The sequence below is a fragment of the Excalfactoria chinensis genome, chromosome 8 (genome assembly GCF_039878825.1).
Source record: "Excalfactoria chinensis isolate bCotChi1 chromosome 8, bCotChi1.hap2, whole genome shotgun sequence".
NCBI classification, from domain to species: Eukaryota; Metazoa; Chordata; class Aves; order Galliformes; family Phasianidae; genus Excalfactoria; species Excalfactoria chinensis.
The window spans coordinates 3,718,348-3,840,243 of record NC_092832.1 but is presented as its reverse complement, the minus strand read 5'-3'; the positions used below and the strand labels follow the sequence as shown (position 1 = coordinate 3,840,243).

General features: G+C 53.0%; 2 protein-coding genes and 1 long non-coding RNA gene across 7 annotated transcripts in view; all 3 read left to right on the top strand.

The window, feature by feature from the left end:
* The first annotated feature begins 7,924 nt into the window (after positions 1–7,924).
* On the top strand, positions 7,925–91,177 carry CACNA1E (calcium voltage-gated channel subunit alpha1 E). Its single transcript, XM_072342685.1, has 50 exons — positions 7,925–8,020; positions 17,427–17,850; positions 24,041–24,307; positions 29,760–29,865; positions 30,177–30,316; positions 36,348–36,451; positions 37,015–37,167; positions 37,373–37,554; positions 45,393–45,496; positions 54,331–54,446; positions 54,962–55,015; positions 55,331–55,465; positions 55,655–55,858; positions 56,850–56,962; positions 57,185–57,297; positions 57,413–57,544; positions 57,886–57,958; positions 58,224–58,341; positions 58,642–58,709; positions 59,679–59,776; positions 62,415–62,471; positions 63,800–64,405; positions 64,493–64,755; positions 64,976–65,135; positions 65,415–65,544; positions 65,670–65,729; positions 66,001–66,107; positions 67,308–67,319; positions 67,831–67,927; positions 68,960–69,120; positions 69,499–69,636; positions 70,204–70,405; positions 70,558–70,722; positions 71,214–71,324; positions 71,730–71,813; positions 71,906–72,031; positions 72,169–72,234; positions 73,513–73,604; positions 73,693–73,858; positions 74,159–74,286; positions 80,351–80,447; positions 82,005–82,110; positions 83,174–83,281; positions 83,839–83,939; positions 84,271–84,377; positions 84,576–84,684; positions 85,561–85,689; positions 87,433–87,613; positions 87,717–87,910; positions 88,531–91,177. The coding sequence occupies exons 2-50, from the start codon at positions 17,453–17,455 to the stop codon at positions 89,065–89,067; spliced, it is 7,278 nt and encodes a 2,425-aa protein (XP_072198786.1). The 5' UTR covers positions 7,925–8,020; positions 17,427–17,452; the 3' UTR covers positions 89,068–91,177.
* Positions 91,178–107,656: 16,479 nt separating this feature from the next.
* Positions 107,657–116,982, top strand: LOC140255516 (uncharacterized). 5 transcript variants are annotated; one of them, XM_072343186.1, is made up of 6 exons: positions 107,657–107,696; positions 107,909–108,089; positions 110,967–111,040; positions 111,108–111,355; positions 113,272–113,491; positions 115,136–116,982. In XM_072343186.1, exon 6 carries the CDS (start codon positions 115,250–115,252, stop codon positions 116,402–116,404), a length of 1,155 nt encoding a protein of 384 aa, XP_072199287.1. In that variant the 5' UTR covers positions 107,657–107,696; positions 107,909–108,089; positions 110,967–111,040; positions 111,108–111,355; positions 113,272–113,491; positions 115,136–115,249; the 3' UTR covers positions 116,405–116,982. The 5 variants fall into 5 exon arrangements, with proteins under 5 accessions (XP_072199287.1, XP_072199288.1, XP_072199289.1 ...); XM_072343187.1 differs by lacking the exons at positions 107,657–107,696; positions 107,909–108,089 and adding an exon at positions 109,684–109,860 and having other exon boundaries at positions 115,136–115,292; positions 115,413–116,982; XM_072343188.1 differs by lacking the exons at positions 107,657–107,696; positions 107,909–108,089; positions 113,272–113,491 and adding an exon at positions 109,684–109,860 and having other exon boundaries at positions 115,136–115,292; positions 115,413–116,982.
* Positions 116,983–120,047: 3,065 nt separating this feature from the next.
* LOC140255518 (uncharacterized) overlaps positions 120,048–121,896 on the top strand; it is a 5,336-nt gene continuing 3,487 nt past the window's right edge. The window contains exon 1 of the long non-coding RNA XR_011904489.1: positions 120,048–121,397. This is a non-coding gene — a long non-coding RNA (uncharacterized lncRNA). The remainder of the gene's footprint in view (positions 121,398–121,896) is intronic.

The window sequence follows — 121,896 nt, the reverse complement described above, 5'->3', positions numbered from 1 at the left end:
ATGGCTCAGCCCTCTGAGAGGGGATGAGCACGGAGGTGGTTTCCAGGGTCCTATCCGGTGTCCCCCACGAGTGCTTCATCCCGGTGCACCCCGTCCTGGCCTCTGTCCGTGCCTCCCGGGCAGGGGAGGAGGGGGCAGGCTGTGGGCTGCAGCATCCTGCGGGGCTGTGTCAGCGCTCAGGAATCCGGGAGCTGCTGGGAAGGAGGGAGGGAGGAGGAGGGAGGCCGGGAGGGAGGCCAGCGCCTCGGGGCCGCGCTGCTGGGGCCTCTCCCAGCTGGGGAATGGGGGGCACCGCACCGATGGGGCTGCCGGGTGAATGGAGAAGGGCGAATTCAGGCTGGCTGGGGTCCCCGAGGCAGGGGTAGGGGATAAATGCAAACAGCTTTCTTCTGGTTGTGATTGCTGCTACTGATATGGAATCCCTGCGGGCCCCCTTGGCTGGGTGAGGGCTGCCTGGTGAGAGCGGTAATGAAACACAGAGCTGCTGGGGTGGGCTCCCTCTGGCTCCCAGCTGAGCAGTGTGCTGCTTTGGAGAGACAGGGCTGGCCATGCGTGGGGCGCAGGATGCTCCAGTGTATCACCCCATGTCCCGTTCCCTTGATCTGTGCCTCTTCCTAGGGAAAGGCCCTTCTCATCCTGTTCCTCATCTCTGACCTCAGCCCATAGCCCTGGGGCTCAGCAGCAGCTCAGGACAGGTCAAGGCACATCCAGCCCCAAGCTGAGCTCTGTGCATGCAGGCACAGGAAGGAGCCTGACTCCCAGGGAGGTGCTCCCCCACTGCTTTTCCTGGCACTGAGGGCACAGAGCTAGCTGGGAACCACCTGCAGGAGGCTCACGGCCATGGACAGGAGGGGAAAAGGGAATGAGGAGGGAAACAGAAGAGCGGATGGGGCAGGGGACAGGCAGGAAGGACACAGAGAGTGGCTGGGAGAGGCAGGAAGGGTGGGAGAGCAGGAAGGAGGGGAGTGATGAGGAGCCCCCGGTGCCGTGCCCCCATCCCCAGGCACACAGCAGGGCCCCCAGCCCTCGCTAGGCTGGGCCCCGGCTGGGGTTTTGTCAGCAGCACGCAGGAGGAAGTGGCTGTGAGAGCAACAGGGGACAGAAATCCCCAGCGGGCTCTGACAAGAGTGGGTGGCAGATCCACTCTGCCCTTTGAGCGAGCTGCTTTCGCCTGTTTATTTGAGCCAGGACAGCACTGAACCCCCACGTGCCCAACTCTGCTGGCTCCAGGGCTGTGCCTGACCCGAGGCCGTGGCACAGAGCCATGTTCTGGGGAAGGATGAGCAGACAGATGGACACGTGGCTCTCACATCCTTCTTTCTCCTTTTCCCTTTCCTCTGGGAGAAGAGCAGCAGATGCATCTCCAGGGCGCTCGGCCTCATGCTCTGGGAGCAGGGTGCATCCATCCAGCTGCCCCCAGCGAGCTCTGGGACCCTGGCAGCTGCCCCTCTGGGCCTCAGCATCTGCACCAGGAGCAGAAAAGGCCAAGTTCACCTCGGAAGGGTCATCTCCTCCCTTCCAAGCATCTCCTCCAGGTGCAGCATGGTGCCGACATCCTCCTGCTGCCTGCTGCTCGCTTTGATGAGATGTAGGGAAAGAGCTGCCGGTCTGGAAGCAGGCTGTGAGCAGCCAACCTCCTCCTTTCCTTGTGCAGCAAAGCCCTCTCGTGGAGGCCTGCAGAAGCTTGCCAGCCAGGAGCCGCCCCTGCACGGCCATGCTGCGCTGGGGGGGGTCTGCAGGCACAGCCCTCCCTCCTGATGGATGGACGAGGTACTGCAAGGCAGTGGGTGACTGCGTGCCACTCAGCATGCCCTGCCATCACCTGGTGACACCCAACCCCTGTGTCCCTCAGTGTACGCACACTGTGGCTAACAACGATGTGCATCACCTGGTATAACCATGCCACTTAACAACACTCCCCCAGCTTGGGCCACCTGCTCACACAAAAGTCGCTTGGCTATTTCCCTCTCTAAATCTAGCTGAGAAGAGCCATCAGCTCACCTGCACACCTGGGCAGTTGATTGAGGAGCTGAGTGGCCTCACCTGAAGCTTCCACCCCCCTGCTGCTCATGGGGATTTAAGCTCAACCCTGTCTCCCTTTGCTGTGTTGAGCTGCTAGTTGGATTTGCTATGTTTGTAGTTGTAGGAGGATTCCCACTGTAATGATGTTCCCTGTTACAGCCTCAGCAAGGAGTCCCCATGTGCCATCAGTGCTTCTGAGGAGCCTCAATCCGCGCATTGTCCAGGTACTGCCCTCTTTTGTTCCCCAATAGGTTTAATTCCTTACCTTGCATATGTGGTTAAGTAATTTCCCTGTGCTTGTAGCAATACAGCTTTGTGCTGCTTGCATGTAAATGGTATGGTTGTCACCTCCTCTCCCAGGGGCTGGTAGCAGCCTGTGTCAACATCTGGCACCCCTGCTGACACAGCACCAGCCCTCTGGTTGCCAGCCCTCAGCTTCTAGGCTGCTAGCAGCACTCAGGGCCTCTAGGAGCAGCTGTGGGGCAGCAGGGTCCAGGTACATGCTGCTGCTGTGGGGAGCTGCTGTGGGTGCTTAACAACAATTGGAAACAATCTGAGCTCAAAGCATAGCAGATAATTCAAGGAAAACTAGAGCCTAGAGGGCTCTAAACGACAGTGATACCAGGGTAGTGTTCTAGGGAGCATCTCTAGGGCCTTTCCTTGTTCCTAAGCTTGTGTTGGTAGGGAGAGAGCCCTGTGCTGGGCTTTGGCGTTTCCTGAGGGCTCCTTTGCTTCCCTGTTTGGATAGAGCATGGGGACACCTCTTCCTGGCTGTATGTGACCATTCTGTGCACAGCTCCCTGCAGCCCTCGCTCCCAATTAGCCTTGTGTGATGAGTCCCGCAGGTTAATTACATTTTGTACCTGAAACAAGGGCTCTATTGTTCTAACCTTGCAGCGAGTTCAGTGCTGCTGTCTGTTGGCTCTTGTAGTGCAGAGAGAGCAGCTGCACTGAGCTTTATGTGTCCTATGGGACATTGCCCCTGTCCCACAGGGTCCGTTTCTACTGCTCCCCATCCTGCAGAGCCATGTCTGAGCTCTTACAGCCTTACCCTGCTGCCATGGGGGGTGCCCAGGGCTGCCTGTGCCCCGTGTCCGTGCTCTGTTTCCATCAGGTTGGTGGAGCCCCACATGGCTCTTTCTGCAGAGAAATGGCATTGGCTCTCAGCCTTGGTGCATGTCGAGGTGTTTGGTGGCTTCCAGAGCAACAGCACCTCGTGGCTGCTGCTGATTGGCAATGAGGAGTGAGCGTGTCCCCTCGGTGCTCGTTGCAGAGCAGAGGAGGAGAAATGGATGTTCCCCCTCGGGCTTCTCTGGGGGGGTGACAGCAGGATGGAGGGAGCCAGGGGAGGAAGTGATTCATACCTTTAATTCTCCCTCCAGTTCTAATGATCACCTTTTGTTTGAGCTACATAGAGGCCCCAGCTGCAATGAGCACAGCCCAAGTGGGCGATGAGCATCCTCATTGTGGGGAAACTGAGGCATGTGCTGGGGATGTGTGCCTGCAGCCTTCCATGCCTTGGGGGCGCACGGGGGAGGGCTGTGCAGCACAGACCCTGGGGCTGTCCTTACAGGGGGTGGGCAGTGATTCAGCAAGAGAGCTCTCTGAGGGTGGATGGACTGATGGATGGCTGGACAGATTGATGGACAGCCGTGCTGCTTGGGTGCCATCAGCCACGTGCTTTTGGTGCCTTGTTGAGCCAGGTTTTGTGAGCAGTTTCCCAGCAACAGCTGCTCCCTGCCTTCCCCAAAGTGAAGCCATCCATTCTCCCCTTCTCTGACAGCTCTGCATCCTGTGGCTGTTTGCTGCTCCTTTGCCACACTGCTGCCCCAGAGCCCCATATCTGTGCTGTCAACCACACCACGGTGACGCTGCTGGTGGCTGCAAGTCACACATGGGGTGAGACCCACATACAGGGAGCCACCACCAGAGCTCTCCCAGCCTTTCTGGCAGTATGATGGGAGAGAAAAGAACATTTTGGTGCAGAGGACAGACTGCTCAGTGCCTGGAACAGACATGAGCTGCACCAGGAGGGGAGAGTTGCCAAAGAAGCGTTCAGCACTCCATTTCCCTGTTGCTCATACACATCTCCAGTGCTCCCCTGCAGCGAGCCGCCCTCCCTGCCTGCTGGCAGGAGGCTCTTGTTTGGATCTATTTGTGTGCTGTTGTGCTAATATTGCTGCTTATTGAGTGTTGGAGCTATGCCATTGAGCCTGGGGTTTGGGGGCTGCCAGCCCCGTTGCGGGCTGTGTGCCGAGGTACCCATATTCTCACCCACCTCAGCTCTGTTCAGGGCAGGTATGAGCTTTTCTGGGGTCAGGACGAGGGGAAATGGGGAAAACAGGGTGGGCTGTGAGCTACGCTGCATCTTATGCCTTGCTTTGGCTCTGGAAAATGCTCTTTGCTATGGGCTGGCTGCTACTATGGGTCACCAAAAGAACGGCTTAGGTTAGGGACCTCAAAGACCATCTAGGTACCAGCTCAGGCTACCCAGGGCATCATCTGACCTGGCCTTGGGCACCTCCAGGAGCAGGTTGGACTGCAGTGCTTGGGACAGGCCGTGCCATGGGACTGGGGCATGTCAGCCTCTCAGCATCAGCCCTTCATGGAGGCAGATCTGCACAGCTTTCTCCCTGCGAGCTGAAGGGAGGTGTTATTCACTCCAGTCAGCGGGAGCTTTATGGAAAATGGGTCATAATGAGCTCATTTGGTGTTGCTCATAACCTCATGAAAGGGAATACTTGCAAAAGCAATGATTTAGGCGTTGTTTGACTCGAGCAGGAGTGATATCAACAGAGTTTAGTGGGAAAGACGATGTCGGAGCCGCTCAGTGTCGCTGTCAGTGGGAAGGCATCACCGAGCGCTCAGCCTGAGCCGTGCTATCGTTAATGATGTATTCAGCAATGAGACACAGAAATGCTCCTAGAGGTCTGCACAGTGAAACAGGGAGGGCTGGATGGGGCTCTGAGCACCTGATGGAGCTGTAGGTGTCCCTGTTCATTGCAGGGGAGCTGGACCTTTAAGGGTCCCCTCTGACTTGTATGGTTCTATGGCCCTCCTGCCCAAGCTCTGGCTTTGCCATGCATGTGATGCCCCCAAGGGCAGCGTGCACAGACACTGGAGATACCCTACAAGCATCATGCCGTGAAATGGAGCTCGTTAACTTTCCACCCAGTCCTTGGGGTGACTGCGAGTGGAATTGCTACAACGCAGCCGCAGGCTTTGCAGTAAACAATGAGCAGTTGGTTTCACATGGCTCCGTGTCAAAAATCCCAAACTGGAAAGGGAGGAAAACAAACAATCAGATCCGAAAGAAATGGGTTTTTTTTCTTTGGCACCGGCGAGCTCCGTGTTGACTGGGCTGTGAGACAGAGCCTGGGAAGCAGCTCCGAGCTGAGTCAAAGCGCTCCGACGCAAACAGGGGGAGAGGAACAGAGTGGTGTGCTGGGGCTGCATGCAGGTGGAGGGCAGCAAGGCTGCTCAGTGCAGGGGAGCGTCTGATGTGCAGCTTACAGCCCGTTCCCTCTTGTCCTTTTCCCAGTGGGGACAGAGCACAGTTTAACCCCACAGCCTTTGCGTAACCGTGAGCTGCATCACGTCTCACTCTCAGCATTTGGAGCTGCAGATCAGACAAACCCCATTTTCAGGCTTGTTTTTTTCTTTGCTGCAGGTTGTGTTGTGCTGCCCTCTGTGTGCTCTTGGCTGCCCTCTGAACTCACTCCAATTAGTCCACAACTGAAGTGTCTGTGGCTGCAGGCAGGGAGGAGGAGGGAAGCCAGATAGAAGCGTGTGTTGTGCAGTGTTGGAGAGCTGCGTGCTGCTCTATGGGAGGACAGACAAAATCCAGGTGGTTCCTGCAGAGCCATATGGGGCTACATTTGGGCACAGGGTGTCTCGGTGTGTGCTGCCACAAAGCTTGGGGTCAGGCAAAGGCAAACACTGCTGGATGTTAATAAATAAGAAACAAGAGCTCTGCTTGAGTCTGCACCACGGGCTGCTCTTCCTGCACACAGCGCTCTGCTCTGTGCACCCAAGGAGATGCTCCTGTGGGTGAGCAGGCATGGGGTGCTCCCCAGCAGATGGATGCTCCAGGGGTGCCACCAGCATGGATGTCGCAGTGTAAATCCTGCCCGTGTCTGTGCCTGGCTCCTGCCTGGAGCCAGCGGGGCGGTGGGAGGAGGCGCTGGGATTCGTCTGCATGGCTCAGGCTTGGCTTGCCTTTCGGGATGCCGTGCTGCTTGTGCCCAGCCATCCGTGGAGCTGGCACACGGTGAGCTATCAGGGCAAGCACCGTGCTCTGCCCTGCCAGCATTGTGCCTTAGTGCCGGTGGCATCCAGGGCGGGCAGAGGGAGATGTGCTGAGCGGTGAACCCCGAGAGCTCCGTCACCCCCCGCTCCAGCAGGTAACCATGGAGACATCCGAATCCGAGGCATTGCCAGGCCCTGAGGAACAGCGAGGATGTGGTGGAAGGAGGACCCCAAGCAGAGGGAGATGGCTGCGGGGGGCTGTGCAGCACTAGGGGCCTTGCGGGTGCCCGGAGCACACCTGTGGGGTGCAGTGCTGTGAGGTGCAGCTGTGTCCCTACTGGCACCATCTCACAGCAACAAGGTGGGATAAATGGTGAGGGATGGGGCTGTTGGCATGCAGGAGTCCTATGGGGGTGACAGCATCATGTCCCTCTGTGCTCACCCATGTGGCCTTGCTTAGGTTGCTTTTGGGATGTCGGTGCTCTTGGTGTGGGTTGGGGGATTTCTGCACATCTCAAAAAGGGATGGGTTTGTGTGCACCCTCCCCATGGAGCTGGGGCAGGAACGTGCTCAGCAGCTCAGTGTGAATAAACCCCAGCTCTGCTGTAAACGAAGCACTCCTCTCTGGGAATTTCTTCCCTTGGCTTCATTCAGATTTAGTGATGAAGGCTTTAAAGAGACAGCAGCACCAGGGCTGGGAATGCACCTCACTGAGGGGCTTCGGGGTGCTTGGTCCTGCTGCTCCCCATCCCTGCAGAGCTGTGCTGTGAAACCAGAGTGACGTGACCGTCCCCAAATGTCCTGTGCCCCAGGTGGCATTGGCCCCAAGAAGGTGCTGCCTGCATGGTGAGATGCTGGGATTGCATAGTGTGTTTGCTCAGTGTGGGGATGGGGACAGCATTATGGTGATGCGAGCTGTTGGCTCTGCTGCAGCACCGTGGGGCATGGCACGGTGTTGTTGGGTGTCCTGCAGAGTGCCGGGGGTGTCTGGGGGTACGGGGTGCCCAAATGCAGTGCGTCACTTCTGGTGTCACAGGGTGGCAGCGATAGGACTGTGTCACCTGCAGCTTGCACTGGTGGGTGCTGGTGCCCGTGGGTGCCGCCCTACCACGGGAGGGCAGAATGAACCCTAGGAGGGAGTGCTGAGGATGATGCACGCTGGCGTTTTGTACGCTGAGACATGGCCTGGGGTCCCTGGCAGCTGGAGGTGAAGGGCAGGTGGGGCACAGAAGGATGAGATGGGGGGCACCGGGGCGAGCCTTGCGGGTTCCACAGCCCAGTATGGGGAGAAACGGCTCCCATTGAACATGGGCAGCCGGGCTGCGGGCTTCTGGTGCTGGGTGTGTGTGCAGGAGGTGGGCTCAAGGGGGAGGGGAGGTGTGCGCGCAGGGGATGTGCCGGGGCAGCGCCGGCTGTGTTTTGGCGGAGCTGGGCTCCCTCCCTCCTTTGTTATCCCCCGTCTGCCCCCTCCGCTCTGTGTGTGTGTGTGTGTGTGTGCTCGAGTTCTTTCTCCGATTGTCAGAATTTTCTTTTCCACTGTGTGGGCAGCAGACAGATTTTAACTGTCTCTATTTTCTCCTCTTTTTTTTTTTTTTTCCTTCTTCAAATTTCGCTTTCTCCCCCCCCTCCCCCTTTCCCTCTCGCCTTCCTCCCTTCCCCTCTCCGCCGTCTCTCCTCCCTCTCTCCCCCCCGCACAGCCGATGCCTCGGGCATAGCACGCAGCCGGAGCCAGCCATGCCTCCTGCCCCAGGTGAGCCCCCGCCGGCTCCCCGCTCCCATCCCAGCGCTGTCCCCGCTCCGTCCCCGCTCCCACTGCCACCTGTTGCGGACAGCCACCAGCTGCCCGCGGGGAGCCGCCTTCCTCCTCCTCCTCCGGGTGGACATTTCCTCCCTCCCTTCTCCCGAGGCTTTTGTCTCAGCCCGGCGGCCGGGGATGCTCGCGGCTCGGGGGGATTTTTCCACGCTTCGAAGGGACGGAGCCTGGGACAGGTGCGGGGTCACGCGTGGGAGCGCCCGGCACGGCCCTACTCGTGGGGGATCGCGGGGGGAGGGGGGGGAGGTCGGGGTTAAGTGTATTTTGAGGGGTGGTTCGTTGGGTTTGGAGGGTATTTCTGCAGGGGAAGCCCGGCTCTCAGAAAGTTTTTGTTGAAGTAGCCCGCGTGTGTGTGGGGGAGGAGGGGGGGGCTGCTCCGTGTGCTTAAGGTGGCTCGTGTGGGGCTCGCTGTTGTTTCCCCCCCCACACCTCAACCCCCGCCTCGGGGTTGCCATGCTGAGGGGGGGGGGGGTGTTTATCCCTGTGCCTGCTGTATGCTGAGTGGCTGGTATGGATTTGGGGGTCCCAGCCCCTTCATTTGACCCCATGTAGCTGAGACCACCCTGTGGGGGGACACACCAGCATGGGGTGGAAATCCAACCCCAATACCTCCCTGTAAGTGGGCTCTGCAGCCCGCACTGCTGCCTCTGGGCTCATCTCCCCAGCAGGCCCTGCTGTCTCTCACTTCCCCCCCCTTCCCAGGAGGTGCTGGTGGCAATGCTGAGCACTGGTCCCCAGAAGTGAGGTGCTGCACTGCCATGTTCCTGTAGAGCTCCGGATGCTCTGAGTTGCACAGCATGAGTCTGGGTGCTGGTGGCTCTCTGCCTGCCTGGGGGGGGACACCCCAGACAGCTGTATCTCACCTCCTTGTTGAGATAGCTCCTCATCTCGCTTGGTGGGAGATCTCATCCTGATTGCTGTGCCACGGATGGGGAGCTTTGGGCTCAGGATGCTGTAGGATGTAGTGATGCTCCTGGCTGGTGCTGCTTGGTGGATGAGGCATGGTGGTATGGAAGGTGCTGTCAGTGCTGCTGGCACCTTTGGCACGGCACCCCATTGAGCCACTGGAATCCAAGTGCTGTCCGAATGAGAATGGCTTTTGGAGGGGGTCTTTGAAGAGCATGTGTGGCACACAGTGGGCTGCTGGTGGACCAAGGGCTGGGATCCCTCAGGTGGTGCTGTTGGAATCTTGCTGTGTTGTGGCTTTCTGGGTGCATTGTGGATCTTTGTGTGTCTCAGGATCTGGGAGGTGCAGGAGCTGGTCGCAGGGTATCCCACACAGCACTGAGCCCTGTGTCTGCCTAGCTGAGCTTCCTCCCTCCTTGCAAGACCTGGAGCTTCCACGGAGTTTGTTCCCAGCACTTTGGGATGCATGTTGAGCACCCAGAGGGTTCCCTTGGCCATCGCACAAGGTGGCATAAACTCCCCTCCAGCTGAGATGCTGAGTGTTGCCCATCCAGCTCCACTTATTATGTGCGTGCTGGAGCTGAGGTGCAGACAGAACCTCCACCCAGTGCTGCTGGGGATGCCGAGGTCTGAGCACGTGGGGGAGCTCCCGGCCGGTGCTGCCCGCCCCCCCCCCCCCCCCCATCCTCAGGACCCCTCTGCGACGCGTTGAGTCAATGCACCCACCCACTGCATCCAGCACTGAGTCACCGGCTGTTCATACATGGCTGTGAATCACTCACACACAGCCAGGCTGATGGCTTTAGTGACAGCTGGAGGGAGAAAACAATCCCCTCTCTGCCCCAGCACCGCTACCAATGCCACTGAATGCGGTGACCCCACAAAACTTCAGTGAGTGGCACCATGGTGACAGTGGCTGGCTGTTGTGTGTATGTACTGCAGTTAGGCTGGGGTGCAGATGGCAGCGAGGATGCTCGTAGCCTGAGGTGAGAGGCTGGAGCCATTCCTGAAGCACACAGGAGTGCCATCCTCTGAGGGGTATGGATGGGATTGGGGTAATGCATGCAGGGTCAGCTGTACCCTGCCTATAACCCGTGTAGCTGAGGAACGGAAACCCACCCCAGTGCTCTTCCTCTCCCCATCCCACTACCACAGCTGTCAGAAAAGAGAAATCTGGCCCTGCTGGGCTGCTCCTCTGCTTGTGCTACTGGTAGCAGATGGTGACCCTGGGTGGAGGCTGCAATGCTCTTTGCTGCCCTGCTGGATGCTGCCCCTTGGCACCGGAGGTGGCTGTTTGAACCTTGGGGATGATGCTTATTAATTAACCTCCTCAACAGGCTTCCTGGTGCTGCATCCCTTGCGTGCTGCTTTTCTTGGTGCTCCTACAACCCCCTTTCCTGCTCCTCCCTCTCCACCAGGCTGGCTCCCCACAGCCATCCCCTCCTTCCTTCCTGCTCCCCGCTGCCGGAGCATCTCAGAGATGGCAAAAGAGGGAATGGTTTCTGAGTGCTGCATTGGGCTGGGCAAGGAGCAACGCACTGTGGTCAAAGGAAACCCTTTGAGCTTTGTCCTGTGCTACACGTTGGCTCAGGAGGGACCACTTCTCCTTCGCTGTGTCCCGGAGCACACCCCTTCCAAGCAAATCTCAGGTGTTCCATGTGGATTCTCAGCTCTCTGAGTGCTGGTGCCTGCTGTGAGCACCAAACCAGCTCCGAGGTGTGAGCAGCACCTCCTTACCAGCAGCCCTGTTCTTGCATTGCCAGCCTGACCCCCAGCTCCGTGTTGCACTGAGGGCACAGATCCCAACCCGTGCTCTGCAAAGCCTCTGGGCAGGCCCAGGAGCTCAGCTTTGAGCTGTGTCTTACAAGCAGTGAGCACCCCGGGGGTCCTCAGCCCTGTCCAGCTTCACACAGTGAGTTCTGATTGCAATCTCGTGCGCTGGGGAACAGCATGCTGGAATGAATGGGAGTCGTTCAAGACTGCAGCTAATTACTGTCATTAACTGAGCAACAGTTTGGGTGACTCTTCTGCTCTGCATGTTGGATCAGCCCAGCAGCATGGGGGGGGGGGGGGGGGGGGCGGTGTTCCCCTATGGGGCTCCTCTTTCCATCCATGTGATTTTTGGAGATGGAACGTAGGGAAGCAGCAGCACTGAGGTGTCTCTGTTCAACGCAGGGATTTTTCCTCTTGTTGGGTCCCCCCCAGCTTCATTTCTGCCACATCAGACAGCCGTACTTGTGGGTTGATCAGCTCCTTACGAAGCAACGTTAAAAAGAAATAGATCTGTTTGCAAAACACATCCCTGCTGATGCTGAGCCTGGTGATGTGGGCTGTGCGCACAGTGTGCTGCCGGCACCGGGGGTATTTATAGAGCCCAGGTCTGCAGGTTCCCCAAGGCCTGGTGCTGGGTTGTGTTTACATGGATCCTCATCTCTGCATGGATTTGTAAATCCTTCTGTGCCTTTCTCCCTTCCCTTTCTCCTTGCAGGGTGTTCAGCATCCTATAGCTGAGGGAGGAAGGAGAAAATCCCCCTGGGGGTGCAGCTCTGTGGCACAGAGCCTGTGGGCACCGTATCCACGAGGGAAGGGTCTGTTGGTGCACAGCAGGGCAGCTTTGCATGAGGTGAGGAGAGGGCAGAAACACCGTGTGCTGCATGTTGGAGGAGCGAGCTGAACGTGTGAAGGATTTGAGGCTGCAAGGCATGTTTTTCCTCTGGTGGATGTGACATAAAAAGCAAAACTGAGTCGGAGCGTGTCTGCTGGCTGGGATCAGGCGCTCCCACCTGCTCCGTGTGCTGTCTCCCCCCCTTTCCCTGCCTTTCCCAGTGCCGTCTGCCACCACCCTGCATGCCCAGCATGTGCTGCTGGGTGGGAGGGAGTGCAGCCCGTGGTGCTTTCACCCAGACCCTGCAGCTATTGCGGTGTGCTGAGAGCTGGCTGTCACCGTGGTGCTCCTAGCGACAGTGTGGACCTACAGCCGTTCACCCATCCTTAGGACTTCTGGGTGGCTCGAGGAGAAACAGAGCTCTGAATTAATGCTTTCATTATCCAGGCTTCTTCCCCGAAGGCCGCTCGATCCATTTTTAATATCGGAGCTCTCCTGCATGCTATATCTCTTTTCTCCTGCTCTTGTCAGCCGTAGCATTCGGCTGGTGTCGGAGCTGGGGATGTAGGTGACATCCCTACCCCTCCGTGTGCTCTGTTGTGGTGCTTGTAATGGCACTGAGCTCTGTTTGGGGCCTTTGTGAGCTTAGGGGAGAGCAGAATAAGGGAAATGGAGCTCCTGGAGCTCCAGGTGGTGCTGAGGTGTTGGAAAACATGGGTTCCCTTCTGCAGGGATGGTCACTGCCCCCTCATGTGCTTTTGCTAACGTTACTTTGCGAATATCTTTGCCTGGGCTTTGGCCCCTTTCCTCCCTTCTTTCTTTCTTTTTGGGTTTCAGCCCCAGATCAATCCTTTAAAAGGAAGCAGGAGACTCTTTGCCAAGCATGCCACCTCTCCTCCAGCGAAGGAGCTGGAAGCATCGCACTAGGCTATGGAAATATGTAAGGAGGAGCTGGGAAGTGTCAGCCCTCCTGGCGTTCAGGTTTTCAGATCTGCCTCTGCTTTCTGAAACTCTTTGGAACCAATGAACCAGAAGGAGGTGGGAAGGAAGGGACTTGTATTGCCTTGTGGAGGCTGAGGTTCCCCCAGCTTCCCCTTGCAGACCCCAGGCTCTGTATTGGTTGTTGCATTGCTCCAGAGGGGATGGGCACTGGACCTGATTGGAGCCCCTGCGATCCTGTACCTCAAAGTGCTGGTGTTCCTTCAGACCTTAAATAACCCAAAGGAGTGTTAATTGTGAAGCACCGGCACAAAGCGTTGCTCCTTGGAAAGGTGGATAGTGCTCTACTTTGGGAGCATGGGTAATGTTCTTTGGGAACATCCAGGCTGGATGTGGCTCTGGGCAGCCTGGCTTGGTGGTTGGCAACCCTGCAGGTGGCACGGGGTGGGGTTGAAACGAGATGATCATTGTGGTCCTTTTCAACCCAGGCCTTTCTATGGTATTCTATGGTATTTTGTGGTATTCTACGAACACATACAGTGCTCTTCTTTGGGAAAATGGATAGTGTTGTTCTTTGGGAGCACAGATTCTGTTGTGCCTTTGAAAGGAAACACAACAGCAATCTGCTATGGGAAGGGTGGGTTTTCTTCCCTCCTCCTTCCTTTTGATTTAATAATTTGGCATTCACAGAGCGAGGAGTTTCTGAGAGATGGCAAGAAGATTTTTCTACTACGGGGGTTTCTTTTTCTTCTTGCTACAGCAGCAGCTTCAGAAAATCTCTCACTGCTGCTCTGCTGTTGGACGTTATTTCTTCTGGCAGATGGAAGTAGCAGGCTGGAGATGGATGCGCTCCGTTAGCCGCTTCAAGCAGCCGGTGCAGACACCGTGGTCCTCATCGCAGGCATTTTCAGAGCCATCCTGGTTTATTGAGGGCTTGGATTCCCAGCTGGAGATTGTGCACTGTTGACTTGGAGGCCCCCTGGCATCTTGCAGGCAGGAGACAGATGGGTACAGCACCCCAGTACTGCCCTGCTGGGAGCTCTATGGCTTGGGAACATGGAGCAGTCTCTTGTCCCGTTGGCTTGCTTTGGAGAGGAGAGTGTGGCAATGTGCCCAGAGACAGCACTGGTGTGTCCGGGACATGGAACACTGGCCTTCTGCAGGGTTATTGGAGCAGGGTTAAGCAAGGCACTGGGGAAAGAGTTGCCTAATTACTCACCTGGCTGTAAACAAGCAGCGTGCTGAAGCCTGCAGGCAGCCAGCACAAGTGGCATGGGGAAAATCAATGCTTATAAACTATTTAGGAAGGAGTGAATGGGCAAAGGGAGGCTGCCAGTGTCAGCACTGCTTGTTTCCCATGGAAGCAAACTACCAGTGCTGGCATTGGGCTGGGCCCACCTTCTCCATCCCCTTTGCTTCCTCACCATGCAATGAGTTCAGCAGTCCTGTGCGTGAACAACGAGATCTTTTCAGCGATGATAAGAAGACTAAATGCCGAAGAATAAAGCCTCCCGTTGCTCACCTCTAACACATCCCATTGTTTTAACCTCTCAGGGGTGCTGTGACTCCGTGCGCCGTGAATGTGATGTTTGCATGATGGTTTAATTGCCTTTGTGGCTCTGCTAAGCAGTGACACACGTTGTGGCGCGTGAGTCACCTCGGTGAAGGCGCCGCGGGAAGCGAGAACTTCTCCTCCTCACTTTTGCCAGGTTAAACGCTTGGTTGCTACTTCTGTTGTTGGGTTTGTTGGCAGTGGGGGGTGGGTCTTCCTCACGGGATGCTCTCCTCCCCCTGTTTGTGTGCCCGTCCTGCCCAGCTCCATCGCATAGCTTTATGTAAGCCAGAGCTTACTGGGGAAGCCATAGAGTGCAGGCTTCACGCCTCCTTGCTCTCCCCTCCATTTACTTTAAGCACTCTCCGTGCTCGTGTTCCCATCTGCTCCAGGTGCTGCAGGGAGCTGTGCCCTGCCAGCAGCGCTCCTGGGAGACCGCTCTATTTATTTTCCAAATCCTTCCCTTCCTGTTGCGCAGCAACTCCAAACGCACCCCGGCTCGTGCTGGCAGCTCCTGCTCCCCTCTCCTTTGCCTGTATTAGCAGGAGGGTGGTGGGAACCCACCCTGGTGTCACACAGAGCTCTTTGCCTTGAAACGAGCAGTCTCGAGTTGCCAGGTCAACCTCACTGCAAAGGGAATGAGGTGGTGGTGTGGCTGCAGCCCGCTCTCTGCTTCTTGTGTTCCTGGATGCCAGCCCACTGTGTGCAGCTGGGAGTTATCCTGAGGAATCCCATCTGTGCCCTTCTTTGGGAAGCAAACTCCTCAGGGCACGATCCCTGGCTGTGTGCTGCTCCCAGCACTGCTGCCCACAAATCACTCTCCACAAATCACTGCTCGCCTCTGTGTGTCCCTTAGCTTATCCCTGCGCAATTCTTTCCTGTGCACCAGGACACCTTGCTATCCCCTCCATCCAGAGGAGCTGCTTGCCTTGGTGCATGCTTGCATCCATACTAGCAGGGTTGTGGAACAGCTGCACGCTCCTGCTGTCACCCTCTCTTCCCTCTGCTTGCCCAGGAGGTGGGATGGGAAGTGCCTCAAAAGGGAGATACGGTGGCATTGCTGCTTAAACACAAGTTGGTGTGGGGCAGGGTTGCAAAGGATTCATGGAGCTCCTTGTGCACTGAGTGCAGTTATTAAGGTAAGAGGCAGTTACTTGGCTGAAGGTTTGATTGCTGGCACTGCAATGCAAACATTTGCACTGAGATACCCCAAAAAGGAATGTCCTCAGTAGAGGTCATCAGTGCTGCTAGGAACTCGTTGCTGTTGTGTAATTAATTGGTCGTGAAGGGAAAAGTGAAGTGTGTGGTGTGAGAGCCTGCAGAGCCTGTGTGCCCTGCTGCTGCTTTAATGTGACTGAAGAGTTTGGGGTGACACCTTGAATGAGGAGTGGTGATGCAGTGGTACGGTTGCCCAGGAGGTGGTGGGGGTCACAGTCCCTGGGGGCATTCAGGAATGATGGAGAGGTGGCACCGAGTGATGTGGTCAGTTGGGAATAGTGGGGTGAGTTGGGGTTGGACTTGGGGGTCTGAGTGGTCTTTCCAGCCTTAATGATTCTATGATTGGGTCAAGCCATCTGGCAGCAAGTTGCCTGAGGGTTTGGCATCCCCATTGGCTTTCCAGGTGCAGTGCAGGCCTGCTGTCCCCACCTCTTGGTCCGTGTCTCCATGTGGTGCCAGCAGGTGACTCAGGGAGTTGTCCAGGGCCACGGTTCTACCTCAATGGCTCCTCTGTTTTAGTGGCAAGCAGTAAACCCTTCAACACTCATTGCTTTCCCCCAAACTTTGCTCTAATCTCGATTTTCTGGTAATTGCTACGTGCCATGAACATAAGGACTCGTGCTAGGCAGCAGGAGTGCCTGGCATTGAGGGAGCACAAAGGATCTGGGCCATTCATCTTTGGGAATGCCAGCTAATTTCTCTTCTAATTTCTTTTAATTTCTCTTCTTTCCTCTCCCCAAATCTCCCAGGGAACTGATTGCGGTAGTTTGACACATGGCTCCCCCAAGCAGTGCTGATAATCTCTCTGCCCACGCCGTTTCCTTTGGCTTTTTTAATTACTAACCATCATTAACTGATTTTCTCCTGGGGCTGTTTGGACCACGGCTGGTTCACCCCTGCTGAGGGACCCCTCATACGTGCTTTGGTCAGGGATGTGCAGCAAGCATATCTCCATATCTCTCTTTGGCTTCCAGGTGTTTGCATCCCATTTTAACCCACTCGTGGCAAGTTGCAAGAAGGATTTCCCCCTTTTCAGAGCCAGCCACAGGCTGGTGGGAAGCAGGGCTGCAACGACGCAGCAGAAGCCACGTGAACGAGCGCGTTGCTTTTCCCATGAGCCGATTCAGTGTCCAAATAAAGTGGGTTTGTTTCAGGGGAGCTGCAGACTGGAGCAGGGACCACCTTCCCGCGGGTGCTGGCTGTCAGATGCTGGGCGCCGCGTCCTCGTTAGCGCGCAGCCTCGTCAGCTCTCCTTAACAAAATGTTCTGGCATCCTCCCGTCTCTGCTTGTCACTTCTCCGAAGGGAACGGGGCTCGTTCCCCTGGCAGCGTGAGCCCTGTTTGCCAGGCGAAGGCACAGCTAATTATTTCTATTTATTTCTTCTGACTTCCTCGGTGTTTCATTTGATGGCTCTGCTTGATCTTTTTCACTCTCCTCCAAACCTCAGGAGCGGCCAGGGCACAGAACGCATCCCTTGAGCTCATTGTGTGCATGGATTAAGCAAGCATGGGGCCTCTGCTCACATCCCTCTCATTTGGGGCTGGCTCTGCTGCAACCCTGGCTTGTTTTGTTATGTGCAAGAAAGCTGCCTGCCTTCGTTCCTTCCCAGTACCCAAAGAGATGCTCTGGAGAGAAGAGGGGATGTGGAGCAGCAGTGATAAACCAGACTAGGAGCATAAGTGAGGAAAGCAGTGTGAGAATCATACAATCATTAAGGCTGGAGAAGACCTCTAGGGTTAACAAGGCCAACTTTGGCCTATCACCACCATGCCCGCTCATAGAATCATTAAGGCTGACAAAGGCCTCTAAGATCCCCAAACACAACCCTAGCCCAGCCTTACCACTGACCACGTCCCCTCAGTTCCACATCTCCATGGTTATGGACACCTCCAGGGATGCTGATCCCACCACCTCCCTGTGCTGCTGCGTCACCACTCTCTGAGAAGAAATGTTTCCTAATATCCAACCTGAAATTGGTTAGGAGTTGGGTCCCAACCCAACTTAGGTGACCCTGATGTGTTTTTGCCCAGGAGAAACGAGACTTGCATGGATGCTCTGGAAGGAAGGGAGGGAATCGTGGGGTTGAATGCCTCTGAGCCTCCGCTGTCTTTGTGCCTTGCAGAGTGATGAGCTGTGCCCACTCTCAGGATGCTCGGTCTCAGCACGTGCTCCGTCAGCGCCCCGGGCAGGGCGGCTGAGCCGGCTGCATCCCCCCACTACGCGCTGGCTCTGCCCGAGGAGGAGATGTGGCGTGAACACCGACTGGCCCTGATGCACAGCACACAGTCCTGCAACCTGCTGGAGCCCCAGAGCCTGGCTGAGGTGCTGGTCTCACGTGCAGCCAGCTTCGATGCCCTCTACCAACCCCGAGATGCCGACGGTGACAGTGGCAGCACCTTGGACCTGGGGCTTGGCACCTACGTCCCCATCAGCCCCGATGTCATCAAGCGCCGTCGGGGAGGGCTGATCGAGCAGAGGGACATCATCAAGGCACACGAGGCTCACAAGATGCAGAGCACGCCGCAGGCAAGGAGGAAGGAGTGGGAGTAAGTAGGGGGATGGGGCTGCCAGGGTGGGAGAAGTGGTCACAGCTGTGTCACCCCAAAGAGCAGTTGGTGTCACCGGGCTGAGCTTCTAGGGTGCTTTCTTGGAGATGGAGAGGTAATGTGGTGCTGCACTGAAATCATAGGGCGTCCTCACTTGTGTCTGCCTAGCAGAACCACGAGGGTGGCACCTTGCCCCACTGCCACCCAGCTGTGCCCTCTCTTGGGGCTGGCACTGTTTGGCCAGACACTGTCAGAGGTGACCCACAGACATATGGGCTCCATGAGAGCGCTGCCTCATTATCCCCCGTGCCCTGCTGGAGCTGCCAGATGAATAAATCATGGGCAGGCAGGAAGCAGAGGGATGGCCTCGTTAATTGTCGACTGGCGGCATGAGTTGCTGCAACGGCTGCTCGCTAATTAACCGCCTGGATGGGGATGGCTGCAGATCCATCAGTGTGCAGGGAGGGGAACCCGGAGCCCTTTGGCACAGGGGCTGCCCTTGCACCGACTCCTGGGGGTGGGTTCTCTCCTTGTTTTGTGCTCTGGGGATGCACAGGAGGCCCTGCAGATCATGGATCCGTGGGCCCACCGTGGGGATGTACCCAGGTGCTGCGGCTCCTCTCTGAAACTAGATGGATGGCATGTAGGAGAGGAGGAAAATCAGATCAACTTCCTTATCTATAATTCTCTCTGTAGTGATGAGATTTAATTTTCTGGGGGGTGTGCAGCGGGTTGCTCTGGGGTCATCTGCAAGACCTGGCTCGGCGTCTCAGGTGGTGTATTAGGATAAAAACCCCATGGCGGGGGTGTTGCTGGGGGGTCTTTAGGGTCCCTTCTGACCCAACCGTTGTATGATTCTGTGAGGCTACGAGTCTGTCATTTATGGTGCTTCCATCCCTTTTGCTCTGTCACAAGGGACGTGAGCCCAAGGCATTTACCAGATCCCATTGTCCAGAGCCCCAGCCTGGTGCTCTGCCCTTCTTCCCTCTGTTATGTCTCAAGTAAGCAAATGTGGAACCTCTGAGGGTTTCTCCGTGGCTGTAGCTCTGGGTTTGTGCATTTTCCCCGGGACAAATAGAACAGAATAAACCGTGAAAAGGCGCAGGCTGTTGCTAGCAGCTCTCAGTGGCTCTTTACATCTCGACAATGTGAGATGCACGCTCTGCATCCCAGATTACCAACGAAACCCACTTCTTTTCCCATTCTTTTTTCTCCCTTGGTGCTGAAGGAGACAAAGGGCCCTTCGCTGCCGCTTGGCACCACCTGGGGTTCATTGGCTGTGGTGATGGAGGGGTGTGGGCACACCTGGGCCACCGGCGGCATTCCTGCCATAGGATGACTTGAGGTGCATTGGGATGGCTATAGGGTCACTCTCCCTGCCTGTTTTACCCCACAAGAGCAGCAGTGCAGGCAGCAGAATGAGCTGTGGATGCGCTGTCTCATTGCCTGGGGCAATGCCATATGGCTCTCGTTATGGTAATTCAGCCTCCAGCAGCAGATGAGCCCCGCATCCCTCCCAGGAGTGTCCCCCAGCCTTTATGGACACACAGTGGAACCGGGGGGGGGGGCTGTTCTCTGACCCGGGATGAACCTGGTGTCCTGGCAACGCCGCTGCATCCTCCCTGCAGCGCTGTGAGCCTGGCTTTGGGCACACCCTGCAGGAATTCCCTGTCGGAGTGTGTGCAGGCAGCGCTGCGAAGCCTCGCCTGTTCCTGCATGGAATTGCACTTCCACGTTGCTGTGAATGCCATCCTGCTTTCTGTCCGCGTTCAGCTCTCTCGTGTGGGTTGCAGTCCTTCAGCTCATCCTTCCCAATGCCTGAGGTGTTTGCTTCTGGAGGATACCAGCAGCTCCACCTTCTCCTGGCTCCTATGCAGGCAATGGGATTTTACCAAAGCTACCCTGCCTTGTTGTTTTAGGGATGGAGCTGGGCTTTCTGTCCCAGTTTCATGCATATAGCTGGGCTGCTGATGGTTTGATTTTTATGGGTGGGGTTGTGCTCAGCTAGGAGTTGGGCTGGGTGATGCCTAAGGGTCGCTTCCAATTTGGGATACTCTGTGATTCCATGATCTCTTCTCAGCCATCCCACTAGTGGTGTTTGCCTGATGGGATCCAAGGATATTCCCCTTGCATGGGGAGCCCAGCACAGACCTGCCTTTCTGGGGTCAGGGGGAGGTTCTTTCCCTCCCTCCTTCTCCTAGCTCCCCTTCCCCATCCCACACCCATCCCTCAGCATGGCCATTCTCAAATATTCAATCTCCTTAATATTATTTTCCCTCTGATTTTCCCCCCATTCCCCACCCAGTCTCTCTGAAAATGTGATGCGCCAAACTGGACCCGACTGAGAAGGACTCAGCTGCAGAGCTCACTGGTTGGGTGCTGGCTGGTGCAGGCTGCCCTTGCTGGCTAAGGGGAGGGGTCATGTAGAGGGGTTTTGGGGCTGGAAATGGGGCCGGAATTCCTTTAGACCTGATGGAAGGGTAGAAGCAGGTGGGCAGTGGTTCTCTAGGTGTGGGGATTGCAGTGTGTCTGCCTGGAGCAGCCAGAGCTGTGAATGCCAATTAGAGCCTGACTTGCCAGGCTAAATAAAGCAGCAGGACACTCCAGGCAATTTATTAATGAGGAATTATTTCAGGGCTCTTCAGCCAAGCTGCGAAGCCTCGTGACCCAAGGCAGCGTGTTGCTGGTGGCTGGGTGAGACCGAGCCCCTAAAACACCTCACAGCTTCTGCATCCCCATCAGTGCTCAGGTCCAGAGGTTTTGTTTGGTTGGCTTTAAACCTCTTCTCTTTCAGCATGCTGTTGGACACACAGCATCCTCTGTTGGTGGATCTGATGGATGGGATGCTCCCACTGCAGTGCAGCGTGGGGTGCAGTTGACCTGAAGGCTCCATGTTGTATTTGTACCCTTTGGTGACTTCAGGAGGTAAATCAGAGGTTGTTTGGGGGCATTTGTGCACCCCAGGCACCTCAAGCTCTCAAGCAGGATTGATGCCTTGCTGTACCAGTGTGTCCGTGCTGCATTTTGCTCATCAGCTGTCAGATGTTCCTACAGACAGGGCTGTGGATGCTCTGGGCTGGGTGGTCATAGGGGAATGCTTGTGGTAAGGTTGGGACGTGGTGATGGAGTGCTGGGATGGGGGTGTGGGGTGAGCGGTGTCCTCCAGGAGATGCCAGCCTGGACCCCAGGGCTGTGTCCAGCTGTGGGGCTGCAGGGCTGGGCAGGCTCTGGCAAAGGGAGAGATGTCTCTTCCTAATCCTGCAGGTAATTAATCTGTTCCTGGAAAAAAACCCTTCCATTCCTGCATGGTTAAAAACACGCTTCTGAGTCAGAGCTGCCCAGTCCCAGTTTGAAATTTGGCCAGAGCAACAGAGATGGTTCTCATTTGATCCTATTCCCCTCCCCCCCGTGCCTAGTAAAAGCCTTATCTAAAAGGATATATAATGAAATCACGATGCCAGGAGCCTCTTTCCAACAGGAGAAGTGCCAAAGCAGAGGGTGTGCAATAGGGATGTGACCCCCATATGTGGCTTAGCACAGCACGACGGGCACTGTCAGCGGTGGGATGGGCTGAGGTTGGACTTGGGGTATCTTAGAGGTCTTTTCCATCCCTAACAATCCTACAGTTCCACGCAACTTTCCTCCCGCAGCCCGACGCCGGGCGGAGCACCGCATGCTCGTATCGCATCGCATGCTCGTATCGCATCGCTCTGCGGGCGGAGATCGGCCAGCAGCCACTAGATGGCAATGCCGGAGCGGAGCTCCGAGATCACCGCGCCGCACGCTGCAGCCTGGGGGGCTCCGGCCTCCGCCAGGGGAATGGGCTGCGTGCACCTCCCGATGCTGATGTGATGGGGAAAGCAGGGAGAAGGTTTGCGTTTCGCTGTTGTCCTACGGCTGCAAGCCCCGCTCCTTCCCACCCCATCACCCCGTTGCACTGTGTTGGTTTCCCTTCTTTTGCGACTCAAGGCAGCCCAGCACAGAGCTGGCTCCCAGTCCCCGTGCCGTGTTGAATCATGTAGGCATCAGCCTCGCTTCTCCCTGACTCACAGATCCCGGCGTGCTGGGGTGAGGGTCAAGCCGAGAGCGGCAATAAACATCCTGGGAAGCGGAGCCTGCAGCTCTTGGCACTGCCAGGACTTCTTTTGCTTTCAATCTTCTCTTAAGGAGCTGCTTTCTCATAAATATCCCATCCTTTAGCACCATCTGAACAGGAGAGAAGCTCCCAACGGGGTCGTCCTGTGCTCTGCTCTGCTACAGTGAATACAGAGCAGAGTGGAGACCAAGGCCTGGGTACAGGGTGTCCAGGTAAGGGATGCAGCTGCTCGTGGGGCCAGGAGGAAGGCAGTGAGGTGCATATGTGCTGGGCAGTGCTGCTGGTGTCTGGCCTTTCCCACTCCTACCCCTAGGTACCAGCTGGAGATGGGCGTTGGGGAATGCCTCACGGGGATGGGAGGATGCTCGGGGACCCAGGGTCACTCAGACTGGAGTGATTAACCCTGAACTTAATGAGCAGTGGCTGAGAGGTGGGATGAGCAGCACTGCTCCAGTGGCAGTGAGGTGGTGGTAATGGGAACGGCTTGCAGATCCTCACCGGTTTGGTTAAGGGGACTGTAATTAGGGTGGCTGGTGAATTAAAGCCCTGCACGTTGGTAGGGGGACGCCCGGTGTGTGCTGTGCTTGTGGCATAGCTGGGGGCTGGCTGACCCCAACAGGCACCCCCCCACCTGTTACATGGCCTATAGAGAAGAGCTGTGGATGGGTGCAGCAGATGGGTGTCCTGGAGAGCAGCGGGCTCCAGGTGTCTATGCTAAATGCTCCTTTTGTCCTGCTAGGGTGGGTCTGATCCTTCTCCTTCCAGTAATACCTTGTGACAACCTGGATCAAAAAGCCAGCCCCGTAGCTGGAGGAGGGGATGCGCAGGGGGAGCAGACCTTGTCCAGATGAGTTAATGACCTCCCTGATGAAGGGTTTTATTTTATTCTGTTTTATTAAGGTTTTACCCTAAGTTGCTGCACAGCAAACGCGTGGGACGGGGATCAGGTGCCTGCTGCTGTGTTTTGCAAAGCAGGTCAGCAGTGCTGGGGGAAGAGCATGGATGGGGTGTGGGGCACCGCAGGGCTGTACTGTGGGTGCTGATCCTGTGGGCACAGAGGGGCCAAGGGCACGGAGAACCCACAGTCCCACTAGGGATGCTGATTGCATCCCTTGGAGGATGCACAGTTGTGAGCCGTTAGGCTGGAGGCTAATGGATATGGGGATATCAAATTCAGGTGGATATGGGGACACCCTCCGACCCCATGGGATGGGATATCTGGGGGCTGCCCCAGTGCCTGTGCACCATTCCCACAGATAAAGGGGGAGGGAGCAGAGCCCCAGTGCCCCACTAGCTCCGTCCCCACTCACCCGGGAGACCCCGCGTGCCGAAAACCCCTTTGCGGGCAGGGAGTGCTCTTTGCAGGGAAGGGGGGGCTCCGCGTCGCCTTTGTTCCCTGCAGACCCTCCCCTCGCCGCTGCCTTCCCTTTGCAGCAAGCAGCTCGTCGCTTGCCAAAAGAATGCACTGGATGGAGCGAGCGAGCGAGCCGGGCGTGCGTGCGCGTGTGTGCGCGCCCGCCCGTGTGTGTTGCAGCCGACTTCATTAAAGGCAGCCAGCCCCGAGCTGCAGAGGCGCGGCAGCCTCGGGTTCCGCGGCCCCGTTCCTGCAGAAAGCCGACGTCCATCCCTCGGCTGCAGCGGGGCCTGCAGCGGGGCCGGGGGGCTCCCGGGGGGGCTGCAGAAGATGGAGGCGGCGGGAGGAAGTTGGCCACTTGGCTTCAACTAGGCTGGATCGCGCTGCAACCTGTTCGCCGGCCTCCCCCTGCGCTGTGCTGGGTGCTGTATCGAACGGCGGTGGGGTTGCGGTGGGGTGGGTGGAAGGGCTCCGAGCCCCCTGGGTTGGGTTTGGGGGTCCCAAAGGTTTGGATTTGGGGGCAGTGGGGGAAAGGATGGGGCTGATACCCCCCCCTCCCCCTTCCCCCGTCGTGCCGCTCCCTCTCTGCGATGCTCTCCCGGAGGGATGCGGGAGCGACGGGGATGAGCATCACCGGAGAAGAGGAGGAGGAGGAAGGAGCCCCGCAGCCCCCCCCCCTGTTCTCCCCCCTCCCGCCGCCTCGGCGGTGCCGCTCGGCTCACCTGTGCGCTTTCTTGCAGGATGGCTCGCTTCGGGGAGGCGGTGGCTGGCAGGCTGGGCTCCGGGGATGGGGGCTCCGAGCAGAACCGCAGCCGGCAAGGAGCCGCTGCTCCGGCGGGAGGGTCCCCGGGAGCCTTCAAGCAAACCAAAGCGCAGCGAGCCCGGACTATGGCTCTGTACAACCCCATCCCCGTCCGGCAGAACTGCTTCACCATCAACAGATCGTTGTTCCTCTTTGGGGAAGATAACATAGTCAGGAAATACGCCAAGAAGCTCATCGACTGGCCATATCCTTTCTGCACCCCCCTGCGAGCCCCCCCCTTGCTCCCCATGCCCGGATTTGCCTTGGTGGCTGCACAGGACACGTGTGCAGAAGCAGCCGGCAGGTAAGCGCCTGCCTTCTGCTCTCCTTTGGCGTGTGGAGATGGGTACCCTGGCCCCATCCTCGGGGATGCTCTCCTCACCCTATTGCTGCTGCCCCCCCATCACTCCATCACACAGGGGGAACAGAGTCCCTTTTCCCCTCCCAGCTGACCCCAGCCCCTCCTGAGGCTTTGGATTACCCCTGTGCTGCCCAGGGGCTCGCTGATCCATTTTTGGCTTTAGGATGTGTGTGACTGGTGGGGGTTCTGCTTCCGTACCCAGAGCCCCCGTCCCACTGGGGACAGACTCCCCCCTGCAGCCTGGCACAATGGGCATGAGCATGGCCGCCCTTACTCCGCAGCCCCATCCCACCCTCTGGAAGTGGGGTGCCCCCTCCCTGTGCTGCACAGAGGTGCTGACTCCCTCTGACTCCTGCTGCGTCTGCTTCAGGGATTGCCCCAGGGATACACCAGGTGGAGGGCATGAATCTCCCACTCCTTGCCCTGCTCCCCCATCTTTTTGCACCCCTCGCGCATCTCTTTCCCCTCCCACCTTCCCTGCAGGCGCTCTGGGAACTGTGCTTGGTCCCCAGCCCTGCTGCATGCCCCTCTCCATCACACCTCTGCCCAGCACCCCACTCCCCTCCCAAACCCACAAACTTCCCCATGGCCGCGCTTTGGCTCCAGGACCCTCCCCGTAGTGCTCTCTGCAGTGGTGATTATGTGCAGCTCTCACCGTCGCTTCCTCTCCCTGCAACTTGTTGGGTAACTTGCTGGCTCCTTGGGTGTGGGATGGAGGTGCCCAGCAGATATGGGGTGACTCACTGCAACAGGTGCCCTGGGGACGCCCGTGGGTCTGCCGCCCCATGCCGAGCCTTGCTGGGGGCATAACCCTGTGTATTGATGCACTGCAGCCTCTGGGTTCACTCCCTGGGCCTGCTGGGGGTCCAGCTGTGCCATAGGAGTTCAGGGCACTGTGGGATGGGGGCAGCTTTGCCGAATCCCTGCCGTGCCATGCCCAGCCCTGTGCTGGGTGCAGAGCATCAGCAAGGCAGCAGCTGCGCTCGGAGCACTGCAGGGTGCTCGCTGGGCCGCTGGGTCTTGTTTTCCAGAATATGCCAAATAATTCATGTGCTTTCCCAGCATGATGTGGGAGGGCTCTTGCTGCTTGACTGTCCCTCTGAGCATGGCTATGGGCCGGGGTCCCACGCCAGTGCGGTGCTCACCCGCTGGTTGGTGCACGGCCAACTGTGCTGCAGCAACCCTGTGGTGTTATTCCTCCCTAGGACTTGCACTGCAGGAGGGAGGTGGGTTCGTTTGTTAATCTATACTCATTTTTTTCCTCCCCAAAGAAGGGGCACGTTCCTAGGCAAGTGTGTGGAGTGGGAGCTGCATCTTGGTTGCCGTGCCGTGCGTGGCTGCCATCTCTTTCCAGGAAATTCGCCCACCCCAGGGCTTGTTGTGCACTGAGCTTTTCAGGGCTTGGCTACAGGCAAAGCTTTTTGGTGACGGGTTTGTGCCCACTGTGCAATGGGCTGGAAAAAAGGGACCTTAGGATGCTTGTTGTATATGCTGGGTCAAGTGGAATGACCTCTCGTAAGGCTTGCATGAGGTTGAGCTTCGTTTGGTGGAGAGGACCTTGGTGCCACATCAACTTGTGCTACACCGGGATGCCCCAAATGCTGTGCCAGCATCAGTGTAGCTCTGGGCTGTGCTAACCTTGTAGTGAGGTCTCCTTGGGTGGAAGCAGTGTGGTCATGCCGTTATTGGTGACGTTGGCCAAGAAAGGTGCTCTCCTCTTGGAAGTGGTGCAGCAGGGCCATGAGATGTGAGCACTTGGCTGCAGCCTGCTGCCCAGCATTGCACCTGAGAGTGCCGGGCTCGTGGGTCAGAGGGGGCTGGGATGGGGCGAGGGGAGGATGGAGGCTCTTCTTCACCCAGCTCCAGTTGACTAGGTAATAGGGCTAAAAATAACGGGTGATTCAGGCCTGGATATCTGCTGGGTAACTGCATAATTATAACCAGCAGCCTCTGCAGTTTGGCTTCCCAGTGTAAATAGGGATGATGCATGGAGGGGAAGGAGGAGAAACACAAGGAACGGGGCTTGGGATTCGGCTTCACGGGGAGAGCCTTTGCTGAGAGCTCTGCTACCTCTTCTGGAGCTGCTCTTTTTGGGTGTTGGTGCTCCAAACACGAGGCAGCCTCTGGCTCGGCTGCAGGAACGTCTCCTCTTCCTTTTGCTTTTCCCCTCCTCCCGAAACACAGCCCCGCTTCTCCCACTGATGGCCAGGTCTTGAGCCCTGATTTCATTTGTTCTCCGCCTGGAAAGCTGCAATTCAGTTAGTGCACGAGATGGGCTGCAGCTCCGCTCTATCTGCTCAGTCCTTCATCCACTTAATCGCATTTGACACGATCCTCTCCCTCCCCAGAAGAACCAGATGACATGGGGTGCTGCCGGCTCATCCCCAGCACGCCATCCCCAAAGCCTCTCCCTGCATCATCCCAGGTGACCTCCTCGTGCCCACGGCTTTCCACTGCACTGATGGCCGTGTCGCCGCATCCCAGTGCCCATTGCTGCCTCATCCCACAGGGGATCCGTGCTTTGGTGCACCTCACGTTGCAGTGATTTGGGGTGAGTGGGTGTCCCCCACCCGGGCAGTGAGTGTCACCTGGGGACACCGCAGCTTCTTTGTCCCCTTTTGCTTACACCCTGCAGGAAGAGCATCGCCATGCTGTGCTACTCAGGAACATCTCCCCTCCACCAACCCAGGCTGCTTTCTGTGCCCTTCATTCATCTGATTTCTTAAAATGTTTTCTTTGGGGAGGGGCGAGTAGGTGTAATGGCAGGGCCATCTCTCTGACAGCCGGGGAGAGAGAGGCTGCCTGTCAGATGGTGAATTTAAACAGAGGCAGCTGTTGTCATGGTGATGCCAAGTTGCATCCCGTTGCCTTGGCAACCAAAGTTAAAAAACTGATGTTAAGGCAGGAGAATCACATGATGCCGTTCTTTTTTGTTTAAAAAAAAAAAAAGAAGAAAGGAGGGGGTGAATAGAGAAAAAAAAGAAGGAGAGAGATTTGGTTTGCAGTTTGCAGGAGAACACTTCTCCACGGCGCTGCTTGCACGTGGTAAGGCAGTGCCTTGCGCCCACATCGCTGCGGGCAGCTCTGCTCCGGATGGAGCTGGTGTCCTTGGGGATAAAGGCAGAAGGGCTGGGAGACCCAGTGCTGAACGAGGAGCACCTTGTGGTGCTTGCTCTGTTTGGGTGCCTCCTGCTTTATTGCTGGGTGTGGAGCTGAGGACCAAGAGATGGGCATATGGGGAAGGTCTGTGTTTGTGTGCGGATGGTGGCTTGGGAGCAGCAAGCTGAAGCCCAGGGGTGTAGGATGTGAAGATCCATCACATCCACACACAGGGAGCGTGGAAAAGCCTGCAGTGCAGCAGGTCCTGAGGGAGACGTGAGGATGGGTGGAGAATGGAGACTGCCATTTGTAGGAGATGTTGGCGCTGAGCAAGGTGGAACCACTCCTGCCCTTTGGAGATACCCAGATGGCTTCTGCCTTTTTCTTCTGCTCCTTCCACACCCTTCATGCCTGAAGGCTGGGGGAGGTGTGAGCACCAGGCTCCTGCTGGGCAAGGGGATGAGGAGGGCTCCCTGCAGCTCCCACACCTCACTCAGACCAAGAGATGGATTCATCCATCCACTTGGTGAGGTCCAACCGCTCGGTGAGGTTGCATCGCTGGGCCACCAGCATTGCAAATCCATCTTTGTTCTCTCCTCATAAGCAATATCTCCTGGGCGGGGAATACAGGCAATTTTGGCATCTCCATCACCATCACACGTCTGCCCGCACAGTGATGGTCATGGGGATGTCGCTTGGGGACATTGTGGCATCAGGGACCCTTTTCTCCACCCTGGATGGGAACCAGGCTTCAGGTGTGCCTGGGGATTAGCAGACTTGCTAAGGAAACCAGTCAGCTGCTCAGGGGCGAGGGCATGGGGAAAGGAGATAAATCAATAAGAAAACCTATTTTTGTCGGCTCCCTAATGATCTGCCCGGAGAAACCAGACGAAGGAGGAGGAGAAGACTGAAGAGAGATGGGTTTTCATTACCAGCCTCTCAGGGAGGCGAGCACGGTGCTGAGATCTGGGGGGCTGGGAGGTTGGCAATTAGACACCTAATGAGAGAGGAAAGGCTGTGAGAGCACCGCCCTGCCCTGAGCTGGGAGGACACTTGGTTGTGTGCGGATGAATGTCCCCATGGTTTGGGCAGATGTTTCTGCTGTCCCCGGGGAGAGGCTTTTCTCACCTCATAGCCCACAGTTAGAGCGGACCCCGCATTTAGAGAGGACCACTTGGTGTTGGAGGTGGGAAAATGTGAGGTGTTTCCCCAGTAGGTGAGGGCACTGCAGCAGAGAGGAGGCAGCGGTGGTAAATGCCTTTGCTGAGGAGCTAAGGGTGTTCTTAGGGTCTGACCGTGCTGTTCCCTTCCTTCTTGGCTTGACAGTGTGCCCAGTGCCAGGGGACCCACACTGCAGCTGCCCCTCCAAAGCTCTGGCTCCTTGGAAGCTGTGTTAATTGCTCACAGACTTTCAGGAAGATGAAACAACAGACACCAAATGGGCTGATGGCTTGTGGTCGAGTGCTGCGTCCTCTGTGTTAGCTGGCGTTTGTGGGTAGGGAGCAGGGAAAGAAGGCAATAGAATCCTTGCTGGTAGGAAGCCTTGAGGAGAAAGTTTTTCAGCGCTGGCTGAATGTGGGGAGATGCTCTGGATGCTCTGCATGGAACCTGCGTGCTGCAGAGAGCTCCCCTGGTGTGTTTTTAACTTATCAGCCATTAATTTCCCTGAGTGGCCTTTCAAATGTTTTGGCTGAAGCTGCTCTGGCTCCTATCCCTAAACACATCCCAGCTCCAGTGAGCCGGGCTGCCTGCCCCTGGCAGATCTCCTGGACAGGGCTGTGACAGTAGTGATGTGGCCACAGGGTTTTGGCAAGGTGCACGAGTTGCTTGATGGTTGGTGGGTGGCCACTGCTGGAAACCACAAGGATTTGGTCTGGGTGCTTCCCTGCTGTGATTCTGCCCTTCTTTTCTTCTGTGATGGGTCTCTAAGCTGGGAGCTTCCATGGCAAGTGCTCAGCTTGGTGTCATGCCTGGCTCTACAATGCGCAACCCCCAACAGTGCACAACCCCAAACTCTTTCTCAGATGAAGCCCAGCCTGGTCACAGCTCAACTACCCACTTCCATGCTCACATCTATGCCCCAGGCACCCACTGCAGGTGCCATCCCAGCAAAGCTATAGGGGAAAATGGGGTATGTGTGGGGAGGCTGGGGGGCTGGTGGCTCCATCCCATTTCTCTGCTCCTTGACTTCTCCCACTCCCTTCGAGTATATGATCCTGGCAACCATCATTGCCAACTGCATCGTGCTGGCCCTGGAGCAGCACCTCCCGGAGGACGACAAGACACCCATGTCACGGAGGCTGGTGAGCATCCTTGTCGGGGCCCCTTTTCTAACAGATGGTTTGAGCTCATTTTGGGGTGGCGGGTCAGGAGGTGGTAGGTGGGTCCAGGAAGTTTTTTAAAACCCTAAAAAGTGGCACTGAAGTAAGTCACAGCTCTGCGTTTCTGGTCTTCAAACTGGTGCTGTCTGAGGAAGGGCTGGGGAAGCTCCCAGATGAGGAAGCTGGGATGGGACATGGGATGGGGTTGAAGCAAGGTGAAGCTGCTCTCATGTGAAATGCTTGGTGATGCGTGCCCTGTGCCCTCTCACTGTGCCCCTAATTCCTCTCTGCAGGAGAAGACGGAGCCATACTTCATTGGGATTTTCTGCTTTGAGGCTGGGATTAAGATTGTGGCTCTGGGCTTCGTTTTCCACAAGGGCTCATACCTGCGCAATGGCTGGAACGTCATGGACTTCATCGTGGTCCTCAGTGGGTGAGTCAGGGGACGCCGATGTGTGGGCACGGGGCTTGTTCTGGTGGTGACACCAAACTCCAGGACATGGTGCAGTCAAACTTTGCTATGTTTTGGCGGTGTTCTTCTACCAAATTGAGGGAAGGGAGGATGGATTCTCACAATGGGATGTGGTTCCTTGTCAAGTGAGCTCTGAAGGTATCACGTCCAGCTTTTCTAGGCTATCGGCCTACTGCCTGTCACCCATCTGGGCGTGGAGTGAGGCAGGTGTGGTGTTGGATGGGTGTTAGTCAGACTCAGGGTCCTGGGGGGGCCGCAGCTCCAGGTGACACTGGCTCAGCATGTGGGATCCGTGCTGGGGGTGGTGATGCATGAGCTGCGCCAAGTGCTGGTTGTCACTGCTTGTGTCACCTGCTGGGGTCGTGGCCCAGATTCAAGTCTTGCTTGGGATACGATGAGCTGCACTGTGACACAAAAAAGAAATGAGCAGGTGTCGTTTGTTGGGCTTGCACTGACTGATGGTGGCTGTTGGCTTGAGCAGAAGCAGCTCAGGGAAACTGAGGCATGGGAACCTCAGGTATCTGGGATCCCTGCAGAGCTGTTGGCTACAGTCCCACCTCCTGGTATGCAAACTCCTGCACGGTGGCACCATGTGGGATGTGGCACCAGTTTGTTGGGAGGAAGGGGGACAGTGAGCCTGCTGCCTGGGACATGGCAATGGGCGTTGTGTGCCCACAGTGGCATGGCATGGGTCAGGAGTGTGCTTGTTGGAGACATCCTGGTTGGAAGGATTGGTCGTCCTGGTGGCATCTCTGGGGTGATGCAGGGACTGGTGAATGAGCCCAGGCCATGCAGCAAGGTGGCTGGAAATGCCCATGGGCTGCCGGCTGGCCTGAGCATCCTTTGGGGCTCATCCAAGGGGAAGTGCCACGTTTGAGCTGGGAGCTCCACCGTGAGCCTCTCCGGCGGATCGGGGTGAGCCGGCTGCAGCCCAGCCTGTGCTGAGTCAGCGCTCAGCAATTACTCACCCGCTGGCATCGCCGGCTCCTGCCTGCACTGGGCCCTGTGCCAGCGGAGCGAGCGGCCGTGCAGGGCTGCTGTTGTGCCCACAGGGTGCCAGCCCCCAGCACGCTTATGGGACATGGAGAGTCCACTTCACCACCGTGCCCTCTTACATCCTCCTTTTGGCTCAGACAGATGGAAACCCCTCCCAGAACTGCCCGTGCAGCTCTCGCTCAGGGAGGTGCGTGTGACAGCGACAGCTTGCCTCCCTGCCAGATAAACCAGCGCGTGTGTTGGGTGTTCTGAGTTATCAGTGGCTTTCTGCAGAGAGAGATGCCGGGCTGCAAAGCGGCTCGCAGGCAGCCGTGGGAGGGGCACGTGCTGTGATGGGAGGGTGGCAACGTCGGAGCGCCGCAGCGGGCCTCGTGAGCGCGGCTGTGGACTAAAACTTGACGGATAGGTCTGGCCAGATGTCTTTGGGTTGGGGAGAATGAATGTTCCGAGGGTTGCACGGAGATGCCCACAGTGCAGGGGGGTGTTGTGAGTGTCCTCAGGATGCAGCGAGTGGTTTGGGATGGTGATGCAGCATAGAGGGTATCCATGGCAGTGGTGCGCATCTCAATGGACCAATGTTGCTGTCCCTATGCAGGTGACATGGGGTGCTCTTTCTTTTAGCATTCATTTAGCCACGTAAATCAGAGAGGTGCTTTATGCGGGTGGCACTGTGGCCCAGGCGCTGTGTTGGGGTGCCTGTGGGCAGCAGGCACAAATTAGCCTAACGAGGGGCTGCTAAACATGAGCGGCCTCCTGGGACCCCATGCAGGAGCGGATGGCACCAACGCGGGTTCAACTGGTGTTTGCTTCTTATGTCAATAAACCCAGATTTTTTCATCTCGGTGGAAATCAACGCCCACCCCAAACTCCCTAATGCTAAAGCTTCCACTGGGGAACTAATAGGCACATTTGTAAACCCGCTCCATTTGTAACCTGTGGTTTCTAAATCATCATCGCTGCCTGAAAAACAGCCCGTTCTCCCCCAGCCAAATATACTTTTCTCAGAAAACGTGCATAAAGTACCTTCATGCATTGTGGAACAGAAGTGAGATGGGGATGGCGCATGTTGCCCTGGGGATGCTCACCTGGTGTGCTCTGAAGCTGGGCTTGGGACCTACTTGGTGCAGTGGTCAGGGCCATGGTCAGTTCTTTACTTGCAGCCCTAGGAGGGAGATGTTGGAGCTGGATGAACTGGTGATGGAGCATCACCTCCCTGCATGTGGGGCGATCCTGCTGTTAGGGTAAGGAATAAAGAAGCACGATCAAAAAGCAGCCTGGAACAGACTGGAAGGAGCCCTAACACCACAAGAATGGGCTAGCAGAATGGCTTAGATGTTCTATCTGCACAGGGGAATGGGATTTTAGGCTGCTCGCCTTGGTCATCTTTCCTTTTTTCCTTTAGCTTTTGGCCAGTCCCCCAGCACAGTGATTCCCCATCTCCTGTCCCCAGCTCTTCCTTTCCAGGACAATTAGTAAAGTGTTTGGTCTTTCGTTTGGATGAATAATTGATTCCCGAGCTCTGTGAATGATTCATGGGCCATATGCCATGGCAACAGGACGTGCCTGCCACCGGCACCTCGCACAAAGGGCAGACTGCAAGCGTCAGGGATACGTTAGAGCCAGGGGGCTCTGGGGGGAGGGCCTGTGTAGGAGCAGGGCTGTGTTGTGGGTTTGGGAACACAGGCATCCCCCATCTTACTGCAGGGAGCCTGAGCAGTCACCCTAATGCTCCCATCACTTTCAGCTCAGGGTTTCCTGGAGCGAAGTGCTGTTTTGGTGCCGTCTGAGATGGGACCTGAAGCTCTGCAGCCTCACAATCCACTTGTGTCGTGGCCCCAAAACCTAGAAAGAGTGTGGGAAAAAAAGGACAGCAGCTTTCAGGTTGCACAGCATCCCCAGGGCTGGGCTGCTGAGTGCATCTGTCTGGGTGCAACCGGCGCTAATCACAGTGATCTCTGCAGAGGAGGGGTCGGTTCGCCAGCCAGAAAGGGTTAGAATGGGCTAAATCCATCAGGTCCCTTCCTGTGAGCTGTTTGACCAGTCTATTAATTATGCACTCATCTCCCTCATAGAGTCAGGTGGCGGTTCAGGCCTTGAGGGGCCTTTCCACTTAATTATAAATATTAATTTATGTGCCAGCCAGCACCCTGCCTGGCCCACATTTGGAGCTGGGATTTGTCTGGCTGCACCGACGGCTCCCTCGTCCCCTTGCTGGGACAGCTCACTACCACCTCACCCTTGTGTGGAACCATCCAACTACTCTGGGAGGTCAGCATTTGCTTGGGCTCCTTGCTAGGAAGCACGGCCCAGTGGTCCCCAATGCTGAGGTTCACGCTAGGGTGATGATGCAGAGCTGGGTGAACCAGAATGTCTTTGTGAGCACGGGATGTGACTTGTGCCATACCCAGCGCACATCACATTGATCACCACTGAGTTTGGAGATGGTTTCCCCACTGCAGCGCGGTGCCTCGAGGTCTCATCTCTTGCTCTGGGGGCTGCAGATAAATAATACAAAATAACCCCCCAGGTTGCAAACACAAAGCATTGGATTTTCTTTTCTAATATATATATATCTATATTTTCTCCAAAGCGTGTTTTTGTCTGCTGGTGATTGCTCACTATTCAATTATACTTTGCGGATTAGCATATATTTCCCATCCTGCCTCCTCTCTCATTTGCATCCTTCCAATAGATCCTCTCTGCTCCTTTCTCCACCTGAAGTCTCTCTCTTCTGAAGCAGCAGAGCTCGCCCCTTTGCCTAGGTGACCTATAAAAACGCCTTCACTTTTTTTTTTCTCTTCCCCTTTTTTTTTCTCTCTGGTACATATGATGAAAAGCATGAGATCATTGGGATTTTTATAGCCCAATCTGGCAGCTTTTTTTCAGATAACTTGGATGGCGAGATGTAATTTTAGTTTGGGTCCTTGCCTAAAAATAAAGAATAATTATTAGTACATCAGACGTGGATATTGTAAGTGTTGGAGAAGGCTTGAATTGTTCTGCAGATAGCAGAGCTGCCGCCCTGCACAAGCACTGAACTCCATCCCATTCCCAAGGGGATGCTTGGTGTGCCAACGTGCTTGGTTTTGCTGCTGCCCAACCCTGGTGCGATGCTCCCTTAGCAGGCTTGGTGATGCCACGGTTGGCTTCGAACTCTTGCTTCCAATTCCACTTTGGTTTATCGTATCTGATGAAGCTTTTAATGTTCTGGTGGCAGTTTTAAAAGGGAGAGGGAAGGCTGCAAAACCAATGTGACACGGGTCTGCCTGTGTGCTTTCAGAGCCAGGTCTTCCCCTGAGCAATTTGGCCTGGGGAGGTGAGGAGCAAGTGGTGGAAAACAACGTGGAGCAGAAGCGGGTTGCACCGCGCTGTGTGGGTCATGGCACCAAAAAGGCACATGTAGAGGTTAACGAGCAATTAACTGATGCTGAGTGAGATATCCAGAGCAGGAGGTTTTTGGGTGTACAGGAGAAGCTATCAGGGAGAGGCAATGTCTTTTATTAGAGGCTTGGAGAAAGCAGACAGAAACCAGGCTCGCGTACCTGAACGCTTGCTTGCTTTTTCCAGCACCTCAAATGGTCTAAATTTAGTCCCATGCAACTGAGACCCTGCACTAGCTTGCATGGATGCCCTGGGATGCAGAGCAGGAAGGATGCATAGACACCTTCGGTCAGGAGAAACATCAGCAGTGGCACTGCTCCGCTTGGTGATTTTTCTGACCCACCCCCTCCATGACACAGCTTGTGATGTCCCTTGTCCCCCCACGAGGACAAGGAGCACGTCACCTTGCCACAGAGGAGTCCCATTCTTAGCAGCTAATTTGGAGCGCGGTGGAGGCTCGCCCTGAAATCGTGTGAACCTTGCCTGGAGGCTCCTCACCGAGGCTGAGCCCTTCAGACAAATCTGGGTTAGCAGAGGACTTTGCAGCCCGGGTGCTCGGCTCCTCGCTGTGTCTGCTTCCAGAGAGCTGGGGTGTCTGACCGCTGCTGGGAGCTGGGGAGATGCTTGGTGCTGCGTGCCACCAAGGGTGCAAGAGCTGGTCCCCGTGGGGATGCACCATGGGTGTGCAGCTTGGTGCACTGGGGCTGTGGGTGCTGTCGGGGTAATGCTGGGACAGGTTTGCTGCCCACCCCTTCTGCAAGCAGCCTGGTAAGCCAGTAAGGAGGAAGAGGAGAGCTGGGAAGCGGGTGGTACCAACCTGCTTGCGTTGTGGTGCCGGGTATCCTAGGAAACCAAACTGCCTTTTTGGGGGGGCTGGGACCTACGTACCTCGGGGAGCATGGCAGGGAACGTGTGCTAATTGCTCCGTGCACCAGAGAGCCGCTCTGGCCTGTAATTAGATGAATTAGTGGAACAATGACCCAATTTCCCTCAGTTTTTTGGATTGCTGCAAACATCCCTGAGGTTGCTGCCACCCTCTGTTCCACTCTTTCCCCCCCATCCCCGGTTCTACCACACAGCCTTCCTCCTCCTCTTCCTCACTCAGCCCACATGGGATTGGACACCAGCTCTGGTGACGTGCTCTATGCTCCCAGTGTCACCAGTCCCCCACTTCCCTCTCGCTATGGGCACCTTGGGCACTGCCAGTCCCACAGTGTACTGGTTCCCCTCTGTCCCAGTTTGTTTTCCAGAGATCAGCTTGAGAAAATTTTTTTTGGTGTGTTTTAAAAGCAAACTCTGGAGTCCTTCCTGTGCTTTCCAAGGGCATCAAATTTTCATTACTGTATATTTTTGAATGCGTGCGAGGCTCTCGGCTCGTTCCCTAAGGAAGCACCACATGTTGAAGAAGCTGATGCAGCTGATGGCTCCACGTGTGATTGGGGTCAAGGGTTGGCTGTGGGCTCCATCCTCAGGGGCTTGGTGGCATGTGGGCTTTGGGGAGGTGCCACATTGGGTCCTGCTGGTGGGGACTGCTTCATTGGATGGGAAGCAGGTTCTCAGCACCCAGCCCTGCACTGTGGGGCTGTAACCATGCTTTCTTTGTGTCTGCCTGCAGCATCCTTGCCACTGCTGGAACGCACTTCAACACGCACGTGGACCTGCGCACCCTGCGGGCCGTGCGTGTGCTCAGGCCTCTGAAGCTCGTCTCGGGCATTCCCAGTAAGTTGGGGGGGCTCCCAGTTCTCCTCTGCTTCCCATCGACCTCGAGTTGCAAGGAGACCTCATGCCACTTTGGTGACGTGGTGTGGAACTGGGAGGAGAGGCAAAGCTCCCTGGTGGCCCTGGTGCCATGTCCTCTCCTTTGACCCAATGGAGCTTTGGTGCATCCTCCTATAGGGCTCAGCTTCGTGGCCAGAAGGTGGATCCTTCTAAGGGATATTTCTTTCTTTTTTTTTTGGTCAAGATTTCCTCTGCAGGAATGGAGATAAATAAGGAAACCAGACTGCTATTGTGGCTGAGCCTCCCTCCCTCCCCTGGGTACTCAACATGCAGTGTATGGGATTTGTAGCTCAGGCAGCGTGAGAAGCACGATGCATGCTGGATGGTGGGGATTAGTCCAGAACATGCCTGGATGGCACCAGGGAGCTTCCCCTACCCCACTGGCTGTTGGTGTGGGAATTGGTGTGCCTGGTTTGGGATGTTGTGCTAGGAAATGATGGATGCACCAGGAGCTGTGTCCCAGGTTGGGGCTGCTGATCTGAACTCACTCTTTTCTCCTTCAGGCCTTCAGATTGTGCTGAAATCCATCATGAAGGCCATGGTGCCTCTCCTCCAGATCGGCTTGCTGCTCTTTTTTGCTATTCTCATGTTTGCCATCATCGGCCTGGAGTTTTACAGTGGGAAACTGCACCGAGCCTGCTACACAAACAATTCAGGTGAGGGAGGCATCCTGGGTTGGGCACAATGCTCTGCTATCCGCATGTTTATGCAGTGACCACCAGAGGCTGTGACCTGCCTTTTGCTTTGTACACTGCGAGCATCCCTCGGTTGCCCATTTGCCCCCAGGTTCTCCCCCATTTCTCCCCCCCATTCCAATGGATATTTATAATAATAAGAATATATATAATTGTGTGCTCGCAGGTGAGCTGGAGGAGCTGGACCCTCCCCACCCCTGCGGGGTGCAGAGTTGTCCACCAGGCTATGAGTGTCGGGAGTGGATCGGTCCCAATGATGGGATCACGCAGTTCGACAACATCCTTTTTGCTGTGCTGACCGTCTTCCAGTGCATCACCATGGAAGGGTGGACCACAGTTCTGTACAATGTGAGTCGGGGGCTTTTTGGGGCAGCTGGGTGTGGGGGTTTTAGAGGCGGTATTTACTTGGACTGGAAGTTTTTGAGATCCTGAGTGATGGAGACCAAGCAGGGGCCACGTAATCTTAAAGGGTCCCCTTCCAACTCAAAGGATTTTGTAATTCAATGAGATGGGATTAGCGCATCCCGTCTGGGGAGGAAATAGAGGGAATTGTGCTTCGTGTTCCACTGGGCCAAGGGGACATCCCATCCCCAGCTCTGGGCGGTAACACTGGGCAGGACATGGAGCGGTAAGAGTGTGTGGTTGCATCTTTGTGGGTGATGGGTTTCATTTCATGGAGTGGAAGCAGCCGTGCCAGTTCTGTTCCCAGCCTAATTTCAGCATCGCCTCCGGCGTCATTGCACCAGGAATGTTTTTATACCCTGGTTCCCATAACGCCTGGAGATTTACAGAGTGGTTTTGCTCTGCGGGAGGCAGATTGGATGGATCGCAATGGGGAAACATTCTTCAATATTTGCTTTGCTGCAAACAGGAAGGCTGTTTTGTAAGCTGGGTGAAGGCTGTGTGCTGCCAGCATCGGGGATCCTCTTTGTTTCGGTGATGCCAGGGGTTCCAGTTGGCATCCGTGAGGCAGAAAGGCCACCAAAACCCAGACTGGGGGAGCAGTCATTGCCAGGGCTTCACCTACAAGTGGTGATGACTTCATGTTGTGTCAGGAAAGGGTCAGGTTGGACATCAGGAAACATTTCTTCTCTGTAAAGTGGTGATGTACCGGCACAGGCTACTCAGGGAGGTGGTGGGGTCACCATCCCTGGAGTTGTTTGGGAACCATAGAGATATAGCACTGAGGGACATGGGCAGTGGACATGGTGGGGAGGGGTTGACGGTTGGACTTGGGGATCTCAGTGGTCTTTTCCAACCTTGTGGTTCTATCATTCTATGATGGTTCATGCCCCAAGGTTCTGTTCTTTCTTGTCCTAATGGAGCTGTTGGTGTCTGCATCTCGTCTCTTTGATGGGAAACTGGGCAGAACTGAACCACGTGGGAGATTGGAATATCAAGAGCATTTCTGGTGCATCAGTGGGCTTAGAGACTTAATCACAGTGCATATTGGCAGGATAAATGTGTACAGCATGAAAAGGGACTTTCCCTTGCAGAACTGCCTTTGGGATGGCTGGGAACCAGGGCTAGCCCGTTCCTTTCCTGAGTGTCCCCAAAACCCCAGTTTGAGTCCTTCTGTCCCCATGGCAGCTGGGTGGGACCCATAGCTGCTGTGGATGTTCAGGGATGCCTCAGGGCCTGGGATCCAAGTGATCTTCCCGGCATCGCTGGCCAGATGTGCTCTGTCATCACATCCCCGATGGCTGTGACTGCCCACTTTCCTCCCTTTCCTGCTCCTCGCACAGTTCCAGCTATTATTTAACTTTAATGGAAGTATCAGGGACCTTCTCAGCTGCTAATTGAATGAGGGTTTGGGGCTCGGTGGCAAATCACTGCTGATTCACTTCTCTCCTCCCTCAGCTGCCTCTTGTCCTTCCATCGTCTCACGGGGATTCATGGCTCCGGGCTGTAAAATGGGCTTTGGAACTTTTATTTATGGGGAAAAAAAAAAAGCAACAACAAATGAGGACATGTGAGCAAGTGTGTGTATGAGGCTGAGGTCCTCTGAGGAATGCTCGCTGCCTGCAGGTTTGGGGGGGGGTTCAGCCATTGGGTGCGGCAGTGAGAAATGGAGCCCTTTTGGGTTAGCAAGGAGCTGTGCAGAGGAGAGGAGATGGCAGGCGAAATGCTTCAGCAATCTCTCAAAGAAATTGCTTACTATAATATTCCCCCGTGTAGCTGGATCGTGATTTTAAGAGCCACTTTTCCCCAATTTCACCCGGTTTAGAAGCGCATCTCTCCGAATATGTAGAAAGCATCATGAAAAAGCTAATCAGCCCCGTGGTGCTCTCCACGTGTGTTATTCTGTGGATGCGCTCAGCTCTCTCACCTTGTTTTCCTCACCCTGCCTGTGTGAGATGCCGCCTTGCTATGCAGAAATCACAGTGTGACTGGGGGAGAAAAAAAACCAGCAAAAGATACCTCATATTGAGCTGTGCCCTTCCCTTTGTCCATCCCTGGGGGGCTTTGACAATGGGCCACCCCCTACTGTGGGCTGCGGATGTTGGCTGCATGGCATAGGGACCGGGCATCATGCAGAAAGCTGCTTGGTGTCATCTGTGGGGTCGATGCTGGGGTGGGAAGCAGGCAGACCCGATGGTCTCAAGGCAGTGGGAGCAGGCAGGAGGTTTGGCACAGCCCTGATTTGTGCACAGGGCCACGGCTGTTAGCAGTGATGGGTAAAAACATTTTGCCTCCCAGGCATTACAGCAGCATCCGTGCTGCTAATTAAAAATGCATGGCAAGGCATCAAGGGAGCTGACGGGCCACAGCTGCTTGCTGTAAACCCAAAACCCGCCTTGTTGACATGATGGATGAGTTGGGGGTGATAAATCCAAGGGGTCACAGTGCTGTGCCTTTGGCTCTGAGGTCCTGAGCATCACTCATGCCTTTATCCCTATGCATTCCCATGGAGGGAGGGATGCTGATGGGCAAAGGTGGAGGGAGATGTGTTGGAGGGAGCCAAGTGCTGGGTTTTGCAGGGAAGAGGAGCTGAGGAAGTGCCACCCCAAGGGCTTAACACCATCCAAACCTTTTCCTAAGTGTGCTGTTTTTCCCCTCAGTGGCTCCTGGTCATTGAGCCCTGCCAGGTGAGCCCAGTGATGCTTCTGCATACACCCCAAGCAACCATGGGCAGGGTGCTGGTTTTCGCTCCCTCTTGGCTCAGCTGTTTGTTAGCACTTAAAGCCAGACCCTCTCCTTCTTGCCAACTGTTCCCTTGGTTGTTTTTTTTCCCCCTCTTTATTTTATTTATTTTTTTAATGTGTGCGCACTGAAATGACACAGCAAGAAACAAACTGTGTCTGCTGGATCTGCGGCTTCGAAGGCTTGCTCTGCTGAGAGCTGCCTGCTTACACCCTCCTCCTGCTTGCCAAGGGAACAGAGCAGAACCCGATGCTTTGGCACTGCCCTATAAGGACAGAGGGTTTCGGCCCCTCTTTGTTTAACCCAGGGGCTGTGATTCCATCACTGTCCCATTGAGGGTCTTGTTGGCATCCTATGGAAGGCTTCATTGGCATCCCATGGAAGGTCTTGCTGGCAACCCACGGAAGGTCTCATTGATGTCCCAAGGTATGCAGTGCTGGGGAGCCTGGATGTGATTTCTTGGCAGATCAGAGTAGAACAGAACCAAGGTCAGTCTCCACACCCATATCGAGTACTTTCAAAACACTTAATTTTTCATAATGCTTTTAGCAACGCGTTGTTTTCTTAGTCTGAAATTGAGACTTCATTTAGAAAATGGGAAAAATGAAATATATGGGAGCTCTTCCCTGTCTCCCTGTTCCTACCCAGCAGGATGCAAGCCCACACAACTCAGCCCTCATCAAGCATCCTGCATCCCATTTTGGGGACCCCTGAGATCTGCACTGTGCCGAGGGCACAGTGTTGGGCACCCACTCAGGGGCAGGATACAGCCCGCCAGGGCCCAACCCTTGCTCTGCAAAGGAAATATACCAATTTCCTCATTAACCTAATTTGGAGAAGAAAAGCATTTTCATTCAGATCTTGTACAGCACTGGGGTCACTGACAGATACCAGGCACAGCTGGCGGGGAGTGAAGCATGGCCCTGCACGCAGGAGATCAAATTATAACTATTAAAGGGAAGAAGGAGATCTGTTACTGTGCTGAGGAGCAGCAGTGGGTGTCAAGGTCTTGAGGGAGCTGGTTAGGCCAGGGAATCTGCTGGGAAAGTTCATTAATTTCATTGCTTTTTTAAAGCATTTGGCTGGACTGCGATGCTGTTCCTACTGGTCTGTGCCAGGGAGTCACAGTGCTTGCTCTGGTCCTCAGACCCCATAGTATTGGAGTCTGGGAGGTGATGGTGTGCACAGCCCCACTGCATCTGCCTGTGGGCCTTGCTCCCAAGCTGTGTTTATTCCCTAAGCAAGTGGGTTATGGTAATATCTGAATATTACCCCAATCTAATTATGTGCCATTTGGGTCTGGATTAGAGCAGAAATCGCAGAGGCTCTCCTGATGCAGATGGATTTGGACAGGGGACGTGGCTTGTGCTGCTGCTCGGAGCAGGGACCATCTCTGAGACTGCTTCTCTCAATAGCAAAGCTTTTCTGCTTCCAGCATCACCCTTCCTTTCCATGCACTTTCTATCAAACCACTAGGATTCCAAAGGCGCCCTGCAAATGCAGAAGGTGCTTTTTGCTTATTTTTAGGTAGAAAAAACTGAATTTGGGGTTGTTTTATTATTACTTTTTTTTTCCCCAGCACAGCAAAAAAAAAAAAAAATCCTAAAGTTTCCCATGCTGAGGGAGGGTATGTGTGGGCTGCGAGCCTGTGCTTTGCATTTGACGGCAGTATATATTTAGACTTCTTTAGATTTCTGGCCCCTGAGTGAGACCTGCTTTTGCAGCTCCCTGTGCCTTTTCATGCCCTTTGGAAATAGAGGAGCTGCCGAAGTAACAGGGTCGGTCCATGTGGTGGCCTTGGTGGTGGGGGGTATGGTGCCAGTGTTATCACCTGAGCTGGTGAGGTGGCCTGTGTTATTGGTATGCTTTGTGTATGTCAGTGTCTCACGCGTTCCTGGAGGTGGTAGTGAACACACGTTGTGGTCAGGCAGCCGAGGAAGAGTGTGGCTGGTGGTATTTTAGGATGGAGTGATACACAATGGGCTGTCAGGGAGGTGATGGAGTCTCCATCCCTCAAGGTATTGAAGAAAGGTATGGATGTGGCACTAATGGGCATGAGTTAGTGGTGGGGCTCAGTGAGTCAGTCTGATGGTTGGCCTCGGTGATCTTGAAGGTCTTTTCCAACCTAAATCACTCTGTGATTCTATAATGAGAAGGTTGTTGCCTTAGAGTGAAGAGGAAAGGCCAGCCAGCAGGCAGCTCCTGAGTTTCCCAAAGGCTTGGTATGAGCAACGGGCCCATCTCCAGCACAAGGCCAGAGGCAGGAAGGAGTTTCTTCATTTAAAGGAGTTTGCAGCTTTGGTGTAGTCTGGGGATTGAACTACCCGTGGTGTGGCCTCCATGGACCTTGCATGAGATGTCCTGCTGGGTCCTGGGCAAGTGGAAATCCTATGCGAAGGCATCAAGGTGGTGAATTACTGTCTGTGGAAGGGTATTAGGAGAGAATGGTGCTCCAGAAATAAAGGAAAAGGGGCCGCTTGGTAAAGAAAATGATTTCTTTGTGCCAAAGAAGTTGGGAAGTGCCAGAATTCAAGCAACTTGGACCTCATGCAGAGTGCTCAAAGGAGCAGTCAGTGGTTTCTCACCTCTGCCAATCACAGAAACGTTAAGGTTGGATGAAAAACAAAAAGATCACCAAGTCCAACCGTCAGCCCATCCCCACCATACCCACTAAGCATCACTCAGTGCGACATCTGCCCTTTTCTTGAGCACCTCCAGAGACAGTGACTCCACCACTTCCTTGGTTAGCCCATTCCAACGCCTCACCACTCTTTCTGAAAAGAAACTTTTCCTCATATCTTACCTGGAACAAGGGGATATTTGGGCACAGACCCCGACACCAGGTGGGCATTTCACCCAAATTTCTGGTGAACCCAATGGCAACAAAAGGATGGATAGTGTGACTGAGAAACATGACCATGGCCACAGCCCATCGTCCCAACAGCTTGGCGATGAGCATCACCCCCTCTGCATTTAGGGGGAGCTGGCACATAGATGGCAGGTCTGGTCCTGCGTATTTATAACAGCTCTGGAGTGCTGGGGGAGGCACCAGCTGACTGGGGAAGAGTGAATGCAGTGCCTATATTTAAAAGCGGGGGGAGGAAGGAAAAAGTAAGGCAGGCAGGAATAGGGCTGCGAGCCTGACCTCAATTGCATGCCATTTCGGAACAGATTTTGGAGGCGAAAGAGGAAAATGAATCATGGGTTTGCCAAAGGTAGGTCACGCCGGGCTAACCTGGCATCCAAGGACTGGTTTTCTAAGTGCAAGGAAACATGCCGAGCTGCTTGTTGTAGTAATGCTTTCCCTATGGGGAAGTGTTGGCAAAGCAGAGCTGGTGGGAAGGAAGCAGCACCAAGATGGGTCTGGGTGGTGGTTTAGGGCTCTGAGGGTGAGTTGTGTGCGTGTTGGAGAAAAGCAAGGATACCTCCCAGGAACTCGGGTCTTTGTGACTGGAAGGTGCCAGCATGGAGATGGAGGGGAAAGAGGAGAAGCTTGCAGGCAGGATGGTGAGGTCTCAGCAGCATTGTGCATGGATGCAGCAGGACCTGTCAGCATTGCATCGCTCTCTTGGGTCTCCAGTGTACAGGGATGATGAACTGAGCCTGGACTGGAGCAGAGGAGGGGCTGCTAGATGAACAAAGAGGGAGAGGCAGTCATGCAGGAGAAAACTGGATGAACCTTGCTTGAGCTACCAGAGCAGAGCCTGGGAATGGCCACAATCACCATCTATAAATACATCAGGATGAGAAACAGGGAAGAGCTATTTAAGCCAAAGGTCAATGCTGGCGAAAGAACAAATGGATATAATCTGTCCACAAATAAATTTAGGCTGAGAGTTAGGGACAACCATTAGAGTGGTTGCCATTTCCAGTGGGAACAGTGCATTTTTCTGGGTTAGACACGCTTCAGGTTTGAGGTGGGGAGGTAGTCTCGCTGTCTACTATGGGTTTGAGAAGCAGTGGGAAGTGCTGAGCTTCTTGGGGAGCAAAAGGGCACATGCTGGCAACCAGAGCAGGGTGATGCTGGTCCGCAGTGCCCCCAATTTAGCTGTGCCTACAGGGCACAACAGGTGTGGGGGAAGATGCCTTCTTCACTTATAGGAATGGAGCCCCTGTGCTGAGAGCTTGGGGGAAAGCCCCTGGCTCTCAGGCCTGGTCTTGGTGGGGAGTGATCCCAACATGGGTGGTAGATGCCCAATGGCACCTCAATAGCAGAGTGGAGTCCACCACTTGTTCCAAGGGGTACACAGTGCCTTGAAAGCTTGTGCCATGGGAAATGGTGCTGTTGGAGAGCAGTGTCCTGGCACTGAGACTCGTGGGCAAGTCCAAGTGTTTCTGGAGAGCAACAGTGAGTATGGGCCGTGTCATTCTCATCTCCTGGATTGGAGACCAACCTTAGGGAAGGGGCTGGCATGCAGCACTGGTTTATTTCCCTGCAGCAGCATCCCTCTGTGTTCTGGTTGGTGCCCACAGCCAGACATACTGGTGACCCCAATGCCTGTGTGGTGGTCACCAGAGGTGCCTACCTCCCCACTTGCAGGTTCCTGTGCTGGCCGATGGGGAGACATGGTACCAATGACTCAGACAGAGATGAGGGCTTAATTAGCATGGGGAGAGGGGGAAGAAAGAGAGAGAAAAGAGAAAGAGCCTTTCATTGCAACAAGATTGATGCCACCTCCCCCAGACAGTCACGTTCTGCCGCATCACCCTCCAGCCTGGCATTATGTGCACACTGCCTTACACTGGGGGACAAATGGGGCCGGGGAGCGGCTGCGAGGGATGAGGGGGCATTGCTTTTATTAAAAGCTTTGTTTGGTGAATAATTGTCTGGAGCTGCAGCCTGCTTCATGCGGCCAGAGCAGAGCTGTACAGTGTGATGATGGCAGGAGCCCATTGTCAGGGTTGGTGAGGAGGTGGTCACCCCAAGGAGCTTGGTGTGGTCAGTATGGGAGGAGAATCCTCCTGCACCTGAATTAATGTACCCTCTGCCCCAGAGCTTGTGCTGAGTGTAATGTCGCCCCTGTGATTTCTTTCCCCTCCAGACCAATGATGCCTTAGGAGCCACCTGGAATTGGCTATACTTCATCCCCCTCATCATCATTGGATCCTTCTTCGTCCTCAACCTTGTCCTGGGAGTGCTGTCAGGGTAAGCAAGTCACCATCCTCCTGGCATGTGCCTGAGCCCTGCACCTGGCTCTGGTGCTGCCACAGCCCCATACCTTGCTACTGCCCTCCATGCCTGTCCCACAACAAGGGGCTGACGATTTGGGTGTTTTGATGTGCAAGAAGTTGTTGACTGCGACTGGGAGGGAAGAGGCAGAGATACAGAAATGCCTGAGTTTGGGATGTGTCTGTAGCCGGGTGCTCATTTGCCAGCTGATGGAGCGTGGTGGGCATGGGATGGGTTTGGGGGCTGTTGGCTGGGGATACCCAGCATCACATGCACCTGGAGGGGGACACAGGGTAAAGACTGTCTCATTTCTGATCTTCCATGTGGAACAGAGATTTTCTTCAAGCCATCAGGCTGGCCTTGTAGAGAAAAAGGCTTCTTGTTTCCATGACAATGAACCGTGGCTGCATCAGTGCATCCCTGGCACTGGCAGAGGCTAGCATGTGGGGAGAGTGGCTGGTGGTGAGGCCATGCAGAGTGAGGTCAGTGGGGCATGGTGGGTGGGATGCTCCCACTGGGGTGTAATCAGCAATCCCATAAAGCCTTGAGTGTGTTCCAGGATGCTCTTTTGGGCATGGGATGGCTGTGTGGCCAGAGAACAGTCTACACTAAGGAAAAAAAGAGGCGTCTTTGCATGTACATCATACGATTCCTTGATCCTTGCTTTGAGTGGTGTGTGATGTGAGGATGCAGGGATCAACATGGAAACTGACCATCTCCATCTGTCCTAAACGTCCCCACGAGTTCAGGTGTAATGGTGATGGCATGGTCCCCCCTTGATGTCTCTCCACACCAGGACTGTGTGGGGCAGCCCTTCTTACATCCTCTGAATTGGATGCAGTCACCTCAGGCTCTTCCCAGGCGCTGGCTGGCATTTCCAATGTTTGTTTATTGCTGATAGGGTTTGTACTGGGGAAGGATGCGCAAGTGGGTGGGTGGCCTAATTGGCAATGGAGATGCTCTAGTGGTGTGCCAGCTACCTAAGGAAAAGCTTGACTGCTCAGCTCCCAGAGGGCTGGGCAAGGTGATGGAAGCAGACAGATGGGCTGTGTATGGCCACCAGCAAGGCCACAGCCTCCCTGGTTGCAGGTCCTGGATGAGGCTGGATGTCCTTGTGGTGAGGCTGTTGTGAGACACGGTATGTCCTTGGGGTGAAGGCAAGCAAGGGCTGCCTTCCTTGTGTTGCTTGCAGAGGCTTTGTTGGTTTTAACATTTGTCACCATTCTGTTGTGCTGGAGGAGAGCACCGGCCTCTGTTCTGGGAGGCAAAGGGTGACTTTTCCATTCCACATCCCGCTGAGCAGGGAGGGGGTGGTTGCACTGGGCTCCGGTCTGGCCTCCTGCCTTCCCCACTACAGCTCAGCAGCTGTTCTCACTGGGGAGCCAACCAGCCACCCGAGGCAGGTCATGAATGCCAAGAGGCTGCGGGAGGACATTTGTTTCATTTGCTGCCATCAGAAGTTTGCCTGAGCCCAGATTTAGCAATCTGCTGGTTGCGATGCGCATCTCTCCCAACAGTCAGTTCCCCAACTGTTAGGCTGAGCCATGACCTCCGTGATGTAAACAGCCTGGATCCATCTGCTCCTGAGCACTAAGTATGTGGGAGAGAAAAAGCAATGATTTTCATCGTGCCGAGGCCCCTCGGTTTGCTCTCTAAATACTAACATGCACACATGTGCTGGAATTGCATGCATTGCTATTAGCAGAGATGGAGTCGCTCCAGGCAGGGGCTTGGAGAGCCAGATCTTCTGGGGCTTTGGCATTTATTACTGCGTCTATTAACTTTTCCCCCTCTATGGGTGCTATTACAGATCAATTAATTCCAACCAAAAGCGGGAAAGGGGAAAAAAATAAAATAAAATAAAATTGGCCCCGTTCCTCTTCGTGCACATTTCGCAGGTATAAAGCCCAAGGAGATGTGACTGCTCAGCTTTTAAAGCTCCACAGGCTCCTGAAATAACCCTGACAGGAGCATCAGAGAGAGCAGGGAAGGAGCAGCCGCTGCAGTGCTGTGGGGCTGGGAGCTCAGGAGCACGACTCGGTACATCGTGTGTCCTAGGGCTGGTGTAACCCAGGGCGATGCCAAAGCAAGAAGCTGAGAAGCGATGGCAAGAGAAATGAAATCTATCTGCCTTGTACCAAACAAGAGAGTAATTTAAATCCTCCTAATTGCTTCCACTCATCCTGGTGATGTTAAGTCTTTTCTCCCTTTAAGTCTTTTCTGCCCCCCACCCTCAGCTCTTGCACTAAGCCTTTGAAAGAAACGACTAATGTTATAATTAAAGGATCAATTTGGCAAGATTTCTTTGTCTTAAGATCTTCTTTCTTTCAGGTTGGGTTAGCGCTGTGTTCCCAGTCTCCTGAGAGTATTCTTCAGCTCCTCCAGGAGCTTTTTGTACCATCTCTGAAATCTTTTTCGCTTCGCTTCATTTGTATTTTTTTTCCTATCCAATTTCGAGGCGTAACAAGCGACGAATAAGGTTAAGTTTTAGCGATTAATGAGCGGGGCGTCAAAGGCACGAGTGTGCGTTGTCAATGGAAGCAGGGGTTTCTGCTGGCCCGTGTTTGAGCAGGATCAGATGGTTTGAAGCCAAACACTTGGTGGGTGCCCTATCCCTACAGACAGCCATGTCAGGCTGGAGGGGCTCTGAGCACTGATGGGGCTGTGGGTGTCTCTGCTCAGTGCAAGGCAATAGGACCAGATGGCCCCTAAGGGTCCCCTCCGACTCAAACGGTTCTATGGTGAATGCCTTGGAGGTGTTTATGGAGAAGTCTTGTGGAGATGCCATGAACGATAGCAAGGTGCCAACAAACGTGCTCAGCAAATATTGCTTTGGAAGCTTACATTGTGTTTTCTTCAGCGGTGGCGGCATCTTGCGGAGTGGTTTAGAGGAGGGCAGGATGTCTGTGCCCACTGTGTGTTTGGGAATTGGCTCTTCTGAGCTGTGATGGGGATGTAGGTTTGGGCTGCACTTGTTGCTGTGCTCTGGGGAAGCTCTCGTCTCACTGACACGACACTTGAGCACCTTCTGCAGCTGATGCAGAGGAGCGATGCTCATCTACATTCAGCAGCCAGGTGGGCATCCATATTCATCAAGCACCTCTCTGCCTCGCCTGCCTGTGCCACCTCTCCCCGAGGCCCCAGGCCCCATGTGAACACACTGCCTGACAAGAGAAGCGTGTCGGGAGTGCCACGTCCATCATGTCACTGGGACTGGCATCTTCTCCCACAGCAGGTGGGACAAGAGAGAAAAACCCACAGCCATGAGGCAACGCAAGGGTCTCCCCTTTGATTTCTCCTTGGAAGTTGTTTGCCAGCATGCCTCAGCTGCTCCGTGTTTGCTGTTCTCTTGCAGATGTGCTCTGCGGACTCCCCGTGGTCTGCAGGCTGTGGGTGAAGGGCTCGCTTTGATGCTCTTCACAAAGCACTCGGCAGAGAGCTCTTGCTTTTGGAGATTGCTTTTGGAGCTGTTTATTCCAGTTCTTCCCTATTTCAGTTAGCAATATCATCCATGAGCTGCTTGACTGGGTAGATGGATCAGCCTGGTGGCTACACAGTCCTAAAGGTCTTCTCCAACACAGATGACTCTATAGCTTTGGCAATGCCCAGCTCCTTGGTGGCCGTGATAAGGAGAGGTTAATTTAGGGAAATGTAGGTTAGATGTTAGGGGAATTCTTTACTCAGAGTGGTGATGTCCTGGCACTGCTGCATAGAGCTGTGGGTTGCCCCATCCCTGGAGGTGCCCCAGACCATGGATGGGCCATGGATAGCCTGAGCTTGGTGGGCAGCCAGCCCAAGGCAGAGGGGGGTGGGGGGGCTTTGAGGCCCCTTCCAACCCAGTCATACTGTGATTCTATGAAAGAGGTGCTTTGCACCTTTGCTGGGTGGATTGGGCAGGATCTCCCAAATGAATCACTGCACATTATCAGTCCTCTGTGCGCCGTAGGCGGCTGTTTATTTGTTTTGCAGTGGCAATGACATATCTAGCAGTTGTTGTGGGTTTTGCTCTTGATGGTTGGTTCTGAATCCATTGTATTTGCGTTTTGAAGCCATCAATTAGAGTGTTTGAGAGTTGCTGGGATGTTAACGTGATAAAATACTGAAAAATGGTGATTTCTCATGCTGTATCAGTACTAGCTCCACACCTCCCATCTGCAGGTTGCTGTCACTTGCAAAGAGGGACAAAACCTGCCTTGTTTACAGACGATGAAATGCAGAGCCCAGGAGGGGATGGGAGGAGTGACGTGTCCTTGGAACAGTGGGGGCACAGATGCAAACCCTCCCCTTGTCACCTCGAGACGCATGTTGAAACTAAGGCTCTGCAACTGGATGTCAGTGGCTTTTTTAACATTTGGTATTTACCCTCTTTGACCTTTGTTTTTCTCTGCTTCAAAACAAAAAGCTCTGCAGGCTTATGGCTGCTCTAAGCCCAGCCTGCGTCCTGGGAAATTCGGCTGCATTTAAAAGGTAGCAGTGCACGGAACAGCAGGGCTGAGCCAAACATGCAGCAAGCCTTTGTGCGTGCATTTCCCTTCAGATCCTGGAGTGTCTCTCCTTGGGAAGAACAGTGTCCTATGAAATAGCTGCCCAATGGTGGCCCTGTCTCCACTGCCTTTGGGCCCTACATGGACCAACACATCTGCATCTCTTGGAGGAACCAGCTTATAAAAGCACCTCTGGAGCTGGGAACGTTGGTGGTTCCTCACCTGGAGCCCCTCCATCCCCTCATTACTGTTGGGGACAGTGGCCTGTTTGCACTGCCTTTTCCCTGTGCTTTCACATGGGCATTGCCTTCCCCTTCTGCCTCTGTTTTTGTTCACAGAAAACCCTTCTCCTCTTGGCACACGGTGTCAATGCAAACCAGCATGACGTGCTCTGTGTGAATCATTCACGCTGCTCGCTGTCAGCCCTGTCTAACACAAGCCCCTGTAGGACCTGGCGGAAGGCTTCCAGCAGTACCCATTAGAAAACCTCTTTTAAATCACAAGCTTCTCCCAAGGTAGAGGGTAACCATCAGCATCTGCCTCTGCTAAATGGGTTGCTGATGTAAGGCACGACCTCAGCAGCGCAACGCTCAGACCCTCTGGCTGGCTGTGCCAGCCCTGCTGCCGTGCCTGCTTGCACCTTCTGTTTCAGCTCCAGCACCAGCTTATAGACAGCACTCACTGCTCTTGTTTTAGTTCCTTTACACCTCTTGGGTAGATATCAGCTGATCTTCCTGTTCTGCACCTGCCTCATCCATCCTCTACAAATCTCCAGTCCTGTCCTGCAACCTTTCCTGAGGTGAAGGTGTTTTTCCTCAGATTGCGATGCTCTAAACAGGTGCCATGAGCTTCCCTCATGCCGAGCAGAGCAGAAGCATTACCTGGTGCCTTACAGATGGCATCCCTTGCTACACAGCCCACTGCAACTGGCTTTCTCACAGCAGCACGCTACTGCTGCCTCAGCTTCAGCATGCAAGCCTCTTCCCACCCCATCTGCTGCTGTGTGTCATTTTATGACCATTTTGGTAACTGGTTTGCTGTGCTTCCTGGTGGGGAAAGGTGGTTCTGTGGAGGTGGTTGGCTTCTTCGAAAGCATGGAAACCACAGTGTTGGTGTGACCTGTGCTATAGATAAGGGTAGTGAGGTACTGGCACAGGCCATAGAGGTGGTGGGGTCGCCATCCCTGGAGGTGTTATAAAAGCCGTGGAGTTGTGATACTGAGGGGTGTGGGCATGGGATGGGGGTGGTGTTGGACACGATGATCTTAGTGTTTTTTTCCAACCTTAATGATTCTATATATCCCCTCTAGACTCCAAGATGCTCCTGGTATAATACAAGTGGGTTGCAGCATCTGTGATAGTTTTTCTCTTAGCCTTCTTATTATTATTTTCCCAATTGAGGCTGTTCTGAGGATGCTTTCATGTGGTTTCTTCTCCTGTTGAAACTTGACCTTGGCCCTGCAGTGCTTTGAGCCAAGCACACCAATGAAGAAGAGAAATCTAGAGGTTGGCAACCCTGCCTATAGCATGAGGGTGGAAGCGGATGGTTGTTAGGGACCCTTCCAACCCAAGCAGTTCTATGGTTCTATGAATGTGCAGCTGCAGCAGCAGCCTGGTGAAGAAGGCTGCCCCAAGTTCTCCTGCTGGGCACGGGAGTGGGAATGAAGGATGATTTGCAGCCATGGGCAGAGCAAGCCATCTGCTCCCATGGCCTTGGCAGGCTGGGCATAGGGTCTGGATGGTGCCTTGCTGGTGGGAGAACAGATGGCACTGAGCTCCCACCACAATTCCTAGCCCTCCCCTCTGTCCCTCAGTGCCTGCCATTGGTATTCCCAAGGCTGTGGTGGCACCAGGTTCTGCACAGCCCCATGCACAAGGTGGGTTTCACTATCGCAAGGAAATTTTTCCATGCTGGAGGCTTGAACCTGTACCAGGCAGGTACATACGCCTTTGCAGGTCTGGGGACCTTACGTAGGGCTGCAGAGCGATGCCAGATCTCTTTGCAAAGCCGAACAGTGCTGTTCCACGGGACACAACCCTAAAACCACAGGGAGCATCATCCTTTGTGGCAGCCAGCCCCGTGCTTGGAGCGTTCCCAGGCAGCTGTCAGTCAGCACGGCCGGCCCCGTGCTCACTGCACAGAGCTATCTCTACCCGCTGCTGCAAATTGGCTCTGAGCAATCCTTGATCTGTCAGCATCGCCTACCCACTCTCAGATGTCACCAGCCCCCGCTGCTGCCCTGCTCAGTAACGTGTCTCACTGAAATGAAATAATTCATTAAGTTGAGTTTAACTCCCCCCTCCCCCCTTTCCCCCCCCCCCCCCATCCTCCTCCTAATGGACAAAAGCAATTAGGCTCCATTAGGGAGCAGGAGTGTGGGAAGCGTCTCCCTCGGAGCTGCTGCCACAGCAGAAAGGGCTGTTGTGTCCCTGGGTGTGTGTGTGTGGCACCAGCTTCTTGCAGTCAGGGTTCTGCAAGCCAATGCTTGGACACGGGGAGATGGCATTTCAGCTTTCATCCCTCTTGGCTGCAGAGGGCTGGGGGACTTTCCTGTGCAAACCATGCCCAGCCAAGCCAGGCTCAATGAGATTGCTGGAGAAGGTGCTCCAATGACACAAGTCACACCAGGGCACAGCGCCAGTGGGATAAAGGTACGGTCCCTGCTGGCTGTGGCTACCAATGGCATCTTCTCTCTTTTTGGCATCTCCACGTTGGCAATGCACAGGAGCTGGCGTGGGGGATGAAGCGCAGCCGGCACCATCCTGCCTTTCCCCCGCGCAAGGCAAGGAGCTGTTCCACATGCCGTGCCCAAAGCGAGCGCCTTTCCCCGCCGGCTGTGGGAGGTGCTCCCCGCCCTCCTTCCCTCCACTTAGGCTGCTTTTCTCTTCCTTCCCTTTTGTTCTCTCCCCCTTCCCCTGCCCCAGGAAGAAAGTCTCATTTCAGGCTGAAAGCCGGAGCTGGAAGGAGAGAGTCATTTGATGCTCAATGCTGGAGCGGTAGGAAACTTCACCTTCCTGGGGTGGAATTAAAAATGCTTGAATTGTCTGCGGATCTTAAACAAGAGATGGAGGGAACATTTCAGGGCTTTTCACACAAACACGCACTCACACACATGCAAAAGCCCACACAGCATTAAGGGTGTAATAGCTCAGCTGGGGTGATGCACTTGAACTCCCCCTGCAGCAGACAGACCAATTCTTTCTGTTCCTTGGAATATTCTGAGGCTGGAGATGGCTGCTGGGCTCTGGGGAGAGAGAGGTTCGTCTTGTTTCTTGTTCTCCATCATCATGTTCCTCCCAGTGTGCGATACAAGTCCTGCAGGACTTGGGAACAGCAGCCAGCAAGTTCCATCCCCATGATGAGAAAGGATGTGCTGGGGGATGTCCAGATCAGGGGATTCTCCTTGTGTGCCAACCTGCTCATTGCTAGAGGTGTAATAGACAGATGGATATGCCCCAGGTGCTTGGTGTGTGTCAGTGAGAGGTATGGGATCTCCTAGAATATTTGTTTGTGTGTTTGGGAGTGGATATGATTAAGTGGATGCTGGCGTATCTGTGCACGTTAGAAGCTGTGTGAGCAGTGAGCATGGTGTTAGCACTGCGGTCCATAGGATGACAACACGAGTATCTCAGTCCATGGGAAGACCTTCCAAGGAGAGGCTGGAGAGAGAAAGGAAGATCCCAAGAAGCATATGCCCTAGTGAATGGTATTGCAGGAGAGAGGCCACAGAGGTGATGGATGCCCCATCTTTAAAGACATTCAAAGTCAGGCTGGATGGAGCTCTGAGCAACTGATAGAGCTGTAGGTGTCCCTGTTCATTGCAGGGGTTTGGACTAGATGATCTTTAAGTGTCCCTTCCAACTCAATCAATTCTGTGATTCTGTAATTTTCCCACTTCATGATGGCTTGCTGGAGATTGAGAGGGAACCCAGAGCAACTTTGCCAGCCTAGTGTGGATCTTGGTGCAAGGCAACTGTTGCTGGAGAAGCAGATGAGTCTTGGATAGAGCATCCACCTGCCTTCTTCCCCGTGCACTGTGTGCTTCCTGTGCACAAAGAGCTGAGAGCTTCCCAGTGCTGTTTCTCTGCTCTCTTTGCTCATCCTATGCCTCCAAAGAGTGAATCCACCATCCACGGACTGTTCCTTCTGGTTCAGCCATCCAGACTTTTGTTCTGCTGGCGTTGGCCATTGAATGGGTGATGACAGCAAAAACAACCGTGGCTGCCCATTCTGAGCTGAAGGCAGTGAGGTGAGGGGTGTGTGGTGTGGATGGGATGTCTATGGGACCCCTGTCTGTGCTCTCACTGCCCCTCTGTGCCATTGCAGGGAGTTTGCCAAAGAACGTGAGCGCGTGGAGAACCGCCGGGCCTTCATGAAGCTGCGGCGACAGCAGCAGATCGAGCGGGAGCTCAACGGCTACCGGGCCTGGATAGACAAAGCGGGTAAAGGGCTGGGGTCCCAGGGGGTGTTGGGGATGCAGAGTGGTTGGGATGGGGATTGGTCTCCTTGCAGCCCCAGGGTGGTCCTGGTGCTTACTAGGTGACAATGGCTGTGTGGGTGAGCTCAGCCCCGGCAGACATGATGGCAAATCTAACTTGTGAGTGAGCAGAGAAAGTACATTGTGATCTGCTGAGGAGTTAGTAGAGGGCAAGTGGCCATTCAGAGATCTCACAGGGATATGTTAGAGGGGTTTCCTCTGAATGCATGACTCAGAAATGAGATTTTCTACCTACAATATTCAGCTTATTTAGTTATTATTTAGTAGGGTCGATCAGAAGTCATTTCTCACTCTGATGCAAAATGTGGTAGCTGCTTCTTGCTTTTGGATACTTACTCTATACTTGATGAGAGTTTGCAGCCTCTAGCAACCACTTTCAGGCTGGGCAAAGTGCTCAAGTCTGATGTGCTCAGCCAATGGTGGCTTGTCTCCTGATGCTGAGCTGTGTGTTTTGCATAGAGGAAGTCATGCTGGCTGAAGAGAACAAAAATGCTGGGACCTCAGCCTTAGAAGGTAAGTGAACGTCCTGCAAAAGCACCTACTGCCCTTCCTTGTGCTTGAGACCCTCCTCTATGAGTGGAGAAGGGTCTACAGATGCTCCACTGGGGTCTGCAGCCCAGTGGAGGGCTGGGGGAAGATGGATGGCTGTTGAGGCCAGGAGATGGCTGCTCCTTCATGAGTCTCTGGCCTGTTGACAATTGAGTATGATCAAACCTCCATCCCGTGCCCAGACCTGAATTACCAAGTACTGATCACCTGGTCATGATCCTATGATCAGGTTGCTGGCAGAGCTGGGCCACTGTGGTCCAACCCTGCTCCTCTTCCCAGTGCTCAGGCGAGCCACCATCAAGAGGAACCGGACAGATGCCATGAACCGTGACTCCAGCGATGAGCACTGCGTCGATATCTCCTCCGTGGGGGAGCGGAGGCTGGCACAGAGGAGGCCTCTTCATCCTACCTTGGGTCAGTGCAGCTTGGAGCTTTCCTCCCCTAAACATGTGCCAGTACACTGAGCTGTGGTGGTTGCTTGCAGCACAGTCAGACATCCTTGTGCCGTTGTGCTGGGAGCCAGCTGACTCACCTCCATGCTGCTATGAAGGCTGGAGATCCCAGCTCCTCCTCTCACCTTGGCACCCCTTTTTTTTCCCTCAGGTAACCCCCTGAGTCGGTCTGGTCTCAAAGGAGTGGATGGAGCCTCCTATTTACGGCACAAGGAGCGGCTCCTGCGCATCTCTGTTCGCCACATGGTGAAATCCCAGGTCTTCTACTGGATTGTCTTGAGCCTGGTGGCTCTTAACACTGCCTGTGTGGCCATCGTCCATCACAACCAGCCAGCCTGGCTCACACACTTCCTCTGTGAGTCCTTGGGTTTGGTGCAGGGGTTGTGTTTATCCTAAAACTGTGAACACTGGTGATGGAAATCTTACTGGAGGCCCATTTGGAATGCCTACAGTAGTGGGGTCTGAGCTGGGAAGGTGTGAGTGTGCATGGATGAGGCTGAGCAATGGTCATGAATGAACCCTCCAGCTGAAGTTTTGGTTCAAAGCATGGTGTTAGGGATCCCACTGACAGTGACTGGGGCATCCCCCAGTCCACTGTGGGTTGTGGTACAAAAAGTCTTAGAGGCAATACATCTGTACCCATTCTGGCATGGAGCTAACAGCAGAACAGTGTGGTCAACACCTCGTGTGGTGCTGCCGAGCTGTTGCAGGAGGGACAGTGCTGCTTTCTCATCCATGTTACTTTTATTCACCTTGAAAACGTCCCCAGCAAGCACTGTACCTGCCCAATCTGCTTTAGCACGCTCAGGCCTGCTGGGATCCCAGCACGACACAGTGTGGTGTGGCAGCTGGTCGTGGTGGGAAGCATCTTTTGAACAAGGTGAAGAAGCAGGCTGTTGCCTGCTAATGTTTCTGAAATAGCTTGAGAAGCTCTTCACTGGCTTGTGGCTGTTTGGCTTAGTTACCCTGGCCAGGTTCCAGTTGTGCAATGATTTAGATCCAGACTGCTAATATTCCCCTACAGGGCAGTGTGGTTAACATCTTGGAGGACGCTCCAACAATCATCATATAATGTAAAGGAACTGCTTTGCTCCGTGATAGCCCTCACTGGTCCTCAGTACCCCCTGGGGCATCAATGCATCTACCCTGACAAATTAACACAGCGGGGCTGGTGCTCTGTTATTCACGTTTAGCTCCTTGCATACTTGTTTTTGAATTCCATACCCTGGGGAAGCAGTGTGCTCCTTGACTCGTCCCACCTCTGTGATGTTCTACCTGGGCCTGTGGTGGGTGCATGCACGCTGCTTTCTGCTCTGAGGGTAGCACATCTGGGTTTTTGCTTTCAGACTATGCAGAGTTCCTGTTTCTTGGACTCTTCCTCCTGGAGATGTCCTTGAAGATGTATGGGATGGGGCCACGCCTGTATTTCCATTCTTCATTCAACTGCTTCGACTGTGGGGTAGGTGGCTCCGGGGATGCTGCAGGCCAGGGAATACATTTAGGGTTGTCTACAGAGCAAAGGATCATTGGGGACATGGTCCTTGCATGGGCCAGGACAACTAAACTGAGACACCAGGTTTTCAGGCAGGGTGGTGGGTGTTTTGCTCTCAAGAATGAAAAGGCTTCCTGCAGCAGCCTGTCCTGAGCTCACCTTTGACTTACGGCCATGTCTGTTTCTCAGGTCACAGTGGGAAGCATCTTTGAAGTGGTTTGGGCCATCTTCCGACCAGGGACCTCATTTGGGATCAGTGTCCTACGAGCCCTTCGTCTCCTGCGAATATTTAAAATAACCAAGTGTGTACCACCCATTTGTGCCTGTCACCCTCCATCTTGGGCTGTGGCTGCAGCCCAGGTCCAGTCAATCCTGCTGGCATTACTGCAAGTGCTCAGCACTGTGTCTGTTTTCTAGGTACTGGGCATCCTTGAGGAATTTGGTGGTCTCGCTGATGAGCTCCATGAAGTCTATTATTAGCCTGCTCTTCTTGCTCTTCCTCTTTATTGTAGTCTTTGCTCTGCTAGGAATGCAGCTGTTTGGAGGCGGGTAGGTTGTTGTGAGTCTTGGGGAAACTGAGCTTTGCTGGGTGATTTTGAAGCTAGGAGATGATACTCTTGTGGGTGCCAGGAATTCTGCAGCCATGCTCCTCGGCCTGCTGCTACCAGTGTCAGCTCTGCCACACAAAGGCCCCTGCTTGTCAAGTGCCTCAAGACTATGGGAGTCCTACTGGCCATGATATATTTGTTCTGTGTTTTGGCATTTCGTGGCCAGTGGATCTTCCCTAGAGTGGGGGAAGCATAAGTAACTCTGCTAAGCATAAATAAGCAGCCTATGCTTTAGTGCCTCTTTACTCCATCTTGCTCATGTCCTTCTGGTTCCACTTCCAGGTTTAACTTCATTGATGGGACACCGTCGGCCAACTTTGACACTTTCCCTGCGGCCATCATGACGGTGTTCCAGGTAGGAGCTGGGTTGCAGGGGGACAAAGTCAGATGGGCTTGGGGCTATCTGCTCACTGCACCCTGGCTGGACAGGGCTCTAAACCAAGCAGGTCTTCTGAGGAGATCCAGTCCCTCAGCATTCTGATATTCACTCTATACAGACTGCGCCTGTAGAACAGGTCTTCATACTCAACTCTTGCCCTGTCTGGAATAGGCTGATGGGACTGCCCAGGTGGTAAGAAGGTGGCTGGTGACACACATGCTGGCTTGCTTTCTTTCTGCAGATCTTGACGGGTGAGGACTGGAACGAAGTGATGTACAATGGAATCCGCTCCCAGGGAGGCGTTCGCTCGGGCATGTGGTCTTCCATCTATTTCATCGTCCTCACCTTGTTTGGGAACTGTATCCACCTGGACACTGTGCTTTTTGCAGAAATAAACCCATCTCATCTCCCTCTTTGGGGCGCCCACTCTCCCCACCACTGCTCTATTACCCACTGAGGGAGACCCATCACATGTGGGGCAGTCTTGGATGTCCCAAACGCAGATAAGGAGCTGTCTGGAGGTGCACTGTGGGTGGTTCACATGGGATGGGTGGTTGCTCCTCGTTGAGCTGTGAGGAGCCATCAGGGCCGCCTTCCCTTGGTGGCTGCGGATGCCCATGTCCTTAACACGTGGCTTATGCATCCTTAGCTGCTCACAGATACTCTGCTGAATGTCTTCTTGGCCATTGCAGTGGACAACTTGGCTAATGCTCAGGAGCTCACCAAGGTAAGTTCCAGTTGTTCCTTTTTCTTCTTACTGGTGGGAAGGGTGGATGAGAAGGGATGGCACCAGGATCAGCACATGTAAGCACTTGGTTCCTTAGCTCAGCTCAGCTTGCAAAGAGGTCATCTCAAAGTGGATGTGGGGTTTTTCCTCCAGGAGGGCTCACATGGAGCTCCTCTGTGAGATACCAGCCCCTATGAGTGGACCTTGGTTTGGGGAAGTACTCCAACCTGCTGCTCTTGTGGCTTTCCTGAATGCTCATGCTTCACATCAAATGTGGCCTAACCATTTCTCCACTTAAGTTCCCTAGCTTTGTTTGTCCCCAGTCACACTGAGATAACTCTCATCTATCTGGTGTGGACTGTTATTTGCTGGAGATGTGGCAGGGAAGCGCTTTCCAGAGGTGTCACTATTTACTCCACATCTGCCGCAGGGCAGTGGAAGTGATGTAGAATGCAATTTTGGATGGCCCTTGAGAAACTTATTGGGCTTGACTGCTTTTAAGACTGTGCTGGGAAATATTTGAGGAAGGCTAAATGTTGGGGCACCATTTGGGTAAAGGCAAGGAGGCAAGAGCTGCAGGGGTCATTGCTTCTCTTTGAACGTGACCAGCTACCCCATGCTGCCTGCTTTTGCAGAGCTCATGCCTATTCCTCAGCTCCTATAGGCTCACTGAGCAGCCCCCACGTAGGTGCAAATCTAACCCATTCCCAGTGAATGAAATAAGAAGGTAGAGCCCGGGATCCCCTGCAGTCTATGTCCTGTCCTTTTATCCCTTTCCTCCCATGGTGGGAGCAGATGGTGATGACAGCTTGGGGTATCACCAACTTGTGTGGTGGCAAAGCTGTCCCCACAACATGAGACTAGTGAAGGCAGTCTGCATGCTGCCCCTTTCTCTTGGCCCCTCTAATGGGTACGCATTCGCTTGAACTGCAGGCCTCTCACTAAGCAACCCCTCTGTTTCCATTGTAGGATGAGCAGGAGGAAGAGGAGGCCTTTAACCAGAAGCACGCCCTTCAGAAAGCCAAGGAAGTCAGCCCCATGTCTGCTCCCAACATGCCTGCTATTGAGTGAGTGACCCCATGCACCCTGAGCCTCCCTTTGCTTCCCAAGTCCATCCCCTGGGATGGATGGAGATGGATATGCACTCCCCATGGAGCAGAGACCAGCTCATCAACAGACCCTGGGCTGCCCCAAGCAGAGCCTCACATGGCAGAAATCTCCCCAAAGTGGGTTAATGCCCCAAAACATAAAGCCCCAAAGTTGCTGCTAAGGGTAAGGAATGAAGGCAGAGAGCAGGAGATTGGTGGTGATCGTTCCCACAGAGCAGACCTCCCTGGGCTCCTTCCCTGGCCGTAATGCAGTTACTTGAGATGGAATAGGTTTTCAAAATCATGTTTCATTGTACATAAATTTCATTTGGGGAAGGAAAAAGCCCAAAACCACATAAACCCCCCCAACACGGTGTTTAGGGGCCCTGCCTCTGCGTTTCAGCAGAAGAAAGTTGTTTTTCCTTCCTAGACGCCTTTTTCTTTTTTTCCCTTTATTTTGCCGTGTCATATGGTCTAAATCATATAAAACTCTCAAAGTCAACATTGGAACGAGGCGTTTTGATTTGTTTCCCAAAACAGCACATTTCAGTACGGCTGAAAGGATTCATTTTTTTATTTCTTCCTTTATTATTATTTATTTTTTTTTATAGAATCCCTTCCCAGGGAATTTTAGGTTTCATCATGCTTTGAAACCAAGCCAGGTTCGCACACGGCAGAGTCTCCAGCAAATCTGCTGAGAGAAATCTAGGCAAGCTCCAATGCACAGTGTTGGAGGAAGCGGCGAGGTTCATCTTAGACATTTGGGATCTGTCCAAGGTCCCTGGCTCCTTGGCTTTGCAGCAGTGGGATGCGATGATTTCCCATCCTGAATGCATGCCTGCTCGTTTTGAGGGCATGTACCTGTAAGACGTGCCTGGGGACGAAGGGATATTTGTCATAAGAAAGAAATCTATACAAGCAGGATTTGGGGGTTTATGTGCAAGATGGCAGAGTTTGTGTGTTATGATGAGCTCTGTCTGCCCACCTGAATGTACTTGGTAAAGTGAGGGAAGACAGAAATTTGGGTAGACAATGGGGAAAAATAGGGGATGGAGAGAGATGGAGAATGGAGAGGATGAGGTGGGAGATGGAATACATTGTGGCATCAAAGGATTTGCCTGTTCTGGACATCCATACTAGTCTTACAGCTGTTGCCAACTACAGCTGGTTAGGAAAGCAGATTTTCTTAACCTTAATGTTGTTGCTGTTGCTCCACTGGCATTTAAATGGATATCTGCAGCTCTTCTTTCCAGTTCGTCCCCCAGCTTGGGATGGGTAGTTTCAAGGCCAGCAGTGGCGTGGGGGTTACATTTTCCAGGGTTGATTTGGATGTCCTGCTGATGCCAGCAGCTGCTGGGGGGACATGGTGGGGAAATTGCAGGAAGGGACAAAAAGGAGCAGATCTGATGCCAAAGGGCTGTAACGGTGCAGCAGAACTGCTCTCCGTGTTTGGATGTGCACAGCCACAGATGGCTCAATTCCTACGTGGGTATGCGGCGCGGGCAGGTTGGGTGCGTGAATCGGTGCCTGCAGAGAGGTCTGATTGTGGTTGGGAGGAGTGCTCCCACGTGGCCGTGCTGGTGTGGGTGTCTGCGGTGCAGATTGGAGCATTGTGTGTGTGCACACGGGTGCCTGTGGTGCAGATGGCTTGGGCTGCTCGGTGAGTGGGAGGCCTGATGGACAGACGTATGCGGGTGCTGCTATGTGCCAGTGCCCGTGTGCTGCGTGGCTGCCTGCTGTAGGAATAGAAGCCAGACCTGAGCCATGTGCCCTGAGCAGGGCACCAGGCTGTCCCTGTGGGGCTGTGATGTAGCCCTTGTGTGGCACTGGGACTGTGCTGGGGGGTGAGGCTGTCAGTGCCCATGGTGAAAGCAGTTGCTCAGAGAGCAGTGGGTGCCCTGTCCCTGGCGGTGCCCAAGGTCTGGTTGGATGGGGCTCTGGGCAACTTGATCTAGAGCTTGATGTAGCAGTTGGCAACCTTGCCTGCAGCATGGATGATCTTCCATTCCAAGCCGAGCTACTCTTTAATTCTATGATGCACAGAACCTTGCACACGAGCTCTGCGTGCACCTGCGGGTGAGTCTGGTTGTGCGTTCTTACATGCATATCGAGTTTGCAAAAAGCAAGAAATGTAAATCAGTGTATGCATATTTGCATATATCAGCTGTGTGTCCCACTCTGTGGTCTCAGGATAGCACACATGGCTGCATTAACACATGGTGATGCTCTGAGCATCACAGGGCCAGCCCGACACATCACCTCCTCTGTAAAAATGCTGCGTGTTACTAGAAGTGAATAGCTCTTTCTGCTTGGAGTACCCAAGGACCAGGACTTCAAGGCAGCTTGTTTGGTCACATCTTCTTTCTCCTCAGCCCAGCTCTGTAGCCCTAGCACAGGCAATGCAGCCGTGCATCCCCTTGGAGAGCAGACTGTGTGCCATGGTGGGATGTCCAAATGAGACACGTGTGTGAGCACATACAGAGCAAGCACGGACAGGCAGCAGTTTGCTGGTGGCTCCTTGCTCTGGCATCCGTGTGCCCTCGGGCACCTTTGTGCACTGCCTGCAGTGATGGAGGAGGGCTGGTGGGGATTGAACGGGTTTGTTTTTCCTCCCCAGAAGAGACAGGCGCAGGAGACACCACATGTCGATGTGGGAGCCACGCAGCAGCCACCTGTACGTGGGTCGCGTGTCATCTATGGCTCCTGTACTGTTGGGGCAGCTCCTGCCTGTGTGTGGGGTGCTCTCCTACACCCGTGTCCCTGCGTGCATTCGTGGCTCTGTGCGTCTGTGTGTCGGTGTACCCGTGGGTGTGTACAGCGTGTGCTCTGGGGGAGAGCAGCGTACGCGTGTGCACGTGTGTGTTTCTGTGTGCCTCAGTGTGTCGGGAAGGGGAATGTTTGTCCTCCGCGGGGTGTTTGTGTTTACGGAGGTGTCAGGGGTCCTGGAAGGCAGAGCAAAGAGGAGCTCTGGCTATGCAGAAAGCCAACAGCTGCAGCCCCATATCCTCCGTGCAGTCCTCCCATGGCACGTGTCAGCCCAGCTGTGCAGGCAGGGAGGGGTTCCCGTGCCTGGTGATGCGTTCCATCGCACACGTCTCAGCAGCAAGGGCCATGTCTCATTGAGAAAGACTGCTCTTGGACCTGATATCTTATCCCTTTTTACTCTCTATCTCCATCCTATTGGCATTGCCACACAAGCATGGTCATCATCAGGGCAGTGTTCCTCCCAAAATGAGCCTGGTTCCAAGGAGCTGGAGAAGCAAGGGCACTCCCAGTGCCACAGAGATAGGACTGAGGGTCCCTCAGAGAGACCTCACTGCAACCTTTCAGTGCTTAAAGAGAGATTATAAAAAAGGGAGGGAGACTCACTTTTTACATAGTGACAGTGATAGATAGAATGAGAGGGAATGGCTTTAAACTAAAAGAGGGGAGATTTAAATGAGATGTGAGGAGGAAATTGCTCACTCAGGGTGGTGAGGTACTGGTACTGCTGCCCAGAGCTGTGGGTGCCCCATCCCTGGAGGTACCCCAGGCTTGGATGGGCCCTGGGCAGCCTGAGCTGCTGGGTGGTGTCCCTTTCCTTGGCAGAGTGAGGTGGAACTAAATGGGCACTGAGGTCCTTTCCAACCCAGACCATTCTATGGTTCTATGATTGAGAGTGGTGTCATCAGGCAAGCAAGACGGTTATGGTTGGTCACCACCTGGTTGACATGGGGCAGGTGTGGGTCCATTCCTCCTACATCCTGCAGTCTTTTGAAGGGGCAGGAGGTCAGGCTCAGCTGAATTGCCAGCCCCTGCCAGCACCAGAAGGACGCCCAAAGGCTGGGAACTAAGTCTTGGGGGCTGGGCTGGTGTTTGTGTCCCCAAACTCCGTGTCTGGTGACTCGTGTGCGCCTCCATGTCTTGTCACGGGGGCTGTGGGTGCATGCAGCCAGGGTGGGATGGGGTGACATGCCAGCACCAGGGACATTGGTGACCCCAGCCCATATGTCCCCACTGCAGGCGGGAGCGGCGCCGGAGGCACCACATGTCGGTGTGGGAGCAGCGTACCAGCCAGCTGCGCCGGCACATGCAGATGTCCAGCCAGGAGGGCATCAACAAGGATGAGCCACCCCTCATCAACCCACATGCCAGCATCTTCCGCCGCAAGAAGCCAGGGGATGGTGTTGCCTTGGAGAAGTGCGATGAGGAGCAAGGTGGCAAGGGAGAGCGGCCGCCAGCTGAGGGTCCTGAGCAGCCAGCACCAGGGACCAACCCAGGAGGTGGGGAGGACAGGAAGAGCCCATCGCCCCATGCCAGGAGGGACAAGGAAATGTGGCAACACAAAGCGTGCCATGGGAACTGCGAGCCGGGTGAGGAAGGGGCAGGAGGTGGCATCGAGGAAAGGGCACGGATGAGGCAGAGTCAGCGGCGCAGCCGGCACCGGAAAGCCAGGATGGAGGGGAAGGAGCCAACCGGAGCCCTGGAGAGCCGTGCGGGCAGCCAGGAGACAGGGCTAGAGGAGCCCTGCCCTGCAGAGGGGATGCAGGATGGGGAGCAGCATGGGGACTCTGCCGCAGCGCTGGACCTGATTCAGGGCGAGCTGGAGGCGAGCGGGGACCCCACCAGGTTGGTGGCTGGGGGGTATTTTGCAATCTTTGTGAGTCCTTGTATCATTGCCTTCCACTTAGTTTCTCTCACTTTTTTGTCCCATAGGACCAATGGGGTTCCCACCGAGGAGGGAAGCCTCCCAACATCAGCCCCTGAGCCCCCCCGGGGGATGGAGAGCAGCCTGGGTGAGCAGGACTGCAGCAGCCCAGATACCAGTGAGCAGGCCCTGCTGGGAGGGGCAGCACTGGGGGCCAGCCGCACCGTCAGCCACAGCGAGCCTGACCTGTCCTCTGTCACCGCCAATACCGAGAAGGCCACCGAGAGCACCACCATCATGATTGATGTCCAAGACTCCACTGTGGTACAGAGTGAGGACCTCTCTCTCTTTCCTGAGCACGCACGGGGGGAGCAGAAGGCTGTTTAAGTGGCTTTCTCTATCCACATCCATGGGGTGGGTGGGGGTATCCATCCCATCGTCCCACGTTGTCCCACCTGGTGTCCCCACAGCAGGGAGTGGGACAGGTCTGGGGCAGAAAAGCTGCCCCTCACCCCACTTGGCTGCAGGCAAAGGCTCTCATTTCTCTGCAGTTAGCAACAAGACCGACGGAGAAGCCAGCCCTTTGAAAGAGGCAGAGAGCAAAGAGGATGAGGAGCAGATGGAGAAGAAGAAGAGGAAGAAGGAGAAGAGCGAGACGGGCAAAGCGATGGTGCCACACAGCTCCATGTTCATCTTCAGCACCACAAACCCGTGAGATTTTCTTGTTTTTGGCTTCTGTACAGCCCAGCCCCACCATGCCCACTGTGCGCATCCCTCAGTGCCACATCTCCACTGTTCTGTAACACCTCCATGGTCAGTGACCCCACCACCTCCCCAGGCAGCCTGTGTCAGTGCGCACCACTCTTTCTGAGAAGAACTTTTTCCTAATAGCCAACCTGCTCTCCCTCGGTGATAGCCCAGGCCTGAGAGCATGGAACACGCGTGGGGCAGAGGGGGTGGCTCTAATAGATGGGGATTATCTCTCTATAGGGTACGCAGAGCCTGCCACTACATTGTGAACCTGCGCTACTTTGAGATGTGCATCCTCCTGGTCATCGCCGCCAGCAGCATCGCCCTCGCGGCTGAGGATCCCGTCCTCACCAACTCCGACCGTAACAAAGTGATTGCAAATCCCCTTTGTGTACACCTCCAAAATGGGGCTTATCTCATGGCTGCTCTGGAGGAGCCTCGGTGAGCCCCCTTCCTGGGAAGCTTCTGCAGAGCACCCCTGCCCTCTCTCTGCAGGTACTGAGGTATTTTGACTACGTTTTCACTGGTGTCTTCACCTTTGAGATGGTTATCAAGGTAAGACAGCTGGCTGTGTTGCTGGTGGTGGAGGGGAGCAAGTGTCTTGCATGGGAAATAGCTCAGGTTTCCCACCCTGGTCCTGAATTTGTATGATGGGAGCTGGTTCTTAGCAGTAGGAGTTGAGAGAACTCAGTACTGCTTACATCAGCATCCAGACCCCCCTTGAAATTCAATGCTTCTGGATCTCAACTGGACCTCAGCTGGGCAGATGAACAGCTTTAGCTCTGTGGCCAAACTGCTGCCCTCCTGCCTGTTTTTATCCCCCCAGATGATCGACCAGGGCTTGATCCTGCAGGATGGCTCCTACTTCCGAGACCTCTGGAACATCCTAGATTTCATCGTGGTGGTGGGAGCACTGGTGGCCTTTGCCTTGGCGTGAGTGGCTGGTGGCCTCTTGGGCTGCACCTGGCTGGGAGGGGGGAGGATGTGACCATGTGTTATGGCAGCAAGAACATGATTTTTGGGGGGGATTTGTCTGTGAGTTTGTGCTCTGGGAATAGCTTCTTACCGCTGTGTGTGAAGCCCAGCTGTATCTCTGGTGGCTGAAAGCTGAGCAGCTTCAGGGACTTGTTAGATAGATGAGAACAAAGAGTGTCAGAGCTGGAGTTGTACACCTGCAATGCACTCCAGGGTGCACAAAACCAGTCAAGGCAGCACTCAGTGTGGTAGAGCTGCTCTCTGAATGCATCTGAGCTGGAAGTTATGCTTTCTAGCTGGTGGCTTTCCCTCTGCTCTGAGGACAAGCATCACCCCAGAGCCCTGTGGGGACAGGGATGTGGTCAGCAGGGTCTGTGCCCACATCCTGCACTGTCAGCATTGTGGCTTTCCCTGTCCCCAGCCTCCTAGGGCAGCTGAATTCTCGAGGGGCCTTTTGCACCCCCATGGAGGTTTGGGTTTCCCCACAGGCACGGCAGGAGCTCTCTGAGCTGGCCTGTGGTGCCCTCTCACCCTGCAGCCATCAGTGCCATCCCACAGTAAAACAAACAATGCCCACGAGTCTGCCCATAAAGCCACATCTCCAGGTGATGTTGCTGTTTGTCTGCTGCCCATTCAGAGCGTACGCTTTCCAAGTGAGAGGCCATCTATGCCTGCCTCTAGTCCGCAGCTCTCAGCTTGGAAAGCTAATACATCACCCCAAATGCAGCCTAAATAAAAAGCCTGCCATACCACTGTAAATCTCCAAAGAGCTGTAATTAAATTAGCTGGAATAACCAGCACCATAACTAAAGACCCTGCTTGCTTTTGCCTCCTGTGGCACCCTCGGAAGAGGCATTAACGTGAAGCTCTGAGAGCTGTGGTAAAACCTGGCTCATGGGTTTGCAATGGGAGGAAAGGTTGAGCGATGCCCTCTATGTCTCACCTGGTGTGTGAGTGCAAAAGCACCTTGCAGAGCTGCCTCCTCGTTTTCTGTGCTTTTCCTTGCACAACTGGAGACAAGCCATGCACTGTGGCTGTGCTGCTGGAGGCTGTCGCCATCCCACACAGCTCCCAAAATGCTTTCCTTACTTTCTTTCTCTCTCCTCTCTTTTCCATTCTATTCATGCTGTTCGGTGGCTTGGGCTGGATTGCCAACAGGAATGCTTTGGGGTAACTATGCTGTCTGAGTGTCCATGGTGGAGGGGTTAGGGAGGGGGGGCAGGTGTCTGTCTGTCTGTCTGACACCTGTGCTGACCCTTAGCTGTGTTCCCACCCACAGTTCCTGGGATCCGAGCATGCTGCTCTGCGTGTTAAAGGTGGAAGTATGGGTCCTAGGGCTGTTAGTACTGTCACTTTCTGGAGTGTTAATTAGTGGCTTTGTTTACATCTCTTAATGATTAAGCCCATCAACGCGCTCCCTGTTGCATTAACCCTTGCAAAAGAGCCACATAGTTCATGTTATCTGTTGTTGTAAGATGGTTTTTGAGCTGTGCCACCTTCACCAGGATCATTTTGCTCTGCCTCATTCAATACATGAGGGTGACAGAGTCGGTGCTCACTGCAGAGCATAGCCCCACGTTCCCCTCCCCATGCTGGGGGTATAACATCCAGCCCTGGAGCTGGAAGGTTATTGTCTCTCTGTTTCATCTTTGGGTGCCTGTGCCTCCCTCCCATGCGGCAGGACCAACAAGGGTCGGGATATCAAGACCATCAAGTCTCTCCGTGTGCTGCGGGTCTTGAGGCCCCTGAAAACCATCAAGCGGCTGCCAAAGCTCAAGGTAACTACACTACAATGGGCTTGACGTCTCCTTCCTCCAGCATTAGCATCTGTTTGCTCCCAAACTATAAAGAAGTCATTTTCCAAGCATGTGCTGCTTTTAAGAGCTCTGTTTTCAAACACGGCTCTTTTCAGACTGCTGCACATTGATTGGGGTGTGCTATGAGTTATTAAAAGCAAGCCCAGCTGTGGGTAGATCCGAGGTGATTCCTCTGCCAGGGATATTGGGGCCGGTGTGGAAACTAGGCAGCAAAGCCCAGCTCTCCTGATAAAGTCCGTGGCCCTGGCTTTGGGAGAGCTCAGATCTCTATCCAAAGTTCATTATCTTTCCCACCAGAGCAGCTTGCAAACAGCTCCAGTCTTTGCATGCTGTGCTGTCCTCATGTTACAGCTGAAAGGGATTTCCCAGCTGAATAGAGGGATTATTTGTGCAGTGAAGGTAGAATCATGGATTTCCTTGCTTGAGCCTATGGGTTACAGAGTCAGAAAGGACTAAGAGACCCAGGGAGCCCTAAGCCATCCTCACAAGGAGATATTTGACTTATAGATAAAGCCAGGCACGGCACCCCAAATACACAGGTTTTCATCTCATCCTTTCCTCCTGACCAGTGGTTGGACACTGGCTTACTTTAGTTCTTTTCTGGACAGCCCTATGCCACGAAGCACAGGGCTGTGAGCGCAGCCTCAGAGGCTTTGGGAACTGCTGCTATTGCAGGCAGGGGTATTCAGTCTGCTTCATTGTCTGGGATGATGCTGGAAAAGGAGTATTGACTAATTGGTCTTGAGTGCTAATGGCATCTTTGGGACAGTCCCTGTCTGCTGCTCTGGTTGCAGAAAATATTGGAGGATATAAATATCCATCACTGCGGGTACGCTGGGTGTCATCTACCAGACGTCCCTTTGCTTGGGACAGAGATTAGCTCTTTCCTCATTTCCCTACGGGGAGTGGGAAGCATCTTTCCACACAGTAGTGTTGAGGAGGGTCTGGTTCTGCCCTGTTGGTCCCCATGGTGAGCTATGCCCTCTCCTGCAGGCTGTCTTCGACTGCGTTGTGACATCCCTCAAGAATGTCTTCAACATCCTCATTGTCTACAAGCTCTTCATGTTCATCTTTGCTGTCATTGCTGTCCAGCTCTTCAAGGGGAAGTTTTTCTACTGTACCGACAGCTCTAAGGACACGGAGAAGGACTGCATGTGTGTATCCTGTGGGTCCAATGCTGCTGACAGCTCTGGGAAAGGCAGGGTGCCTTTGGGTCCCTAGTATATCCCTTGGTCATGACTTGCTCTTGGATGTAGTTTCTGGGGATGGATGGCTTGGGCTGAGTCCTATCCCATTTGCTTTGTATCAGCCCATGCAATGATGTAGAGCCCAGTATTTTCTTCCTGCTCTTTCTCTGCTCCTCTCTCCATGTCTCTGCTCCCCCTATCTGTCATTGAGCCTCTCCCCATTCCTTCAGCCCCACAGGAGGAGAGGTGTCCCACCCTACCCCATCAAACACACTGTCCCAGGTATAGGACAACCCTCCCATAGCCTGACACTAGCAAAGCCACTGCTCTTCTCTAACCTTGCAGAGGGAACTATGTGGACCACGAGAAGAACAAGATGGAGGTGAAGTGCCGGGAGTGGAAACGACATGAGTTTCACTATGACAATATAATCTGGGCCTTGCTCACCCTATTCACAGTCTCCACTGGCGAGGGTTGGCCCCAGTGAGTATTTGCTCCATCCTCTTCCCATGGATGGGTTGGGCATGTCCCCATTGCCTTAGTTGGGTTAATGACTGGTTATTTCCCAGCTGGATGGAGAGAGAAACTGCTGCACAGTGGGGAGGAGAGGGAAGCTGAGAAATTAGGTCAGGACAAAAGAGCTTTATTCCCTAGATGAGACTGGGGACATGGCTGTGGTTAACTTCTTCCTCCGAAACTGAATGATGGATTATGCCTGCTCCCTCATGGAGGTACATTCATTGTAGGTCAGTTTTAGAAGTGGCTATAGGGCTTGTGCTCTCTCTGTGCTCATGAGAGACTGGGAAACCTTATTCTCTGTGTGAAGCACTGGAAAATCCATTTTCCATCAGGGACAAGGGCAAAGCACTGTGAAACAAGCTGAAGCCACTTGGAGGGGTTGTCCTTGCAAAGCTGGTGAAAGCAGTTTTATCTTATTGAGAGTGAATGGATGGAGATGGACATGCAAGGGAGGTCCCATGAGAAGTGCTGGGTGGTGGCAGTCCTGATGGACGTACTTCCCGTTGCTTTTCTCCACCTGTCTGCCCACAGGGTGCTGCAGCATTCGGTGGATGTGACGGAGGAGGACCGTGGGCCCAGCCGTAGTAACCGCATGGAGATGTCCATTTTTTACGTGGTCTATTTTGTGGTCTTCCCTTTCTTTTTCGTCAACATTTTTGTGGCTCTCATCATCATCACGTTCCAAGAGCAAGGAGACAAAATGATGGAGGAGTGCAGTCTGGAGAAGAACGAGGTACAGTCTAGGGAGGAGGAAGAATGTTTCTATGGGATTGCTGCATTACCAGATGGGGTTTGGGAGCCTGGAACTCCCCAGGTGCTAAGAAGTCTGGCCACTGTCCCTGTGTTACCATCAGCCAGGGTCTGACATGCATTGTTTTCTTCCAGAGGGCCTGTATTGACTTTGCCATCAGCGCCAAGCCCCTCACACGCTACATGCCCCAGAACCGGCACACCTTCCAGTACCGGGTCTGGCACTTTGTGGTCTCCCCATCCTTTGAATATACCATCATGGCCATGATCGCTTTGAACACTGTGGTGCTGATGATGAAGGTGAGCAGCTCAGGGTGGGCTTGGTTAGGGTGGTGAGGAGTAGAAGTGTCAGTTGGGATGGGACCAGAGGGTATTTGGGTTGTTGCTATGAGATGCTTCCTCCTCAGAAGCAGGGGCTGCTGTCCTGGGAGAAGGGTGAAAAGGAGAAGAAAGGGAAGAAGGAGGTGTTAGATTAGATGTTAGGCAGACTTTTTTTACTCAGAGGGTGGTGAGGAGCTGGAACAGGTTGCCCAGAGAAGTTGTGGGTGCCTCATCTCTGAATGCATTCAAGGCCAGGTTGGATGGGGCCTTGGCCAGCCTGATCTGGTGGCTGGAAATCCTGCCTATGGCAGGAGGGTTGGAACTAGATGATCTTTAAGGTCCTCTCCAACCTAAGCCATTCTATGATTCTATGAGGTGGTCTTGAGGCATCGGGGGCAAGGATCATGGCCATCACAGGTCCTCCCAGGGACAGACATCAGCCAAGGGCAATGTCTCTCTGTCTCCATTAGTACTACTCTGCTCCATACACCTACGAGCTGGCCCTGAAGTACCTGAACATTGCTTTCACCATGGTGTTCTCTTTGGAGTGCGTCCTTAAGATCATTGCTTTCGGCTTCTTGGTAAGTATCTGATCCTGTTCTCAGCAAAGGTGTTAATTTGGACTTTGACAGCACGTTTCAGCTCTCTGATTCACAGAGGGAAGGTGTTAATAATGTGAGATTGTTGCTATCTATTCTGGGTCTTATCCTGAGAGCTGCTTGCCAGCTGGTGGTTGGAATTGCTCCTTTGGATCTTGTCTGGAAGGTCAAGAAAGACCTTTTGAGCTTCCTGAGCCAGCTGCCAGCACTGTTGTTGGACATGGAGTGTGTGTCCATAGGAATCAGTCCAACTTACAGTCAAAGCTCAGCACCCTCAGCCATGGCCAGGCTGGGCTTCCTGATGCTAGGCCAGCCTGAAGGGGTCTGTGCGTATCTGAGCATCCTCCAGACTGGCCATCCCAACCTCAAACCCTCTCCTTCCCACAGAATTATTTCAGGGACACCTGGAATATCTTTGACTTCATAACCGTCATCGGCAGCATCACAGAGATCATCCTGACGGACACCAAGGTGACTGGGCAGGCTGGGTGCCACGTGCCCCTGGTGTGGGGGGTCGGGGTACTGATGCCTCCTCCCTGACCCTCACCTCTCTTCCTTCCCAGCTGGTGAACACCAGCAGCTTCAACATGAGTTTTCTGAAGCTCTTTCGGGCGGCTCGGCTTATCAAGCTGCTGCGCCAGGGTTACACCATCCGCATCCTGCTGTGGACGTTTGTGCAGTCCTTCAAGGTGAGGACTACACACACTGGGCTCCTCTTGGGCCTTGGTGTTGGCGTGCTGCTCCTTGGCTCATAGGATGGGCCTGGAGAGGTGTATGCCTCCAGAGCTGAAGCTGTGTAAGGAGATGATTCGTGCTTCTCTTGCAGGCTCTCCCCTATGTCTGCCTCCTAATCGCGATGCTTTTCTTCATCTATGCCATCATTGGGATGCAGGTGAGCACAGACAGCTCAGCATGCTTCCTTGGGCACAGACAAGCTGGAGAGACACATCCTCAGCGTTACTGCTTTGCACAGCAGCCAGTCTGTCACTGCTTCCCTGCTCTGGGTGCCCAGGAAGGTCCCAAGGGCAGAAGAGCTTGTTTGGGAGCCGCAGCACTGCATGCCTTGAGCTCCCTGCTGCCTCCCTGCTTGTACCACCCTTGGTGATGTGGGGACTTAGCTGGGCAGCCTGTGCCACAGCTGCTTCCCAGTCACTCCCTCTTCATTCCACGGGTTTTCAAAATCATACCCAATCCCTGTCTCCCTGGTAGGAGGGATGCGGTGATCATCACTTCACATCCCAATGGATGCATCACCACATGGTACCCTGCAGCCCATCCTTGTACACTGTGGTGGCTACACTGATTGGGATCTCAAGCTCAGGGACCTGCAGCCCTTAGCAGAGTGGGGGTCTGCACAGCACAGGGAGACGTGGGCTTCCCAGGCTTCAGCACAGGCACGTGAACACAGCACTCACTCCAACACGTGCTCGTGGCGCTGGCTCGGCAGCACGGTGACTAACACCCATGCTGAGGATCTCACAAAGCATCTCTATTAGCACTCAGGATCTTCAGCTGCCCGATGAGCAAGCCACTGTGATAACAAAAGCAATCTCCTGCTGCTCGCTGTTAGGGAGGGGGGTGAAGCAGAATTTCAGAGCGGGTAGCACATCGCTCACTGCCTGCCAGCACGGCTGTGTGGTCTCATCCCTCCCCAAGAGTTGCTGGGTTGGTTTTGGCCTCTCCATCCCACACATCTCAGCACCGGCTCCAGGTGTTCTCCATGCTAAGCAACTGCCATCTGACTCAGCCCCCTCCCTGCCGTGTGGTAGTATTGGATTTATTATTATTATTATTATTTTTTTTTTTAAACATCATTGTGAACAAATCCCCAAGCAGTAAAGTCTGTGGGCGTTATTTGAGCAAAATAGCTGGAGGCAGAAAATATTCCACAATTACGCATTCCAAAAAACCCGTACAGGGGAAGAAATACTCTTGCAGTGAAGGTATTTTTAGGCTCAGGAGAAGTGGAATAAATATTTGACGGTAATAGCGGCACATTCTTCCAATTTAAGGCACTTTGCGAACGCTCTCCATGTCCTATCGTGGCCTCGGCGGTGGGTTGTTGGTAGGATGTTGCCTGGATTTGGGGCTTCTTCGCCTCTTGTGGCCCTGGAGATCTTCTGGTCTGGGGCAGGACTGGTGTTGCCTGAACCCTTTTTCTGCCCCGTAGGTTTTTGGCAATATCAAACTAGATGAAGAAAGCCATATTAACCGGCACAACAACTTCCGCAGCTTCCTGGGCTCCCTCATGCTCCTCTTCAGGTAAGCAGTTACCGGTTGGGGGTTCAGGGCTCTACGTCCTTCCCCACTGCATCCTTCCCTGCTGCTGAGAGTGGCTGTGTTGGTGCAGGAGTGCCACCGGTGAGGCATGGCAGGAGATCATGCTCTCCTGCCTGGAGGGCAAGGGCTGCGAGCCAGACACGACAGCAACGTCTGGGCAGAATGAGAATGAGCGCTGCGGCACCGACCTGGCCTACGTCTACTTCGTCTCCTTCATCTTCTTCTGCTCGTTCCTGGTGAGTTCTTCTCCCCAGCCACAGGGTCATCCTGCATACTTTCATCCCACCTTCCCTGGGGTGCAGCCCCACAGCCACCCAGCACCTTCCATAAGGCTTTGGGGTTAGCACATAGAGCGCACGTGCCCTCCATCCCATTACAACCAAGACAGCTTCAACCCTGGAGCACCTGCTCCTCCAAAACAGTACCTGCTGTTTGTCTCAATTCCTTCTTTAATTCCATCTTCCCACAACTTCCCTTCCTTCTCTGCTCCCTTTCCCCCACTTCCCTTTCTCTCCGCCTTTCTCATTTTCACTTAGATGCTCAACCTGTTCGTGGCTGTCATCATGGACAATTTTGAGTACCTGACTCGAGATTCCTCCATCCTGGGACCTCACCATCTAGATGAATTTGTCCGGATCTGGGCAGAGTATGACAGAGCAGCGTGGTATGTAGCCAGCTCCTACTCTCCCAAGCAGCCTCTCCAATCTGGTTTTAAGTAGGTGTCTCTGCTTTCTGCTGTTGGAAACTACCTGGCTGGGATGCCTGGGATGGTCACGGCAGGGCTGCTCTCACTCGTGGACATTACAAGGGCAGCATCTGGTTCCTACAGTGCCTGGTGGCACAGGCACCTTAGGGGGTATCCTGAAGATGCTCATGTTTGGCCATGGTGTTTACCCATGGTTCCTGCTGTCCCTCTCCTCCTGTGCCATGCCACAGGCAGGTCCCTCTCTGCATCCTTCCTGTTCTCTGCCCAAGTTGGGCTCCAGAGCCTGGTCCCCAGCACCCACAGCTCCCATCAGGTTGGAGTGGAGGGTGGCTTGTCCCCAACCTGGGGAGGTGCTGGATGTCTGCTGGGCTCCTGCTAGGTCACCAGGGAGTTGTGTAGGCTGGGGACGGGCTCGCTCTTATGCACCCACCCTACAGGAGATGGATGCATTTTGTTTCCTGCACCTACAGCTTTGCTGATGAGAACCCCAGTAAGCAAGGCTCCTGTTTGTAGGCAGCACCCTGTTCTTGGCAATGGGATGAGCCACACTGGTTGGTCAGGCTTTGGCTTTGGAGCAGCTCTATGCTGCTCCTCCCAGGATGATGTGGAGCATCTCAATGGCTGTGTGCAGCCCACAGCAGAGTGGAGAACACTGTGAAGGTGTCTTGTGTGGCCCCTTCCTCCCCCAGCCTAGGAACACCCTTTCTTTGCCACGTCCCACCACTGTGTCAGGGTTCTTTTAACTCAGGGCCCTTGGCCGGTGCATGTGTTCCTCAGGGAAGCATCACCACCTCTGCTAATTCGCCTCCTGAGAAACCAGAAGGTTTTATAAGCCTAATATCATCTCCTGGCACAGTTTCTTGCACCATTTTTCTCCAGCCCAGTTCAGTTCAGTGCCGGCCGGGTTCCTCCCACATGGCCTCCCACCAGTACCCAGTGCTGTTGCATGGGCAGGTGAGTTGGCTTGTGAGCAGGTAGCTGTGCCTTGGGGAAGGGAGCATGGGTGAATAGATATCCAGAGGAGATACAAGATGAAACACCCTCTGCTTGGTGTGGGGTTCCTTGCCCGTGAATATGGGGAAGCATTTCTTCATGCCAGCCACTCTCTCACCCCCATGCTTGCTTCCAAGGGCAGTTGCTGCAAAAGCCCCTCTCTGATTTCTGAGCAAAGCATGCCCTTTGTTGTGATATGTAGCTGGCAGGTAGGGGCTGTGAGCAGATGGTGGTGTTGGGGCCACTGGGGCAACTCTGGCCCTCACTGTGGGGTGAAGAACAGGTGAGTACATCCCAGTGGGTCCCACCACCTGCGTGGGGCACAGCTCTGCACCCTGACACTGGGAATGCCTCAGGAAGGGTCTCAGGGGTGACCAAACATGTCTTACACCAGGGAGGCTCAGGGACTGGTTTTGCCCACATGGTTGGCTTAGCTCTGGCCAGTGATGGAGAGGGGACAAGGAGAGTTGAAGGAGAAACCTGAGGCAAAGGCACAGGGTAAGGGTGGTAATGCTGCTCTTTGCCTCCCTGTACGGTTTCCCTCCAAGCTTGTCCAAGGATGCCCAGGAGGCTGCAGCATGCTGCACCTCAGCACATCCACCCCGCAGTCCTGCTTCCCAAAGGGCTCTGAGCTGGAGCAGGGTGAAGAGCTCAGCATCCCTGCGCGCGGTCCTGCCAGCTCCACACCTCGACTGCTTCCTTATTTCAGCAGTGATGGAGGGATATGGGCTGTATCCTGCCACTGCTACTGCTGGGTCTGGGTTTGGGAGAGAAAGGGTGTGTGTGTGGGAGGGTTTGCTTCTAATATTGTATACCCTTGGCAGAATGTGATCTGGTGATCAGAGCACAGGAACGGACCACCAGAGACCTAGTTGCCAGTGCCAGAGCCACTGGCCACCAGCTGGTCACATTATCTCTCCCTGTCTCATGTTCCCCAGATACTGGAGATACAATTGACTCAACTGCCAACCTCTCTGGAAGGACCAGAGGGTTCTGATGTGGGAGATGCAGCTCCACCAGAAGGGCTTGCGGTTGCTAGAACTCAACCAATATCTCCCCTCTAAAACCCCAACCCTCTCCCACCAACTATAGATAGCCAGGGGCACGATGAGGAAGGGCGATGGGGTGGTGCCCACTGCCTACACCATGTCTCTCCAGGGTCAGCGTGGGTCAGGGTGAGGAGGTGTGAGCTGACTCCCGATGGAGAGGGCAGCAGCTGGGGCTCACAGCTCCCCCTCTCTGGGTCTGACAGAGCCAGAAGGAGAAGAGCCATGCACCCCTGGGGGTCTTACCCCACAGCCGGTCCTAGCCCCCTGGTGAAGCTCTCCACCCTCTCAGTGTCCTATTAACCCACCTGTGCTTCCTTTGCAGCGGCAGGATCTCGTATAAGGATATGTACAAATTAGTACGGGTGATCTCGCCTCCTCTGGGCCTAGGAGAGAACTGCCCCTACAGGGTGGCGTGCAAGGTTTGCCTCCCAGTCCTCCGCCACAACCTGGCCACGGGACGCACCATCCACCCCTCCTTCCCCCCGCTCTGCCACCACCGCGCCTCCCGAGGGAACCCTCATGTTGCTTTCCTTTGAGTTTAAAGAGGTCCACGGCCTCCCAGAGCCAGCAGCTGTCCCCTCCAGGGGGGGCCCAGAGCCTCCCGGGGTGGGTTTTGTTAAATTGTGCCAACCCCCCCCCTGCCCCATCAGCTCAGAGCTTGGTGGACGCATGTCCCCGTCTCCCACTTGGTTCCTCCAGGTAGCATCCATGGGAGCAGGGCTTTTTCTCTCCCCTCCTGGGGTCTCAGGTGTGGTTTCCTCCCAGGGATGGAGGGATGGGTGAAGGCAGAAGAGTATCATGGGCTCGGTTGCTTTGGAGGGGGAGGATTAGGAGACCAGAGTGACCCCACTCTCTGTAGGACACCTGAGGACATGGTGCTACGCCTGGTACACCATGCTCTAAGTGTGACGTTCAGAGGACACACAGTGGTATCTCTGGGGAACTATGCTCATTTTGCCCTTTGCTGGAGCTGCCAGAAGGAGGTGGCACCAAGGATCTTCTGGGGCCAGGCTGGCTCTGTGGTGGCCACCCCAGCCTGTGGTGCCCACGGGAACAGCAGCCACTCGTGCTCGTTCCCAGTTCCTGCAGCTCAACCATCCCTCTGCTTGAGGCAGCTTCTCAGATGTGAGCCCAAAGCAGCGGTCTGACCCCCTTGTGCACCTCTGCACCTTCTTTTAGATTGATACTTAGAATGGCAACTGAGCGAATCCCCACACCACTGCTTTCTCCTAAATGTTACAGCACCTATGTCTGTGCCTGTGGCAGAAGAGGACAAAGCACAGCGCTCTCTTTTCCCTCTTCACCTCTCACAGCATCTGAGGTGTGCACCCCAGCCTTTGTTCTGCAAGGGAAGAGATTCCTCTGCATTGTCTCTGCTGTGTTTCCTCCAGCCTCCCCTGGAGTGGGTTTGTCACCCTTTGCAGCTGCCCATAGGGATGATGCACGCATCTGGAAGGCAAAGACCAAGAGCAAAGCAGAGGAAACCAGACGAGCAGCCAGTCAGCTCTTTTATGAAGAGGTGGTTTTCTTGCAAGGGTCTCAGGCAGCTCATCCCTTCAAGGAGGCAGTCCACACAGCCTTTGCACTCTTCTTTATTACATTCCTGGCAAACAGAAGGCACCTGCAGGATGAAATTCTGGCCTTACTCAGTTGGCTGCAGGGCTTTGCTGGGAAATTCTGCTTTCCTAAGCCAGAGCACCTGGTGCTTGCAGGGATACCTGTGATGATCCCTCCCCCTCCCTTCATAGGAGGGAGATTTGCAGCTGTCTGTGCTTTCTGCTGGCCTGGGATAAGAAGACAACCAGTGAAGAAAGCAAGCCCATGTGGTCATTGTGTTTTGCTACCACAGTCTAGATCCCCAAATGCCAACCATCCTGCAGCTGGGGGAGTCTTCCTGACACATCACAGTGCACAGGTTCACCTTCCTGGAGGTGGCAAGAGCCATCATTTCCAAAGTGATGTACCAGAGCAAGCCTGCAGCCCTCCATCACCAGGCAGTTTGACAACAAATACTTGCAGAAACGGAGTGGGAGACAGGGTGCTACGGACACAGTGGCCAAGAACTTCAGGATGCTGCGCAGGGGTGCAGCATGGTGTGGTAGGGAAGCTTATCTGCTGGGCCACCTGCAGGTGGGCTCAGGACTGGGAGCCATCCTGTCCAGATGGATAGCATTTTACATGCCTTCCTGTGCTCGGCTCCACGGGGATGTGCTTCTGGGCACAGCTGTGCTGAGCAAAGTGATTTAAGATCTCTGCTCCGAGCAGATGCAATGTACGCAGCCTGTCTGTAAGAGCAGCACAGTTCTTGTGCATTATCTGCTGGCTTTTGATGCAAACTCTTGCTTTCATGGGAATCCATTCCTCTCAGTACAAAAGGTGAAGTCTGACATATGCTGGGAGTGCTAAAATCCGCTCTGCCAGGTAGGATGAGTTCAAGGTCACTGCCTCGCTTCCTTCTTGCACAAAGCTCTTGAGCAATGTGAATTCTGAAGTGATCATCTCACCTTCAGATGCCTCAAGTCAGTGCACAGCCAGGTGCTGCTTATGGACTCCTGGATCTGGGTATTTTCTCTTGCCCATCCCATCCCAGCATTATTATCATCCTCTCTCCAGGCCTTCTAGATACATCTGTTCTACAAAGGGACAGCTTGTCCCACCGGCTGCAAGTGGTCATATCAGAAACATCAGAACTAACCTAATGTGGACCTCTTTGGCCTGGGGCTGCTTCCACAACAGCTGGTACCCTTGAGAAGAGGAGATAACTCCTCACTTTTCCTCTCCGCACTTGGAAACAGCCAACATCCCAGTGGCATCCCTCTCTTCCCAGCCACCTGTCTCTTCTGGGTTCCTCTCCATCCTCCTCCTGTCCTTGCCGTGATGGCCCGTGCTGCTATTGCCCTTCTCCATCAGCCACCCCCCAGTGGAGCAGGTCAGCAGCTTGGCATGAGGGGAAGAAGAGGTGGCCGAGCCCAGCATCCCTGGGAAATACACATAGGCATCCTCCCTGGTGTGCAGAACCTGGCACAGGGAGTTTCTGGTGACGGTGACCCTAGGCTGGCCCTGGTAAAGAGGAGAAGCAAGAGGTGGGGCCCATCCTAGCTGCCCCCCCCATGGGAAGCCCAAATGAACCCCAATGTTGGAAGGCCCAAACAGCTGCCTCTGCTGAGACTCTTTAAACTCCAACCTGGTGGAACTTGCAGCCGCATGTGGGAGAGAGCCAGGGCGGGAGCATGGCATGCACAACTTTTTCCTCCTGATTTTATTTTTTCAGCCGATTCAGCATGCCTTTTGCACTGGTGCATGGTGGGAAAGCGGTCCATCCGCAGAGCCAGACGGAAGCAACTGGGCATCTTCCTTTGACAAGTGACCCTGGCCCACTGCCTTCTATGCAAGACGCTGCCTCCCAATTGCATAGACCTTACGAGATGGGGATACACAGCCTTCCGGCTATGGGTTAGGTGGCCACACAAAGCAACCCCCAGGCCCTCGGGAGGGAAGAACACGACGCAGGCCACTGAGCGCATTGAGTCGCCGTGGTGCAAACCACCCGACCTCCAATAACCCATGGCTCGAGTGCCGTGTATCTGATTTATACCACTCGCACACAGCCCTGGAACCTTGTGGGACGAGGCGGGGGCTCCTGGAGGGCCGTAGGGACAGGGGTGTGAGGCAGGAGGAGGACTCCCGGGCCGCTGGCGAGGTGGGCGCTTGAGGCCAGCAGCAGAGCGGGGTGAGTCGCTTTTCTGCCAGCATTCCTGGGTCTGTGTGAGCAGTGCTATAAATCCACATCAGGACAGTCTTCTCGTGTATGATTTGCCTTGATTAACGGGTTTCCTGTTCTTTTCCTGTTTGTCCGTTTGTTTTTTTTTTATCTCCTGTTTCCTGTACTATTTTGTTCGTACGTTTTTTTCTGCTCTCTGGGAATGCCTCCTCTCTCTCTCTCTGCATCTCCCTCCCTCCCCTTCCCCCTCCATGAGCAGTGGCCGAATCCATTACACTGAGATGTATGAAATGCTGACTCTTATGTCACCACCGCTAGGCCTCGGCAAGAGATGTCCTTCCAAAGTGGCCTATAAGGTAGATCAACCCTTCCTTCTATGGGGGCTTAGGGCCAAGCAGCAGCCGGTGGGTGGTGGGGCTGGGGAACCTGGGGTTTGCTGGAGGCTTCCAACCCATGGTGTGCCCAGAAGGGTGCTGGCCATACTGGCAGGTCCCTGCTGCCTATGTGGGTGACGCTGCCCTTGTCACTTGCAAATTTGGAGAGCTCTGGGGTGGAAGACCCCTGAGGAAGGGCAGGGAGAGGGGCAGCGGAAGGGGCAGTGTGGAGGTGGGAGGGCTGGAGACAAGGTGAGGAGTGGGTCTGTAGCACTCTCAGGAGGGTGGCATGTCTCTAAGACCTCTAGCCCAGGAGTCTGACCCCTGGGCTTGCAGCCACCCTTGTCCCATCCAACTAAACCCCACAGAGATGGGAAGCATGTCGGCAGCAAGGACACATCCTGCAGGAGCATCTCTGCAGCACATTGGTTTGAGACATCCCAGGGACATCTCATGTTGTGGGAATACCCAGGTGCCTCCAATAGGCAGCTGTGAGCTTTACAGGAATGCCCAGGGAGCCCTGAAAGGTGTGTGGGATGGGAACAGCTAGGATGAAATCTGGAGCAATGTGCTGCCCAGGCTGGAGAGAGCTGGGCCTTCCCTTGGTAGCTGGTTGCTGCCCTTTCAGCAGCGCTGGCAGAGGTGCTAGCAATAAGGGGAGTCTGCGTGCTTGCAGGCACACTGCAGCGCTTGTGTGTGTGCTTTCACATGCTTACGCCCACCATAGAGTTGAAGGCAGGGAGAGGACATGAGAAGCTGGGGATGGGGGGGAGGGACTGGGCAGGGAAGGGATGAGCCCAGGAGTTCACAAAGCAAAATATACTCTCTGGAAAGTGGATCTGGTCACTTTGGTTTGCACCCCGCCTGCCCAGGGTGGGGAAGGAGCATGGCGTGTCTAACCTGCCTTGGTTGCCCTCCTTTCTTTCCTTCTGCACTTTTTTCTCCCCTTCCTTCCCTTCCCCACCCTTGGATAATTCAGACCCTGTGCATGTGCTGGCAAACTTCATCTCTGAAAGACGCAAAAAGGGGCGCCAGGATGTAGCATGCTAGAGGAACCGAGCCGATCTGAAGTCCCTGAAGGTTAGGGACCCTCCTCTCCCCTGCCCCAGGTGGGAAGGGTTGAGAGCTGGAAAGCCAAACCACCCAGGAACGGAGACTTGAGCCCCCTCTCCTCCTCCTCAGCATCTGCCGTTCCCCTGATGGGTCAGGCATGCACAAAGTGCTGGGAGGTGGCCCATTCTCAGGTGCTTTGTTGGGGAGGGGGCCCAGGGGCCGTTCCTGGGGCGCAGGAGGAGCCCTGGAAGGCAGTGAGCCGGTGTCCTGGGGTGGAAGGAGCCGGGGGGGAGGGGGGGTGGGATGGCGGGGTGATCCTTGCCCTTCTTTTTTGGCTGTGCTGTTTTGACACTCTTTGTTGCTTTTTATTTTTATTTTTTATTTTGTTTTCCTTTTCTTTAACATTTAATTTCTTTTCCTCCAGCCTGGTCGATGTGTTTTTCGATATTGTTTTCCGTCCGCTGTTTTCTTCTCTCTCTTGCGCAGAGACTGGTGCTGATGAACATGCCCGTGGCCGAGGACATGACGGTCCATTTCACCTCCACCCTGATGGCGCTGATACGCACAGCCCTGGACATCAAAATTGCCAAAGGTAATGGCTCTGGGGACGGGCAGAACAGGAAGGTTTTGGAGCAGTCCTGTTGGCATCGTGGCCAAACTGAGTTTGAGTCTGGGGTGTGGATGGACATGATTGGCCCAAGCGAGCAAATTTCTGCCTCTCGATGAGTAGAATTGCATTTATTTAGGGAAGAGGTGGCCAGTTTCCCACTAGAAGCTGCTCCTAGAGCAAAACCAGCTTGGCATCCACTGCGCAAAAGAGGAGAGGGAGAATTCCCCTTCCTCCTCAAGTGGAAAGACAAACCAAGGAGGGTGACGCATCACGTGTGCCTGGCTCCTAAGTGTGAGGAGCAGAAATCTATCTTGCAGTGAGCACATGTTCAGAGCTGAAAAAACAGGGTTTTTTGTTGTTGTTGTTGTTGCTGGAAACACTCTGATTCATCAGATCAAAAGCTTTCTGCGGAAACATGCCACTTTCAAATTGTCCCCTGGGAAGAGTTCAGAAAGCCCAACCCAGGCAAGATCAGCAGGAGCCCGACGCTGCCTGCATCATAAAACATCAGGTTTGAGCCCTCTCTGGATAAAGCGGAGATTTGAAGCTGGCCAAATTCCCTTGCCTGGAGGCACCCAAGCCTCCGTTTGGCATGTGTTAATGGCTTACTTTGAGCCTGGTTCTTCCACAGCTCAGCAGATCTCTTTGCTGCTGGCCAAAGAGCTCTGCTTTAAGGACTTCAGCCAAGCAGAGCTGCTCTTCCACCAGCACATGATCCGCTCCCCAGCAAAAAGAAAGTGGGGCAGCAGCAGGTGTGTGTGGGCTGGAGTAGGATTGGAGCAGCAGAGACGGACCCAAGGCGAGCTCGAAGATGGCAGCTTTGAGTGGGAGGGCAGGGGATGGGAGATGGCGGCACATATGGAGGGAATGGTGGGAAAGTTTCCCTGCAAGAGCAGGAGAGCAGGCTGCATGATGGAACGTGGCTTTCCCAGCCCCGAGAGCTGGGTGCCGCTCATCTCTGTGAGTGAACCTCGCTGAAGTGTTGTCTTTAGATGGATGCCAGGTCTTAACATACATTGGGCTGCTTTTTTCCTTGCTGTTGAAGGTGGTGCAGATTGGCAGCAGTTAGACTCTGAGCTTCAAAAGGAGATCCTGACCATTTGGCCTCACCTGTCCCAGAAGATGCTCGACCTGTTGGTACCCATGCCAAAAAGTGAGTCTCTGTATGGGCCACCACCACTGCCAAGTTCTCACTGGACCTGGAGCAGCACCTTCCACCTGGGAGCTGGGGATCAGTCAGGCCCACCCCAGCTGGGGAAGAAGGGGGAAGAGGGTTTGTGCTGCTACAAGGCTTGCTCGTGGAAGTCCTTTGGGAAAACACCCAGTTCATAGTGGTAGTCTTCTGTAAGTCATTGTGAAGCAAACAGGGGCAGCAAGCTGAGCATCATTTCAAAGAATCACAGAACGGTTGAGGTTGGAAAGGACCACCTGGTCCAACCACATTGCTCACTGGCACCATTATTCTGTTGATGTGTTGAGGATGCGCATTTTGGTGCTTTATTATGGTGCTGCTGGGCCATCTCCATCCATTTCATCTCCTCCCATGTACCTACATGTTCAACTCTTTCACTGCCCCAGTGGTGAGAAGTTTGCAGGTGACCAGGGCATCCCACGGCAGGGCTCTTCCTGAGATCAGTGCTGGTGCCTTCAGGTCTGCTATTTCTATTGACACAAAAGCATCCCTTCTTCCTTCTCCTCTCATGCCCTCAGCCTCTGACCTGACTGTTGGCAAAATATATGCAGCCATGATGATCATGGATTACTACAAGCAGAGCAAGGCAAAGAAGCAGAGGCAGCAGCTGGAGGAGCAGGTGAGGCTCGGGGAGGGCACATGCTGCTCAGAATGGCTTTCTTTTGGAGCACCCTTACAGGGACAGCATGCTTCATATCACATCCTGACCTGACGGCTGTCCAGCCCCCAGCTGACTGGGGAGCCAAAGTAAGGATGTCCTAAGGGGTTCTTGGCTTGAGTGGTGCTGGCTTTCAACAGGTACTGCCCATCCTTTGGTGCATGTTGGGTTTTGTTGGCTACAGACATGCTCTGGCAATGAACACAAGCACACCTTCACCTTCCCATGCTTTCTTGTTGAAGAGCTGGACTGTGTTTCATGCAGGTTCAGCTTCTTCCTTTCTTCCCCACAGAAAAACGCGCCCATGTTCCAGCGCATGGAGCCATCCTCTTTGCCACAGGAAATCATCTCCAACGCGAAGGCTCTGCCTTACCTGCAGCAGGACACCCTCACGGGGCTGTGAGTATTGCCTCGACAAGGGGTGAGGTTTTCCTGCAGCTTCTCTATTTCTGGAAGGGGGAATGGGCACTGCTGCAGCTCTCCAAGGAGTGTGGTGATTGTATTGGGGATCTCTGTATTGGGGCTGAGCACGGGGACTCCCCCAAGGGATGGCAACACCCAAGTCGTGCCCACCCTGAAACCAGACCATCATTGCAGGAGCAGCCGGAGCGGGTTTCCCTCGCTGAGCCCACTCTCACCACAGGAGATCTTCCAGCTGGCATGCATGGATCCAGCCCACGAGCAGTTCCAGGAGCACCAGTCTCTGGTAAAGCCACACGCTGCCTGCTGGGCACTGCCTGTGCTCCTAGGAGGATGCTGGTGGGCGCGGGGAGGTGTGGGACCATCGTTGGGTTGGGATCTGGCCCCTCAGCTCTTGCAGACAAGGCTGTGAGCACTGTCTTGATGCCCTGCAGTAAAACGTCCTTCTTTTCCGCAGGCTGCTCTTTTTTTCCCTGAGAGCTCATTTCAGTGGGTTTTACCCCGTGCTGAGTGATGGTATCTGATGTTTTCGGATTCGTGTCCATTTTGTTGTCAGTGCTGGTGTCCCTGACCCAAACCATCACCACGGGGTGCACCCGTCTGGCCTCGCACACATGCTGGCAGCAGTGTCCGTGTGTGTGTGTGTGCATCTATACACGTATTTCTCTCTCCGTGTCTGTATGTGTGCAGCCACGCACTGCCACAGTGCCTGTCGGGTACCACCGTGCATCTCCAGCCCGGTCTGTGTCCCCGTGCTCTGTCACACTCTGTGAGCTGTGTACCACGCACATGTGCAGTCCCTGTCCCTTCTGCCAGCCCTCCCTCAATCTGATATGGGTCCTGTGCCCCATTCCCCTAAATCAGGGGTTGGGAAAGGAGGTCAAGCCTAAATAGCTGGGCTGATCCAGGCAATGTTTGCGCTGCCAGCACTGAAAATATGAGGTGGACTGGACATTGAGTGAGCCTGAAGTCCCACACCTGAGCTCACCCGGTCTGTAATATGGAGGTCAATTTGAGTGGCTACAAGGCTGTGATCTCTCCCAGACTTCCCCGTTGGCCCTCTTAAAACCCACCCCAGGCTGCCTGTCCCCCACGAGGAGTAGTGCCCAACTGTGTGTGCCCCGACCTCATCCCAAGAGCGTGGCTGTGTGTTTGTTTCCAGGAGCCAGAGGTTAGGGAGTTTCAAAGAGTGCAGCCCTCTAACCGTGGCAGCTACCTTCCCGTGGACACTCAGGACCATGCTGTCTCTGGGAGGGCCTCCTCCATGCCTCGTCTCACTGTGGATCCCCAGGTAAAACCAAGCAGAGCCCCCATGGGTGCCGGGTCCAAGCAAAGCCTACCAGGTAACACTGGTGATAAAACCTTCTGAGCCCCACAGCTCCTCAGAGCATGGGGTGGGGGCATTTCCCCACCAGTGGGGTGCTTCACAAGGAGGAAAGCTGCTGTCCCTTGTGCAGCGGGGACCAGCAGTGCAGAGCAGCCAAGGGAACTGCTCGCTTGCTCTTGGAGCAGGACCGTGCTGGGACACCGCAGGGAACCAATGTGATGGGACAACCTCCTTTCCTCCAGCCCCGAGACAGGCTGAGGTGTGAGGAGTCCCTGCTTGGATGCAAAGTGACGTCCCAGAGAATGAAACACCTTCTCCTCGTGTCCCCTTGTCCCATCACACGTTCTTGTCCGCATGTGTCTGCGGATGGTCTGTCCGGGTGAGCCCAGACCACATTTCACCTTGTTTGTCTGGCTGGTTTCTCTGTTGTTCTGTCTCGTATTCAGCCTCAACTGAGACACCGAAGGTTTTCTGGGGTTTGATTTCACAGTCCATCCCTGTGAAGACTCTGGGTCTGGTTCCTCACAGCGGTGCTGGTGCAACCTGGCACCACCGCAGGGTGCTCTGGGGAGTGCCAGGGGGAAGGAAAGCTTTGCTTCATGGAATTCAGCAGTCTGGGAGGTGGTTGGGAATAAGGGAGGAGACGGGGAGAAGGACCTGAGGCTGGAGAGGCAAAAAGCTACTGAATTAAAGTGGAGAGAAATGCATATGATGGTCAGAGGGCTGGAGCACCTCTCCCAAGCTGAGGAAGCTGGGCTTGTTCAGCCTGGAAATGATAAGGCTCCAGGGAGACCTCACTGTAGGGAAGGGAACTTACAAGCAGGAGGAGACAGACTTCCTACATGGTCTGACAGTGATAGGACAAGGGGGAATTGCTTTAAACTACAAGAGGGGATACTGAGGTGAGATGTTAGGAGGAAGTTCTTCACTCAGAATGGTGATGCTCTGGCGCTGCTGCTCAGAGCTGTGGGCTCCCCATCCTTGGAGCTGCCCCTGGCCATGGATGGGCCCTGGGCAGCCTGAGCTGGGGGCAGCCAGCCCATGGCAGGGGGGAGCTGGCAGGGTTTTAGGGTCCCTTCCAACCCAACCATTCTGGGATTCTATCAAGGGGATGATGTTTTCCTAAACAGTATATGAGCTCCCAAGCTGAAAGGAAAGGAGAAGGTAGGAAGGAGGAGTGAGGAGGAGGACTGATCAAATGGCAGTGTGAGCAGGGAGAGAGGAGCTGACTGCAAGGAGAGGGGACATGAAGACAGGTGAGGGGTCTGGAAATGCTGTGAAAATAGCCACTGAGTGAGGAGCACTGGAGAGATGGGGCACTCCCAGCTCTCTCATCATGATTCCTCCTGCAGTGCCCCTGTTTGCTCTGCTGGTCCCATTCTCAAGGTGGGAGGAATGCCGTGGCAGCCTGGGGGCCATGGTTAGTACTTACACTATCACTGTGCCATGGGCAGGATGCAGCTGTTCCTCCTTTGGCTCCCAGAGCTTTGAGCCATGCTCAGGCACTTTTCACTTTTCTAGCAGCATTCTTCACCAGACCCACTTTCTTTCTGTCCCTGATATGTGGCGAGGTCCTTTCAGGGGCTGTGCCCAGATTGGCCACCTCTAAACCTCACAGTGTTAAAGAGCTCATGGTGGCAGCAGCGTTGGGGCTGCGGCTGGAGCATCCTGTGCTCACCCCATCACCGTCTGGCCGGGTCATTGCAGGTGGTGACAGACACCAGCTCGATGAGGAGGTCGTTTTCCACCATCCGAGACAAACGTACCAACACCTCCTGGCTGGATGAGTTCTCCATGGAGCGCAGCAGCGAAAACACCTACAAGTCCCGCCGGCGCAGCTACCATTCCTCGCTCCAACTCTCTGCCCGGCGCCTCAACGCTGACTCAGGTGAATGAGAACCCCTTCCCGTCTCTAAAAATCAACCCGGCGTTGTCCCTCCTTGTCCCCACCGTGGGGATGTGGAGCAGGGACCAATGGGGTTTCGCTGCAGGCCACAGGTCCGAGGGGCACCGCTCAGGTGGCAGGGAGCGGGGCCGATCCAAAGAGCGCAAGCACTTGCTGTCCCCTGACATCTCCCGCTGCAACTCAGAGGAGAGGAGTCCCCAGGCACACGATGAGTCCCCGGAGCGGCGGCGCGAGTCCCGGTCCCCCAGCGAAGGCAGGTCACAAACACCCAACCGGCAGGTAGGTGGAAATACCCTTCCTAAGTGCAAAGGGATGCTTGGTCGTGGCCTCAAGTTGCACCAGGGGAGGCTGAAGTTCTTTTCAGGAAGAGCTGCAGGGCACTGGCACAGGCTGCCCAGGGAGTGGTGGGGTCAGCATCCCTGGAGGTGTTATAGAGCTGTGGAGATGTGGCACTGAGGGATGTCTGCTCCCATGGCTGACTCATTGCTTGCCTCAGGTGGTCAGACAGAGGTTCAGGCTGTGGCTCCACAGTTCCCATACAGGTGGCATCTCTTTTTGTCCCCAGTGAGAATGAGAACAGCATCATTGGCTTGATGGTGCCTGGGTGCACCCCACAGTGTATTGAGAGAGGGGAGGTCACCATGTAGTTTCTGGTGCCTCTGGAGCTGGTTTCACCACCACAGCACCGGCTCCCTGCCAAAGCTGAGGAGTCCCAGCTGCACAAGCTGGAGATGCCGGTGCTCAAAGATATGCTACCAGCAAAGAGAACAGCAGTCAAAGGGCAATTAGCTCTTCCCACTGCAAGCTTGCAATGCCCTGCTCTTGTTGGCCACGTTACACAAAAAGCGTCTTGCGTGTTGCCACCACGAACAGAGCTCAGACCCCGTGTCTCTTTGCAGGGAACGGGCTCCCTGAGTGAAAGCTCCATCCCCTCCATCTCTGACACCAGCACACCCCGGCGAGGCCGCCGCCAGCTCCCACCAGTGCCCCCAAAACCACGTCCCCTCCTCTCCTACGCCTCCATGCTGCGGCACGCCGCCGGAGACGCCTCACCACCTCCCGATGAGACCGAAGGGGGGTCCCCGCTCCTCTCCAAGGAGCCCAACGCCGCCGGCCTGACCGAGTCTTCCAGCTCCCCGGCGGGGAAGCCGAGCCGGCCGTCCACCCCGCAGCGTTACATCTCGGAGCCCTACCTGGCCCTGCACGACGACTCGCACGCCTCGGACTGCGGCGAGGAGGAGACGCTCACCTTCGAGGCGGCCGTGGCCACCAGCCTGGGTCGTTCCAACACCATCGGCTCGGCCCCGCCGCTGCGGCACAGCTGGCAGATGCCCAATGGGCACTACAGGAGGCGGAGGCGAGGGGCCGGGCAGGGGGTGATGTGCGGGGCCAGCATCGACGTGCTCAGCGACACCGAGGAAGATGACAAGTGCTAAAGGTTGCGTCCCCGCCGCTGCCGCCCCGCCGCCCTGCCCTCTCCAATGCATGCTCTTCGCCACGCCTGGGAATGAAACGAAACCCAAAACCAAACGCAAAAGGGGGAAGTTAAAAACAAACAAACAAACACACACACACACGCACACAAAATAAACCACACGACGACGACAAAGATGATGAAAGGAAGAAGGAAACCCAACTGAGCGGAATGGGGAAACAAACAAACAAAAAGTCTTTGTGCAAAAAAACAACAACAACAAAAAAAGAATTAAAACCTGTCGACTTTCATTTATTATGATCACCTTTTTTTTTCTGCACAGAGGAGCATTTGGCTGGAGGTGGAGAGGCCTGGCTGGGGGTGATGAGAGCACCCAGCTGCAGTGAGAGGCGCTTGGGGATGCCCAAGCAGGACCTGGTAGTGCTTGTGATGCTGCTTCTGTGCTCCCCACAGCCAGAGCATCCCAGCACGGGGGTTCTGTGCTTGGGTTCGTGCTGCCTTGGCTTTGTGTTTCCCTCCGTAAGGGTCCCATGCTGGCCCAGGGAAGGGTAAGGTGTGAGGTCTGGGGACACAGGGCAGGTAGCAGCAGCTCTGTGGGGCCAAGACGAAGCCAACTGGTTTGTATTGGGGTGGGTGGAAGCAGCGGGGAGGGCTCAGTGCTGCCAGTGTACCCCATCTCGCATTGATATAGCTGTATTTCTATACGGAGAACTCTAGGTGTGCCTGTGCGTGTATATACGGTATGTGTGTGTATATATATTTATATGCTGTATATATAAAGATATACACATACATGGATTCGTTTTAGTCATCTGATCAAGCCGGTGGGGTTTGCTGGATGCAACAGAGAAGCAGGGGTGCCCCCCTGTCCCCATGGCATTCACAGCAGTGGGAATCACATTTTCTGCCTTAGAGGTGGTCTGGCAACCCGGTAACCCACTGCTCCCCACTGACAGATGCTATTGGCACACGCAGCCCCACTCCTGCATGTGCAGATCAGCTCCTGCCCGGCCGCTCACAGAACTCCCCCAGAGCAAATCCTGCCAACTCCAAAGGGTCAGGCTCCGTCATGAATCAAAACCCTTTTCCTAATGGCTAATGCTTGCCCTCAAAATAGGTTCCACTGATGGAACCAAACCTCCAACCAGCCCTGCTGGCCCCATGCAAGTCTCTTGCCTTCTGAGCAGACAGCTCCAGCTGCTGTATGTCCTCTAAATTAAGGCACCGGCATTGTGTCCTCCCAGATGCAGCAGGGTGTCCCACGGAGCAGCCCCAGGGCTGGGGAGGTGGCAGCATTTTGTGTCTTTATTGGGTGAAAGGATGGATTTGGGAATCTGGGCATTTGTATTTCTCAGACTCAGAATGGGGCCGATGCGTAGTGATGCTTTGCAGTGTTTCCTAGCAAACCTTGTAAGACAAGGCAGGCTCTTGCAACACAGAGCTTTTGGGGCCAGGGGATCAATGCGTGCTGCTGTGACAGAGCCAAGGAGAAGGGGACGAGGACATGGCATCACACCAATGTGTGCTGAGGCAACTGATGGGCTGAACTCAAGCTTTGCTGCCTAGGACCTGTGTTTAACCGACATGTGGGATATGTTTGTATAAGCAAAGCAGCCTGGTTTGCTTTCTTAGGCAGCAGCACAAAAATGCCCCTATCTGGCCTTCCCCATAGCAGCTCCTCCAGCAGGCAGGGACTGCGGGGCCGTGGAGGATGCAAAACCAAAACCGACCCCGGCAGGGCTGCAGGAAGGACTGCACCAAGGGGGTGAGGAGCAGCCCCCATGCACCGCCGCAGCATCTCTCTTCTGAAGTCACCGGACTCACGTTGCTGCAGCACTACGTCTCTCTTCCCCTGCTTTTCGGACACTACGTTCTCCTCCGAGACTCCAGATCTGCCGTCAGTGTTTGTTGTGAGAGTGGGAGGGGAGACGGGAGGTTCCCCCCTCCCCAAAAAAGGTCTTGGAGGGCTGAGCCAGTGGGAGGGGGCGGGATGCTGTACCGCAGTGCGCTCACTCGGACCCACCGTGGAGCCGAGCCAACGGGTGGCCATGTACAACTTCCATGTTTTTTGTCAAAAGGAAAGAAAAAAAAAATATAAAACCTTGTTGTAAAGAACCGCCCCGCGTCTCGCCTCTTTCTCATGCAGGTGCTGCTGCCTGGTCCAAAAGCCTCCGGGTGTGTTGTCAAGGAAAGATGCTGAAGTCAGGGCTTGTGCTTCTCCTGCGCAGAGCTGTTGGGAGCACAGCAAGTTTGCAGGCTGTCAGCAGCCTGCGGCAGGCTGCGGGCTGGCTGTGGGTGATGGCTGTGCTGCCTGGCTTTGCAGCAGGGCTCTTGTTTTATTGTGGGTGCCGCTCCAAGAAGGGCTCAGGGAAGGATCGGGGCAACTGCTGTGCTCGGCTGGGCCACCTCAACACGAGCCTACCCCAACCAAAGTAACGTGGGGAACTGAAGATTGGCCCTAGTAAAGGAACCTGGTGCTGCAAAGTGGGAGCCTCTGCTGCTAGGGAGGCAGTGCTCTGCCTGGCAGGCATGGAGGCTAAAAAAAAACCTTGACAAATGGAACAGAAAGGTTAAAATTATCTGTACATCATCTGAATAACAATGGCAATGCAGATTGTACCTGCTGAGAATAGCTCCGGGAGACAGGGGCTAAATTGGGAACTGGTGGGGGAGCTGGGGATGCTCCTCCTTGCAGGGATGTGGGGACACAGGCAATAGTGGAAACGAAATGTGACCTCTGGGTGCTGTCCTCCACCCTGCATAGCCAAAGGAAAGAGCTGGGTGCATCTCTCAGTGCACCAAAGCCCTGTCGTGCTGGCAGGGATGTCTCTGACCATCATGGCAAGCCTGTCCCTGACTGCCCTGCTTGATGGTTCTTTGTGAGCTGCAGTGAGCTTTTCCCAAGCAGCTTGGAGGGGAGATGCTGGGGGTGGTTCTCGTTCCCCCCCCCCCCCCTTCCCTTTTTGTTCCTCTGATGGCACTTACAAGTGTGCTCTCCGGGTGCTGAGGATGTGTGTGGGATTTGAAGTGGGGCTGCGCTTACTCATGCTTAGAGCCACGTGGCATGGCAGGATAGCGGTGCTGGTGGCTCCTTGGGTGAGCATCCCCTCTATGGTTGAGCATTTCCAAATGGGCAAGCATCCCCCCAATGGGCAAACACCCCCATCTGTGAGTAAGCATGAGTGAGCATCCCCCTTCTTGGGCAGGCATCCCCCTCCATAGGTGAGCATCCCACCCATGCATAAGCATCCTCCATGATGAACACGTGGAATTGCTGCTACTTCTTTCAACTGCCCAGCCTGGTTCAGCAGCTCTCTTTTTTCATCTGTTTGATGTATTTATGCCATGAGAGCAGGTGAAACACGACAGGCTACCCTGGGCATTGGCCTCTGGTACACGATGCCTGCTGGGAATCATGAGGATTCCTTTAGGAGCTCCTTTTGGGTCACCTTGGGCATTATAGGTGGCAGCGGGAGAGAGGGAGGATTGGAGCTATCTCTCCTATGGGCTTGCATTGCCTCAGTGAAGTATTAATAACAAAATCTTTATAAATGAATGCAAAACACACTAATTGCTCCACTTCCCAGCTGGCATCTCCCTGGCTGAGCTGCAGTGAGGACATGAGCATGATGCTGCCAGCAGAGGTACCAATGGGGGAATGGAAGGGTGGTGGATATGCAGGGATTTGCTGGAGCCGGACCTGATCCAGACACACTGTATGAGTGCTCCCTCCCACGTTTCCCCCCCCCTTGGGACCCAGTCAGTCAATTTCTGGAGCAATCTGCCATAGATGATGTGATTTGCAGATTGATTTTCACAGCTCAGCTTCACGAACATCGTGAGTGATGTGGGTTTTTTTTTTGCCTTTCCAAAATGGGAGGAGTAGAGGAAGGAAAGAATCCATGGGCTTTACCTTCTGCTGGAGTTCAGCCCTGCAGGCTGAGTGCTTCTGGGCTGCAGAAGCGTCAGCACGGCCTTGTGCATGGCCTGATAATTTACTTCAGGTATCAAAGAAGCTTAAAGCACACGGTGCCATCACACTGCTTAAAATACTTCTTCGGAGGGTGATCTTCATGGACACAGATGTAATTTTTGGAGAGCCTTGTCCCAGCTTGAGCTCCTGCTCCTCCGGCATGTGATGTTACACCCCAGCAGCACATCTCACCTCCTTTCACAGCTTGCAGCGTGTCTGGGAGCCAGCAGGAGCTGTGCAGAGGCACTGCCAATAAGCAACCCCTCCCTCCTTCACCCCTGGGGAGCAGCGTCTCACACCTCACAGCAGGAGTGAGAGCAGAGGGGTGCAATGGAGTGCCATGCAAAGGGCAGGGACCCGGAGCTGGGTGGGTTGCAAAGAGTCCATGTTGCAGAATAAGAGTATTTCCAAGAGAAAACAGCATGCTGCTCTCAGACTTCTTGCATTTTGTGTTGGGGAAGGCAACAGATGCCACCCATACAGTGGTTCTCCCCCCAGCTTGGTGCCTGCTCCCAGCTGTACAGAATAAATGCACTGCAGGTGTGTGGCATCAGCCTCTTAAACAGCCCTGAGTAGCTCTTCCTTCTTTTACCTGGAGAGGCAGCAGGTGTGGAGCTGTCTCTTTGTCTGGATGTGGTGTGTGGCACTGCTGTTCCTGCTCACAGGTGGGGAAACTGAGGCATGGGGGTTATGGGGGTGAAGCTGCATATCCTGTGTGGGTGTGAGCTGTTGCTGTGCTCCCTAATGTTTCCCCTTGCACAAAGTAATCCTTACCTTGCTGCATTTGGCCTTTAGCTGGCTCTTGGTACTGTGCCTGTGGGGCTGACCGCTCAGACCAGCCTCTGTGCTGAGGGAAGAGCATTAAGTCCTATTTTTGGCCACGAATGAGTACAACTCCAGTGAATTAACTCTGCGATGTTATTATTGGCTGTAGGAATGGGTCAGGTTTCAGCAGGGGAGGAAGTGGAGAAGAGATGATCTGCGATCATCCCTCTGAGCTGCAAGGAGAGCAGAAAAACAGTGGGTGCTGCGGGTGGGAGGAGGCCACCCTACAAGCAGCAGCAACCAGGGGGCTCTGGCCCTTCTTCTAGTCTGACTTTGGCTGGGAAATGAGAGGCAGGGAGTGCTGGACAGACCTCTCAGGCTGATGTGCACAGCTATGAACAGAACGAGCTTTTGATTTTGTTTTCCTACCAGCGCTGCCATAAGGAGAGATTGCAGACGGAGAAGGCTGCACCCTCCGTTCCTGACAAATGGGTGCCTGGATATATAAAGTCTGAATATAAAGCAGGGGCTCGGGGAGCTTGTTTGGTGTTTGTATTTTTCCACAAGCTCCTGTTTCTTTGTGCCTCTGTAGATTACAGGAACCCTTTGACCACGTTTCTGCAGTGCGTGGGGTCAGGTGAGAGAAGCAGCTCCAGGCACAGATAGGGAATGGTGAAACCTCGCTGGAAGTGCCACACTTTAATTTGCATTCCCAGGGCTCTGGCAGGATCTCATACCTTGCAGTGTGCTCAGCAGTGGATGCACTACATGGCCATGAGCTGGTGACACACTGGGGCAATCTGTTGGTTGGCAGCACGATGGCTGTCCTGGCTCCAAGCAGTGGCTTGGGGAGCTGGGGGCTGGACCAGCTGGCTGCATTTTTGTAGAGGGTTTTGCTCCATTAATTTGAAACTCAGCCTGGCTTGTCTTCTTTGGTACTGCTGGTTCAATAGGCCGCATTGCAGGCTTAGATTTCACCTTATGTTAAAATGCATGGAGTGGGGAGAGCAGCGGGGCTGCAGATGCCTGTGCAGATTGCCCTAAGAAATGGGGAGCAAGGCTGAGCAGCTCCTAGAGGAAATCAGAGGGACTGACTGCCCGGCAGCTGCTCCTTCACACCGGGCAGCCTGCAACCTCGCTGCAGAGTTGGGGCTGCTGGAGGGCAGCTGGGCAATTGTTCCTCAAAATGAATCAGCTTGGCATGAGGGAAGAAAATCCTGTTTCACGGAGGCAGGAATAGCTCCATCAGACAAAGAGCCTTATGCCTGTGGTTCCTGGGTGACGCTTCTCTCCCCAGATGTGATGTCGGTGGCAATGTGGCACTTTGCTTGTGTCCAGGTGCTCCCAGCCTGATCTTCCCTCAAGATGCCATCCCATAGTTTAACAAACCCTCTATTCTATTCTGTGTCTTGATGGCACCTCCTGATGTACCCCCCTGGGAATGGCCACTCTAAGCTAGCACGGCACAGTGGTGATGGAAACCAGGGCAGCATCCCCTGCCCCTTCCTACCATCTTCTCTTTCTGCCTTGCTCGTCTGGGTTATTCTTTCCTTCTTCTGGAAGGCTGTGGAAGCAATCGAGAGTTTGCAGTGATTTTCTAAGAAACCTCTGTTTCCTCGGAGAGCTGATTAAAGGCAAATAGGAGAGACTCTAATTGCATCCCTGCTTTTATCTCCTCCCGAGGCACCGAGGTTTGCCGGGAGAATCAGAAAACCCTGCATTCTGCAGGGCCAAGGAAACTCTTCATCTCCATCTTTAGACACTGGAGCAGCGGGATAGCTGGCGGGCGAGAGTCTGTGATATACAAGGACAAGCCATGGTGCTATCCTCACTAACCTCCATCTCTGCCTCACGTGTTTTCTAAGCAGATCTCTATGGAAACAGGTGCTGCTCGTAGCAGAGCCCCTGTTTTCCCTTTTGCTTCGCTGCCTGAGAGGCAGGAGAGAGCAGAGTTGCGTGAAGGATGGGTGAGATTTGGGTTGGGCATGGGGAGCTGCTTCAGTAGCCTTGGCAGAGGTATCCCTGTGCTGGCATCCCTCAGTCCTGCCCTGCTGGTGGGAGAGGAGGCTGAGATGAGCCCAAGCTGAACACTGCTCAGTGCAGCTCACGTTGGAGCTGCTCCAGTGCAGGTGCCAGGGCTGAAGCATGGGGATTGCTGGGTCCTTCCAAGCATGGGAAGCACTCCCTTCCCACTGCTCTTCCTGCGGGAATGGAGTTTGTTTTAAGAACAGGCATTCAGAATATAACTTAATGTTGCTTTCTTCCCAAACCAGGTTGATATTAGAGCCTTTGTGGCTCTGCTAGAATTACAATCTGTGACTACTGGAGTTGAAACACTGGTTAATTACCTAGTCATTTGTTGTAATACTCCCAATTAGCTTGTGAAAGCATAGCAAATGCGTTACTTCACACCTGTTTTTAATGGCTTGTACAAGGTTATTCATAGATGGTGGGAGATAAGTCATTATGTTTGTGATATTAGGGTGCTACAGCACTTTGGAGCTTAGTTGTGCTCTTCCCTGGGTTGGGCAGGGCAGGAATTTATGACTGAGATGAGTAGAACACCTTTTCCTTCACCAAGCCACATGGGTGCAATGCATGGCTGTTATGGAGAGCATAGAATGACTAAGGTTGGAAAAGACCTCTCGGGTCCCCAAGTCCAACCCCAACCCCACCATGCCCAGTAACCACATTGACATTGATCCCACCACCTCCCTGGGCAGCCTGTGCCTCTCTGAGCACCTCTGCTCTTTCAGAGAAGACATTTCTCCTCATCTAGTGCGTGGCAATGCCAGCAAGGTTCGGCTTGCTGGGCACACAAGGTTGTGGTGTTGTCCCCCCACTGCTGCTTGCCGCCTCTGTGCACCGCCTGATTTCATGCCCATGAGAACGCACGCATCAGGGCAATGTTTGCCCATACGAGTGCCTGTTTGCCCACACAAAACATTTGTACATCTGGCTTGGCAGATTGGTGCACATGAGAAAATGGGCAAGGAAAAGCTGAGGCCTGGATGGCAAACTGGGGCTGTTTTTCTTGTTGTTTTTTCTCAGGGAGGTGCCAGGTTATATCTGCACTGAAATTGTCCTTCAGTAGAGGTTTGGCTCCCAGGTTTTGTGCTTGAATTTTTGCATCCGTGTTCAGCGTGGTAGAACACCTAAAACGTTTGCTGGCTTTTTGCTGGTAAAGCAGTGATGGATTGATGGTTGTACAAGGAAGAGGGTTAATGGGCATATTCATGTGACAGTGCCATAAGGGGCAGCAATGGACAGCAAGCTGCCCATAGCCTGGTTGCATGCATGGACCCAAGGATGTACAAAAGAAGCACAGGTCTGTAGAAAGCCCTCAGCAATGGCAGAGGCAATAGGTGGGTGTCTAGGTGCTGCTCCCCATCCAATTTTCTCCCTCAGCAAAGACACGCTCCAGAGATTATCCCAGCCTGGCTGATGGTTTTAAACCACAATGGCCGTGAAAGTCTCCATTATGCATCTCCAAGCTGCTTAGCGATAAAGTGGGTGGTGAAGGAAGCCACATTTCCTGCTCAAAGAGTGTGTGGGAATACCTTTTCAAATGTTAATTTCTCATCTTTTTCAAAGCTACCCGAAGGCACTGGTCCGAGCAAGCGCTAAGAAGCTGTGCATATCATCAAACCAGCTACTGGGGGGGGTGTAGGATTTACAGAGTCTGCAGAGATGTTTGTTGGGGGAAGCGGAAAGAGCAGCCACCATTTCTAGCACATCAAATGTAAAATTAGATGCGTGTGTGTCTCCCTGTAGCTCCAGGGAGGAAGGTGACGGATGGATGTGAGAGCAGGATCAGCCCAGGAGCTCCCTCTCCCAGATCCTCCACCCTACAGCACCATCACCGGCCCCTAAGGTAAGGTTGGCCTTGATCAGGTGCCCAAGAGACACACGAAGCCCATCCTACACCCGACGCCACTTCATTCCCCAATATTACAGTGTCCCACTGTAAAAATCCATCATCTTCCAGGATTTTATTACTGATTAAAAAACCCCTTCCTACAGGAGCTGCCCAGGCAATGTGTGGCTAATTGGCTGTTGTTAATACGCGCCCTTGTAGCTTTTTTCATTAAAAACAACGAGGAGGAGGACGAGGAAAAAAAAAAAGGCTTGTGCACAATTTTTAGTACAGGTTTGAAAAGGGAAGAAAAATCTCTTGGGTTTTGTACCCACCTCAAGTTTTTAAAGTGCAGAATCTATGTCTGTTCTTGAATGAGAAATGCATGCTGACTGCCAAATTTCAGCATGAAAGCAGCCAGAAGCTATCCGGGAAAAAAAATGCTTTGCAAATACCTTTTGTAATTGTAAATTCTTTTTTAAAGAAAGAGAGAAAAACAGTGGGGGGAAAAAAAAAACAGAAACTAGAAAGAGTTCAGGAGTCCTTTCTTTTTAACCTTTGGAAAATGAGGCCTTGTGTAACACAGAGCCTAGAAGTGACGTCTAAGCTGAACAAACTCTTCAAAGCAGGAGTTTGTGGTTTGCATTTTCATCCTCGTATGCAAGCAGATTTGTAACCAACGTCTCTTCATCCCAAATGCTCAAGCAAGAACATGCCTCAACCTGGCAGTAAATCCCTCAAGTAGGCTCAGAGCGTGCTGACCCGAAGTACAAATTCCCTCTTTTGTGGGGGTTTGGTGAGCCTCTGTCGTTGTTGTATCCACGAGCTTCTGCAGGATGACGGGCATGGCCAAGCCTACCGCAACACAAATGGCTCTTGGGAGAGCTCTCCTGCAATTTGGATGGCTCTGGATGATAGTGTCCTTTTTTGGTCTGGAGGTTGTCATCACTGAATGAGGGCGCACAGCTCCCAAGAGCTGATGGGTTCATTTCCCCATCGCTCTTCCCTTGGCCAAGGTATCCTGGGTAGAGATGGGTGCGTTCAGAGAGATCCCTCCCGGTTTGCTCTGTTTTGGCATTGTTTGGTAGATCTTCCTTTCAAGTTTAGCACTAAGACCAGTAATGGGATTGTTCTCATCCTTTTCCCAAAACTGGAGTGAAATGAAACACGAGAAAAGGCATTTCCATTAATGAGTAACAAATCTCCATCCTCTTTCTGGGAGCTGTAGATATCAGCTGGATTGGATCTGGAGCAAGGTGAGTATCCCTTTGGTGAGCAGCCCCTTCATCAGGCCTCATCTATTAGCTGTGTTTAAGGTTGGTTTGGGGTACAAGAGGAACTGCCCTTGTTCAATGAGGACATTGCTGCATCCCAATGTGGGGCTGCTGCTGATGTATTTCCCTTACCCTGTCTCTCCTTTGAGCCCTCCTGACTTAGTTGGGGTTTGCAGCCTCTGCTCTGCTGCACAGTGCACAAACAATGCCTTCCTGATGCACGAAGCAAAGGAAGTCGTGGGGAAACTCTCATCAAAACAGGCTTTTTTTTTTCACAGATCAAGTATTTCACGACCTAGTGGAAGTCACAAACAATATGGGGCCAAGCATTCGTAATGTTTGGTGCTTGTTTGTGTAGCTCTTGAGGCTAATATCCCAAACAAATACCTCTGTGACTAATTCCGTGGAAGGATAAAACACAATGAAGGGAGCTGTCACATGAAACGAGATGATTTTTGATGTTTGTTTTGTGTTTATAAACACAAATTCTGCCTCTTGGGCTGTGTAATATGCTTCATCTAAAACCCTGTTAGTCTCCTGCTAGAAAAACATATTTGTTTTCTGTCCTCATCTCCAAAAGCCGAAGAAGAAGCCTTATCCTTCTCTGTGGGCTCAGGCGAACCTCTGCATGTTTTGCTGAAGATCTAGAGGTACAAAGTCTTATGTTCTAAAAATAATTACGGTTTCATTCAATGTGATTAAACTATGGATTGTTTTTCCTTTTTTTTCTTTTTCTTTTATTTTTGCTTAACAGCAACGATTTAAAAAAATAAAAAAAATAAAATCAAACCTGTTGTCGTCATCGGAACCTAAAAATAACAGGAAGACGACTGCTGGTGCCAGAACGATACCAAACCAAATCTATTATTGAATTAGATTCTTTCCAATTGTTGTTCTTAAGAATATATTTCCCATTTTCCCTCGGGGTTTGTTTGGAGCCAAAGTATTCTGCCTGCCAGTGCCATTCTAGCACTCAAATTAACAAGAAGTGATGTGTCTTACAGTAAAAACCAATATCTATTGAAATATTGATGAAGCCAAGGAGCAGGCATTGTCTGGTTCCTCGCTGCCAGCTGGGTGTGCTGCATGGGGAAGGAGCATGAGGCGACTATGGGTGGCCCCAAGGGGAGTCCAACCTGTGTTGTGTTGGGAGCTCCTGGTACTCTTTCTTCCTTGCTTTCCTTCTTATTGGATCAGCAAGCTCTGTTTGCTCACCAGGGTAGGTTTTGGAGGCCCTACTTGCTGTCCATTTGCATTAAAAGTTGCATCTTTTATTTATTTTCCCCAATTTTTTGCTCTAATTAAGCTGCTATCAAACTCATTTCATTGTAGCTATACACCACATTAACCTGCGATGGGGAAGGGACTTCATCCAACAGGTTGGTTTTCTGGCTTCATTTATGTCACTTTCTCCTCTAGTATTGCAGCGTTATTTTAAGTCTCTCCTGAAGTCATCTGTCTTCATTGCTGAGCATTTCTTGCTTGCTGGCATCTTATTTTCCAGCTGCCCCATTATTCCCACTATCTCGGCAGGCGCACTGATAGCTGATGCTGCAGAAAGCCCCCCTGAAAACACAGGCTGAGCTTTCATTAGCTGAGTAGCATGCACTTAATCTGTAGCACTGCCCTGGATTCATCTCTCCACGTCATCTTCACCCATAAGAATTCCCTGCCCTTATGCTGACACAGTTGACAGCTTTCTCCTGTCTGGATTGACTTCTTTAGGATCATAGAACAGCTTGGGTTGGAAGGGACATCAAGGATCATCCAATTCCAACCCTGTGCCCTAGGCAGGGTTGCCACCCACTAGATCACGCACCAGATCACACTGTCCAGAGCCCCATACGACCTGGCCTTGAATACCTCCAGAGATGGGGCATCCACAACTTCTCTAGGCAGCCTGCTATTTCACCAGACCAGAGCTTACTCTTTGCATCTCTGCTGATGCAAATGCAACAGTGATGCTGTGCAGATCTACCGCAAGGTCTCGATTTGACCTAGGATCAGGAAAAAAAAGTGCAAGTTGCCCAGCATCCTCTTTTGAGCTTTCATTTGCAGGAGCTGACCACAAAATTGTTCAGGCTGAGCCTGCCAATGGCATTAACACAACCAGTTCTTCTACAGATCTCTACAACACCATCCCTGGAGGTGTTTAAGAACTGGGTAATTGAGGCACTGAGAGGCATGCTCAGTAGGCGTGGTGGGGATGGGCTGATGGTTGGGCTTAATGATCTCAGTGGTCTCTTCCAGCCTTAATGATTCTGATTCCATGACCTGCCTTGCTCCAGCTGCCTTCCCATAGCCATCAAGCATGTCAGATGTAATGCCTTCAGCTCTACCATCCAGACAAGCAGTATGTGACACAATCCGGGCTGGAAGGAGCCATGTGTTTTCTCCTGCATGCAGCTCTAGCTCTGCTTCCAAACACATCCTCTTTGTACACTGACTTTGCACACAAACGTCAAACAGCAGCTGTTTGGCCAGGACTTGGAAAAGCAACCAGTAATTCTAACTGCCTTAATTCTTGAAGCAAGGGCTTCTGCTTGCAGAAAAACCTCTTTCTTTTCTTCCCTTCTAGTTGTGGGTTTTTTTTTACCTGTTTTCTTTGTAAATGTGAACCATGGAAACTCAGACCTCATCAAGCATGAACGTCTTTAAGGTTTCCTCTAGTAGAAAGAAAATGTCATGGCACCTGTCAGAGCCAAGATATCCAGGGCTTCTCTTACTTCAATTAAGCATGAGCAAACCTGCAATGTGTCAGAGGTAGCTCCAGGTAAACAAACGTGCTGGGTGATGCTGGAGGTCACAAAGTCTTCTGTTCCTGCTTGAGCCACCCCATCTCCAGAGCCACATCTGCTGCCTTGGCACCTGGAACAGAAAGAGTGTGCAAAATAAGGAACCAAGCCACAGATCAGATCGAAGGTTTCCATCCTCCAAAGCAGCCAAAGCAACCCTAAGAAATACAGCTGAAGGAATTGAATTTTAGGACATGGATTTCATTGCCGCAGCTGAAATCTCACTTGTTAACCCATTTCCTTTTTACAGTCAGCCCAGGACAGCTCTCTAAGCTTGCAGTGCTTGGCTGCTGCTTTTCCAATAAGTGCTTAAGAGCAGAAGGGGATGAAATCCAACAGGCATCCCCTGGGGAGGAAGCTGGGAGCACTGGAGGAGTAAGGTGCCATTCACTGGGAGCACCGTGTGTCCTTTCACTTGATGAGACAAGGTAGAAAAGACAGACTCACCTATGCTGGGAAGCATTACAACAGAAACCTTCACTGGACAGCCATGCTGGGGCATCCACGAAGACATGAAAGAAGGGGCATACCTGTGTGCTTCCCAAAGGCAGGATAAAGCCAGGAATTCCCCCTCAGAGCACCTCCAGGGGTGATGCTGATGCCCTAAATCCAAGCAGCGTTCTTTGTCTTTTGATCATTAGGACAAAGTGCTTTCAAGATTTGCTCCGTGTTTGTCAGTTATCATAGAATTCACCTTACTGTGCTCTTTCTTCCAGTCTGGAGCATGCTAATCCTGGCTCCTTAGATGCCTTTTTCTTGGGGGAGCTGACTGCAGCCCCAACATAGGCTGCTCAGAGGGCACATTTGCCTGCTGCTCCTCTGCCACAAGGACTGGCTGAGGACAGAAATCAGAGAATATAAGAATGTAAGCAGGGAGATCTGGTAGCAGACTGCATGTTTTTCAATTCACATCCCCTACACGTGCTCTGGGTGGGAGAAGAAGCTGTAGGCTTGCATGATAGCAAAGCATATGCAGTAGGAACACAATGGGGTGAGGAAAGGAAACGTGGTCACGAAAGGTTTAACATACACGCTAGAACAGCTTGTGTGAGAGGATCCAAAAGGTTTGCGTGGAGAGCCTGTTCCTGAACACCTCCATCTGGGGTGGGCTTTTGTGGAGCTGACTATGTCCTATTGCTGGAGAGGTGAGCTGCCAGACTGTCGCAATTCGCTCCATCCCTACTTCTTATGGTTGTTTGTTTTTGCAGTATTGCTTGTGGAGGTCAAGAAGTAGAAAAGTGAAACTCCGTCTTCTCTTATAAACCTGGAAGTAAATGCAGAGTGCAGCTTAATTGAAGTTACTGGCTTTCCCCAGACAAGCTGGATGTAAGTAGGTGTAGCAGAAATGCTAACTCACGGCTTGAAGTGGTGATTGAGCACCTGGTGAGAAGGCAGGGACAACCCAGGGGAGCTCAGGTGTATGCAATGCAGCTGAATGACTGGGAAGTATGGAGCCAGGACCTCCCCCCACTCATCCTTTATTTAAGGGTTCCCGTAGCACATCAACTCTAGAACAGGAATGGGGATGAGGAAATGGCTTTAATGGTTCTTTGACAAGTTAGTTGAGCAGTTTCCTGTTGTTCTGGATCTTTCTTGGAGGCTTAGTATGTTTTGTGAAGTTGGGGGGGAAGATGTCATTTAAGAAGATAATTGAAAGCACAGCAAATCTATTGAGCTCAGTGGCTGAGGTGTTTCGTGCTTGAATCCAGCTGGAAGCCCTGGATCGTTAGAGGGATATGCCATAGGAAAAGAGGACTACTTGAGGAGCATCTGGAGAGATGGGCTTCATCTGCACTCTTCCCTATTTATGCTTATTAGAGATGAAATTGAAGTGCAGCACGGTTAAATTATGCATATAAAGAAGAGTCCACAAACAAGAAAACATAAGCAATGTGGGAAGGAACAGAACTGCAAAGAGAACGACAGGAGCAAAACCGAACAGGATGCCAAGCTGCAAAAGACATTTCAACAGCACCTAATTAAAACCGTTCACATTTGCAACAGACAGAAGGTAAAGACATTCACTAGGAAACAGAAGAAAGGGTGGGGGGGTGGAAAAACAACACATTAAAAGCAGTTATTTAGTCAATCATGGGAGATTCTGGAAAAAAATAACAACCTTGAGGGAAGGCCGGTTGAGGAACATGAAATGCAAGGAGAGTTTGGGGGTTACTTCCATTTGTCTTCTAGAAGAACGGAGAGACTTCAGCTGGTAATAAAGAGAGAAATAATGTGCAGCAGCCCCTGCCCACAGCACTTGCAGCCTATGGGGAGCTGGCAATGCCAACGTTGAGCGTTGATTTCCACGCGTTGATTTGAATAAGATCACATAGCAACCAGCCCGGGACTGGGAAATCAACCCACTTTTCCCAGGTCCCACTCCAATGCTTTAATCATGAAATTATCTGCCAGCTTCTTTTGTTAATTAATGAATCTTCATCTTTTTTTGGCTTTAGAAACCGTAGATGCAGCAGCAGTGGCAAGGCGGAAAATCCAGCATGATACCTTTGGAAGCAAGAAGAGCTGACGGCCATTTTTCTCATCACCTGCTATGTTCGCCACTGGTTTGCCTGGTTTCAGCTGTGTAGCAGAGCAGCACGAGCTTAAAAGTGGAATAATCATGACAAATGAGTCCTCAGCCATCTTTCAAAGAGAACAAATCAGATTTTCACTCGTGTGACAAAAACACAAGAGATGAAAAAGCAAGAGGAAGAAGCTACGCCGCGCTCTGCTTGTCTCTGTCTAAGCAAAATCACTTTAATAATTGGCGAACACGGTGTGAAAAAGAGCAAATAGCATTTGAAAGGGAAGAGACTAGCGTGGCATGTCTGAGATGGAAAACAGGAAGGGTTTTTTTCTTTCTTATGGAAGAGCCTTTGCTTTCAGAAAGAGCTGGTAAGGTGAAAACGGAGCTTTCTTGCTGGAGAGAGGCTGATTTATGGGTACGTGAGGAATCTTGCCGTTCAGAGATAAGATATCTAAGTGCTCCCTTAACGATGACTGATGAAGAAGCAGTCAGAACTGTAAGGAGGAGCTCTTTGTTAAGTAGATCAGGAGCTGTCAGAGGCCTTTGGCAACCCACCCTCTTGAGATTGGGTCATCCTCTCCTTGTCCACCTGTGGTGCTCTATGGAGATGTCATAAATCACAACTACAGCCCGTGAAGAATTAACATCAGATCAAAGCTGTGTGTCGAGCGGTCCTACGCTGGGAGGTCATTTGTTCTTCCTTTCTGCCTGGATAGGACTAAAATAGTCATCCTTGCATTAGTGGGTGTCTGCTGGCAGGGGAGACAAGTGGCCCAGGCAGGCGGTTGACTCAGTGAAGTCATTTTGCAGGGGCAATAGGAATAGGAAGAGCAGAATCCCCCCCGGACCGCCTCCTCCTCCGGGAAGTGACTGATGAGCCTGGCAGCCTCTGAACAAATATTTCCGATGCAGAGAACTCACTTGTCAGCTCAGAGGAGCCCCGAGAGGAAATTTCCAAAGCAAATCTGTCGGAGATAATGATACCGCACGAGGAAGCCCTCCTTAGGAGGAACGTCTTTGGAAGACGTGGTGTGTCTGAAAATACCATGTGTCTTCCTGTTGATGAGCTCAAATTCAGGCAACCGTGGCTGGGTTCTTAACCCACGAGCTGTAGCAGATGAAGCACGAGGAGGAGTGATTCAGTTCTTTTTACCTTCCCGGATGCTTCCTTGGTCAACCAGATGTGTTTTTTCTACAGCAGAAAACTCCCTTCAGGCCTGAGACGCTTTGCTGTGCCCTGCCTCGCCGGGATTGCAAAGCAGGGATTTTCTGTGCATCTGGATGGTTGTGTAATTGCCTAAGAGAGTGAAACCCCATCTCAGCTGAAACCTCTTAGCTCTGCTGCTGAGATAAAAAGCAATTAACAGTAACCGTAACCAGAAACATTTTTAGTGTGAGGACGGGCAGAGAATGGCAAATAGATACATCAACAAAGCTGTTTTTTCCTCGTTCTTTGCTGTTTGCAATCAATGGGTCATTAATTTTTATGCAGCTACCATGTATTTATAAGCAGTTTGGGAATCTGGAACTTATTACATATGACAGTGGCTTTGATTATGTTGGCTGCTCTGTGCTACCCGTGATCCTTTGGTTTCAAAGTCACCCCAAAGGACACAGCAGGCAGAACTGTGCACTGGGGAAGCCCTGGTATCTGAAAGCAACGTGCCTGTGCCCTGCTGGCTGCATCTCTCAAATATGTTTCATCCAAATGGGGCTGGATTTGTGCAGCCATTGGCCCTCTGACGGCTCATTGGCACGCGTGCTTAGTAGATGTTATGCAGCTCGTTCTTCTAAGTAAGTGGTATTTTATCCTGTCAAATATGAAATTGGCTCAGGTCAGAATCTTCGTGCTGAGCTAGACAGTCCTTGTGGTTTTCGCTAATTAAATCTAGGGCAACCAACCAGTGGATTCTTCAGCTGAGCAAGAGTGACCATTTTGACTTCTTTTCTAAATGCTTTCTGATTCATTACCTCGTGTTTCAGTTCTCTGAGAAGGAAGGAAAAGCTCTAAAGGATGTTGGATAACCTGAATTTCACTCGGCAAGTGGATTATTTTCCATCAAGTAAGGTTTTCTTTCCACACAGTCACAGAGGCATCTGTACAGGACATGCATGTAAAATAATGCAAAGAATGCTAGCTGGATTCATCTAAGTGATGCTTTTTTAATCTGAACAACTGCAGAGTTCCCACTTAGCAAATACGAAGACGTCAAGAACGTCGCTGCACTCAGCACCAGAGCAGTGCTTCACTTATCAGGTATTTTTAAACAATCTCTCCTGGTTTGTTTTGTATTAGGCTGTGTCTCCAGATAATCTATCAGCGATTACCTGTCTCGTTTTTATTACGTTCTGTTCCCTTGTGCACTCATTTAGGACTTCATTTGCTCCCATCTTGCAGACAGTTTTAAATGCTAGGCTTGCTTTCCCACCAGATGGAGAACTGATGCCTTTATTTCAGGTAAGTGTTTTGTGCTGTCTCCCAGGTATAAGGAGATGATATTGAGTTTGCTATACCTGGCGTTGGGATGGCAGCCAGATACATAGCAGGCCTTCATCCCCCTCACAGGTGAGAAGGGTTTTGCTGTGATGCTTGTGCATTTCACACATAGCTGGGTGTCCTCTTTGTCCCTTTGATGGCATCCACGCCCACCCTGTACACATAAGACAGCACAGATTCACCTCTTGCTTAGTGGAGGCAATGTAATGTGAAGAAGCTTCTCTAATGCCTCAAGTGTGCCTAGGCCCTGGTGATGGTTAGACGAGATGATCCTAGTAGTCTTTCCAACCTTAATGATTCTATGGTTCTAGGGAAAGATGTTCACAAAGATACGCAAAGATGGACACCTTGGTCATCCTGACATCCTCCCCCTTGAACAGTGTGACCTTTGTAAGCATGGTTCCCAGCACAATCCTGCAAGCGGATGTGTAGATCCCAGAGGGATTCATTCTGCTGTAAACTATCAGTCCCAATGAACCTGTGGCCCAAGAGATTCATGTAGACGGGAGAGAAGGGAAAGCAGTTGTTTCTATAGCTTTCCTTTTCTCCTCCACGCTCCTTTAAAAAGGATAAATCTCCGCTGTGCAAATTTCCTGACAGCGGAATGCAAGCAGAAGACAGGCTGTCTTATCTCCATTTGCCCCCTTCTGTGCGAATGCTTCAGTCTCTTCCCCGCAAATTCAATGTTTCTCCAACTGCTGACGTGCTCTTCTTCCCTGCTCTGCAATTACGGACCCATGCGCTGATGTTTAAGTCGAGCGTTTTGTTTTTAAACGTGCCACATCCAAATTTAACCCCTCCAGAAAGATCCACCTTCCTCCCCGAATTCTCTCTGCTGCTAATTATAGACATCTCAGCTCTCCAGCAGATGCATTAGTCAACGGGAAGTTCAGCTCTTCTCAGAGGCTGAAGCTTTGGAGAAATAGGCTGGGCTGTGTAGCAGGTATGCAATGGAGGGGAGTTTGGAAATACAAACAGGCCTGGGGTAGGGGGGTGGGGGGTGTTTGCCAGCTGCCTTTCTTCCACAAGACCCAGAATATTGCACTGTTGAGCAGACTTCATTTTCGAATCATCTAGCACTATGCTGTCAAGACACATGTGTTGTTTTCACAGAGTTGGCACCAAAAGTTATTCTTTCTTTTTCTTTTTTCCTAGCTCCGTATAGAGAAGGGTGACAAACATTCGGAGTTTGCTCGGAAATTGTTATGAAAGGAGATCCTGGGTTATACATCATGATTGTTCCTGCAGTGGAAGTGTCTGAGTTTCAGCTCAGAAGCTCCGTGGCTTCTTAGGGGTGAGACCTCGGACTCCATCCACATCACAACAGATGATGAAGGTATATTTGCAAAGCCATTCCAGTACTGATTTTTTTCTCAGGGAATCTTATTTACTTACCGCGTTCCTTTATTGCACGAGAAAGCTGGAGTCATTTTTTTCCTCCTAATGTGTTTTAGAGGCAATCTGACATTTTCTAATGGCTCTCAGGTATGCATAATTCACCCTGCTCCTCGTCTGCATTTTCCAAAATAACACTGGAAAATTATTCGGGCTCCTGCTTTTTATGGACAGTCATTATTCTCGCTTTTTTTCCAGGTTGACCTATAAATGTCCATATGCTGCAGGATATTTGCAGTAGGTGTAGGTTCCTTTGGAGACGGTCTTGTGTGGGAGACAATATGACAGCTCATCTGCATAGCACAGGCATCATAGATGTATTGAAGAGTCCTGGATCTGCAGGCTTCTCCCATTCAGCCCATATATTTAGGGGATTGCTCATATACACACAGTGCTCCCACAGCATCATTCTCTATTCTGGGGGCAGTGCGGGTGGTTGGGCATAAATCATGGCACGTGGCTGACCCTGCTGGGGGGAAACTGCTTCTGGGGTTGCTGGTGGTACGTGTCCACAGCCCTTCCAGCCATCCTGGGTTATTACATGTGTGTTAATGAACGCTCTGCCCTTTCTGTGAGCACGGTGGGGTGCTGTTCCCTGTTGTGGTGTTTGATGCCTGGTGTGAGCCCAGCTGCTCTCTGGCTTTCTTGGCTGTGGTGAGGGCCGAGTGACTGTGCCACCAGCTGCGTCTGAAGGGGATGTTGTGGCTGTAAAAGGCTGTGATCGTTGCCCGCTCCCTGTTGTGCAGAGAGGTGGGGGTACTTTTGCCATCAGCTGTGGGCTGGCATGTCAATGGGTGGCAGTCATGGGTGACGCTATAGCTGCAGCTGCGTGTCATTCACTCTGCATCCAGAGCCGGCCTCTCTGGCCTTGCAGGAGTGATTAAGGAGCACTGTCAGCCTGGAGGGGTAGAACAGGGCTTGTCTCCGGCAGGTACACTGCAGTGAGATGGGTCTGGGGGCAGGGGTGGTCTCTGGCTGTTCCATCTCACAGGTGCATGTGATGGGGACCTGTCTAAGGAGCTCAGTGATGCTGAGGGAGGAATAAGGCTGGTCCCTGCCTGCTTCAGTCACATCGAGGGTGTGATGGAGGTGGGCTCTGCCTCACTGACACGTGGGGTGGTCCCTGCCTGTGTCAGTCACACTGAGAGGCGTGATGGGGGTGGTCCATGCCTGGATCAATCACACTGAGGGGTGGTCCCTCCGCTGTCAGCCACGCTGGGGTAGTAACTAGGGCTGGTGGCAGGATTTCAGTCACGCTCTGGAGCTGACCGGCTGCTCTGTGACTCTGCCATTCACTCTGGGGTTGGGACAGGCTGGTCCCTGTCAGGTCCCGTCCCGTGAGGACAGCACAGGGCGGTGTCTGGTTGTGTGAGGGGCAGTCAGTGCGCTGCTGTCACTCTGGAGCTGTGACAGGGCCTGCCTCTGGCTGTCAGTCGCAGAGGTAAGAGGGGAGACCGGCCCCGCCTCCTTGCTCAGCGATTGGTGGTTAGCGCTGCCAGTCAGCCGATCTGCGGCCGACGATTGGTCCGTCAGAAAAAGGTCGGTGCATCGGCGCGCGCCCAGCGACGGCGGGCCGTTCTCCTCTCGCCGCCGATGGTCCCGGCACAACATGGCGGTCGCCGGCCGAGCCGGACCTTGAGTGCTGCTGCCCTCGTTCCGCCCGCGGGGCCGAGACCGCCGGGAACACCGCCCGGCCCGGCCCTCCGCGCACGGTGAGGGGATGCTGCGGAAGGAGGGGTGTGCGGGACGGGCCGAGGGCGGGGAGAGCTCTTCGGCCGCGTATGGCTGTGGTGGCCCGGGGAGAGGGCGGGCAGCGGGGAACAAAGAGCCGCGGGCTGCCTCGGTGAGTGCGGGTGGAGCAGCCGAGGGCTGGGATGCTCCTGGAGGTCTCTTAAAGAAAGCAAAAATAGACCCACCAAAAATAGACCGTCAGACCCACCAAGCAGCAAAGTTGCAGAGCTCGTACTTCCCCGGGGCACGGCTGGAGGTGTTTGTGAGATGCCAGTTGTGTGGGACCCAACGAGCTGCAAGATCCCAAAGAGGAAGCTTTGTGGATAAGCATCTTCTAATAGCAGGCTTTAGAGATGGTTAGAGATAGTGGAGTGATGCCTGGGATTCATCACTGCATCACGTCGTGAACCTGCCTTGAACTGTGCTCCCTGTAGGGTACTGCCAGAGCACCGGCTGTTCTCTGTCCCTTTCTGTGGTTGGAGTATGTTGTATGTGTCATAATCAGCTTTGGGAGGAGATCTGCCTCCTTCCCCTTGATCAGGGTTTGTTTATTTGTGCTGGAATAACATCGAGGCTAATGGGAAATGTGCTCATAAATAGAACGTGTGAAGTAGGAGGCAAGCTATATTGAAAATGCCTCATTATTAGGAGTCAAATATAAAAATAAGCAAAACTTGGTGGAGCCAGGCATATTAGCCTTGAAGACCAATATGCGTGTGATAAGACCTTTGGAATGTCATTATTCATGTTGTTCTTTTTCCTTTAGATTTAAAGGGAAACATTAGCAGATAGGCCTGCTCTTCATTACTGGAAACAAGAGGGTAGTATGAGGATTGTGCTCGTGAATTGTTGGAGCATCTTGATACTTCTGTAGGTGTTGGGGTGTGTATGTGCTGGTTGTATTACCTGACATAGAAGTCCTTTTCTGGCTCATCTCAGACCAGCAGCAGGAAAAACAGCCTGTTGGATAGAGTTGTCCCCAGTCTAACCTATTAATTATGATTAGTAGTAATGCGTAGGATAGAACACATCAAAAGTATTTTCGGCTAAATTAGCTTCTTAATGGAATTCTTGTTTCTTTTCTAAGGATGCTGTTGTGAAAGAAACCAACTATGAAGGGTCCGAGGAATTCGTACTGCCTGTTTCCACGATTACTAACAAGTAAGTGCTATGTGATACCACAGGTTGGAGATGGACTTGGCTTCTATTAATGACAGTTTTCACACAGGTTTGAGGAACTCTTGAATAATTGCAGCCAAATCTCAGGGGATGATGGACTGCTGCTATCTGCTCCTTGGTGCATCCCTGCTGAACCTTCAGCTTGACAAGAAATTCTCAAAGAACTGATGGAGGAATCCTTAGAAACAAACAACTGGAAGTATGATTCAACCACCCCTGGGGTTTTTGTCCCCTTCGGACCTGCCTTGTGAATATGAACCTTTAGAGTGCTCTTACTCTGAAGAACCTCAAGGAGGGGTAAGCAAGGGCGGTCATTCTTTGTAATGCTTTTTTTGGAGGAAGGCCTGGGAGCTGGAGGTGCTTTGACTTCCAGAACCAAGAAATGTGATGCTTGATTCCAGGATACAAGTCATTTGTAGGAACACAAGCAAACTAACCTTGTGGGAAAGCCGTATTGACGTCTTGTCTGTGTCAAAGAGTTCTTTCATTTGGCGAATCTCAATCGATCCTAGTCATAAGCCACACAGCCATCCAGTGTGTTACGCTGAAGGCAATTGTGAAATATGCGTAAGGTAGAGTGTTAAAGATTTGAGGAAGTAGCATGGCTAGGGATTCCTGGTCTCAAGCACACAGGACCCAGGATGGGTCAGCTCAGATGGCCATAAACCTGAAAGAAGAGTGTAAACCACATGTCTGTTCAACACGCGGCAGGGGTTTTTGTAAGCCTGACCTGTCTTCCAAATGTAGGGTCATCCACTGGCAAGAGAAACCTTAATGAATGTCAGTTGGGAAGTCCTTTGTCCCTTTGAAATGACACCAACAGACTCACTCTATCGCAGAGAGTGTGGGGGGACGTTCACCCAGGTGTCTCCAAGAATGAATAGTATAACTTTAGCCTAGTGACTAGCTGTTCTTCAAGGACTCAGTGAGCATCTAGAGTTTTCCATATGAGCACTGATGAACCAAGAGGAGGGTTGTGTGCTTGTCTTAGGGGTGGAGAAGAGGTATGGGAGTTTGCGTGTCCTGGTCAAGGTGGAAGAAAACCTTTGCTGTGCCCAGCTATTGCATTACAGTAAGATATGTTTAAGATCTGAAATTCAGAAGAAAGGCTGATTAAGAACTAAAATACGAGCATCTTCCTAGTTGCAGGAGTTGGAACGGCAGCTCTTTCTCTGCAAGGTTATCCATGCTGTGCAGCATGTGAGTTTCTCATGGATTCAGGGACCTTTATTAAGGGCAAGTTGCCAAGTTTTGTTGGTTATTTTTTAAGTGCTGTCTCACTCCCAATTTACAGGAGGGAGACAAGGTTCTTTGATATATCATACCTGGAGTGAGATTAAGAAATAGTGGTTCAAATGTCGGTCCGACCAGTTTATTACAAATAATAATCAACCGAGAAGATGGGGAAGGGAGAGCGATGACTACTGAGAATTAGGGTGAGGGGGAAGGGAAAGCAGGAGATAGGAAAGGTAGGAAGAAAGCAAGAATTGCCTAAAGCGGGGATAGTCACCACCTGGTTGCAGCAGCGTCCCAGCACATGGTGTTTTGTTGGTCCAAGGCAAAAACACAGTGGAGATCAGCAGCAGAGTGGCTGGCCATAAGCAGCAAGCCAGTCAGCGCAGAGCAGGTGGGGGAGGAAGCATCAGGGTCTCATGCAGCAGGTCCAGGAGAGTCTGTTGGCAGCAGCAGAGCAGCAGCGAGGGATCTGAAGCCGAATACCTGTCTTGTTCTCCGGCATGCAGGCATCTTCAGCATGCAGGTGTCAGGTAGTAAGGAATCTGATGTCAGAAAGCCTAACTTCATGGTTGCTGATCCCTCTTTTATCCTCCTTTTTCCGGCCTAGGGTTATGTCCCTATCCTTGCCCTTGGCCTTGTCCATCTGTGTCCCTCAGACAGAGGATTTCTCAACCCTTGCCCAGGACTTGCTTGTACTTGTCCATCCTCAGCAAACTTTGAGGCAATAGTAAAAAGCACGGCCTCTTACAAGTGCCTAACCCGAAGAAATCAAACTGTCGCTTGTGTGCCCAAAAGCAGATGACTTTTTGAACGTGAGGGAAGTTGTTAGATTTCTTTCCCTTGCTTTTGCATCCTAGAATAGTTTCTGGTTTCACAAGATTTTTCTAGATGGCAAGACTTAATAGTACACAAATATGGCATATAATGTACATTCTTGATTGTTTTTAATTTGAGTTTCTGTCTGTTGTTAATTGTAGGTGCCCATTTTGGAAACCTGTGAGCTTTGTTAAGAAAATACACTGAGATGGCTGACCAGCGTGCCCAATAACATTGAAAACAGGAGTGATCTCTGCAAGATTACCTGGTGATATTGGAGAGTGATTATGACCGCAGGGAGCGCAGTGCTGGCCAGTACATAATAGCTAGGGGAGCTGAGGGGGGGACTGCTGCTGGTTGTGGAAGAGAAGCTCTTAGGAGGTTTGTGATGGGGCTTCATGGGGTCTGGAGTTTGGACTCCTCGTGCTGAATGGTGCAGTAATGATGCTAATTGTAAGAATGGGCTAGTGGGAGTAAAATGTGCTAACGTGGAATACAGGAAGGAGGGAGGGCTGCAGAGCCTCCAGAAACTATTGGAAAATGATGATAGACAAGTGGTGAAAGTTTCTGCTTCTGATCGGTGGCTTGTGAATGGGCCGTGAGGGATGGAGGAAAGGAGCCTGGCAATGCCTGCAGACTGCTATCCCCATGTGGCTTTGAAAAAGGCAAATGGAATTTTACAGTGTGCCAAAGGACTGCCATTACAATGCAGGAAACAGTGCTCTTGTGAAATGCCCCACTCAGTTCTGATTTCAGATTTGCTGCAGGTATGATGCTGGTGGTGTTCCATGCCTTGCAGGAGGTGAGGAGTAGGTCCTGTTTTCATGCAGGCACTACTAAGCTAGCAAGAACAGTTGATGTTGATGGGTGACTTGAGCCATTCTGTTCCAGGCAGTGATTAAAGAAGATCAATTCAGGCTTGTTTTCTGTGTTTGTAGCAGAAGAAAGCACAGTTTGTGTCTCAAATGAAACTGGCCTTTCTGAGCTGTGAATGAGGCCTTTCATTTAAAGCGTGTAACTATACTGCCTTTATAACTACTTAAACTAAATAGATGAGCATTGTATTTGGATGTATGTACACAAGTCTGTATTTACATGCTTACATGTGTTTGAGTAGGTGTACATGTGCTTATAATCTGAGAAGTTGGCCAGGCTGGATGTGGCTCTGGGCAGCCTGGGCTGGTGGTTGGCGACCCTGCACATAGCAGGGGGGTCATTGGGGTCCTTTTCAACCCAGGCTGCTCTATGATTCTAAGTCTTACCCAGACAAAAGCAGTCACGAGGAGCTGAAGAAACAGAGGGAGTAAAGCGAATATAAAAAATGGATGTTAAGGAGAAGGTAGGGGTATGTGGAACAGCCAAGGCAACTGCTGAGATGGGGAAAAAGGTGTTTTCTGAGGTTAGATGAGCAATTCAGTGTGTTTTTAAACCAGGTGATTGAAAGCTCCCCATGGAGCTGCTGTCAGCAGAGGCCGCTGGGACAAACCTAGAAATCCTTTGCAAATCCACACCTTGGTATGGTATAAATGAAAGCAGCTTCCTTAGAAGAAAGCTCCTTTTATTGCTGCTGTGTTTGGCAGTTTGACACCATCCCATGGTCTTGTTGCATTCCCTAATCAGTTACCGAGACAACACCTTGTAACTGGTACTCCTGGTTCTGATTTAGCGGAGTGAAAATGAATGTGAGTCTTTGGAGGAAGACTTGTGGGGAGATATCAAAGTCTTGCACGTGTGTTTGTTTGTAGGCTAGAGTTCTGAAGGTTTCTTGTCTTTAAGTGAGTTTAAAGTGTATGTTATTAAACAGTTTATGCTTAGGATGTTGAGTTGTGACGGAAGATTGTGTGTGTTTTAAATGTTGGCTATGTATTCTACATTTGTGACTACATGGTTTTGTTTCTCCTACTGCATAAATAATAGCCTGTCCCTTTATTTTAATAGTAATTAAAAAGAACCCCTTCACTGTGTTAATTTTATCTCCCGTAAATATCAGAGAATTACTGATGAAATAAATGTTTTATTTTACAGGGGGGAGCCTGTAAAGTGAGCTGAGGATGAGATGGATTTACCACAAAAGACGTGGCGCTCTTGGGATATACATCATCAGTGAACTGCAGATAAACACAGCACACACATCAGAGGATGGATGCGGAGGAGGACTGGGACTCTGAAAATAGTGACACAGGTGAGGAGCTGTCAAATGATTCCAGAAAGAGCACTAAGGAGGTGGGCTACAAGTCTGGCCTCCAGGAGGAGGTGGGCATGAATTACTCACAGACACACAGTCCTTGTCGCAACTCTGCAGGACCATCAGATAAACAGGAGCTTCCTACAGAGTCGCAGCATGAAGACAAAGAAATCTATCAGACCTATTACCAGAAACAGGGTGAGAATACAGCTGGGATATTTGTCCCCTCCAATACCAACTTGGGCCTACAGTGTGAAGATAAAACCTTACAACGCGGTTCCTCTGAGCACTCCAAGAGATCACGGAGAAGAGCACGTGATGATAATGAAAATGCCCTTCTTGACGGTGTGTTCGATGCAGAGCCTGCATCTGGGAAGGCTTTGTCCTATCGGTGCAAGAAGTGTGGTGCCTCTTTCCAGGGCACGAGTGAGCTGCAGCAGCATAAACAGACTCACCTTGTGGAAAGCTCGTACCGCTGTCCTGTCTGTGCCAAAGAGTTCTTCCGTGCAGCAAACTTACGCATGCACAAGCTCATTCATAGCAGTGACAGGCCACACAAGTGTCCAGAGTGTGACAAGGGTTTCATTCGCACGGCTGATGTCTGGAGGCACCTCCGCAACGTGCACAAGATAGAGCGCTCCATGGTGATCTTAGGAAATGGCATGGCTAGGAACCCGTGGTCGATAGTGCACCGTAACCAGCACGCTGTTGAGTACACCGATCAGCCTTGTGCAGATAACCACAAGGCTGAGGAAGAAGACTGTAAGCCTTACGCCTGCCCAACGTGTGGCAAAGGTTTCGATAAGCCTAACCTGCTTTCCAAACACAAGGTGATCCACCGGCAGGAGAAGCCCTATAAGTGTCAGGAATGTGGCATGGCGTTTGTCCAGCTGCTCAGGCTGAAGAGACACCAGCAGACTCACTCTGGGGTGCGTCCCTTCTATTGTGAGGAGTGTGGAGGGACGTTCACAAGGCTGGCCTCGCTCCAGCGCCATCAGCGCATCCACACTGGAGAGAAGCCTTACTCTTGTGATTACTGTGGGCATTCCTTCACTGAGTCAGGTACCCTACGGAGGCATGAGCGCACACACAAGTTGGACAAATCTTAGCTCTTTGTGATCGTGGCCTCTCAGGTTCTTACCTGAAGAGGCTTGAGAAAAGCACTATACTGCATGCTCTACAGCCAGTGTAGACCCGCATGCTGGAAGAGGGAAGCACAGGAACTTGTGCTGGTAGAGCTTGCACTTTTGCTGGCTTTAAACTGCCTTCCTGTGAATAATTTACTGAATTACCACTGAGTAATGAAAAGTGAGACTCGTGAAGACTGAAATAGCTCACATGTGCTAGCACTGTGTCACCACTGCGAATGGGAGGTGCATCTGCTTGAGCTTTTTGCAAGGACGCATGGGCTATGAGACTTCTCTCTGCAGTCCTGGTTGCTGGACAGAATGGCTCTGGAGTGTGATGGGTTGGTTGGCAGTGGCTTTGGTGGTCTGTTGTTGCAGGTCTTTAAGTCAGAGCAGTCCATAGTCATCCACGTATCTGTTCTTGCATTCTGCTGAGGTTTTTCTTTCCGGTGTGTATTTTTACTTGGAAGAAAAGTATCATGTTTGTTATTTAAAAACAAAACAAAAAACAACCCGCCCACAAAACAATTCCTTAATAAACACGACAGTTGTCAGCTGTATTTCATACATGTTTCTATCTAAAGGAGTACCGGTTCCTTACACATCATTATGTTGTTTGTTAATGGACTGTTGGTAAGAGCTTTGTTTTTGCTGTGATGGCGCACATTCCTGAGGTGAGGGATTTGAATACATTCATGTTTATGATGGAACCGTGCACTCAAAATCTGTCCAACTGAGTGCTGCAGTAGGAAATGTTGGAGAACACAAAATGCAGAGGGCAGGAGAAATACCCACCTTAAGCCACCTTTTCTGCTTGTTGAATGGGAGCTGCCTTCATTTAAACGTTTTGGAAACTTCTCCTAACTAAATCGAGTTTTATGCTATGTGATGTGTTTGTGCACTACTGGAAGTGGCTTCTAGGCTCTTCACTTTCATCTAGATGCAGGTAATCCGTGAAGAAAACTGTCTACCCTGACTGCACGTTCAGGCAGATGTTGCCAAATTCTCCCTTAGTGTGACTTTGGAAGAGGTATGTATTGCCATTGTTATGGCAATGGGGTTTGTAACTTTGAAACATAATCACTAGGCTTACAATAGCCTCTTGTTAACCACCATGTTTGCCCTTAAGTGGCAGCCCAGATTTCCTTTCTGTCAGAAAGCTTTGCTTCCTTTCCCTGCCAGCTGCTGTGATTTCACTAGTTTCTGCCTAATGCATTCTGCCTTTTCAGCAGGAGGCTGTGCAGCAGAGTGAAAGTAAAACTTCAGGGTAATGTACCTTTACATTTACTACCAGACTATTTAATGTAAAATAGTGATTGTGCCATTTGTCTGCATCTTTCGCAGGGTAAAAATGGCTTGTATTCCCCCGTGTCTCTGTGCAGATGTGAAGTCCCAAGGCTCTGTGTGTAAGAACTGTGTGCAGTGGTGCTGTTCCTGGGGTGATGGCTGCTCAGCAGGCGTGCTGCACTCGTGGTTAGTGCAGCGTTTGATGTGAGGTCCTTAGCTCAGATCAAGGTATATCACTGTCCTCAGCAGCACTTCAGCTTGAGTGCAAAAAGGAGACTTAATTCTCTCAGTCTCACTAGTGGATTGCTTTGATTTGATTCATCAAAGGAGCTTCCAGATCAAGGATCAGATCTGCATTCCTGTTCTTAGGAATGTGTTGTGTTGTCTTTAAAACGATGTAACGCAGCTACCTGTGCCAGGATGGATCAAGGCCCTGCATACCATGTGCATTTATTAAAGCCCTGAGTGAGACTTCTCCAAGCTACTCCCCTGCAGGGAGTTCCAGCACTGAAAGGCTTTTCAGAGACAGTCAGCAAAGGGCCTCATCTGAGGGCTGCCTGGTCTCTGTAAGGAAAGATCTTCAATGGAAACAGTTCTGGCTAAAAGGAAATGATGGGCAAATGACCTGCTGTTCTGTAGGGACTGTGTTGTAGTCTGAAGTGACCCAGACAGGGGGAGGACAGCAAGGTGCAAAGCCACCCCATGAGCCATCATACATAAAGTACACATCCTCCTCTAAACCCATTTGGATTTGTCAGCCACAGTCTCCCCTTTTTCAGCATCCTGCTTTCCATTGTTACGCTGTGCTCTTGCTGTAGGGGGGTTTGATATCTCATTAAGCTGTGCCAGTATGCACACCTTTATGCTGTGTGACTGTTCTGCTTAGGCAGCCGTGGTAATTAGGAGCATCCAGTTATTCTGCTCGTCGGGGTTAGCAGCCGGTGCAATTTGTACCTGGAAAAGCATAATGGCGAAAGAGTTTTGAACAAAGGCCCGTTTAATGGGGAAAGTAAATGGCTGGTGAAATGGAAACTACTAAGCTTAACTAAAAGCTTATTAAAAAGATACTTGCCTGGAAGGTTGACTTGGATATCAAGTGCTCGGATGTGTGAAGGGAGTAATTAAAGTATGTGATGATTTCTGGGAGAAACCTGTTGAACCCTCTGCAAAGAAACTTGCCCAAACTCCTGCACAAGCTGCAGGAAATCCATTGCAACTTCATTTAGCCCGGAGATCGTTGTTCCTACGCTTCCAAGCTTTAATACAAAGGTTTGGAAGTCACCTGAGCCTCTCACAGTGTGAGCTGCAAGCTCTTCTCATCACCTGATGGTGTTGGTGAGCAGTGGAATGTAGAAATACAGAGGTGGAGCGTGATACACTGGAAGTAGAAAGGAAAACTGTGTTTCTGTTGTGATTTTTCCCAAGCAGACCTGCTTCTGTTCAAGCTGTCAGCACAGATGCAAGACCTCAGGTCCTACTCGCTTCTAGATGCATGCAGATGTACACCTGTTGTATGCTGTGCACAGATACCTGCTCAGCACCACTGCAGCGCACGTGAGTTAAAAGCACAAGAGGCTTTCTTTTAAACTGCTCGTGGCATACATGAGTAGGTCTGTAGACAGCGTATTTACTCCCAGTGTACTCACTTGAGATGCAACAATGGTTTTAAAATAGCTCTGGGACTGAGGAGTCTGTGTGAACACAATATCCACAGTTTCAAGTGCATCATTTTCTTCTCCGTTCTCCAAGTGTTACACAGCATCCTCTTTGTAACGGTCACACGGTAATTACTGCAGGAGTGAAAAATAAAGCTAGGCTTCCTCCTGCCTGGCCAGTCTGTGATACCATTACAATGCAAGCACATTTGTGTATTGTTTGCAGGTGTGCAACCTCATAGCATGGCCAGGCAGGACTGGGGCTCAGCTCTGCAGCAGGTTTTCTTAGCACTCTGAAATCTGGAAGCAACATCTGAGTTGAGTGGGACGTGGCCTTAGGGGATGTGTGATGCTGCTAGCAATGTTGAGGCCCAACCTGCTAACAAAGCCAAGTCAGAGCAAACTAGAAATGAGGGCATCTCTCGCTTTGGGTATGATTCCACAAACTGATTTGATTTCTTGCCCCTGTTGAGACAGAAGACAGCCAGCTCTGAGCAAGGAAAGGCCTGGCCTGATTTGTTTTATTCACACTTGGAGAAGGGAGAAGTAAATCTGGGGGGGCTTCTAGCAGTTTCCCATGCAGAGCCTTGCTTAGTGTGTGTCATGGGTTAACATGGCTCTGCATGGGAAATTGCTAGAAGCCCCCCCAGATTTACTTCTCCCTTCTACGAGTGTAGATTTGATGCTCCAAAGCTGGTTCCCAACCAGAGGGTCTCTTTCTGTGCCCAAGACACCCAGGTGCAGCTGACTTGGGAAGCAAGTGATGCTGGATGGCAAGCGACAGCAAGGGATGGGTTGTAGCTCCATCATGGAGCTGCTCCCAGGTTGTTGCTAGAGAGATCTTACAGGCTGCAGACCTGAAAGTGGAGCTCTGAGCCCTTTGTGGGCAGGGGGCCTAGCTGGCAAAAGGCTGCTTTTGTCACTAGCAAAACTGGGTAAACCAGGTATTGATCAGTATGTCTCACTGCTGTCCTTTGGAATTCCCTTGGGTTCCAGCTTTTGAGGAGACAGCAATAACTAATAATTAACCATCAAAACAGAAGGAATAAATACATCAAAAGCAGGAGCACCAAAATTGCTTCTTGCCCTTTTGTTCTTCTCAACAGACTGGTGGTGAGAACAGGATGTTCCCAGCAGTAACTTTTAATTATTTCACTGCTGCACATCTCTTTTATGCTGCAAGTTAGAAATGTCAGTTTAATTTTCTTTTAATTGCCTCAGCTACCAGGTACTTGAGAAAAGCCATTTTCTCCAACCCTCTGCTCCCTGTTCTTGGCCTGAGAGAGCAGCTTATTGCTGTGAAAACACACATTGCTTTGGGAAGGGGCTGTCCCAGAAGGAGAGTGAAGAGTGCAGGTATTTTGCTTGTAAGGACTGGACCTGGTGTGCTGTAGGTGAGAGAGCTGTCTGTGGCACTGCTCAGCATAGAGAGATGAGGTTGCAGTGTGGTTTTCCGCACTCATTCCAGCGTGGGATTTAAACCTAGTGGTCAGGGTTCTCCTCACCCCATGCATATGGTGGCAAGAGCCACTATCATTGATTCCAGAGGCCCTGATGCTGTGCCAGGTTTCAGGTCTGGTGGTTGTTTCTTACCTTGGCTCACATGTTGCAATGCCAGGTGAACAGCAGAAGCCTCTCCAGGATGGCTCAGCAAAGAAAAAAAGCTTTGTTTTAGTGCAGAATCATGCGGCATAAAAGGCCCCAATCTTAATAAAGGTCACCTGGCTGCCCAGAGCATTTCCAGAGAAATATAAATAGCAAGAGGATGAGAAAGTAGCAGGGATGTGTGGGAGCTGTGACAGCACCGGTGGGAAAGCTACCCCACAGGCTCAGCAGGAAAGCGCCCGGCGTGTCACCAGCAGAACAAATCAGGACTGATGCTTTGCTTATGTTTTCACTCATTCTCTTTGCAGTTTTGCCAGCAGCTCCACAGGCTGTGCCCTGCACCGTGTGAAGCAGCCCTGGGAGCTCGTGCTGAAAGAGAGCAGCTGCTCCCATGCTGCTGCAAGGCAGGAGATGCGGCAGGAGGGCAGGTGAGCGTCGCTTCTCAGTGTGGCACAACAATGCTTCTCTCTTTTTCCTCTCTATGGACAGTGGTGTCTGGGCTGGTCCTCTCCACGTGCACCAGGAAGTCCCATGTAGGGCTGGATTGGAGCCCATCTCCTTTGCTATCTCCAGGCTCCCCTCCCTGGGACTGCAGCACCATCACCCAGCTAGGAGCTGCGTCCTGCCAGCACCGTAAAGGGTGGCAGGCTGGGGAAGCTCTAGGCATTGTAAAAGGTAATTTTGAAGAGCATCCCTTCCCTTTAGTGCCTTTGGAGTAAGGGATAAACATGCAGTTAAGGAAAAATGCAGCAGCCTGCCCTCCCTCCCTGCTCAGGTTTGTGAACAACGTGCTCTGGGCTGATTTCTAACTGCAGCAGAGATCTATGCCAGAGATACAGCAGAGGAAAAAAACACTTTGTAAAATGCCATCTACATTAAAATAAATACATAAAAAAATCTCAGAGCTCTGCATCCTGGACAAGAAAA

Excerpts from the sequence above, each read along its gene's own strand:
- LOC140255516 (XM_072343186.1), top strand. The coding sequence starts at position 115,250 with ATGGATGCGGAGGAGGACTGGGACTCTGAAAATAGTGACACAGGTGAG.
- CACNA1E (XM_072342685.1), top strand. The coding sequence starts at position 17,453 with ATGCTCGGTCTCAGCACGTGCTCCGTCAGCGCCCCGGGCAGGGCGGCT. Across the intron at positions 83,940-84,270 it reads GGCAGCAGCTGGAGGAGCAG|AAAAACGCGCCCATGTTCCA; the intron begins GTGAGGCTCGGG and ends TCTTCCCCACAG. Across the intron at positions 85,690-87,432 it reads GTCTCACTGTGGATCCCCAG|GTGGTGACAGACACCAGCTC; the intron begins GTAAAACCAAGC and ends GGGTCATTGCAG.